The sequence below is a fragment of the Delphinapterus leucas genome, chromosome 12, assembly GCF_059928025.1.
Source record: "Delphinapterus leucas isolate spDelLeu-1000000601 "Yukka" chromosome 12, BTC_Dleu_Yukka2, whole genome shotgun sequence".
NCBI lineage: Eukaryota > Metazoa > Chordata > Mammalia > Artiodactyla > Monodontidae > Delphinapterus > Delphinapterus leucas.
In genome coordinates this window covers 83,252,829-83,397,007 of record NC_143140.1, presented here as the reverse complement: position 1 = coordinate 83,397,007, position 144,179 = coordinate 83,252,829, and the positions used below count along the sequence as shown (strand labels likewise).

Below are 144,179 nucleotides of genomic sequence, written 5' to 3'. Positions count from 1 at the left end.
GGAGAAGCAGAAAGAATAGAAAGAAGTAGAAGGGGAGGAGGGGAGAAGGAGGAAGAGGAAAAGCAGAAGCAGCTGCCTCACCCCCTCTGTGAACCTCCAGCTAACTTCCCCCTCCTATGACCAAAGTTAAGTTGTCAGGGCTACAAGAAGAAGGAAGGCCACTTGCTATTATCTTATTTATTTTTCAAGAAATTGAGAGTTCAGTGTTCATTGCTGCAGCATAGCCTAATCTTAACCTATTATGACTCTCAACCCACTTTAGCCACAGTTTCTACATCCCAGTTAATGACAACTCCATCCCTCAAAATGTTCTACCTCCTTTTTTCCTTAATATCCAACATCCAATCCGTCAGTGAATCTTATGGCTCTGCCTTCAGAAAATCTAACTTTGACAGTCATTTTCCAAGCGACCATCATTTATCACTAGGGTTATGCAGTGGTCTAAAAATTACTCTCCCTGCATCCTTATCATTCTCCTGTAGTCTGATCTCAACACAGCAATCGTGATTCTCTTGTTATGTATGCCAGAATTTCTTAACATGATGATGTCAGCAATGCAGTTGTTTTAAATCTCCCAACCAGCTCCTGAAAACCAAACAGAAAAACCAGTATAGCTAAAGAGAAAGTAGATAACAGATCGGGAGATATGCTGGTGACAAAGCAGCAACAGGATGTGCACAAGATTAGCAGCTGTGTGACAAGGGGGTAAGAAGTGAAAGACAATGAACCATACCTTAAGCCAAAATTACTATATTTTTTAAATGAGGCGGGGGGGAGGGAATCCCTTTAGTATCCAGACAAAAGTAAATCAACTATACTTCAATAAAATTAAAAATTTTTTTAAAAATCACTCATAAGTGGACAACTATCAGATTGATATGAGAATTCTCCAAAGCAAAAATTTTATTAGAAAAAGAATGTAAAAAGATTTTAAAGGAAAGACAGTGTGAGATAAGGATTTTATGTACAGCCAAACTTTTCTTCAAAATAAAAGCCACAGGGCTTCCCTGGTGGCGCAGTGGTTGAGAGTCCGCCTGCCGATGCAGGGGAAACGGGTTCGTGCCCCGGTCTGGGCAGATCCCACATGCCGCGGAGCGGCTGGGCCCGTGAACCATGGCCGCTGAGCCTGAGTGTCCGGAGCCTGCGCTCCGCAACGGGAGAGGCCACAACAGTGAGAGGCCCGCGTACCGCAAAAAAAAAAAAAAAAAAATGTTCCAACTTTTTCTTCGTTTTCAAGATTGGTTTGTCTAGTCTAGCTCCTTTGTATTTTCATATGAAGTTTATAAAATTGCATTAGAAATACAATTACTTTTCCAAAAATGACTTTGTATCCTCAGACCTTGTCAAATACACTTACTAATTTAAATAGCTTTCTTTTCATTTTCCTTAAAGTTTACCATGTACATAATCCTGTCATCTGCATAGAAACGATATTGTTTCTTTCTTTCCAATCCTCATGCCTTTATATCTTTTTCATAACTTATTGATCTAGGTATAGGCCCTCCAGCACAATATTGAAAAGAACTGGTAATAGTGAATTTCCTTGTCTATTCCTGATCTTAGGAGGAAAACTTTTAATATTTCACCATTAAGGATAATATTTGCAGTAAGTTTGTCATAGAATCTCCTATCAAACTGAGGAAATTATTTTTTTCTTCTTGGCCAGGAGGTTTGTTTTTTTTTTAATGTATTTTTTTAACATCTTTATTGGAGTATAATTGCTTTACCATGGTGTGTTAGTTTCTGCTGTATAACAAAGTGAATCAGTTATACATATACATATATCCCTGTATCTCTTCCCTCTTGCGTCTCCCTCCCACCCTCCCTATCCCATCCCTGTAGGTGGTCACAAAGCACCGAGCTGAACTCCCTGTGCTATGTGGCTGCTTCCCACTAGCTATCTATTTTATATTTGGTAGTGTATATATGCCCATACCACTCTCTCACTTCGTCCCAGCTTACCCTTCCCCCTCCCCATGTCCTCAAGTCCATTCTGGCTAAGAGTTTTTATCACAAACAGTGTTGCATTTTGTCAAATATTTTGTCTCAATTTATTTAGATGAGTATTTCTTTGTTCTTTTTTATTCTGTTACTGTGGTGAATTATATCAATTGATTTTTCTAATGTTAAACCAACTTCACATTCCTGAGACAACTTTTGTGATGTGTGTATTCTTTTTATTGATTGGTAAATTAGATATATTAATAACTTTGCTGAGGAATTTTTGTTTACATTTAATGAGTGTTATTGGCATGTAATTGTATTTTTCTTAAATATAATTGTGGTTTTGTATCAAAGTAGGTTGACTTTAGCCAAAAAAAATCCAGTTGGAAATAAAGGAAAATCTTCCTTTATTTTCTGAAAGCTTTAATACAAGTTTGGAATTTTTTGCTTCTTTAATATTTGTAAAATTCACCAGTGAAGCCATCTAGGAAGATATTTTTAGTGTGGGGAAAATTCTAATTATGAATTAAATTTCTTCATGAATTATAGGAAGGTTCTGATTTTAAATTTCTTCTCATGTATGATTAGATATTTTGTGTCTTTCAAGGATTTTGTCCATTTCATCTAAGCTATCAAATTCATTGGAAAAAATCATGTATTTTATTCCTTCATTATCCTTTTAATTGCTGCGCATCTGAAATGCTATCTCTGCTTTCCCTCTTAATTTTGATAATTGTGTTTTCTCTCATTTTTCATTGGTAAGACTTGATGGTAGAGGTTTATCAATATTATTGATGAATTCAAATTACTTGTCCTAACCTTTGAGGGTCTTCTCTATTGTTTGTTTTCTCTTCCTTAGATTTTCTCTCTAGACTTTATTATTTCTTTCCTTTCTACTTTTGGTTTATTTTACTCTTTTTTTTTTCTGGCTTTTTCAGTAGAAGCTTATTTCATTGCTTTTACAAATTTTCTTGGTCTGATAATGTTTCCTGACCATATCTACTGATTCCTTAGAAAAGAGAAGTTAGGACTGAAATGCAGAAAGAACACATGCAACTTGGGACATTCTCACAATGCCTAGAACCTTAAGCACTGCAGAAAAGGTAAAAGCATGGCCAACTGACTGCACTACAACAAGATCAGGGAGATTAACCCTTCAGTGCAAGCTAGGGGATGGGCTAATAGGGGAGCATTCCAACGTTATTAAAGGTGGTTACCCCCCTCACACACACTTTAGCTTCCAGACATAGGAAAGATCTGTCAGTATCTGGAAAATATATCCAAAAAAGGTATAACTTAATCTCCACTATTATTTTATATACTTCTGATATGAAATCAAATATCATGAGACATGCAAAGAAGTAAGGAAAAAGAAGCTACCACATCAAAATATTATATCTAGCAGACAAGGACCTTGAAAATACTAATACAGATCAATTATAATAAAAGATTGAAAGAATGGGCAAACATATATGGATAATCTCAGCAAATCAATGGAAACTGCAAAAAAAGATACAATGAAAATCCTGAAGCTGAAAAATACAGTATCTGAAATCAAAAAGACATTAGATAAGTTTAACAGCCTACTGAACCCAACAGAAAAAATTAGTAGTGAACCTAGAGACAGGCTAACTGACATAAATTATCCAAAAATAGGGGAAATAAAATAATTGAAGAAACTTAATAGAAAATATAAGCAATGTTCATTAATCTTATATACATTAAATTGAATTTACAGAAGATTGGGGTGGGCAGGGTGAGACTAGTGGGGAGAAAAAGAGTTAAACAAATAGTGGCAGAAGTTTCACAAATTTGATGGTAAAAATCAACCCAGAGATACAACAAGTTCAGTGAAACCTAAATAAATTAAATACAAAGGAAGCTACACTTAGGCACATTATGGTCTGTTTGATTAAAACAAAAAATAAAGGGAAATTCCAGAAAGTAGCCAGAGAACAAAGACACACTACTCATAATAACAAAGACACACTACTCATAATAATGGCCTTCCTAATTTCTTATCATAAGCAAAGAGAGTCAGAAGACAATGAAATGACATTTTTTAAGGCTGGAAGAAAGAAAAAAACTGTCAAAAATTCTTTATGAACAAAAGATAATCTTCAAAATAGACTAAAATTGAAACATCTTTATATAAATGACAGCTGATAGACTTTTTTAGAAAGCTGAACTACAAGAAATTCTTTCTATATTATACATAACTAGTACATAATATTAATTTATTAATTTATTTTATACTGCAACATATTAAGAATATATGTTGTAGTTCCTAGAGAAACCACTGAAAAAATATAGAAATAAGAAATGAAAAGCCAGTAGAGGAAAATGGCAGAGTAAGAAAAAGTGAAATTTTGCCATTTCAAAAAGTAACCAAAAAATGACAAAAATTGTCAGAATCAATATTTTCAGAACTTGGCAATTAACCCGAGGCTTACAAAAAGCCAAGGAACACTCATTAAAGAAAAATGGCTAAATTGGGGTAAGAACAGTGAACTTTCTGACATTTTAACCTATGCTAGTATGATTCCCACTAACCAGTTCAGTGGTAGTCTTAAAAATAACAGTCTTTATTCCCAGAAACAGGGGAAACAGAATAGATCTTGAGTTCTTTCAATGCCTCCTTCCCAAGGGATTGTCATAATTTGACCTGTTTATTGTTCTCTGGAAAAACCTACTCAAATAGCGTGTTTTGTTTTTGTTTTGTTTTGTTTTGTTTTTATCTCACCAAATAGAGATTAATGATAAAAGAAATAAACTATAAAAGGATATAAAAAATGAATTATGGAGTTGAAAGTACAATAGCAGTGCAAAACTCAGCACAAAACTTTAACAGGCAGAGGGAGGAGTTGGCAAATTTGAAGATAGAACAATTGAGATTATCTGATATGTGGAAGAAAAAGAAAAAAGAATAAGGACAAGTTGACAGAGCATTAGAAATTTTTGGAACACCATTAAATGTATCAACATACACATAATAAGACTCCAAAAAAGAGAGGAGAGAGGAAAGAGGCAGAAAAAAAAGATATGAAAAAATAAAGGCCATTAAAATAAATAAATAAAAATAAAGGCCAACATTTTTCCAATTTGAAGAAACCATTGATCTACATTACCAAGAAACTCAACAAACCCAAAGAGATTCACACCTATAACTAAAATGTCAAAAGATAAGACAGAGAAAGATTCTTCAAAGCAGCAAGAGAGAAGTGACTAATCATGCACAAGGGATCCCCAAGAAGACTGTCAGCTGATTTTTTTATCAAAACAATGAAAGCCAGAAGGCAGTGGAGTGAGATATTAAAAATGTTGGGAAGGGAGAGAAAAATCATCAGTGGAGAATTCTATATCTGACCAAATTATCCTTTAAAAATTAAGGAGAAATTAAAACATTCCAAAATAAATAAAACCACAGTTTGTCATTATCTGACCTGTCATTCAAGAAGTATTTACAGGAATCCCTCAGGCTGAAGTAAAAAAACAAAAAACAAACAAAGATGGTAACTCAGATCAACGTGAAGAAGTAAAGAGCACCAGTAAAGACAACTGCATAACTCAATAGTTATAAATCTATGTTTATAGGCACACTAGTTATAATTATGTAATTTGTGACAATATAGCATAAAGGAAGGGGTGGGTATAAATTATGTAGGAAAGATTTTGTATACTTTTGAAATACAATTGAAATTGATATTAATCTGAACTAGATTGTTGTAGTTAAGATGCTAGTAATCTGCAGGGCAATCACCAATAACTCAAAAACCTATAGTAAAAGAAATGAAAAACAAATGGAAATGATACACTAGAAAGTATCTTTAACACAAGATAAAGACAGTAATGGAGAAATTAAGAAACAAAAAAGACATAAGACATGTAGAAAACAAATATATACAATGGAATATTACTTGGCTATAAAAAGGAATGAAATTGTGCCATTTACAGAAATGTGGATGGAACTAGAGACTGTCATACAGAGTGAAGTAAGTCAGAAAGAGAAAAACAAATATTATATAATATCACTTGTATGTGGAATCTAGAAAAATGATACAGATGAACTTATTTGCAAAGCAGAAATAGAGACACAGATGTAGAGAACAAACGTATGGATACCAAGAGAAGAAGGGAGGATGGGGTGAATTGGGAGATCGGGATTGATATATATACACTACTATGTATAAGTAGATAACTAGTGAGAACCTACTGTATAGCACAGAGTACTCTAGTCAATGCTCTATGGTGACCTAAATGGGAAGGAAATCCAAAAACGAGGGGATATATATATATATACATATAGCTGATTCACTTTGCTGTAGAGCAGAAACTAACACAACATTGTAAAGCAACTATACTCCAATAAAAATTAAGTAAAAAAAAGAAAACAATTAGTAAAATGGAAGATGTAAACACTAACATATCTGTAATTGCTTTAAATGTAAATGCATTAAACTCTCAAATTAAATGGCAGAGGATGGCAGAATAAATTTTTTAAAATAATCCAACTGTATGCTGTCTACAAGAAACAAATTTTTCAACATAAATAAGTTAAAAGTAAAAGGATGGAAAAATATATACTGTGCAAAGAATAACCAAAGAAACCCCAAAAACCCCACTGGTGTGGCTATAACATGAGACAAATAGACTTTAAAACAAAACTTGTTACTAGAGACAAAGAAAGACATTTTATAATGATATAATCAATACAGCAGCCTGGATAATATAAATTAGACATTATTTTTAAGAGCTGAAAGCAAAACTGAAAAATATTCAAAAAAGAGAAATAATATAGAAAACATTCTTTTATCATAGGGCAGTAAAGACAAAATTGATAACAATACTAGTAAACAAAAAGTCTTTTTCACCTATAAATTCTTTTTTCCAAGGGGAAATAGAAATTTAAATTACAATTGCTAGAAAAACATTGCATAATATAATGTTTGGGACACCACTTCAGCAATCCTTAATAGAAAATTTATAAGCTCAAATATTTATATTAAAAATGAAAATAATATTGTTCAGATCTTTTCTATAATTGCTTACTTTTTGCTTGATGTATCTTGGACTAAGAGAGGTTAGTTACAATTTCCTATTGTTAATGTGGTTTCTAAAATATTTTTCTTGCATTTTCTATAATTTATGTATTATTAAAATTAATATTGTGTTATCTGAACCTGTTATTTTGAATTTTGTTCTTCAGCTTTATAAAGCGCCCTTCTTTGTTTCACTTAATGCATTTTAGCTTGAATTCTATTTTGTCCAATGCCAAGTTTGAGACATCCCCTTTCATTTTAATAAATTTACTGTTACACATTTCTCATCTTCTTTTTAACGTCTCTGTTTTAGTCATATCTCTAGTATGCAATGCAGATTTTGGGCTTACTACGATCTAACCTGAAAATCTCTTCTTGTGATAAGTGACAATTCAATTTATATGTATTAATATGAAAATCCTTTTGGACCTCAAGTCTACTATATAATGTTATTTTTCTATTGAGTATACTTATGTGTCTGGACATTAATAAAATTAGAAATATTAAAATTAGCTTCTAGCCTTTCCCTCCTTTTTCTCCTTCACCATCTAAATTCACTCATTATCTCTCTTAGTGCTTACCATCGTACTTAAATATGGTCAGATCTCTGCTACTTAATTTGTCACTTTAAATGATATTCTTTCATTCCCTATTATTATTTAGGAAGAATTTTGTGTGTTCACTCCTTTTTCCAACTTCTCTCCCCATTTGGCCCCACATTTTTGTCAGCTCAGGTGTTTGTACACTGTCAAGGCACACTATACATTTTATTGTTTCATTTATCACCAATTTTTTTAAGTGCTTAAATACATGGTTAAATAAATTCAATGAGCTTCACTTATAATTTTGCCAAAATCTGTCTATTGATGGTTTGGTTGGCTAGATTTTCAAATTTATTTGCATAAACTTGTACAAAGAAATCTTTTGTGATTTGTAAAACTTCCTTTTGCTTTGATGGTTATTTCTGTCTTGTCATTCCTTATTTTGAGTATTTGCACATTATCCATTTTTATTCATTAATTTTGCCTCTGATTTTTTATTGATTTTTATCAGATTTTATTTATTTGTTTTACTTTTTAATTTATTCTGGCTCAATTATTTCTGCTTACATTTTTTAGTAATTTCTTCCTCCGTTTTTCTTCAGATTACTTTTTTTTTTTCCCCTAACATTTTGGAAGAGAAAATTAACATATTTGTTTTCAGCCTTTCTCAGCTCCAAGAATCCAACAAAGTTCAACCATGTAAACAGAAAGAAGTGCACACAAAAACTGTAGTAAAATTGTAGAAGAATAAAGGAAAAGAGAAAGTCTTCAAAGAAGCCAGAAAAAATAGTTGGGTAACATAAAAGAAAAACAATTAATATATTGACGACTGACTTCTCAGGAGCAAATATGAGACAGAGGTATTTGAAATTTCTTCATTTCCACACCTAAATACAACCCTAAAGAAATATGTGCTCACACAAATCAGGGAATATTTATAAGAATATTCATATCAGCAATGTTTTTAAAAGCCCCCAACTTAAAAATACAGCTGGCCCTGTTTATCCACAGTTACACCTCTACAGTTGATTGACTCTGTGAGTGCAAATTTTACAGGCATAACTTGGAGATATTGTGTGTTTGGTTCTAGATTACCATGATAAAGCGAATATAGAAATAAACCGAGTCACATGAATTTTTTGGCTTCCCAGTGCACATAAAAGTTATATTTACATTGTATGTCTAAAAAATAATGTAATACTTTAAAAATACTTCATTGTTAAAAATTTTTAACCATCATTTGAGCCTTCAGCAAGTTGTAAACTTTTTGCTGGTGGAGGGTCTTACCTCGATGTTGTTGACTGGTCAGCGTTGTGGTTGTTGAAGTTTGGGTGGCTGTGGAAATTTCTTAACATATGACAATTATGAAGTCTGCCACATCAATTGATTCTTTCTATCTGGAACAATTTTCTGTAGCACTCAATGCTGTTTGATAGCTTTTTACTTCTTTCAGAACTTCTTTCAAAATTGGAGTCAATCCTCTAACCCTGCCACTACTTTATCAATTAAGTTTATGTCATCTTCTAAAGTCTGTGATGCCATTTCAACGATCTTCACAACATCTTCACCAGGAGTAGTTTCCATCTCAATAAACCACTTTAATCATCCATAAGAAGAAACTCCATGTCCATTAAAGTTTCACCATGAAATTGCATCAATTCAGTCACATCTTTAGGCTCCACTTCTAATTCTAGTTCTTTGCTATTTCCACCACATCCACAGTTATCCCCTCCACTGAAGTCCTGAACCCTCCAAAGTCACCCAGGAGGGTTGGACTCATCTTCTTCCAAACTACTGTTAATGTTGATATTTTGACCCCTTTCAATGAATCACAAATGTTCTTAATGGTATCTAGAATGGTGAATTCTTTCCAGAAGTTTTCAATTTACTTTGCCCACATCTATCAGAGGAATCACTATCCTATGGCAGCTATAGGGTTACAAAAAGTGTTTCTTAAATAATAAGACTTGAAAGTGGAAATTACTCTGATCCATGGGCTGCAGAATGGATATTGTGTTAGCAGACATGAAAACAACATTGATCTCATTGTACATCTCCATCAAAACTCTTGGGTGACCAGGTGCTTTGTCAGTGAGCAGTAATATTTTGAAAGTGATCTATTTTTCTGAGCAGTAGTTCTCATCAGTGGGATAAAAATATTCAGTAAATCATGTTGTAAACAGATGTGTTGTCATCCAGGCTTTGTTGTTCCGTTTCTAGAGCACAAGCAGAGTAGATTTAGCATAATTTTTAAGGGCCCAAGGATTTTTGGAATGGTAAATGGGCACTGGCTTAATTTAAAGTCACCAGCTGCATTAGTCCCTAACAAGAGAGTTAGCCTGTCCTTTAAAGCTTTGAAGCCAGGCATTGATTTCTTGCGTCTAGCTATGAAAGTCCTAGGTGGCATCTTCCAATAGAAGGCCATTTCATCCACATTGAAAATCTCTAATTTAGTGTAGCCTCCTTCATTGATTATCTGAGCTAGATCTTCTGGATAACTTGCTGCAGCTTCTCCATCAGCACTTGCTGCTTCGCTCTGCACTTTTATGTTATGGAGAAGATGGCATCTTTCCTTAAATCTCATGAATCACCTCTGCTAGCTTCATACTTTTCTTCTGCAGCTTCCTCTCCTCTCTCAGCCTTCAGAGAATTGAAGAGACTTAGAGACTTGCTCTGGGTTCAGCTTTGGCTTAAGGGAATGTGGTGGCTGGTTTAATTTTCTACCCAGACCACTAAAACTTTCTCCATATCAGCAGTAAGGCTGTTTCACTTTTTTATCATTCGCGTGTTCACTGGAGTAGCACTTTTAATTTCCTCCAAGAACTTTTCCTTTGGATTCACATCTTGGCTTTTTGGCCCAGGAGGACTAGCTTTCAGCCTATCTCAGCATTAAAAATGCTTTCCTCGCTAAACTTATTTCTAGCTTTTGATTTAAAGTGAGAGGCATGTGACTCTTCCTTTCACTTAAACATTTAGAGGCCATGATAGGGTTATTAGTTGGCCTAATTTAAATACTGTTCTGTCACAGGGAATAGGGAGGCCTAAGGAGAGGCAGAGAGAAGGGGATGGCTGGTCAGTGGGTCAGTCAGAATACACACAACACTTACTAAGTTTGTCAGGTTATATGGGCAGAGTTTGTGGTGCCCCAAAACAATTACAACAGTAACACCAAAGATCACTGATCACAGATCACCATGACAAGTATAGTAATAATGAAAATATTTGATATATTGCAAGAATTACCAAAATGTGACACAGAGACATGAAGTGAGCAAATACTGTTGGAAAAATGACACCGATAGACCTGCTTGATGCAGTGCTGCCACAAACCTTTACTTGTAAAAAAATGCAACATCTGTGAAGTGCAATAAATTGAAGCACAATAAAAAGAGGTATGCCTATCTACAAGAAACTTGAGCATCCATGGATGTTGCTATCTATGGGCATCCTGAAATCCATAGCCCCATAGATACTGAGGGATGACTATACTAAAATGTCTATTAGCAGCAGAACAGATACATAAATGGTATATTATATTCATTGTATTATGGCATAGTACATTCTTACAATAGGATACTATACAGTAATGAAAATAAATCTACATCTCATGCGTCAACATGGATAAACACAAAATCTAATATTAAGTGAAAAAAGCAAGTCACAAAAGAATACACACTGTTTAATTCTGTTTGTATAAAGTGTGAAAACAGGCAAAACTATACAAAATGTTTTTAGCAGTACATATATGTGGTAAGTAGAATAATGCCCCCTCCAAAGATGTCCTCCAAGGATGTAATCCTCCAAAACTGTTAATATATATCTTACTTGGTAAAAGAGACTTGGAGGATGTGGTCAACTTAAGGACCTTGAGATGGGGCGATCATCCGGGTGGGTCCAATCTAATTACATGGATCTTTAAAGGCAGAGAGTCTCTTCCAGCTGTGGTCAGAAGGAGACTAAGTGACATAGTCACTTAGGGGGAGACTAAGTGTGACCAAGGAAGAAGGGTCAGAGAGATGCAGCATTACTAACTTTAAAGATGGAAGAAGGGGCTTCCCTGGTGGTGCGGTGGTTGAGGGTCCGCCTGCCGATGCAGGGGACAGGGGTTCGTGTCCCGGTCCGGGAGGATCCCACGTGCCGCGGGGCGGCTGGGCCCGTGAGCCATGGCCGCTGAGCCTGCGCGTCCGGAGCCTGTGCTCCGCAGCGGGAGAGTCCACAGCAGTGAGAGGCCCGCGTACCACAAAAAAAAAAAAAAAAAAAAAAGATGTAAGAAGACGACGAGCCAAGGAATGTGGAGGTGTAATAGGGGCGGGGACCCTAGTGCAGCAGTTGGAGGTCCCTCTCTGCCAACTGTCAGCCTTGCAGGGGTCCTCATGGCAGACAGTGTGGTGAGAGGCGGATCGGGGTTCCCCCCGGGCCTCTCCAGGCGCTCTGGCTTCGGGTTGGCGGGCGAGCTGGGGGACCCCGGGCACAGGCGGGAGGCTGTGTCCTGCAGGGCTCCGGAGGCCTGGCCACAGCAATCCACGGGCCGGGCCCAGGCCTTGAAGCAGCAGCGAACCTCTTCCCCAGCCCCAGCTCTGTGACCTGATGGTAGTGGCCGTCTCCATGGGTCTCAGTCCGTGCAACCCAGCCTGCATTTGGGCTACCCGAGAAGCCTGAGGGCCGGCGGGGTCCTGGGCGCCTGGCTCCCTCAGTGATGACGGCTGGGTAGGGTCTGGGGACCTGGCCCTGAGGGAGCCAGCAACTGAGATCTGCCTCTTCAGCTGGGCCTCAGCACTGGCGGGAGGATGCAGACTGGGTGCTGGATGACCTCTCCCGGGCAGGGTAACCGGCCCTTGCAGGGACCCCCTCTTCTTAGCCAGGACCTGGACCTTGGAGGGCGAGCCTTGGGACCTTGCCCTTTTTGTCAGAACAGAGAATAACATTTGTTTTGGTGGAGGTTTACAGGAACATCATGACTTGACCTTGACCTGACCTCAAGAACAAAGGATCTGACACCAAGAAGTCTGCAACAACTAACCACGCCCCTTCCTCACCTTTCCTGCAAAAGAGCTTTGCTGAAAGCTTTCAGGGAGTTCAGGGTTTCTAAGGCATGAGCCACTGTCTCCTTGCACGGCCCTGCAATAAACCTTTCTCTGCTCCAAACTCCGACGTTTTGGTTTCTTTGGCCTCACTGTGCGCTGGGCCCATGGACGTGCGTTTCGTAACAGGTGGTCTCTAGAAACTAGGCAAGAGAATGGACTCTCCCCTAGAGCGTCTAGAAAGAAATACAGCCCTATTAAAACTTTGATTTTAGAGTCAGTGAAATCCATGTCATAACCGAAACCTACAGAATTGTAAGATAATGTATTCGTATTTTTTTTTTTTTTTTTTTTTGCTGTACGCGGGCCTCTCACTGTTGTGACCTCTCCCATTGCGGAGCACAGGCTCCGGACGCACAGGCACATCGGCCATGGCTCACGGGCCCAGCCGCTCCGCGGCACGTGGGATCTTCCCGGACCGGGGCACGAACCCACGTCCCCTGCATCAGCAGGCGGACTCTCAACCACTGCGCCACCAGGGAAGCCCTATTCGTATTTTTTAAGCCTCGAGTTTGTGGTAATTTACTATGTCAGCAATAGAAAATGAACACAATATACAGGTGCTAGGAATTTCTTTTAATATATAAGAATGCATTAACACAAAATCCAGAATCAGAGAGCATACTCAGGGACAGCTGAGGTACTGGGAAATGTTTTAATTCTCAAAATGGTAAATGCATGGCAGTTACGTTTATTATTTTTATTATTGTTCATTAAATTGTGCATATACGTTATTATGAATGACATATTTTATGTATAAAAATATTTTTAAAGGCAAAGCCATAGACTAAGGGTGATGCTATAGCAGGAGCATCACCTTAGTACCCTGATTGGACATCTGCTAAGGTTGTAGATTTGCTCATCAACCCCATGACTAGATGGATGACAGAGAGTACGAGTGACAGGATACCTTTCTGCACTCTCTACCCTTGGGGATAACAATATTGCGTGAATTTCTCATGATCGTGTGGACATGGTGAAACTTACCTATGTGGGAGCCAACTTGCTGGCATCCCAGCCAAGAGGACTTCCACTCAGTGAGAAGATTCCAGCCACAAGGATCTGTGGGGAGACCATCAGTGGCAGGGCCTGGTGTGAGAGGGGTCGTGGGAGTGCTGGAAGAGATATAAGGGAACTGTACAGTGGGTGTCCCTGCACGGCCCTCCTAAGAACCCACATGTGCTCACAGACAGCAGCATCTGGACCTGTGCCATCCAAATGAAAATGCCAGCCCATTCGTGTCTGTCTCCAAAGCACATACACCAACAAGGAGAGCACAGCAGCCAAGACCAGTTAAGTAAAGAGATGTTTGCCCTTTTCTCTACACTTCTCCTCCCTGACTCCTTCCAACCCGGTGGCTCCTAGATAGAGGAGGTTGGGGACGGAGTGACAGAGCAGACTGTGCCCAGTCTTCATTCCAAGTCTCTGGTGCCAAGAGCCTGTCCTGCCTGGGAAGAAAAAGGGTTTTGAAAAAGAGAAAAACTTAAACTGGGCTGGGTGAGTTTAATAATGGAAAGTGACCAGGTAATTATGGAATCTGCCCAAGATATCACCAAGGAATGGTAAAAAGGGATTTGACACAGAAAGGTCAAATAAAAAGCTGTCAACCTAGTATTCTACCAAACTGATACTGCTTAAAAAAAAAAAAAAAGTAGATAGTGAAGTGTAGTGTTCAAGTTCAAAGCCAGTGGGGATTATAGACCCTGCATCAAGGGCTGTAGTTCAGCCACTCTTTGACCCTAGATAATTTATCTAGGATTCTTTTTTTTTTTACTCATCTGAAAATGTAGACTAAATCCCCCAAAAAGTATATCAGTTTTCTCAATTTCTAAAAAAGATAATAGCACCTATTTTATAGAGTTTTGAGGGCTACATCAAATTATAGACATAAAGTAAACACCAGGGTGCTTGACACACAGTGGGCACTCATTGAATGTGAACTCAGATGACTGCCTGAGAGTTAGGGAACTCAGAACTCGGGAAGACTTTCTGGAAAGGGTGACTTCTGGGCTACAGGATGAGTAATAGCCTGCAGAGAGGGGGCCCTGGGGGCCCTGGGGGGGTGCTGGTGAACAGGGGGAAGTGAGAACCACATAAGCCAAGAAACAAAGCAGGAAGCAGAAGCACTGTGATGTTTGAGGGGTGGGGAAGGGATGGTGTACAAACATTTTCGTGTTCCTGGAGCATAAACTGTCAGTCAAGGAGAAAAGGCTGAAAAAGGGAAGTAAGGACAAGATCATGAAAAGCCTCAAGGGCCCCACTGCATATCCTTCCATGCTCTGCATCCCATAAAAAAGTCCAAACGTTTCAGTCATTATACATACAAGGTCCTTTGGGATCTGGCTCTGCCCACTTTTCAAAATTCTAAAGCTTATGCTGTGCTCAGATAGATAGAGATTCCAGCACACCTGAGATTCCCTGAATGCATCGGAGGTGCCCTGTCACAGAGCTCTGCTCACATTGTTCTCAATGCTTGAAACAGTCTTATTCCTCTTTCATGTGGTAAATTCCTTCTTGCAAATTTAATGCAGTTGGCACCACCAATGGGAAGCCTTGTCATCCTTTTTTTTTTTGCGGTACGCGGGTCTCTCACTGTTGTGGCCTCTCCCATTGCGGAGCACAGGCTCCGGACGCGCAGGCTCATCGGCCATGGCTCACGGGCCCAGCCACTCCGCGACATGTGGGATCTTCCCGGACCGGGGCACAAACCCGCGTCCCCTGCATCGGCAGGCGGACTCTCAACCACTGCGCCACCAAGGAAGCCCCATCCTTTTGTTTTAATTCAACAAATATTTACCAGTACTTCTTCATATGTGGCACTGAGCAAGATGCTGAGGAAGCCAAGTCCTTGCCCACGAGAAACGAAAGGCTCATGAGGGAGTTGACCAAATAAATAGGCAATGACTAAACAATATTATGACTCAGATCAGTACAGGGCGTTCGGAGAGTCCTAGACATCTAACCCAAGCCCCTGAGATCAGAGAATGTCTCCCTCATGCCAAGGATTCTCTCCCTGGTTCCTATCACTGCCACTTAGTCTGCTAGGAGATGTAGGAGGGGGAAGAGAAGAAAGTGAAGGCGTGATAAAATTGATTGTGCTTTAGTATGTGTCAGAAGCTATGATAAAGCACTTTCCATGAACATCTTATGTAATCCTCGCAACAATCCTATAAAACGTCTAGCTATTATTCCCATTTCAAAGATGAATACACTCAAGCTACAGAGGTAAATCAACTTGCCAGTGTCACCCAGCTAGTGAAGGGGAGAGCTGAAACTCTAGCCTCCATCAGATTAATTCCAATTCCCGGCCGTAAAACACTGCACCGTGCTCTTTGTATAGCAGCAAAATGTCTCCGTTTTTAAAAGATGATTGTAGATGGAGGGCGATGATCACAATTCACTGTAAATATGGTTTACGTGTCTGTCTTCCTCATTAGGCCACATCCTTCTAGACTCTGGGAGATTCTCTAGGACATAGGAAATAAGGCTTATGTATTATTCACCTATTACCTATGGTCTCCAACAGGTAGAGGACTCAGAGTTAGCCCTCAGTAAATGTTAATTTAATGCATGAATGCAGATATGAATGAATGAATCCTTGAATGAATTACCTTAAGAGCTGGAAAGACATGAACACATGGGAAAAGCCACAGAGCTTTAGGGGGTGGTCACAGCAGGGAACAGGCAAAGGTCCAGGCCAAGATGGCAAGTTGCTAGCGTCAGAGAGGTCCAATGGTAGACAACAGGCAGGTGTCCTGGCTCCTAGGCAGATCTCGGTGTCAAGAACTTGGCAATAGGAAATAGATGGGCAAGCAGACCGGCAGGTGGTTGGCAGCAAGGGCTTTGGAAGCAGGTAGCAGGTAGTGCAGCACGAAAGCAGGACCTCATTTCTGTTAAGAACTTGAGTAATAGAGTGGCACTCCTATTCTAGACCGCCAAAGTAGGCACTCAGAGGCAAAAGGAGCAAAAACAAAAGGAGACGATCTGAAGCCAGGATTCAAGGTCAGAGCTGCACCAAGAGAGGCTATAGATGCAGAGCCAGCAGGCTCTGCCTACAGGTCTCTCAGTATTGCCTCTTTCTGGAAACCTCTTGCTCTTTGGACCAAGAGGCCCTGTTGGTTAAGCCTGTTTATAGTAATTTATTGGTCTCAGCTGTGGGGATAGGCGGGCTGTGGAAGAAGGATGTCCAGCACATCATTATTAAAGGAAACTTTCAGTGATCAGGCCAAAACTAGTGGAGTCATCCTTGATTCCTCAAATTCTTTTATACCACACATCCAAACAGTCAGCAAATTCTGTAAACTCCACTTCGAAAGAGTATCAAGCATCTGACTGCTCCTGAAGACTTCCGCTGGTACGACTCTGGTCCACACCACCATCATCCCTCATGGAGTCAACTGCAATAGTCCCCTAACCCCACTGCTGGCTTCTGCTCTTTCGCTCCTGCCCCAGGCCATAGCCAGAGTGGTCCTATTCTCATTTTGCCCCATTTTCTATTTGGTTGTTGTCTTTTTCTTATTGATAATTAGCAGTTTTTTTGGAAGTTGTGTTATATACACATTGCAAATAATCTTCTCAGAGGCTATGGCTTCCTTCGTGGCACTCCTTTATTCAGAACCCTCTGATAGCTCTCCAATTCTCCAAAAGTGTAAGCCAACATCCTGAGCTACGAGGCAGTACATGACTACCTTCTCTTTCTCTTTCTAACCTCATCTCATACAACTCCCCCCATGTGTTCATTGCTGTTGTGACTATGACAGACATACTCTCACCTCAGGGCCTTTGCACTGGCTGATACCTCTGCTGGAATGTTCTTTCTCCAGGTATCCACTAACTCAATTTCTTGCTTCCTTCGTATCTTTTCTCAAATATCACCTTCTCAGTGAGGCCTTTTTGCTACCCTGTGTACAATTTCAGAATCCTTTCCAACTCACGTGCCCACACACAGTCCTCTTTTACTGATTTACTTTTCTCCCATATCACTTTTAATTATCTAACTTACTATACATTTTATTTATTTACCTTGATTTGTGTTTGTCTCTATTACTAGAATATAAGCTTCATATGGTTAGGGATTCCTATTTGTTTTGCTCCTTGCTTCGGAACTTGTCAAGGAGCTTTTCAGAGCCTTTAATATGCATTTATCAAATCCCCCGAAAGAAATTCAGAGATCAATTTGCATTATCCCAGCTTATTTATCAAGTGAATTTATTGTTTCCAGAGTACTGACTTTAAAGGGAAAACAACAGTTTGAGAGTTCTTCAAGCACTATTGTCCTGAATATAGACAGTTCCCCCTTTTTCAAATTCCTTTGACTCCTAATTGACTAGAAGAGAGATTTCAAATACTAGACAAATATAACATATCAGATATTGCTAATAATCACCATCATATTTCTTCCTTAATCTTAGATGTGGCCTCAGAATTCCACTCAACACAGTACTAGTTAATTAGAGTTGGTGTGGAGATGAAATGAATTTGCCATATCTGAGATTTTAACTCCTCTCCCACCACAGTGTAGCCTCAACTGACATTTAAAACTTTATTACGTTATATAACTAAGCCATACTAATCAAGTTTTCCTATACATATCCTGTAATTCTCACTGAACCAACACACAATCTTGATACCACATTGTGGTTTCCAACCCAAATGCCCTTCTGCACATCTCAGCATATACAATTGGTCTCTATTCTTTGCTGGTCACTCAGAGGGCCACAGTCACTCATAAGGACATGAGCATGATCTCTCTGGACTCTATGCTACTCACCACTTCATTTCTTATGTTCTGATTCGTCTGCGCAACCTTCACAGAGCCCTGCATAATGCCTTGCACATTGAAGGTGCTTAATATTTTCTAAGTAGCCGTCAACCAAAAGTATAACCAGTAACTTTCTATTTAAATATGTTATATGCTCAATCTCTCCTTTGAATTCTTATTGCAAATCTGCAAGCCATTCTAAACCAGCCCCGTGCAATACAAAGAAAGTTTTACGTGTGCAATTCCATGGGCTGCTTTGATCCTGTGTCATTTCTATGCTGTGCAGTTGAGAGTTCTGACTGTAAAACATACAATTTCCTTTTTCATCCTTCTCTGGCCTACCTCCTGGAAAGAAAAGATAAAAGCGCATTATCTTACGTGCTCTCATTGATTTCCTCTGGCAACTTCATGTATGTAAAGCCTATCTCACTTGAATTATAAATTCTTAATGAAAGGTACAATATTTTCCACTGCATTTCTATTCCCCAGAATGTCAATACAGATGCTTTCTAAGAGCTTTGTAAGTGAATGTGTGAATGAATGAATGAAGAGATGGAAGAAACTCGAATAGGCAATCATTCAGGATTAGGTAAATGCTACTAATATTCAAATGTGAAGACAGGTGGGACTGTAAAGTATTTTCATATCGTATTTTAACATATTCACACTGTAAAACTAGTTCACAGAAAATCAAGAAATCATGGAGACATTAAGAAGCCTTTTGCAATGCGAGTATAGATTTTTCTGATCTGCAACTTATGTATATTTCAATATGGAACTCAAAAATTAGTCACCTGGGCCCTTCTGGATACTAGACATCTTTAGCAAGCTATCCCTCTCCATACACATATATACAAAGATCTGTGTTGACTTTATGCACCTCTGACTTTATACTTGGTCTGCCATGAACAAAAACATAGTAAAGATGGTGAGAAATTAAACCACTGCCTGTCTCCCCTCTTCCTTCCATCCAGCTCTGGAAGTAGGTCTGACAAAGCAGAAGCCTATTCCATAATCCCACAACCGTCATCTACGGGCCTTTAAAAATCTCAAAATAATACAACATTGACCATTAAGTTCTGGAACTTTTCTCCATCCACAAAGAATCTGACTGTAATCATTGATCATCATCGTATTCTCTAAGTGAGATAAACATTTCACTCTTTTTCCATGGAGGAGCAGAGGACTGTTGTCCAACATTGCATGATAGATCTGTTGTACCAAACAGAGCGTGAGTATGCAGAGTTCATCTACTGAGAAATTCTATAAAGTACTTAGTGTGACTCAAAAACAGCTCTATCTTGTCAAGGCATTGTGGGAATGGCTTGACGATATAGAATTTATGGTGTACAAAATTGGGCATAACTGATAAAAATCACATGAAGGTGTTTATATCTACTTCAGTGGACTCATTCAACTGAAATGTGAAAAATGCCGATTACCCTATAAAATCACTAATGCTGTTCTGAAAGAATAATACTGAGCCCTTTAAGTTCAATGATGGTCAGTTAAACAATTAAGGAGACATTAATAACTAATGATTTATTTAAAAATAAAGTATATATAAAATATGTAACTCTAATTATATCTCATTTTATATATTTGGGAGGCAGACCGTCTTGTCTTTCTTTCCTTTCTCTCACCTTCTTCAAATGTTAATGAAGAAATACAAGTATTTGTTTTTTTGTCTCCTCTGATTCTGCACACTTCTTTTTTTCTTTTTATCACTTTTAAAAAATTGAAGTATAGTTGATTTACAATGTTGTGTTAGTGTCAGGTGTACAGCAAAGTGACTCAGTTTCCATCTAAATAATTTCCCTGAGAAGAGCCTGTCTCCAAAGTTTGAATGAAACTAGCTGAAGAAACATGAGGAGCCCCACTTACTAAAAATAAAGAAAAAGCATGTGTAAGTGGTCATATTTTAGCTATCCTTCCACACGTCACTCTGGAGAAGTCTGCCCAGATGGCGCAGTCAGTGTTTCCTAGATTCAAATGAACTTCTTCCTTTTCCCTCCACTTTTCAAAGGTAAAGCAGATGTTTTTAAATAAATGAGCATGTGGGAAAAGAGAGAATAAAATGTAAAGATGTTACATAATTTCCTTCTGAAATAACCTTTGGAGGCTACCAAACTAACTGAGGTAGATTCCATGTCTCCTAATGATGACAAATACCCTTAATTATGAGTAAATGTGCTATAAATATTATGATGCTCTGTGTTTTTCCAGTATCTCGTCTGCACATACTTTGTCTTCAAATCTTCTGTCTGCCTCCTATAGCAAAATCTGCTGCTGCATCCAGATTCTCTCTACTTGAAAAACACATTCGTAATATCATGGAAATATTCATGATCAAATGCTGCTTTTCATATCTACCACACAGCTGTTTAGTGATGAGCTCTGAAATTCTGTATAAAGAGAAGAGAAGGCATCCCCATGGCCAAAATAAACTGAAATCCATTTCTGAGTCACTTATAATCATTTTATATAGCATTTACATTTTTTGCAAAATACTTGAAGACATAATGCCAGGCTGTAGTAGACATTAATAAAGTTTATTGAGTTGAATTATTGACCTATCCATCATTTGATATCATTGGAACTCCAGATATTTCCTAAGACCCAGATATACACACGGAGGCTGCAAGTGATGAAGGTCATTAAAGCAGTGGCTGGTTCCACCCATCCCTCTAACACTCAGAACATGGCGACGTGTCCAGCTCCTAGAGTGCTATCACTGAAGATTCTGGCTAATACACAAAGGATTACACAACAAGTTACAACTAGGAAAGAAAGTCACCAAGAGGTTACATTTGAATTCAGCAAGTAAATGAGTAGCAGAACAGCCAAGTTGTCATAGGTGCAAACAATTACCCCAACAGCCATTATTACAACTTAGGGAAGTTCACAGAAGTAAGATGTCTTTCTTATCAGGTATGTTCGTTTTAAAGTTGGTTCTAGGAACACTACTTTGGCATCTAGTTGAGATGTGTATCGTTCCATGGAGCCGTCTTTGACAGGATGGGCAGGGGAAACAATATGGTCTACCTGCGCACTTCTGGGAACCAACAGATTCTGACAGGCAGTAGTGAGGTCCAAGAAGAAGTGTCAGGAAAAATAAAGAAAACTTTTTAAGTGTGTTATTTATTCATTCAGTCATGCATTCATTCACTAAATACTTACTGAGTATGCACGATGTGTCAAGTCCCATTCTGGGCATTAGAGATAAAACAATGAAAAATGTAGGGAACCCTCTTGAGAGACTCTATCATAGAGGGGGATGAGGAGATAATAAACAAGTAAACAAATGCAAGCTGATTCAGATAGTGAAAAATGTCTGGAAGAAAATAAAGCAAGGGGATCCAACAGAGAAGAACACTGGAGAAGATTACCTTGGGTGCTTGGTTAGATAAGGCCTATCTGAGTAGGTGATATCTGAGCGGAGACCTGTGGGATATTTAGGAACCTACTATGGGGGATGGGGGGCGAGCAGAGGATTCCAGACAAAAAGAACAGCAAGTACTGTAAGTTAGACTTATTCAAGAAACACGCCGATGTGGCTATAGAACACATAGACTGGGACAATATTAGATACTTCTATGCTGTGCTAAGGATTAGGGTTTGTACTTAAAGTGCAATGAAATCTCATTGGGGAGTTTAAAGCTGAAGCATGACATGATCTGGTTATGTTTTCAAAAGATCACACAGCTATTGCTTGGAGAATGTGTTGACAGAGGCTTAGACTAAGGTTATACCAATGGGAAGGGAGAAAAGTAGATGAATTGGGGCTACATTTTGGAGACAACATGACATGCTAATTAATTGGATGTATGGGTGAAAGAGACAAAGCAAGGATAACTTCTAAATTTTTGTCTGGAGTGACTGTGTGGAAACAGAAGAGAAATGGGTTTGGAGGGGTTAGATATTGGAGTTCTGCTTTTGAGGTGCCTGTTAAACATAATAATACTATCTATCTTGTGGAGAAAACAAGAAATCTATGTGAAACATTTACCTCAGAACTTGGCACACAGTAATTGTTCAGTAAAAGCTATTATAATTATCTTCAAGCGAAGATGTAAAAGTAGTTGACATAAAAGAGCTCTGGAAGAGGTCAGGTGGAGATATAAATCTGGGAGTTATACAGAATTCAGTGATGCTCAAACCACTTTTTTTTTTTTTTTTTTTTGCGGTACGCGGGCCTCTCACTGTTGTGGCCTCTCGCGTTGAGGCGCACAGGCTCCGGACGCGCAGGCTCAGCGACCATGGCTTACGGGCCCAGCCGCTCCGCGGCATGTGGGATCTTCCCAGACCGGGGCACGAACCCGTGTCCCCTGCATCGGCAGGCGGATTCTCAACCACTGCGCCACCAGGGAAGCCCCTCAAACCATTTTTGATGAAGGACTTTTTTATTTTCAATGCACCGTGCGTGGACCAATACTTCTGTAAAATCCAACAAAAATGAGTTACTTTACAAATAAAATAAAACATACAAAGTCCAACTAGCTAATGTGCTTGGATGCCAAGGCAAAGCCAAACTGCTATAAAAGTTTCTAAGTCTTCCTCTCCATTTCTAAACATATATCTCATTAGAGAGCAATAAAGAACAATTTGCAGACCAGCACAAGCCCGGGGAATACACTTTGAAGATCACTAGTACTCAGAAGCAGGGTGTAGCTAGAGAGGAAGGCCCTAGAGCAAGCAGAGACACAGTGCAGTCAAGTAGGGGTGGAGGTGGGGGAAGTCTAGAAGGGTGTTCAGTAAAGGAGCGTGAAATAATAACGCTGTTTGAATGCATAACACACAAGCATTGGGAAACCATATACATTTACAAGTAATCAGTTTTAAATAGGTATAAGAAAAAAAGCCTAATCATTCCTGCCAGGAACTCTCTCCTCTTCCCACAGATGCCACATCTGAAGAGAAAGACACCCGCTTCCCTAATTCACGCTCACAGACACTTCAATCTAATCATCGGAGGTGCAATCTAGCGCTGAGGATGCATTAAGTATCCAAAGCTCCTTCACTACCAAGCTGGGCTCCGCTTGGGAGCAGCACAATTATCAGACCTGATCGCTACGGAGCTGTCCGCGAAGGATGCTTCAGGCCCCAAGCATCAACATCTCTGTTAGTAAGTCACTACTCTTGCCCTGTCATCAGCATCTCTCACTCAAAACTCTGGCTCCAGGGGTCCTGACGTCTGAGACAGAACATATGCCCCAGACCCGAGAGCATCTGTGATCATTCTTAGGGAAAAGGGTCAGATTCTGGCTGAGGACTTCAATAAAGTAAAGAACCCTTGTTAAAGTCGAGTCTTCTGGTAAGCAACATTTGCTTAACTTCCTACTTCTTTGAACCCTCACGCAGGGACTGCCTCCACTGGGACCCCGCCGCTGCACCTGTTTTGCTCCTTAAAGACAAGATTCTGGTTTCAAACATTCGCCTGAAGCGCAGGGTAAAATAACGCGGGCTGCGGGTGAACGTGAAGTTGAATGAGCCTGGGCGCGAGAGCGTCTCTCATCAAGGGAGGTTCCCAGGTCTCCAAGGTGCCCGCGAAGCCCCGGACCCCCGGCGCCGGAGCCCGGAGCTGCAACCGAGCCCCTCCGCGCCGTGGGCGCCGAGCCGAGGCGAGCGCGCGTGGGCCTTGCGGCCAGGGTGGGGCGGAGGCGCGCCGTGACTCAAGCGGTCGCACCCCCAGGGAAGAAGCGGCACCCCTGGCCGAGCCGGGCGAGGGGCTGCGCCCGCCCGCAGGGCGCATGCGCGCTGCCGAGAGGCTCCCGCTCCCTCCCCGCCCACCTCTCCCTCCTCCCCCTCCCCCACCACTCCCTCCTCGCCACTCTTCCCTTCTCCTCGCCAGCGGGGAGCTGAAGTTGGGCGGATGGCAGCAAACCGGCTCCGCTAGAGGACCGAGCAGCTCAGCCTCGCGCCCCCGGACCCATCGGTGCGCTGCCCACACCTCCAGGCGACTGGGTAAGATGTTGCCTCTGATACCGAGCGGTGCTAAGTAAATGACATCAAAATGTCTGCTCTGCACCGATGGATGAATCTTTTAAAGGTGTGGGGGGGGGTGCGGAGGTGAAGGAATGAGGGGGCGGAGAGTGCAACTGCCTGTGCCCGGGCGGGGCAGTCAGCCGGCGCGGGGGTCTCGGCGCTGCCCGCGGCGCCGCGGGAGGAAGCCCGGGCCGCGCCGCTGGTTTGGGAAGTTGGATCCCGCGTTGCAGCCTCTGCGCGGTCCGCTCGTCGCCCTCCGGCTGCTGCGGACCAGCTGGGCGAGTGTCCTGCCGGCCCAGGGAACCTTCAGTCGGGTCCCCGGCGGAGAGCTGGGCGCCTTGGGGATCCGGCAGCGAGGGCCGGGGGCGGCGGGAGACCCCACGGGGCGCGGGGACCTGCCGATTGGGGTGGCTGTTTGTTAGAAAACCGAATGTGAAATTAACAGTGTCCAATCGACCGATCACCTCGGGGTGGTATTTTCTCTTGCTTCACCTTTGGGAAAATGCAGGTGGTGAAGGTGTGAGCCAAAGGGGGTGCAAAAATGCATACCTTGAGCATCGATAAAATATCGGAGGTGTGTGGGTAGGGGGCGGGGGCCTCTTTTGTTCTTTCCCCTCCCTCTGGTCGGAGGGAAGGGAGTTCTAGTGTGCACGGCTTGAGGTAGGTTTCACAGCCTTCGAGGGGGCGAGGAGGTGGAACGCCTGCCAACCCCCTAGCCGCTGCCCGGGTGGGTGTATCCGAGGCTCTCTTGCTAGAGGTGATGATGATTCTTTTCATTATCGATAGAATTACAGTTTAACAGCGGCTTACCCGCCAGCCTTCCTCCTCTCCCTCTTCTCGTGCTGCGGCAGAGGCTGGGTGCAGACACTCGGCCGTTTCCTCTACTCCCTACCTCCCTTTCTCTGTGAAAAATGTCGGAGGACTTGAGGATGGCGGAGAGACAGAGCTGGCCTCGGCAGCCGCGGAGGGGAGATGCTCCTCGCGAGCGGGAGGCTGCTGGCAGGGCGTCCCGGGCAGCCCGCGCAGCCTCAGGAGTCGCTGGGCTCCTGGAGACAGAGCAAGGGTCGCCCGGCCAAAAAGATGCCAGCCGTGCGGGGACCCGCCCTGCGCCCCGGGGCACCCACTCACCTGGGACAATCTCGGTCGCTCCGGCAAGACTGATCCTGGCTCCTGGCATAGTAGTTTTCCTAACCACTCTGACCCTTCGATAAACGTTTCCTTACTTAAAAGAGTCACTTGAAGGTTTGTCTAGAGAACTTTGCAATCTTCCCACAGTTGTTTCTTTTTCTTTTTAAAAATCGTTTTACAGCCAGACTATTTCCATCATGGGGTGGCTATCACAAACAATAGAGAGAAATCTTGTAGTTGGATTCCCATTTAGCATAAGCGTTTCTGAGACTGCCATCTGCATTTCCGGCGTTCATACATACTGGTTTTCCTGGTGATGAACCCTCTGAAAATCATTTAATTGGAGAAATGAGAAACAATTTTCACCCCTGTAATGAAAAATAATGTTTTTCTCTCGGTTTCATAGCTGCTAGACATTATGTGTGTTTAATACTTTTGAAAGCTGTGGAACACTTTGGGTAAATTGTATTTGTTTCTAAAATCCTTTGTGGCAACAATAGCAGGTATCTATGAAATATACACTTTGCACTGATATCTAATGAAAAGGTGGTTTGTACTCATAAATTCAAATGAATGAGCAGTTTGACCTCCTCCAGTTACTATTATTAAGCTGTTTCTTCTGTTAACAAGAGCTAAAACAGTAATTAGCACACTCATGGGAGAGGAGACTTATTCACTATTTTAATAATCTTAAAAACTATATTTAAAGACATCATGGTAGGATAGTTTATTTACAGTTTTTAGAAATGAGAAAACAAGTGTTTATCACTACAAAGGATTAGATGGTATCATTTATTAAATAAGATGAATCGCCATGGCAATGGCACCTGATCTCAGAGCCGTGGGCACTCATCCTTCCTCCTGAATTTGTAGTCTGAAAGATTAAGAGAACCACCTAATTTACAGAACAAACCACATAAGGTGTCTGTTGTGGCAGATTCTACCCTTTTTGCTCTGGTTCCTCAACTACTCCTTGGTGTTCAGTGGCCACAGAAGGGGATTAACAAGGAGGTTAATTTGCTCTTCCTGTTCGTTAATAAGGCGTCCATTTTCCTGCTCACATAGATATCTCTCTGCTTTTAGGGATCTTCCTACAGGGTCCTAATTTATTTGAACTCATAATGTTGAAAGTCTAAGTCATTATCATTTCTATGGACTTCGTATAATTTTTAATAATAATAATTAAAAAAAAAAAACCAAAACATTCCTTAACATTTCTTACCACTAGGGCTAGGAGCTTTGAAGAAAAGGAGACATGTACATGTCACCCACATGACATTATTATAACAGCCAAATCTAAAACTAAATTGATAAAAATTCTGGTTGACTCACAGACTAAAAAGCAAGAAAGCATTTACCTGTTAACTTACAGTTGTAGAGATAGTGGCCTTCATAGTAGAAGCCCATTTGCTGCAAGGCATGGGCTTTTCTGGAAAAGTGAAAGGTGGACGTGGATAAGGAAATGTGGAGCGAAGATGGACGGGAACCCATCCAACGGCATTTCTGCTGAGAAGCCTTTTTCTGATAGTGCATCTCTGCTAACTTAACAAGGAAAATATTGCACCACCCAGAAGGGCAAATGCAAGGACCACTGTATACCCAGTGGAGGAGAATAATTCTATGTGATGTTAAAAAGCATTTTATTTCATCTGATTACTACAGGTAGAGTATAAGCATGAATTCATTGTAGAGGCTTAAAACTGTATGACATTTCCAGGGGGTGTCCTGGATCCTCGGAAATATTATACGTTTTTATGGAAGGCTTAAAGAAATAAAAGTGTCCTTAGATGTAAGTAGCTAGGTCGTTGCTTTTTGTTTGTTTGTTTTTGTTTTGTTTTTTTTTGCGGTACGCGGACCTCTCACTGTTGTGGCCTCTCCCGTTGCGGAGCACAGGCTCCGGACGCTCCAGCTCAGCGGCCATGGTTCACGGGCCCAGCTGCTCCACAGGCATGTGGGATCTTCCCGGGCCGGGGCATGAACCCGTGTCCCCTGCATCGGCAGGCGGACTCTCAACCACTGCGCCACCAGGGAAGCCCTGCCAGGACGTTTGATATTAGATTGATAGATACTCTCACCCTCACTATCTCTTCCCATCTCCGCTTACCCCCCAAAGACTTCTCTAATATCCAAAGAAATTCCTTTATACTGTTATTCCTGCTGTGGTGCCGATACCTAGCACAATATCTGGCAAAAGGCAAGTGTTAAATAAGAACTTATTCAATTAATAAATTTTGCAGAACTGGCATGGTTCACAGAAGACTTCCAAGATTTTTACATTTTTTTTTAGAAGCGTGATCATATTCATTATCAAATATACTACATCTTTGGAGGAAACCATTTTTAGAATTGTCACTTTGTGAATATGCATGTTTTTCCTATAATATTTCTATTGTTGATCTGTTTCCAAACAAAGTTTAAATTACCTGTGGGCAGGCATGGACATGATGAACATGAGCTTTGGGTCAAGTTGACCTTAGCTTTTGTCCTGGCTCCTCCATTGAATAGCTCTGTCGCCATGGTCAAGTTACTTACCAGCTCTGAGCCTCAGTTTCTTCAGATATAACAGCAGGGATAGAGACCCATTTCCTAAGATGTTTACAAGCATAAATGTGGTGCAATGTGTATAAAGTGCTGAACATGGGCCTCGCATGTTTCCCAATATCTAAAGAACCGCTATTGAACATATGGGGAAATTTACCACAGGTTCGTTTCCTATGAATAAGTGGGACATTTTTTAAAGAATTAGAATCATATTGTAGAGCTTCATACTTGCTTTTTTAAACAATTGACATTACTTTGTTGACATTTCCCAAGAAATTGGAATTGGTATTTTTAATATAATTTAGTGACTGCAAAATAATTCACCTTATAGCTGTCAATTTATTTGGCTATTCTTTCTTTTTTGAATGTTGACATTATTTACAATATTTCACTGTTTTAACTGATGTGCATCCTAAGGCGTAGGCTTTGTCTGCATATCTATGGCATTTTTTCCTTTAGGCTTGCTACTTAGAACATCTAGTTCTCACCAACAAAATATCATCTTTTAAAAACTCTTTGCTGGGCTTCCCTGGTGGCGCAGTGGTTGAGAGTCCGCCTGCTGATGCAGGGCACACGGGTTCGTGCCCCGGTCCGAGAAGATCCCACATGTCGCGGAGCGGCTGGGCCCGTGAGCCATGGACGCTGAGCTGGAGCGTCCGGAGCCTGTGCTCCGCAACGGGAGAGGCCACAACAGTGAGAGGCCCACGTACCGCAAAAAAAAAGAACAAAAAAACCTCTTTGCTAAATCTAAATGCCAATGGACAGATGAATGGATAAAGAAGATATGATACATATATATAATGGAATATTACTCAGCCATAAAAAGGAATGAAATTGGGTCATTGGTAGAGATGTGGACGGACCTAGAGTCTGTCATGCAGCGTGAAGTAAGTCAGAAAGAGAAAAACAAATATCGTATATTAACACATATATGTGGAATGTAGAAAGATGAACCTATTTGCAGGGAAGGAATAGATACGCAGACATAGAGAACAGACATGTGGACATGGGTGGGGGGGAAGGGGAGTGTGGGATGAATTGGGAGATTAGGTTTGACATAAATACACTACCATGTGTAAAATAGATAGCTAGTGGGAACCTGCAGTATAACACAGGGAGCTCAGCTCCGTGCTCTGCGATGACCTAGATGGGTGGGATGGGGGGGAATGGAGGGAGGTCCAAGAGGGAGGGGATATAGGTATACATATAGCTGATTCACTTCATTGTACAGCAGAAACTAACCCAACATTGTAAAGCAATTATATGCCAATAAAAAATAAATAAAAATTAAAAAATTGTGCTAACTTGATAGATGAAAATGATTTTTCAAATTTTTAATTCCTTGGTTACTAAGAATGCTGATAACTTTTTTGACACGCTTATAGCCATTTCTTTTTTTTGTCTCAAAGATCGCTTGTTCAAGTCTTCTGCCCATTTTTCCATTGTATTCTGAATGATTTTATTATTTGAGTGCGAATGTTAATTTTAAAAGACAAGGCAAAAGCAAAGAAAGGAAATGCTTAGTGACAAAGAAGACACGTGGCAAAGACTACAGAGATCTTTGTGGTTGAACGGCTCTAGCTCAAATGGAGTGGCACAAACATTACCAAAGGCTGGAGATGGATCAGCCACAGCATTAGGGCTGCTATGTTGTCCATAACATACTGCCACCTGCCACCATGCTGGGGCCTTCCAAAGTGCACAGTTCCTTTTACTAGTTGAGGTCTGTCATTTTTCTGTTTGGGTACTATGCACACACACTCACACCTTACTAACAAGAAGCATGTACATCACATGACAAGCTCTCAGATTTTCATTGATTATTTCTGCCAGTTTTGAGTTTTCCTGAGATAAATGAGATTGAAAGGAAATATGGGAGTAGATGGAGGTCCTCTAGAGCATTAATTGAAGTTTCTCATCAGAATGAAATCAATTAAGCTTCATTATAAGGCCATGTCATATTAGAATCCTGTCATCTCACTTTTAAACTGGAGGTGAAATTTAAATATTTAAAAGTTGAGACTAATCTAGTACCTTAATGAGTTCTGTATCTGTAGTGTTTCACACGATTCAGTGCTCTGATAAGTTCCCGGTTTTGAATTTTTAAATTCTGTGGCTATTGACAAATTTGGTTTCAGAAGCTTAAATATTTAGCTTGGAAAATCTATAAAGTCCCTTAGATGTTAAACTACCTAGAAAGTGTAACATTTTATAATTTTTGCTGGTTCCAGTTTATCAAACATAGTAAAGCCTCAGTAATTCAGAATCAGCGAACCTGGAATCTATAATGAACAGGAGGCCCCTGTAGGAGGAGCAGTGAGCTCTGGTGGAACAGAAAAGCTCGTTTCAAATAGGACTGGATTTGAGTTCTTGCTCTACTGTTTTCTAGATGTGCAGGCTTTTTCATTGAATTATATAAATGCTTTATACTTGAAATTCTAGAATGAGTAATAAACATCTAAAATCTCTCTGAATTCCTTAAACTTTGTATTTTTCAAAAAAAATCTCTGTGTCAGTAAATATAACTTTATTATAAACAATGAATGTGGTTCACAAAGCAAATATTTACTTCCTTGGATTAGGTCACAGCCTTTTCACAGCACTTCTGATTGGCTATTGAAATACAAAGGTTTTAATTCAAGAGCCACGGCACTAAAAGAAAACAGACACAACCCAGGGGAAATTATGACATAAATGAAACGAGCAGGTAAGTGTTTATTTCATTTCTTTAATTATCTCGGGTCTTCCCAATGGCATCGTGAGTTAAATCCAGTGAGAACCTTTTGTGAAAGTTGACAACACTGTCTGTATCTCTAGTATCAATAAACGGTAGGGGCTTGTTTTTTTGGTATATTATGACAGGCTATTCTAGAGATTTTAGGAGTCCATTTTGTTTCTAGGAAAAGTACCCCATGTCTCCACCCTGTTTCCCTCAACCCTTCTACTTTTTTCAGGCTTCAATTAATCAAAATCAACAAATATTTGAAAGTCTGCTATAAGAAAAGTAGCAACTTATGCGATTTAATTTAGAGGGTGTGAAAAAGCATATGGAAAATTGCCCTTGAAAAAAAGAGACTTTAGAAGCAGCTTATGCAATTTGGTAGAAAGAGTGCAAATTTTGGATTCAAATAACCAGAGATTTGGCCTTAACTTTGTTGAGCCTTAGTGTCATTATCTGTAAATTAAAGACTGATTGTACATACCTTAAAAATGTTGAGGGAGTAAGTGAAATTATGTCCATAATTTGTCATGTATTGACAATCACTCTGCAACTGTTATATACTGTACTAGAATTAAATAATGAAAAATAAACCCAAGAATAATTAAAATAATAAATAAAATAATTAAAATTAACCCAAGAAACATCGTGTAGATAAGTGCTTGAAGGAATTTTCATTTCTTACCAGTATTTGTCTTAACTAATGGGTCCTTATTAATGTTGAGGCTGCTCTCCATGTGTCTGCTGTGTAATTCTTTCCTGACCAACTTGTTTAACCAACCTGTTAAGTGAACACTCATTCATTCATAAAATTCTTGAGCACCTACTATGTGCCAGGCTCTGCGATATGATTTTGGATGCAGAAAAATGATAAACATGGCCCCTTTCCACAAGTTCACATAGAAGCTTCTTCGACTTAGTATTATTTTGCTTTCATCGGGTGAGCACTGGTCATTCTAAGTTTACAAGTCATAACTAGATACGACATGGAAGTAATGAGCAAGGATCTCCTTCGGATTTAGGAATTTTAGGCCCGTTCACCTCAAAGTGTAGAAATATCTGCTCCTTCTACACTTGGAGGTCAGTGAGCCTAAAAGCTGCTAAGCAGAGGCTCAGATAAGGGGAAGGGAGAACAGGAAGTGGCTCTGCTGGTGGATGATTTACCATCCACCACCATGTCCAAACAACAGAAGACTCGAGGCTCAGCCCTCCCCAACTCCCAATTCTCCCTCATTAAAGTGAACAAGTTGTCTGCATATATGTGCACTGTGCCTTTTTCCCCCTCACTTAAAGGCTACCCTGGGTGATCATCATCATATAATTTCAGGTATGCTAAAATGTTGGGTGAGGGGGTGAGCAAAGGGAGATAGCGAAAGCGATAGCCCCACCCTTCCTAAGGATCTGCGTTTCCCATGCAATAAAAATATTATAATTTTTTTATCCCGATATTATTGCAGTTCTTTCCTTGATAACAATCTTTTTGTAATATAGTAAGTTGACCAGAGATCCAGAATAATCTTTTCAGATATGAAAAGAAAAACCACATTTGATTTTGAAGAAAACCATCTTCAGCACCTACTTGTTGAAATCACTAGAGTGATCTCGAAATCCAGCAACTGGATTTATCCTGATCTAGGATGATTTGATGCCATTTACAAAGTCAAAGTAAAGACTTCAAGTCCTTCCTAGCAAAATGTTGTGAACATACAGTTAAATTGCCTGTATATGGTGATGAAAGATATTGACATTATGAATGAATTAACTTGAAGGTAAGCTAAACCCTCATTTCAGCCACCAAATTTAACTCGCTAATCATTAAACCTTTAATTAGGCTGTCAATAAGTAACTATATGTGCTAATTTGGGGTTTCAACCTATTTCTTTCTCAATTTATTTCACTCAGCACCACCATACAGCATTTTGCTGGTGACCTATGAGTTTAGCATGGTCAAGACTCACTAGATAAAAGCACAGGAAAAATGAATATCTTTTACTCCTGTGTGAATTGAAATATAAGATTTTTCCTTCCCTACTGTTTGGGTGGAGTGTAACATTTCACTCCCCCATTTCTCTCTTACAGTGTTACTAGCAGCAGCAGTAGTAATAGTAGTAGAGATATTTCTACAGAGATAAATTGAAGAGGCAGGAATATAAACTCTTTTTGTACATCAAACACTTTACAGAAAAATAGGTGTTTATGTTATTTTATTTAATTTTTGGGATAGTCACACAATTTTGTGCCTGAAATTTAAAACATATCAAGAACTCAAATGTTAAATCTGTCAGGGAAAAACACGAAAACAAAAAAAACCCTGCTGTTTTATTTCATTCTGCTAGTCAAGAATAAACTGGCCTACTGTTCCTATATTAATTCACTTGCTTCTCAGAATAATCCTATGAAGTAGGTTCTGTCATGTTGGTCTGTCCCTCTTCATTTTATAAACAAGGAAACTGAAGCAAAGAAAAGTTAAATAACTTGCCCAGAATTAGTCGCTATTAAGTGGCAGCCTGTGTCTTTAACTTCATTTCTGCAGATTCTAAGACTTGATCCTCAAGACCAGTGGTTGGCAAATCACAGCCAATGGGCAAACATCTGGCCCACTGCCTATTTTTGTTAATAAAGTTTTATTGGAACACACACACACACACACACACACACACACACACACAAGAATAAACTGGCCTGATTGTCATATCTCTGCTAGTTTATGAGTAAATGATGTTGGCAATTTTGATTCAAGCTATTAGAGCCCATGTTTTCTTCATCAGCTCATGTCCAATAATCTGAATTTTTGCTGTTGAAGAAATATTTCAGACTAAATTACTTTTAGTAAATCCAGTGTTTAATGACCCACCTGTATTTATATAAATGATGGATTTAGTTGAAGGATATATTTATGTATAATTTTTAATGCTGAAAACCAAGGGCTAGAGAAATCCTTGTATACTGGAATTGTTGCCAAAATTTAATATTTTGAAAAGACGTTTTATGTGTCAATGTTTGAGAATATGGGTGTGTTTTCCCTTTTTGTTTATGGGTTGAGAGCAGGAAATAACTGACCTGATGCCTGTGCAATCATAGCCAAGCGCTGGGGAGGGGATGATACATACTTGAGAATCCAAGAGGAGACACCAGTGATGTAAGAAAGAAAATCAAGTAAAAAGCAGGAAGGCTGGACTCAGAAAACGAGACTATTAGCTAAAAACTTATTGCATCTTAAGGTATAATATCATTCAGTCATTATTATGTAACTCTGCTGTATTATGTAACCACCTCCAGTTTCATAAATTCGTGTGACCTAATCTTAAGATGGTAATTTTTTCCATTAATTCAGTAATTTCATTGACTGAACATCTGAGTAATACAAGTGGTGTTTCGTGAGGTAGAATTTCATTAAATAAATGTTAAGTCCAGGAAGGAAAAAATGTACAGCACTTTTCTTGACCTGACTTAGGTTATGTTGAATAGTTACAAAATTCTTGTAGGTGATACCCCAATTCAACCACATTGATAAAAAAATCTGCTCCAAATTTTCTATTTAATGTAACTACTCCTAAATCCATCTTATATAAAATTAAATTTATTTTTGTGACATAAAGGGATCTTTACACTTTGCTTTATAATACCAGCAATGAATAAATGCACATGTGAAGCTTTGTTTTATTGAGCAGTGGGCAGTACAATGACTTAATGTCTAAACTATTTATTAAGACTTCGGGGGAGTGACAAGTGTGCTTGAAGGAGATTATTTTTAAGGACATGTGGATTTATGGCTTAGTAGGAACACTGAAAATACTTATTTAGTGAAGCTGCTTATTATAGCCAAAATCAGCGTTGGCACTGAGTGTACTGGCCTCTGACCACTAGCCCCAGGAAAGTCCCAGTCTGGTTAGATCTCAGGAAAAAAGAAGGAGGTCATGTGCTTGAAAGTAGAGCTCACAATCTAAAAAATTAAATTATGAACAGGCAGAAATGATGGAAAGAGAGAGTAGTCTTTTGGTGCACCTATAAATATGCCTGCGTGGGTCTGATTTTCCAAGTGTTTGCGTTCGATTCACAACTTGCCTTCACGTTCAGCTACTTATTCCTTTCACTCTTTTTGTTTCCTGCCTCCTTATTCACAATTAATGCAACTAACTAGAGCCTTACTCTGGAATTGGGAATAGTATAATTAAATAAATCATAGCCAAGGCTAAAGGAAACTAAAGACTAGTTGAAGAAAGAAAATATGTATGTAAATTGGGATTACTGTTATATTCTAGGAGTGAAATAAAATGCTGTGAGGAACTTTAGATACATTTTAAATGGCCAGACCAGGATCTGGCAAAAGTTTTTTTGAGGTGGTAATATTTTCTCAAACTATTGAAAGTCGGAAATTTTTTTAACATCTTTATTGAAGTATAATTGCTTTACAATGGTGTGTTAGTTTCTGCTGTACAACAAAGTGAATTAGCTATACGTATTGTATATATGTGCCACATCTTCTTTATCCATTCATCTGTTGATGGACACTTAGGTTGTGAAAGATGGAAATTTGACAGGCAAAGAATGGCCTTCCAGACTCAAAGATAATGTAAAGAAAAAAAAGCACAGGACTAGGAAAAGTTGAAAAATACTTTGTGGCACAGTTTTCCAAAAATATATAGTACATGCAGGAAATCACAGGATAAAGCCAAGGAGGAGACAGATACTGGCAGGTGTTAATATCCAAGTGAAAAGCTAGCATTGTCCTCGACAGACCCAGAGTGCCATGGGCACCATATGAGTAGGGGATTACAGGGTGAGGATTGCGCATGTCAGGTCTGGGCAGTGGGGAGGGGAAAGGCAGCAGGAAGACAGGTTCAGCTGTCCAAGCGAGAGAAGATGAGGCCTGAACTGGGAAACGGCCAAAGGCCAACCCAAGGCAGTAGGAAGATGATGTCATGAAATCACGTTCCGCTCAGAGCCTTCAGGATTTGGTCACCAATGAGATTTAGAAGATGTGAAAAGACCCTTAAAGCTGTTATAGAAGACTTGAGCCTGTGTATCTAGGTAATACAGATGCCATTAAGACCTGGAGAAACCAAACTGATGAAGAGGTTAGGGAGGAAACAAGCTGAGTTCAGCTTGGGGAAGGGTTTGCCACACCCATCAGAGTTCTAGCAGATGTTTCCCAGGCTGTGGATTAAAAGCCTGCTTGATTCAGTAGGAAGCAACAGGTCTGCTCTTAAGCTATGTCAATAGAGGCACAGAGTGTCTAGAATGAAGTTGATGACACTTCTGCAGTATTCTGCATTTTTCAAACCATAACTAGAATACTGTTGTGAACTTCTTTCCTCTGGACACCGTGGTTAGAGGTTTGCGATACAAAGCCAGTAATTCATGTGAGAAGTGATTATTGGAGGCATTTGTACTTTCTTAAGCTGGAATAGAGTGGTCCCCCTAGAGAATATGTGTGTTTCTCCATTTGGAGAAGAGCCATGTGAAATGATTAGACTCATTTTAAATGGCCCCAGTGACATAACGGGAATAATAAAACCATATGGCAGAGTTGTAAGCAGAGAATACGGGCAATGCCCTGGCACACATTTGGCATTTAATGTATCTTAGCTCCTACTGCTACTCTTAAAGATAGCATTAGAACCAGTGGGCACATGTCACTGAGATAGATTTTGCCATCCTGTTAGGAATAACTTTTTAAAAGTCAAGGCTGGCTTGGTAGATGGGCTACCTTGAAAAGTGGTAAGTTTACTGTCAAATGCTCAGTGGACAAAACTGGCAGAGATGTTATAGAGGAGAGTTAAGGGGTTAGGAGGGGAAAACTGCAAAAGGCTTCATTCTGACTCCAAGGTGCAAATCGCTCCAGGGAATTTGGAATGCAAACTCAGGAGAGAGGCTAAAGCTAGAAATAAACCTTGAACATCTTTTCCTTAGAGGTGACAGTAGTAAGTGATTGCCAAAGGAAAACGTGTAGAGAGCAGTGAGAGCTTAGAATAGAATCCTGGAGGATATCTACATTGAATGAGCATGTGGGAAAAGAAGGAAACTAAAATACATACACATATATATATATACATTCATACATAAGATGGTCAGAGTGAAAAAAGAAGTGTTAAAAAGAGAATGAAGACACTGTAGTATACCACGAAACCAAGGAAGTGGAATTGTTTTTAACCAATTTTCTTCATATTTATAGTAATCTTCTAAAAAGATTGGAAAAAGGAGACAGTTTAAAGAAGGAAGAGCAGCTGAGTTATGTCATGTGGCAGAAAGGGTAAGTTCAGGACCAAGGCAACACGTTAGATTTTGCAACGAGGAAGTTACTTGTGATTGTCTAGAAAGCACTTGTGATTAATGATTTATACACTTTCTATTTCCAAAAGGTTTGAGGCAGCTTAAATAAAAGCACTTTCACAGAGGGCAATGAAAATTAAACAAAACAAAGATAAGAAGCCACAAAGAGAAATAAATGGGGGGAGGGGGTGAACGGCCACAAGACATGGGTAGGATTGTCATCATAACAGGAGCGCTACATTTCAGCTCTGAGGTTCCAGCAGCCAAAATAAAAGGGTTTACAGGACAGGTTACCTAGAACCCGTTAATGAAAGAAAACAGTTTTTCAGGAGCTTTGAGTTCTTTTTCCCCCGGCAAAAAGTTTTGTGAATTGTATATTCTATGGATTCTTAGATAAGGAACAGTGACATATTAGACAGTGGGGTCAACAGTGGTTCTGCTGAATCAGGTGCAGGCTTGCTGTGAATTGCTGTTTCTTTTTTAAGCCCTTGAAGGTCAAGTATATAGTATTAAGATGAAGTCTGTAAAAGCCAGTAAGGCACTGATCATTTTAGACCAGCCGGACATCTGGATACTCCTGAGTCTGAAAAATCACATATAAAATAGCATTAGAGATGAGGGCATCCTAGGATGATACGAGGAGATACGAGGACAGTTCCAGGTACGTGGGGGAGAGAGGGCACTATGTGCCTTGCGACCTCAGGTCCTTTGCACATCCCACCCCCTCTACCTAAACAACTGTCCTCCTGATCGTTCTCATCACCCACATTTCAGTTCAAATGTCACCTCTTTAAAGAGACCTTTTCTGTACTCTCTAATGTTGGCCCTTCTTTATTCCTTCCTTCATCTGTCACTTTTTAATAATAACCTGCTTTATTTAATTCATAGCACTTACTGCACTGAGTTATTTTATTTATTACCAGTCTCCCTCCTTCCAACAGAGAGGATGTAAATTAGTACACCAGACAATGCCAGGAGCAGAGTAGGTGCACCATATGTGGAAGGAAGGAATGTTCTGTGGAAGGGGGGAACTCAGTTCAGTATCGACGTGATAAACTAAATGGGTGGTAGTTCTGGCAGTGGAGTAAATTCCCCCTGAAGTGCTAGCTGAGAGGACGAAGATGATTATGATCGTGACACATCTCGTACTGGGAATTTTAAGAACACTGGGGCTTGGAAGAAGAGCACAGATTCTCTGTACATTTTCCTTTCCACTCACGAAGCAGGGGTACTGATATGAATGGTATGTTCATGAACATTCATTCATGGATCAGGGTTCTAAGGGGAGGAGCTTAGGGAAGCATACAAAGGGACCTACATTGTGGCAAATTCCCTTTTCTTCTACTTTTGGAACATTACCCACTTAACTTTTTTTTTTTTTTTTTTTTTGCGCGGGCCTCTCCCGTTGCGGAGCACAGGCTCCGGACGCGCAGGCTCAGCGGCCATGGCTCACACGGGCCCAGCCGCTCCGCGGCATGTGGGATCCTCCCGGACCGGGGCACGAACCCGTGTCCCCTGCATCGGCAGGCGGACTCTCAACCACTGCGCCACCAGGGAAGCCCCCCAGTTAACTTTTGAAGAACATCTTTCAAAAATATCGTATGCTATTTTAGCATAAATAACAGTTGCAGGACTCTTTCTAAAAGTAAATAGCTATTAGGTGCCTCTCCTGTTATGATCCCTCCCGGCAACGAACAAGAAAACCCCTATTGTGTTAAGGAGTGTCATTGTTGGGGGAGGGGGCACGTGTATGTTGGCAGCCCAAGGAATGCATCAAAAGGTAAGGTAGATAGCTAGTGGAAAACAGCCACATAGCACAGGGAGATCAGCTCGGTGCTTTGTGACCACCTAGAGGGGTGGGATAGGGAGGGTGGGAGGGAGGGAGGCGCAAGAGGGAAGAGATATGGGAACATATGTATATGTATAACTGATTCACTTTGTTATAAAGCAGAAACTAACACACCATTGTAAAGCAATTATACTCCAATAAAGATGTAAAAAAATATATATATGGCCTCAAGTATAAATCAAGTCGTTGACATACAAATAGGAAAGCAGAGGTGCCCGTTGAGAGAAGCTCCTGCATACTGGAGAGGAAACCGGACCCAACTGATGCAAGACTGAGGCCAGAATAGGAGGTGAGCCTGAGAACACATGGAGCATAGACTAGTTGTTTGAACGAACTATGGAGAGGAGAGGACTAAATAGAGAAGAGGTCATGGCAGCTTGAGGTGGGCAGCAGAACCCAGGAAAACTTGTTTTCAACATTTATTTTAGGTTTGGAAAGGACTAGGGTTGTTGGCAGTGAGAAGCAAAATCATCAATGGAGAAGGTTTGGGGAGAATGCCATGAAATTTCTTGGAGCACCGATTTTATTCATTCCTGAGAAATGTAAAATGTTTCTATGTCAAAATAAAAACAAATATTAGGAAAAAGCATATAATATTTATCATTCATTCATTCATTTAATGTTAGACCTAATGCTTAGAAGGAATTTTGATTATTTGAGCCCTATTTTGGGCTTTGCTTCCAGACTCTAAGGTACAAGTCTGGCATTTTAGAGGTAGTGGAATTTCCCCAAAGTTATGGACAGGCAAGGGATTTTAGAATCATAGAGCATAATAAGCTCAAAAGGCACCTTGAAACTATCTGAGTCCACAAAAATAATGGGTTCTTTTTTTCCATCATCTCCTCATCTCAAATATTTTAACTCATAGGCAGAAGAAAGATGTCGTGGGACAAATATTACAAATTGTTTTTTTTTTCCTAATGGCTTTACTGGAAGCATCCAAAATGACAAAAAGTGTTTTCAGCTTAGAAGAAGGCAGAATAAAAAAAAAATCTAGTTTTCCTTGCATACTGAATGAGGAATTTTGATCATAATATTAACTATATTACTTAGTCATTGATCAAATGTTTGGCTGTTAAAATAAGTAAACAAAGAATTTCCTACTTATAGTTTGTTAAATTGTTCCACAAGGGGATGTTGATCTAACAAGTGTTGCCTTTGTGTAATGAGCAAAAGTAAATTACTGTAGTTTTGACCAGGTATGAATCCAAGTTTCAAAATGAAAATGAGTGTCAAAAGACATCACAAATTCATTGGGAAAGCAGCTTTTTGAATGCAATATGAAATAAGGTTGATTTTCATATATGTTCATTCTCTTATTTGAAGGCAGAGTAGTGAACTGTCATTCAAAAGTAGAGAGATAAACAGGAAATTGAAGTTCAGGTAATAGAAATTAAAGGAAGAAATCAGTGTTTAATTGCAGCTCTTTCAGAAACCAAATTTGCCTTCTGTAATGTTTTGTGGTTGGTTGTTTCTAATGTCCCACTCCATTTGGCTTCTATAGGAAAATCTGGGAAGGAAGAACAAGTGATTCTGGAAAAAAAGTTGTAAAGTAAAAGGAATTGATGCTGAATAAGAGGCAGAATTTTTACATATGGTTCATCCAGTGAAGTTTCTCTTTTAACAAATGCTTATTGAGCATCTACTATGTGCCAGGCTCTGTTCTTGGAGATTCAGATTTATTAGAGGACAAAACAGACAAAAATGCCTGCTTCCATGAAGCATATATGTTTGATCTTTGATTTTTTTAATTGACTGATAGAGGGAATCCTTTGTAAAAGCATTCAGGGTCCTTTGTGAAGCTGGGTTATCAAATATATGTACGGACAATGTATTACTAATAGTATATAGTATATGCGTATGTTATATACATATTTTTTCTTTTACTCCTCCATTAATTGCAAATAAATGAGGCTAAATGAGAGAGTACCAAAGGCATAGTGGCTGTATCAGACTGAAATATAATGGGAATTTTCTACATTTAATTCTTTAAGAAACTGACATGACATCAGTCCATTTCAAATCAATATATTGTACTACTCCAAATATATTGATTGCAGTTCAGAAGATACCAGAATGAGAGGTCAGAGGAAGGAGAGTCCACTATCCTGCCTTCTCTCATTCAAGGAAATATAGAGCTGATAACATCGCAAGTTCTGGGCACCAGGGGGAGAAGTGAGCTCATTTTTCTTAGGCTAGAAATCTGACTTCCCTCCAGGAATTTCCCAGGAGTGAGCTGCCTATTTCATCCTTATCCCTTAGCTGTTTCTTGCATTTGCCTGCCAAACTTGCTTCCTAGTGTTCTGGGCTCTGAGGTATATTTCAGAGAATTTAGAGCATAATTCACTAATGTAGAATTTTGAGGAACATCAGAAAATTTAGATCACATTTAACAGAGGTAGAAAACCAAAAGGAATATGTTCCTGAAATGTGTATTTAGGCAATAAGATAGGAATGCAGTTTTACTGTGTCTGAGCTCTCGGAAAAAATTATATATGGAAGGAGCATAATGTGCAGAGCCAGAATGGGAGAGAAATGAATGAAAATGAATAAAGCTGTAAAAGAGAAGAGGCAGCTTAAAATTATGAGGAAGGATGTGTTCCTTTTCTTTTTTTTTTTGACAGGTGTTTAGCAGATTGCCCTATAACTGAGTTTCCAATTATGTTATAGGAGAAACAGTATTTTCTAAAAGAACTCACATGAAGCAATCTGACCTCCCCTTTTACCTGTGATTTGTTTTAGTTCATAATGACATATGCAGAATCACAGAATGGCTTTGTTTTCAAGGATGGCATTGAAGCAAGAACTGATGAACTATCGAGAGCTGTTAGGGATTTGATCGCTACCAAGGGGAAATGACGGAAAGATGTTAGGGATTTGATCGCTACCAAGAGGAAATGATGGAAAGATGTTAGGGATTTGATCGCTACCAAGGGGAAATGACGGAAAGATGTTAGGGATTTGATCGCTACCAAGAGGAAATGATGGAAAGATGTTAGGGATTTGATCGCTACCAAGGGGAAATGACGGAAAGATGTTAGGGATTTGATCGCTACCAAGGGGAAATGATGGAAAGATGTTAGGGATTTGATCGCTACCAAGGGGAAATGAGGGAAAGAAATCTGAATGTATTCCAAGAAAATAAGCACCTCATGCTCTAGTTGGTATTGTATTTGTTTTGCAATGATGGGCTTTACAAATTTACAAGTATTCCACCTCCACTTGCGATAATTTAAGGCTGAACGCAGCAAGTGATATTTTTACAGCTGAAACTTTTAAATAATAATTTTTAAAGTTATGTATTTTTGGATGGCATTAAAATTTAATTATCATAGTGCCTGATATGATAGAAAATATAGTATAGACTTTAAGAAGTTTATTTTTACTAGTGATTGTTTTATACAATGTGAAAATTTTATTACAGAATTTATTTAACTTAAAAGAACAATTAAAGACTTCATAGTGAGATGAAATCAATTGAAAGTGTTAAACTTGTGTTGAACTTGTTTTTTGACACTTTACATATAACTATAATATTAGATGTTTGCAAAACCCTTGGTGCACCAGTGGTTCTGAGTATACTGCTCAAATGATGTTTAATCTTGAGACGGGATTTAGGAGAACCGAGTTCTGGCTATAGCTGTAAAGCTGCTCAGTGGACTTATGAATCCTGGCATGACAAAGAGCTGTAATATTCAGACAAGATCACTGTCAATGTCATCATGATATTTATGGTGCCTCTCACTAGTCATCTGGGATTGCTGATCAACAGTGGACCCTGATGCTTCACGAAGTAGTGAACTCTCTCTCCTAAAGGAAGATTTCAGATGCAGACTCTATATTGTTTGAGGATGAACCTCTCCATTCCCTTTCTTCCACCACTGTCCTACTTGCAAAGACTAATATACATACTTACCTCCAGAAAATGGTTTCTACCATGTCACTTCTGTGCCTTTGCTCAGACATTTTTTGCCTAGGATGCTGTACATGTGTCCCTTCACTTTTCTAAATCCGACCATCTTTAAAGGTCTAAGCTCAAGTCCTGAGACCTTCATAAATCCTTGTCTGGCCACCACCAAGTGGCCTCTCCCTCTACGGAAACTTTCTACATCATAACAATGACACCTGTATTCTTATCTTCTCCATGAGCAAAACCTTTCCCTTCCCATATTCTTATCAAAAGGTGGCACCTACACAGTCACCCATGCTGGAACACCAACAGTCAACCTTGACTGCCCCCCCCCCACACCCTGCTCATATCTAACCTATCCCTAACCTAGGCTTAGTCTACCTCTTGGTTACTTCTTACCTCTGCCCCGTTCTCCATTTTTGCTCTTCCAGTTAACCATCAGCATCTTGCCTGGACTACTGCAACAACCTCCTTGCCAACATTCTCACTTCTCTCCACCTGTCCTTCACACTGGCACCAGAATGACCAAACATGTCACTCCTGATGCTGCCTTATACTTAGGAAGCATGCACTATCTCCCCATCATCTGTGGAAAAAATTCAAATACTTTGCATGGCTCTGTTCCTGATTCCTCCCTGTCTGCCCCATTGCTCTTTTTTTTTTTTTTTTTTTTTTTTTTTTTTCTTTGCGGTACGCAGGCCTCTCACTGGTGTGGCCTCTCCCGTTGCGGAGCACAGGCTCCGGACGCGCAGGCTCAGCGGCCATGGCTCACGGGCCTAGCCGCTCCGCGGCATGGGGGATCTTCCCAGACCGGGGCACGAACCCGTGTCCCCTGCATCGGCAGGCAGACTCTCAACCACTGAGCCACCAGGGAAGCCCCCCCATTGCTCTTTTATTCTCAGGCACCTAATACCCCAGTCACATTGAATGAATGAATGAATCTATCTTTAAGAGGTAGGCCAAGCTATTGTAAGTCTCCTGGTTTTCGCTCATGTTTTTACGTCTAGATGGAATGTTTTACCTGTCTTCATGTACTTGGAAAATGTCACCTTACATATTGCTTTCAATAGAACTACCTCTGGCTACTGCAGGCATAAATCTGTGCTTAGTCCTCCACGAGTGAAAACTTGATAGACTTTTATGATCTCACAGCCAAGTCATAAGCTTACTGAAAGTAGGGATCATGTTTTTGGAGGGTTGCAGAAGCTTTTCTTAAAAAGCCCCACACAAATAATAGGTCTCTAATAAGTATTTATGGGTTAGCTCTCTGTGAAGCTGGAAGCTGACCTGTCAGCACTCTTTGAAATGTCATGCTTTATAACCCAGCAACAAAGGAGACACAAAGTAACATCTGTTTGCCAGGTAGCCCAAGATTAAATCGGCCTGATGCAGTAGGCATACCTGGGATGCCTAGGACGGAGTCACTGAAATTGACCAGATTCCGAATCCCATGAGTCTACTCTGCCTAAGGTTATTATCTTGCTTTGCGTGAATCCCCAAATCCTCATGCTGGCCTGCAAGGCCCCGTGTGATCTGTCCACACCTCCCTCTCCAACCTTCTACGCCTACCCCATACCTCTCTGGATCCATCACTTTCCATTCTCCCCACTTGCTGCTTGGCCCAGACATACAGCTTCTTATCCGTTCATGCAGTGAGCCAGAGTATTCCCAACTCAGACCCTTTGTTCCTCCTGCCTGGAATGTTCTTCCCACAGACATCCATGTGGCTCACTCCCTTACCTCCTTTATCTTTCTTTGTTCAAATGTCACCTTTCAGGGACACCTTCCTTGACCACTGTTTAAAATTGCAAGCTGCTCCTCTCTTTTACCTTGTTTCTCTCAATAGTACTCAGAAGTTCTGTGTGATTGTTATGTCTTTTATTCACTACTGTATCCCAGGTACCAAACAGAGCCTAGCTCAAAGTAGCCGTTCAATAAATATTGGTTTAATAAATCAATGAATCCATGTGACATTTGCAACAGCTCTTCCTATATATCCAACAGATATATTTCTCTTTGAATAAACTTTATGTCCATGATCCAATTTCAGGCCTGGTAGTTAGTTAATGTCTGACCTTAGTCAAACATGGTTTGGATTAAGAGTCATTTATCTTGGGTTTCACTCCTGGCTCTGTCACTTTCTAATTACGTGACGTTGAACAAGTCATTCCATCTTCCTGGGTACGGTTTGTCTCATTTTTAAAACAGGGCTAATAATACCTAATGAATTACTAGGAATAGGACAAACTATAAACTTCTGTGAGCCTGTTAGTTGGTAACTATTTTTATTTATTATCTGTGGGAGGAGCTGAAGAGGCAACATGGCATAATGAAGAGTTTGAACATAATAATCAAACAGATATGGATTTGAATTCTGTCTCCGGCACTTATTAACTGTATGACTCTGAGAAAATTTGCCTCCTTTTCTATAAATAGGGAAGATATTTTATTCATTTCAGAACGGATTGAAATACCAAATGAAGTAACATAGTATACCATGTTTCAACAGTTCTAAGATGCACATTTTTTCACATTTTAACATTTCAGAATGTTACTTTACAACTGATGCTGTCTTCAGTTCAGTGATGTGTGGTATGTACTTCAAAACTTTCATATGTGAAGCATGATGGTAATTATAGCTCAGAATCTTTCAGGTCACTGACAATTTTAAGATATTTTCCTCTCTTCCTTTATTGGGAAAAAGTGGCCTTCAATGAATAATGATAAAGTGGTCAATTTTGTCTTAAAATATTTAATAGCCATTATTTTGACAGGTTGTCTTTAAACTTTGTTTTTCTGATTTTACCCAAAAGAAAAGAAATTATAAATTAACTTAAAGCATTAACCACTAAGTAATTTTCTCAGTTTATTTCCTCTTAATAAGAGGAAGGCACTTTGTTTTTCTGTGTCCCTCTCCCTGTGTCTTCACCTCTAGTTTGGTTTACGCTTTCTCTCCCCTTCAGTTTGGTCATGAAGGGCAAGAATAGAAGAATATCCTGGCAACCCAGCGCCACACTGTAACATAATACGGTTGCTAGGAGAAGAGAGTAGCAGCTGCACTTGAAAAGAACATGTGGCTCTCTCATCCCAGAGGAGCCTGTGGGCTGTGGCTGAGACCCACAGATCGAGGCAGCCCTCTCCACCCCGCCTTCTGCAGAAGGGCATGGAAATATAACTCTCCTATCATGCCCTACATAAATGGCAGGAATATTTTATACCCCATTTTAAATCAAGTATAAACACGAAGGGAATAAAAAAGTTACTACTAATGATGTCATCATAAAGATATGTAACATTTCAGCCCATTATTCCTTATACACTCTTCTCTTAAACTGAAATGACTAATCCAGTTTTCTAGTCTAGCAGTAGGTCATTACTCAATGTTATATCATCCTATATACCTTGTGGCTTGTGTAGTGTCCTGGTTTTCAGTTAACAGAATTAGAAAAGAATGAAGGGTGCTATATGGGTTATTGCAAGAAATTCTGCACACATTAGCCATATTCTTTGTTCACTAAACTATATAAATTCTGAGATGGATGTAGTAAATTTCCATAATGACTTTCAATCGAGAAAGCTCATTGCACAATTCATTTTACTCATTCAGCAATTATGGTTGAAATTCTACCAAGTACCAGCCAGTAAGTGTCAGGGCTGCGGCTAAAATTAAATATTTTAGGATAGAACGCATAAAACAAGACACATACATGATGAAACTAGAATGCCTAATGTTTGCATTGTACTTTTCCTTTATGTGAGGAGGGCACCAAAATGTTTTGGGCTTATCCCTCATTAGCATTTGAAAGAAAGTTAATATTCAGAAAAATAAATATTTTGGGAACAATCCATATAAGCCAGCCCGCAGGTGGCGACTGTGATTAGATTCCTTCCCATGCACAGAGGCCCTGGAGGGACTCTAAGGGGCACTGCTGTCTGTGACATTGGGTTACAGCCACAGGAGTGAGATGGGCTAAAGAAAGCCAATGAACTATCCCTGAATCATTTCAAGGAAACCTGGATAGTTGTCCAACGTAATGTTTTCATTATGCGCTTAATGGGCCTTGGACAAAGTCCAAACTCAAGTGTACATCTATTAGATTCTATATCTACATTTTTTAGACTCAGGAACATCTGATTCTGTTCATCTATCTGCACGGCCTTTATAATTCAGCTACTTTCATTTTTCCTTTCTCTGAAGAATTTGTTAACCAGATCAACACGTAGGAAACCCTTCTAACTCATGAGCCGATGCCAACTGATTCTTTGATTCTTTTTTTCCCTTTGATCCGAACATTAAAAAATGAGAGCATTAGCTTCCATTTGGGTATGCTTCCATCCAAAATAAAAATGGAAATAGATTACAGAGTGATTGGGATATGACTTCAGCATGGAAACTAAAGACATTTTTTTTCTTTGATTAGGAAAGACTAAAGATTTATCCAATAATATCCAATAAAAAGTTCCAGTACAGCTCATTATTCTACTCCTTCAGAGCCCAAATCACATTTCTAGGAATGTAACAACTCTAGAACTGGTCTTTCTGTGTGTTCACATATGTTTGTACACACACACATTGTATTTGTAATTCTACTTCACTTGAGAGATGTCTGAGTTTTGCCAGTTTTACCCCTAGAGAAAATGACGGAGTGTGTCTCTGGTGTATTGCATTTCCTATCCTCCCTACTGGTGTCCCATCAGACCTTTCACAGCATCATCTCGTGTCTACTGTTAGGACTTAATGAAGGACTTAGGTGATAAGTCTTATCACTTCCCGTAATAGAAGGCTGCGAAGGAGCAAAATGTCTTCAAAGTACAAAGACAGGTCACTGCGTTGATGGAAAGCCAGGCAACGAATTTGATCTTTCACTGGTAGTTACCACTTCACAACCACCCAACATAAATAATCACCAAGGGAGACATATACTATTAACTGCTAAGGTCAATCCTACCCGTTCCCATTTCCATTTTATGAAGGGATTCTGCTGTATACAGCAATGACATCTGCCATTACTTTTTTTTTTTTTTTTTTTTTTTTTTTTTTTGCGGTACGCGGGCCTCTCACTGCTGTGGCCTCTCCCGTTGCGGAGCACAGGCTCCGGACGCGCAGGCTCAGCGGCCATGGCTCACGGGCCCAGCCTTTCCGCGGCATGTGGGATCCTCCCGAACCGGGGCACAAACCCACGTCCCCTGCATAGGCAGGCGGACTCTCAACCACTGGGCCACCAGGGAAGCCCTGCCATTACTTTTAAATCGATAGCATACAATATAGTCACGAATAGAGTAGAATAAGCCTGAACTTTGAAATCTATAAGACTAGGTTCAAATATGAATTCCAGCGTTTAGAGCATGGGCAAATTTGCTTTGATTTTTTGAAGCTCAAATTTTCATTTGTAAAGTGGAGAGAATATGTACCTGATAGAATTATAAGGAATAAATTAGGTAAATTAAAACATTGAGCAATAACGTCCCATATGTATTAGTACTTAAACTATTGTTTCTAGAGAAACATTGATATGGAGAATTACATTAGAATATAAACAAGAAAGGACAGATAAACTGTGACAAATAGGAGCTTATTATTGCCTCTTAGAGAAAAAACATAAAATAAAATGTATACAATGTGGCAGTGTATGACACACAAATAAAAATACTGTCTTTAAATACATAAATTGTCCGATACTACTTTCACATAAAATTTTGATTAATTAGAACACTCAGGAGACAGGAGCCTCTAGGTAAATGATCTGCCAGGTTAATTAAGGCTCAACAAGTTGCCTTTAATTTCATGGGGAAAAGTCCTGTCAAATTGAAAATGTGTTCGTTCACTTTTCTGCCCCCTCAAGGAGACTGTCCTGAATGTAGACTGAGTTGGGGGCTGGTAGCATCTCGAAAATACCATTATTAAAACTAGTTCTCGTTTAAAGGGTTATAGATTTAAAGAGAAGAAGCTGAAGGTGGAGTAGTCAAGTAACATTTGAGGAATGTTCCAAGCACTTCCAAGGGCCAAGTGCTATGACAAGTCCTTTCGTGAATATTTTCTCCTTGAATCCTCATAATAATACTCTGAGAGTATTATTCTCCTTGTGGAGTAATAACTGGACAGATGAGGAAACCGAAGTGTAGAGAATTTAGGTAATATGCTTACAGTTATTGAAGTAATGCATGGTGTAAGCAGAATTTGAATCCAGGACTTCTGGTGCAAAAGCCTCATCTCTTTTTTTCCACCCAATCCATTCTTTACTTTTCTTTATAAAGCTACTCATAAAATACAAAATCACTTGGATTCCAGCAAGCGAGAAACTTGATGTGGGCAGAATGCATATTTCCTCTAAGGACAGATACAGCTATTCTTTTTTATTTATAAATAAATTTTAGAAGAGTTTTTCTCATAATTATGCTTCTCTAATAATAGGGTAGAACCATAATTCAAATTAAGTCAGGAATATACTTATTTTAACTTCATCCCTCCCCACAGGTACTTAAAATTTAGTCCAAATCTTCTCCACTAACTGTTTAAAAAAATTAATTAAAAGTTCTGAAAGTACCTAAATGTAAATCAATAAATATTAAATATAAAGACAAAGTCACTTTTCACTAAACTCTGCTAGAAGAAAAGGAGAATGAAAGGTATTAAAGCCATGGCTTCATTTAAAAAGTGTGTACAAGGGAAAGGGTGGCTTAAACTTATTTCAGTTAAATGCCATGTGGATGTGTGTGTGTTCATCTTCGTTCTGCAATCTACTACGTCTCGATCATATCATAAAATTTATCATCCAACTCAGTTTCACTCTAGAAAGGCTGTCACCTTGAGCTAAGACATGTGAATATGGACAGTTCCACACAAATCAGAATGAATGGGTCCCCTAACAGTGACCCTAAGAAGCTTCCACTCTGGTATTTTGGGCCTTTCTTTCTCTCACTCCCTTGGTGCACCTCCTTATAACTCTTCCTAGGAACATTATGCCTAGGTCATCCTTCTTGCTCACCATTGCCCCTTCCAGACCAGTCTCTCCCTGTCCTCCTCCCTAAAAATCTCCAAATTTGAACCTCATGTAATCAGATAATATCACCCTATACCACTCATTATTGCTGTCATCCACCTAATTCCTGTGTCACTCCCCCTCATTTCTCACCAATTTTCACTCTTGGTGTACTGTCACTCTCACAGCCTTACTTCTAATCTTAATAATTTTAGAGATTCATCCTAGGGTTCCTTGCCCTCCTTTTTTCCTGGTGATCCTGTTCTCCATCCTGTGCCAGACACTCACTCCCTTGTCATGCCTCCTTAAACTGACACATGGCAACTTTCTGCAACTCCCCCATCATCTCAATATTGGGCATCAACTTCTCCGACCCCCCTGCCTACATTACTCGCTCATTCTTCTCCCAGATTTCAGCAATCCCTTGACCAAAACTTGGTTAATTCACCATCCTTCATCCCCTTGATGTCTCTCACTCCTGGCTGCTGAAGCTTATTAAAAATTCATCTCTGGATCACTATTGTCTAAGCCCTACTAAATGCATAATAGTTGTTCGATAAACATCTGTTGAATTAAAGAAGAAGAAATGTGTGTAATGAACATTTAAACCCGCAGATCATTTTCCTTTGCTTTTGTTCCTAAGAAACTTTTGACCATTCCCTCATGCAGTTACAATGCATATTTTATCAAAAGCCACAAATTACAGCTGACTTGTTCACTGCTTTTTCCATGATTTGCCAAAGGAACAAATAAGTCAAAGTGCCCGTTAAGCTATTACATTTCATTCTTAAGTTACAATCCGACAAGATACTGAGTTGAAACAGCCACAAAACAAACAGATTCTAGATGGTTCTCCTGTCACCATTGTTATATCTAAGGAGACTCTCATAAAGTGACAGTCTATACATTTGGCCACGTTTTTCAGATGTTTTCTATCATCTTTCTGAAATCCTTCAAGAAAAGTGAGTTTATCTGAACTAAACATGAAAATCAGAGGTTTTCAGTTTTAGTCATTCAGACTGAAGACATGAAGGCCAATTTTTTTATCTGTCAAATTTGAATGTCAAAATTTTATAAAGGAAAGTTTCCTTATAGAAACAATGTTTTAAGTTTTAGGTGTTAAATGAACTATTATTTACATGGCAGTGGCCATAGAGCTATGGTAACCTGTGACGTGGGAGAGACTAGAGGTCAATGTCTATCATCCAGTTTGATCTTTCTCCTGTTAAAGAAAAGGAAGGGGAAACCCAATGAGATTAAATGGCCGACTTACTGTGATAAGGAAATGAACCCAGGTTGACAGCCAGGATCTCCTGTTGGCAGCTGCCAAAGCTTATTGAGCGTGTAAGTGGGGAGCAAACACTTTGCCAGCATTTTACATGCATCACGAAATCCTCACAATAAGGTAGTGAGGTAAGTCTTATTATCGTCAACTCTGTTTTTCAAATGAGGAGACAGCCCAGAGAGGCTAAGTAACATTTCGATATTACTCAGCAAGTGAGATTCAGCCTCACTGAACTCTTGTTTCCCTAACACTTTATGTCTTTCGTAACCCTGTGCCTTTGCATATGATGTTTCTTCTGCCTGGCAGTCCTGTTGGGTTAGCTCTATTTCCTCCATCCTTATCACCCAACTGAGATGTCTCTACTTTCACAATCCACTCCAGCCTTCTCCTCTGGGTTCCAGTAACACTTTGTTCACACCTCTATCAAAGCCCTTATTTTGTAGCATTATGAATTATCTATTCATGTGTCTTTCTTCTCACAAGACTATTAGCTCCTTAAAGACCCTGTCTTATTTTTCTCTTAGATTTCTTGGACTTAACAGTTATCTAAGACATAGAAAATGTCTAACAAGCGTTGGTTGGATGACTAAATTCTACGACAAACTATGTGTTTTAGAGACCTGAACTGATATATTAAAATTTTCAGGGCTGAAAGCAGTTTGGATTTTAAGTATTGTTTGTAGTTATTTGCAAACCAAGCTACAAATATTTCTCATAGACTAAATAATCAAGTGCCTTCCCATATGGAGAGTCATGCATTTCCTTTTATGACTCAGCAAATATGACTAATATATAATTAGATCATTTTTCATAATCTTCCAATAAAATTGGAGAAATGGCATTCTGGTAAAACCAATTTGAGATTATTTCTCTTAAAATACTTATTTCAAAGAATCACTTGGAGTAGTTTTAGAAATTCAATTCTGCATATCTGTAGAATAGTGTGTATAACTCAAAAGCCTGCTGTACTACAGATTCAATTATTAAGTAGATAGATTTTCCTAGAGTAAATACATCTTATATTCAATTTCAAAATCATTTATTAAATGGCAGCATTTTTCCAGAACACAAAGTAGAAATATTTAAAATTATTACTATCACGATACCATTTCAGAAATGTGAAATGTTTCTCCTGTTTTATTCATGTCTTTTTTTGCTGCTTCTGTCTTGTTGTTGTTGTTTTGTAAATATCACATGGTGGCCAAGATATACCCCCTTAAATTCCTTTTAATAGACTCTTTAATATCAAAATATATTTCATTATCAAACATGATGATTTTCTCTCTCTGCTACTCAGGATCTCTAAATAATTTGCCAGTAATTGAACAAAACTGAATTTCATAAATATCGTTTTCCCTCAGAGAATAAGTCAATTAAATTTCTATTTTCCCCAAATTATTTTAATTATTTTTCTTAAAAAATACAATAATTACTAGTAGTCAAAATTATAGAGGCAGAAAGTAAAATGGTATTTGCCAGGGGATAGGGGGAACGAGAGAATGGAGAATAATTATTTAGGCACAGAGTTGCAGGTTTTCAGGATGAAAGAGTTCTGAAGGAGAATGGTGGTGAGGGTAGCACATTATGAATATATTTAATACCACTGAACTGTACACTTGAAAATGGTTAAGATGGTAAATTTTATGTTTGTATATTTAACCACAATTTAAAAAATTGGGGAAAAAGATAAAGTTGTAATAGTCACCTGAAAGTTTGTTCACTTTGGAAAAAGTGTTAACATGAAATAAGAGTTGCTCAATGATATTTCCCCAAAATTTTGTCAGAACTTTACTGAAAACAATTCAAGATTATGGTGCTCTACTTTCAACCCTGTCATCATTAACTCAGTTTATTTATTGAACGCCCACCATATGTCCCGCTTTCTGCTTAGATCTTAGATTATAGTTTAATCAAAAAACATGTTAATTACCTCATTGACTTCACATTCCATGACAGACATATTACTAAGGACATAGGAAAGCATAAACAAAAATAAGTAGCGTATCCACGATGGATTAATAAAAATGATATGCATATTTTAAAAAAATACAATGACTCTAAGAAATTCCCACAAAAACATACCTCACAAGTATCAAACTATTCATGAACACATCTGAGATACTGCATTATTATTAAAATTGTTATTTTTGGAGATATGTATTGTATTTCTTTTATTTATATAGATTATGTTAACCACAAAATTATATTCATCTGTGAATGTGGTAATTATTAAAAAGGTTAAATTTTTTTTTAATTGAACATCCTAATTCAAAAATATTTAACAGAGCTTTAACTGATAACACAACTGGATATTCTATTTGGGAGAAGGTATAAAAGTCCTCCACTAAAAATATATGACTGTGAGTAGATAAAGAATGGGAAAAGAAAAAAAGAAGGCAGAAGATTATTTTGAGACTTCTGCCCTTCTCCCATAGATTGCTTATACAATTTTTAAGTTACCAATATACTGAAAACACCTCAAAGAGCTACAAAAAATATCTGACAAAGAATTAAAGTAATTAATTTGAAGCTCACCTGTATTCTAATAACAGGCTTCCTGTTCTAGAGCCAGGCTTCCTAACTGTGTTCAGTGCTCTGAATTTTCTATATTTCATTTTCAAAGAATGAGTGTCATGATGAAAACATGGAAATTAGGTACAGAAGCGCAGAGAACTCAGAGTTGTTCCTAATACAATGGGGGTTTTCCCCTCTAATCATCAACTTTAAATGGGTATCACATAGATAGTTCAACATACCTACCTTAATTCATGAGTGTGTATAAGATTGTGGAAGAGGACATACAGGGAACCTCACCCCTTGATGAAACCAGATATAACATAATCATATTTATATAATGCATTTTCATACACATTGTGACATCTGGGCCTGAGAACAACCCTTCAGGTACCTAGTATCTTCAGGTACTAGAGGATTTTGTTCTTGTTTCACAGACGGAGAAACTAAGGCTCAGCCACATTAAGTGACTTGTCAAATGTTACCCAGTGATTTAGTATAGGTAGGGCTGAAGCTCAAGTCTTCTGGTTCCAAGACCAATGATCTTTTTCTAGACCACTTTGAGTCCCCAGAAAGCTATAAATTGAAATTTGTTGTATATTTATCCCCTTATCTACTAAGTCAAGACTGCATTGGGTAGGTGCCCTTCTGGGTACCTCTCTGTTCTCCACATCTCTATAGTCTCTGTAAAGTATATGCACCATGTACCCTACCCTTTGATGACCTTCTCACAACGTGTGCCAGTGTCCCCACCACTTGTCTGCTTGTTTACCCCTCATCCTTGGAAAAAGCTGAGGAATGGTCATAATCAGGAGTTGGTAGTTAAGGAGTTTGTGGAAGATAAAGTGAGCTTTCTCCTGGGAGAGAAAGAAAGATGAGCAAAACCAATACTTGAATCACGCATGCTTTATTAACTTAGAAAAAGAATCACCATACTGTGTATCAGTGAGAAGACATCCCTGGAGAAGAGTGAGTTTCAGAGATACAGAAGGAATCAGGTCAGATTACCCTGGTAATCTAAAATGCAGTTCATCTGCCTGTAGATAGCGTGAGCATACCATAAAAATATCCATTGTTGAAGGACACCAACCTCAATCTGGAATCAAATGAGACACTACGTGTGCAATAGTTTTAAAACTAAAAAGAAAAAAAAATGTCTCAAGAACATAGAACCTGGTAAGACTAATTAATTACTGTTGATAATAACATTTCCTAAGTAACATCTTCACATTTCTTCATTCCCCCGTGTTATCTGTTGTCATCTGTAGGGCTCTCTCCCCTGATAAAACGAGAGAGGAAATTTAGTACTCTGAAGCCCTGATAATGTCAGGAGTTAGCCAGTCCATTTCCCCCCCTTTTACTGGTTTTCAGATGAAAGCAAATCATACAGGGGAAATTGAAACCATAACTGCTTCTGTAACACTCTGTTCCTCAGGGGGTACTTGGACTAAAAAGAATGCACACCAGCAAAACACATTTAAGGTACAAGTTATGTGAGTCATCAGATGCAGTTTGTATAATTCCAAAACATTCAGTAGCTAAATTGTACTGGGATAATTTGTGAGCAATGTTCTGACCTCTAGCATTTCCAAGTCTCACTTGACTTTGTAGCTTAGCGGTATTTTTTTTTAAGAGGACTGCGTCACTTTAATTTTGTGATATCCCAAGCCCATTCTGCTCCAAGTCTTGTATAATTGTACATTTTTTATTCAAAAGGCAGAATGAGTAAAGATGGGGTTGAAGGTGAGTGAAGACAAGGAACACTTTATGACAAAACAACCAAACTAATGGGGCATTACTTTAGAATACTGACACCAAAATACTGTAATTTCTTGGAGAGATCTTAATAAAACAGATATTGATAAAAGCCTCATTGTCAAAAACCAAACAGCAAGACCCCTTTTAGCCGTCCTATAGAAATGTTACCTAACTCTTCAACTAGTGCCATGAAAATCATAAAGTTAAAAATTGCACTTTAATGTTTAGCTGTAACAACAAGGCAGCATTTTCTTCAAACAAAGAAGAATTCTCCAAAGTGAATAATCATATACCATGGGTTAAAAGAAGATGAATTGTGTCTGGACTTTTTAAAAGAAAAATATACAAAAAGTAAATCCAGTAAATTTTTGAAATTTTTTTAATGATTGGCTTAAATTAAGACTTTCTGTACTGTACTAGTAAATGTCAGTCTTAGGATATTTCCAGCTGAATTGGACATTATATTTCGACCAGTTTCCCTGACACACTCTTTCTTTTTCGTCTAAAACTCTCATAGCCTGATCTAAAAGAGTGTCTTGTCAAATACTGATTGAAAATTGATTTTCATTATTTTAATTGCCCCAAATTTACAGAATATTATTATTCCATGGAAACAGCATTTTGAACTCAAATATTTGCATTAGAATCATTATACTTAATGTGTTGATTTTAAGTGTTGTGTCTTTGCATAATATGTAATTATGGGGATATTCACTCAACAACTATTAATAAAGATATTTTTCTCTGAAAATATTCATAGATTTACACTGGATAAAATCATATAAGACAGTTCTCCAGCTTCATTGAAGTGTAATTGATATATCAAAAAAGTACATTTCATGCATACAATTGGATGAGTTTGGATATATGCATATACTTGTGATATCATCACCTCAATCAAGGTATCAAGCATGTCCATAACCTCCAAAAGTTTCCTGTGCCACTTTTTTTAAATTAACTTTTATTGGAGTATAGTTGCTTTACAATGCTGTGTTAGTTTCTACTGTACAGCAAAGTGAATCAGCCATACGTATACATCTATCTCCTCTTTTTTGGATTTCCTTCCCATTTAGGTCACCACAGATCATTGAGTAGAGTTCTCTGAGCTATAGAGTAGGTTCTCATTTGTTATCTATTTTATACATAGTATCAATAGTGTATATATGTCAATCCCAATCTCCCAATTGATCCTACCCCTCCTTCTCCCCTTTGGTGTCCATACATTTGTTCTCTAAATCTGTGTCTCTATTTCTGCTCTGCAAATAAGATCATCTATACCAATTTTTTAGATTCCACATATATGCATTAATATACGATATTTGTTTTTCTCTTTCTGACTTACTTCACTCTGTATGACAGTCTCTAGGTCCATCCACGTCTCTACAAATGACCTAATTTTGTTTCTTCTTATGGCTGAGTAATATTCCATTGTATGTATGTACCATATCTTTATCCATTCGTCTGTTGATGGGCATTTAGGTTGCTTCCATGTCCTGGCTATTGTAAATAGTGCTGCAATGAACATTGTGGTACATGACTCTTTTTGAATTATGGTTTTCTCAGGGTATATGCCCAGTAGTGGGATTGCTGGGTCGTATGGTAGTTGTATTTTTAGTATTTTAAGGAACCTCCATACTGTTCTCCATAGTGGCTGTATCAATTTACATTCCCACCAACAGTGCAAGAGGGTTCCCTTTTCTCCACACCCTCTCCAGCATTTATTGTTTGTAGATTTTTTGATGATGGCCATTCTGACCGGTATGAGATGATATCTCATTGTAGTTTGGATTTGCATTTCTCTAATGATTACTGATGTTGAGCATCCTTTCATGTGTTTGTTGGCAATCTGTATATCTTCATTGGAGAAATGTCTATTTAGGTCTTCTGCCCATGTTTGGATTGGGTTGTTTGTTTTCTGATATTGAGCGGCATGAGCTGCTTGTAAATTTTGGAGATTAATCCTTTGTCAGTTGCTACATTTGCCAATATTTTATCCCATTCTGAGGGTTGTCTTTTGGTCTTGTTTATGGTTTCCTTTGCTGTGCAAAAGCTTTTAAGTTTCATTAGGTCCCATTTGTTTATTTTTGTTTTTATTTCCATTTCTCTAGGAAGTGGGTCAAAAAGGATCTTGCTGTTATTTATGTCATAGAGTGCTCTGCCTGTGTTTTCCTCTAAGAGTTTTATAGAGTCTGGCCTTACATTTAGGTATGTAATCCATTTTGAGTTTATTTTTGTGTATGATGTTAGGAAGTGTTCTAATTTCATTCTTTTACATGTAGCAGTCCAGTTTTCCCAGCACCACTTACTGAAGAGGCTGTCTTTTCTCCATTGTATATTCTTGCCACTTTATCAAAAATAAGGTGACCATAGGTGCGTGGGTTTATCTCTGGGCTTTCAATCCTGTTCCATTGATCTATATTTGTGTTTTTGTGCCAGTACCATACTATCTTGATTACTGTAGCTTTGTAGTATAGTCTGAAGTCAGGGAGCCTGATTCCTCCAGCTCTGTTTCTCTTTCTCAAGATTGCTTTGGCTATCCGGGGTCTTTTGTGTTTCCATATAAACTGTGAAATTTTTTGTTCTAGCTCTGTCAAAAATGCCATTGGTAGTTTGATAGGGATTGCATTGAATCTGTAGATTGCTTTGGGTAGTCTAGTCATTTTCACAATGTTGATTCTTCCAATCCAAGAACATGGTGTATCTCTCCATCTGTTTGTATCATCTTTAATTTTTTTCATCAGTGTCTTATAGTTTTCTGCATACAGGTCTTTTGTCTCCTGAGGTAGGTTTATTCCTAGGTATTTCATTCTTTTTGTTGCAATGGTAAATGGAGTGTTTCCTTAATTTCTCTTTCAGATTTTTCATCATTAGTATGTAGGAATGCAAGAGATTTCTGTGCATTAATTTTGTATCCTGCTACTTTACCAAATTCATTCATTAGCTCTAGTAGTTTTCTGGTAGCATCTTTAGGATTCTCTATGTATAGTATCATGTCATCTGCAAACAGTGACAGCTTTACTTCTTCTTTTCTGATTTGGATTCCTTTTATTTCTTTTTCTTCTCTGATTTCTGTGGCTAAAACTTCCAAAACTATGCTGAATAATAGTAGTGAGAGTGGACAACCTTGTCTTGTTCCTGATCTTAGAGGAAATGGTTTCAGTTTTTCACCATTGTGAACGATGTTGGCTGTTGGCTTGTCATATATGACCTTTATTATGTTGAGGTAAGTTCCCTCTATGCCTACTTTCTGCAGGGTTTTTATCATAAATGAGTGTTGAATTTTGTCAAAAGCTTTTCCTGCATCTATTGAGATGATCATATGGTTTTTCTCCTTCAATTTGTTAATATGGTGTATCACATTGATTGATTTGTGTATATTGAAGAATCCTTTCATTCCTGGGGTAAACCCCACTTGATCATGGTGTATGATCCTTTTAATGTGCTGATGGATTCTGTTTGCTAGTATTTTGTTGAGGAGTTTTGCATCTATGTTCATCAGTGATATTGGCCTGTAGTTTTCTTTCTTTGTGACATCTTTTTCTGGTTTTGGTATCAGGGTGATGGTGTCCTCATAGAGTGAGTTTGGGAGTGTTCCTCCCTCTGCTATACTTTGGAGGAGTTTGAGAAGAATAAGTGTTAGCTCTTCTGTAAATGTTTGATAGAATTCCCCTGTGAAGCCATCTGGTCCTGGGCTTTTGTTTGTTGGAAGAGTTTTAATCAGAGTCTCAATTTCAGTGCTTGTGACTGGTCTGTTTATATTTTCTATTTCTTCCTGGTTAAGTCTCAGAAGTTTGTGCTTTTCTAAGAATGTGTCCATTTCTTCCAGGTTGTCCATTTTATTGGCATATAGTTGCTTGTAATAATCTCTCATGATCCTTTGTATTTCTGCAGTGTCAGTTGTTACTTCTCCTTTTTCATTTCTGATTCTATTGATTTGAGTCTTCTCCCTTTTTTTCTTGATGAGTCTAGCTAATGGTTTATCAATTTTGTTTACTTCTCCAAGAACCAGCTTTTAGTTTTATTGATCTTTGCTATTGTTTCCTTTGTTTCTTTTTCATTAATTTCTGATCTGATCTTTATGATTTCTTTCCTTCTGCTAACTTTGGCATTTTTTTGTTCTTCTTTCTCTAATTGCTTTAAGTGTAAGGTTAGGTTGTTTATCTGAGCTGTTTCTTGTTTCTTGAGGTAGGATTGTATTGCTATAAACTTCCCTCTTAGAACTGCTTTTGCTGCATCCCATAGGTTTTGGGCCATTGTGTTTTCATTGTCATTTGTTTCTAGGTATTTTTTAATTTCCTCTTTGATTTCTTCAGTGAGCTCTTGGTTATTTAGTAGTGTATTGTTTAGCCTCCATGTGTTTGTAGTTTTTACATATTTTTTCTTGTAATTGATATTTAGTCTCATAGCATTGTGGTTGGAAAAGACACTTGATATGATTTCAATTTTCTTAAATTTACCAAGGCTTGATTTGTGACCCAAGGTATGAACTATCCTGGAGAATGTTCCATGAGCACTTGAGAAAAAAGTGTACTGTTGGTTTTGGATGGAATGTCCTATAAATATCAATTCAGTCCATCTTGTTTAATGCATCATTTAAAGCTTGTGTTTCCCTATTAATTTCATTTTGGATGATCTGTCCATTGGTGAAAGTGGGGTGTTAAAGTCCCCTACTATGATTGTGTTACTGTCGATTTCCCCTTTTATGGCTGTTAGCATTTGCCTTATGTATTGAGGTGCTCCTATGTTGGGTGCATAAATATTTACAGTTGTTATATCTTCTTCTTGGACGGATCCCTTGATCATTATGTAGTGTCCTTCTTTGTCTCTTGTAATAGTCTTTATTTTTAAAGTCTAATTTGTCTGATATGAGAATTGGTACTCCAGCTTTCTTTTGATTTCCATTTGCATGGAATATCTTTTTCCATCCCCTCTCTTTCAGTCTGTATGTGTCCCTAGGTCTGAAGTGGGTCTCTTGTAGATAGCATATATACAGATCTTGTTTTTGTATCCATTAATCCACTCTGTGTCTTTGGTTGGAGCATTTAATCCATTCACATTTAAGGTAATTATCAATATATATATTCCTATTACCATTTTCGTAATTGTTTTGGGTTTGTTATTGTAGGTCTTTTCCTTCTCTTGTGTTTCCTGCCTAGAGAAGTTCCTTTAGCATTTGCTGTAAAGCTGGTTTGGTAGTGCTGAATTCTCTTAGCTTTTGCTTGTCTGTAAAGGTTTTAATTTCTCCATGGAATCTGAATGATATCCGTGCTGGGTAGAGTAAACTTGGTTGTAGGTTTTTCCCTTTCATCACTTTAAATATGTCCTGCCACTCCCTCATTTTCTTCTTTTTAAAAGAGCTTTTTATTTATCTGGAAACTAATCCTTTAAGCTATAAATTAAAATATTTTCTCCCACTTTTTCATTTGTCCATTGATTATGCTTATGATGGTGGTCTTTTTGTTTTGTTTTGTTTTGTTTTTTGGCTTCACAAAGTCTCTTATTTTTTCTTAAATTTGATCATGGTTTGTAAGACTTTCCCTTCTCCCATGTCATAAGGGAATTCACCTATGTTTTCTTGTAATACTTGTATATTTTCAATTTTTGCATTTATGTCTGGAATATATTTAGAGTAGATTCTGATATGTAGTTTGAAGATTTAATTCATTTTATCTCTTTCCAAATGGTGATTCATTTCTTCTAATACTATTTAAAAGAATCCTTTTCACTTTTATTCTATATTAAATTTCAATTTTTTTCTCTGTAAATGGGATCAATGTTGACTTGCTTTACCTGTGAATGCCAAATAAGAACGAACTTTTACAAAATAACAAGTCAAATTATTTTCAGTTTATTTAAAGCTAAGTTACCTAATTTGATTTATGTAAACCTTTGTAAATACAGCACAGTATAAAATGTGTGAATTTATTTATATTGCTACTTACTCATCATTTTGTAAATTCATCTAGTTGAAATAATCAGCCCAGTTTTGCTCTCTATTCTGATCAGCATTGAGGGAGGGCTGCTCATGGTTTCATGCTGAATTGCACTAACAGGGAAGCAGACCATGGTCTCTGCCTCAGGAAGCTTTTTTTCTTAATAGTGTATTTCAAAAGTAAATCTCAAAGAATAGATTTTAGTTCTTTTCCCAACCTGAGGTTTCCATACGAAAGGCAATCACTCAGTCAATGAACAATCTATCTTTGATACAAACAATGGATGGCTGTATGTACAAAAATCCTTTTTAAAATACTACCAATACAATTAATGATGAGACTAAAGATGGCTGACGATATCCAATTAACTAAGCCTAAGGGGGAATTTCTAATAAACTGCATTGTGTTTATAACATCTATATACCTGGCAACTAGGAAGGCAGCCTTTTTCCTGACAATTACGGAATTAAGGAGATATTTTTTTTTTCATTCTACTCCACAGTCATTTCAATATTGTTACTAGAGAACTTCAAATATTTCTGACATCCGTTCTGCTTTAACGGCGAGTTTTATTGTGAGGAAGCTGTTGAAAATGAACAGTGTTCTTAACATATTTTATGTTACTAGTTGAAAAAAAAGGCACAGAGCCGAACACAATGAAAGGGATGTATTATTAGGAGAAATGCTACTCATGTTGAATTAATTTTGTCTATGTGTTAAAACTCAGAAACACTGACTTGGGAGCAACAGAACACTGCTGACTTTTGGCTGTGCTGGCTGTGTGTGAATGAACAGCCAGGAGTAAATTGTTACACAATAAGCCACAGAAAACACTATCAGTTTTGGAAATGTAAGGAATTGTGTAAATTTGTCTTATACATAGAGGCAGCTCTTTTCTTGAGGATAGCAGAGTTCATTTCCTCCTCAAAAGTTTTTTTAATGCTGAAAAAAATGCCTTCTTTGTATATTTCAAGAATGACATGAAACACTTATCTTAATAGTAGCAAAATACATCTGAATTCTAGCACACCTCTTAAGGTATATCCAAGTTTCGTTCCCATCTTATATTAGGTCAGGGTATCATACTTAGCAACAGTAAGTAAAGATAAGAACTCCTTTCAGTACATTCTGTCATCAGTCAATCAGTACACAGAATACACATGAAAATGGGCCAACAGAGCAATCCTCACCGCTGGATAGCCATCATTTGCCCAATATCATCTCCCAACAAAGCTAGTTTTGACATTTGGTACAGACAGTAAGTGACAGAACATCACTACCCAATGTGTGGCCACATGCAATCCACGTGCTGATTTGCAAAACATTTCTTACTGGTTCACAACAAAGTAAGTAATGAAATGGAGAGGAAGCATCTAGAAATGTTCACAGCAATTTGAAAGAGTAATTTTATGTCTATTAAATCTAATAGTAAAAACTAATTGGGGCTTGTACATTGCTTTTTTTAAATTTATTATTTATTTTTATTATATTTGACCAAAGTATTGCTCCAAGGCTGATTGGAAATTTAAAAATGAAGAACAAACAAAAAAACACCCTGGTCCTTTACCATCAAGTGTGAGAGTCACTATTCTAAACCAGAGGATTAGTGAGCTGGGAAAGTGTCATAGATGAAGTAGGAATTATGATGGCAATCTGGCTAGCTAATGATACTTGACTACCTACTATTGTGTCTATCATTGTGCTTAGTTTCTTTCTCTCTCTCTCTCCCCCTATATATATATATATGTATCAATGTACATATGTGAATACATTTTACATACGTATACATATACCATATAATGTACATATGTGGTATATAAGCATATATATATATATATACAGCACCATATATATACACATATATGTATATATCTGTTTATAGAGTATTTAATATCTTCACAATAACCCTGAACTTTGAAGTCAATATATATCGTGCCCATTTGACCTGATTATGTCCTGGATATTACTGCCAATGTCCACTTCTCCCCCTAGAGTTATTCTTTGTTAAAAATTAAACCAACAGAGTTTCTTTCATTACCAACATTCTTCCACGTATTTATGAGGATGGAGAATAATTATGGTTCCCCACCCCCTCACCCCCCCAAAAAAATAAAACCTGTTATTTCCTATCTCTTTTCTGTATTTCGGAGGGTACTTGGTGGGCAGCTGGGAATAGCTGTGTCAGTGGCTCCTGGGGAGAGCCTTTATTCCTTCATCATTGTACTCAGCCTTTCTAATAGCTGCTGCCCACTCTTCCTGGAATGAGTAAAAATGTTTTCCTGTGTGAATGAAGAGAGCTGATTGAATTGATTCCATCACTGGTGCACTTCCTGGAGATTGGTGTGTTTATTTAAAAAAAAAAAAAAGGCTGAACTGGTATGAACTTTATAACAGCCACCAGTTTGCTGAGTGAAGGGAAGTAATTATTTTGATTAAATAGATATAATGTGCTGAAGGGAAAGATGACCATAACCCTCTCTGACAAATTTTCACCTTGAGTAGAACAAGGGCTTTTGAACTGGTTACCTGATTGTCTCTTTAAATGTTCTTTTAAAGATGTCTATGAGTATAAGACAAAATATACAGATACATTCTTTGGAAAGAATAGGTAATATATTACCTCATATGCTGAATATGTCTGAGGAGTTGGCAAAGTAGAGCTGTAGTTCCATATAGACGTGTTACGAAATGCAACAGAGAATCAGAGATAACCCACACTGGCTTAGTTGCAGAAAAAGATTTGAATAACATACAGGGATACAACATTAAACACAAACATAAATGGGATATATTTTGTATGTTTTAGATCCTTTTGGGGATGCTTCCACGTGGCATTATTCTCTTTATTCCCATTTAATGTGTTTATATAAACAGTGCTCTATGTTGAATTTCCACAGCAATTATCCCTGCTTCTGTAACTATCTTAAATAATTACACGAATAATTACTATTAGGAGAAACAGTCTCTGGCACACCCTTTTTCCAAATGTTGTGATTTTGTTTTCTCTACTGAATTCTTTTTCTTTTCACATTTTAAGTCTTTTTTTTCTTTCCTTAAGTTAACTTGCTTATCTTCTTTATGTGAATTGAAATAATGAGCATGTCTGCTCTCTGCAAACCAGTTTGATGAATCTCAAAATGAGTATGTCACAGAGAAGAAAGTGCTATCAGTACTTTCCTAAGTAAACACATTATGACTGCATATTAATCACTGGTATATTCTAGAATGGCACAATGACGGTAATAGACCATGCTAAGGAGTCTCACTGTCACCAGGCAGTGTTTATGACAAAATTGCTCTTACTGTAATGTAGTTTTGGTCCCATTTCTGAAACATTTACCTTAAGCTAATGCTACTGTTCTAAACTAAAGCAAAGCCTGAATGAATGAGGCAAAAATTGGATTTTTTTTTTTTTCTGGTACGCGGGCCTCTCACTGTTGTGGCGTCTCCTGTTGCGGAGCACAGGCTCCGGACGCGCAGGCTCAGTGGCCGTGGCTCACGGGACCCAGCTTCTCGGCGCACACGCGGCATGTGGACTCTTCCCGGACCGGGACACGAACCTGTATCCCCTACATCGGCAGGCGGACTCTCAACCACTGCGCCACCAGGGAAGCCCAAGATTGGATTTTTAAAAGTGCTACTTTATCTGTATTGGTCTTCTAGAATTTCTGAAATTACCAAGGAATTGAATAACCTTCCCCTTCATTTTAACTGTGCAACTCTGGCCTCTGTCAGAGAATCTATCTACTCTCTCATGCTAGAAAAGCCTTCTCTTTCTCTGTTTCACTCATTTAACAAGTGTTGACTGACCTCACTGGTTCTCAAGCTTATGTACGTGGTGAAATTCCTGGAAAATATGGTGCTTTTTACCACCTATCATTTTGATGATATTAGCATCAAAATAGCTAAATTTTACATTTATGTATGGAATTAAGCACTGGCTTATATTCGATTCCAAAATACACAAACATGAGTAGGTACCAACATTTTAAGAAGAAACAAAAGGGGGATAAACTTTATGAGAGAAATTTCTCCTCATTAAATTAACACTTTCCCTCGGAGCAAAATACAGGGTTGTTTCTATGACCTGCTCCAGCTCACAAAGTATCAGTTCTTAGTGGAATCTTAACTGAAACACATAAGTATTATTTCATGTGTATCAAAAGTACCAAGGTAAATGGCCCAGACTCTGCCCTCAAAGAGCTCACAGTCTTGTAGGAAAAACTCACAAATGGCAAAGCTATAAAACAACATGGAATTACAGGTCAGAGAAGGTCAAGCAGTGCTGGGCACCTTCCCACAGGCTGGAAGGGTCTGCAAAGATTGCCGTGAGGAAGCATCTCCACCAGCTGCTGGGGATACCAAAACAGGTGAGACTCTTTACGATGTCAGAGCCCGGTTCTAATATAAACAGGCTTGTACACAATCACAGCTCAAAGTGGAAGGTACACAGTACTGTGTGACACTGAGCGGGGAGAAAGGAGACAGAGAGAGGACGGCAAGTGAATGAACCTGACGGGGGAGCAGTTCAGCAAGCCTTCTGTGGTCTTTCCTTCCACCGGGTGCTTCCCTAGAATACACGATGTCTTTCCAACTCTCATGAATATACCTCTACACACTGATCACGATGCCTCAAGTTCACAACTTAGCGTGGCCTGAACCGGCTTTAATGTATATCCATCACTTGTAAGTCCGTATTGTTCTGTATTGTTAAAATGCAAAATCAGATCCAGTACATCTGAGGTGGGACTTGACATCCTCATTCCTATGAACCTCCCAGGGAATGTGATGCTTCTGGCCCACAGCCCACATTTTGAATGGCAAGGGCCCAAGTTTTAACTCTTCACATGAGAACCTTGGCAACTGCCAAGTAAATCTATCATCTTTGCAGTTATATTTAAAAATGCATCATACAATTTTGAAGAAAATCATCAGGTATTTTTTGGTAAATAAATATGAAGACAGGGGCTTCCCTGGTGGCGCAGTGGTTGAGAGTCCGCCTGCCGATGTAGGGGACACGGGTTTGTGTTCCGGTCCGGGAAGATCCCACATGCCGCGGAGCGGCTGGGCCCGTGAGCCATGGCCGCTGAGCCTGCGCGTCCGGAGCCTGTGCTCCGCAACGGGAGAGACCACAGCAGTGAGAGGCCCGCGTACCGCAAAAAAAAAAAAAAAAAAAAAAAAAAAAAAATATATATATATATATATATATATATATGAAGACAGGTCTAGAGGTAATAATAATAGGAACAATGATTGTGATTACAGATTATTGAGTGCTGTTTCCCTGGCACACTGCTAAAGTTAGTCGTTATAATAGCAATATATATGTTTTCTATCCTTACAACTACTGAGTGAAGTATCACTCCCCATTTTACAAACTGAGGCAGACGTTAAGTAACTTAATGCCTTGTGGCCAGTACAAGGCAGCCCTTTGTGACTCCAGTCCAGATCTCTCTTACTGCAACACTCTAAAAAGCATGGTCAAAAGAAGAAAATAGGAAGTTGATAGAAGTGCAGAATCACAAGAGTAGAAATTGTGATGTTCTGTGGAATGGAAATGGCTGAATCTTCTGGGGACAAAACGTAGCAGCTGAGCTGCACAAGGTGCCCTTTGCAAACCGCCCTGTCAAATAATGCTTTTCAGCTTGTCCGACAGATGCTCAGGAGCCAAAACAGAAAGAGGACTGACGTGGCTCTGATTCTGTACTTTAATGATAGAGGAAAGCACAGGAGGAACGAATTTTTAGTCTTTTTATATATTTATATGTTATGATACATATTTATGTGTTTATAAATATGTATGAAAGTATCATGAACATGGAGAATTGCTGACTCAACATAATGTGGCATTTTTAGCAAGCTTCATGGATAACCAAGGGAAAGGAACTGCATGGATGTATTCACTGATGGAACCAGATTCTAACCACCAAAAGAGCGGACCAAGTCCTATTTTTAGTAATTATTTTCTCTTCATGCACTAAGAGTTTACTTCTTGAATTTTTCATAGTTTAATGTAATCATAAAATGGTGATTTTTGAAAACAGCACACTAAAAACTATCCCTCTCCGCACCACCCCCCCGCCCCGGCAAAAAAAAAAAAGGAAAACTGGTTTGGATGCCACTCTTTTTAGTTCATCATCTTTTTAGATGAACAAGTCATGAGACAGGAAGTGACACTGAAAGCTTGCTCCGTGACATAGATATATGCTGGCTTAGCTGAAGCAGGGTAGTTATCAGACATTTTAAATTGAGGAGTGGGTTGTTTTCCTTCACCGGGAAAATACATCACAACTAAGAATAAATATCAGTACGTGGTGAATTGCTTCCTTGTCCGTCCCAGTGCTAAAAAGGGCCTCACAAATTTGGCTTATTTAGCAAATACCTTTTGGGGGCTAAACAGTGAATCAACAACTATATGACAAAACTGAATGCTTTCACTAAACATGACAAAATGGCTACAATTATAATGAAGTGTGATTGTGGGGTAGGAGTTGATTGTGGATACTGTGAGTCACTTGAGACTCGGTTCATTTACATGTGATAAAAATTACAGTGTTAGTGGTGAAATGAAAACCCAACCATTTTTCTTCACTGAATAAGCCTTTGTGTAGATCCCTGAGCTAGAAAGAGTCTAACCAATGGACACAAAAACTGTACAACCCATCCTATAAGAGGTGAAATGAGCTCTCAGCAGGAAGAAAGTGTGGAAATCTTCAACATCTGTAGCCTGAAAACATTGTATCACACCAACTTTTGGGCGACATCGTGAACAATGCTCTCCAGCATTACCTTGAGAGAGCTGCCACTATTAAGTACTTACTGTATGTACAAGGATTTTTTCCAAGTATTTCACATGTTCGATCCACTTAACCCTTACAGTAGTAGTGGGGTGCTGATGTGTCCTATTACAATCAATAATTATCTGCAGATAAGGACACTGGGACACAAAAAGATTAAATAACTAACCAAAGGGCATCCAGTTGATGACAGAGGCAAGATCTGGACACAGCCCAACTCCAGAAGTTGTTTAATCACCGTATTGTAGCGCAGCTTGGCCGTGGGGATGGAGGATATTGTCATTGGTGCATTTCTAAGTTTGAGTTCTAGAAATATTGTTACACCAAGAGTGAGATGATAAATCAGTAATATTGAGTGCAGAGTCAGTTCTTTTCCAATTCAGCCTGATTTTCCAAAATTGGTAATCTCACAGCAGCAGCAACTTGACCATTAAGAAAGATGTAGGAATATCCTTTTTCTTCTAAAGTTAGGATATGTAAAATAATTAGTCTTATGTTTATGCATTAATATATCAAAATACCAGGCAAATTTTCTGTGGGTCTCTAAGATAAAGTATGAATGTTTCATCTAAGATAAAATGTAAATGTTCACATTACAGTGGGCCATTCAGGCTTCAATTCTCTAGACGTCCTGAATATGAGTTTACTCCCATCCTCTGTGAAAGATGATTTGGGAAAGGACATGGAGTCCTGTTGAAACTTAATAATGTGTCTTAGAGCTATAAGAATTTGTATGCAAATCTTCCATATTTCTGCCTTAGGTAACTTCCAAAACTTCCCAAATTTCTGCCTTGGGAAAATAGATATTTTTAATAATCAGAGAAATCATTCGTACTCACCATCATCAATACTCAAAATTTATTGTGCATCTAATATTTTGTATTGAGGTATAGTTGATGTACAATATCATGAGCATCTATTGACAGAAAACATTGCTAAATTCCAGGAAAACCAATATATGAGAAATATATTTTTTCTCTCCTTCCCCATTAGAGTTTTACAACCCACTTGGGAAACAATACGTAAACAAAAAAGATGAAGAAATACCAGGAAATACTCAAGGACTGACAATATGATCGACAAGAGTACAAATTGAAAAAATAACAGGGGTTCCTCATCTCCCTCCCAACTGTATTTTGAAAAGAGTTCTCAGCTTGGGCAGCCCATTTTAAGAACAGTAACTTCAGAACTAAGAACAGTTCTCAGTCTAACCATCCATGTAAATTTAAGACCCCTGTAGATCAACCTCTTTCCGAATGTCCAGCCTTGGCTTGAATGCTCAAGAAAGCTTGACTTGATACTAACCTCACAGGTAAATTAAGATCTTGCCTGAGTACTGGACAGACTTTCTATTTGTGAAAGCAAAACTCTCTCAGTTGCTTCTGTTTATAAAGCCATCTTCTAACATTTGGGATCTTACAAAGCAGACTGACATTGTCTTCTACTTGGTATCACTTCAAACGCTAGATAATTTAGTTTTGTTTTTTTTTAACTCTCCTTCTAGTTTTCTAAGCAAATTTCATTTTCGTTCTTAAATTATGGGGGCCAAAATTGAACATAATCATTTAACCAGCCCAGAGAAGACTTATCACCAGTTTGTTTTAGAAAACATGTTTTTATTAATGCATTTTAAATTTCCATTAACTATTTTGTTTACATCATACTGTTGATTAATACTGAATTTATTGTCCAGTAAATCACCTAGATATGCTCCTATTAAGCCATGTTTCTCCCATCTTAGTCTTCTGCAGTTTTTTAAAATCTAAGTTCATATCCTTATATTTATCCTTTTAAATTTCATCTTGTTTTATTTGGCTCATTGCTCAAACTGTAAAGATTTTTTTTAATTGAGATATAATTGACGTATAACATTGTAAATTTAAGGGGTACAGTGTGTTGATCGGATACATTTATATGTTGCAATATGATTACCTCCGTAGTGTTAGCTGACACCTCTGTCCCATCACATAATTATCATTTCTTTTTTTGTGGTGAGAAAAGTTAAGATCAAGTCTCTTAGCAACTTCAAGATTACAATACAGTAGTGTTAACTATAATCACAATGCCATGCATTAGCTCTCCAGAACTTATTCATCCTCTTACTTCAAGTTTGTACCCTTTGACCAACATCCCCCCAATTCACCCACCCCCCATTTTCTGGTAACTATGATTCTACTCTCTGTTTTTATGAATTCAGCTTTTTTGGATTCTACACATAAGTGATATCATAGAGTATTTGTCTTTCTCTGTCTGCCTTATCACATTTAACATAATGCCCTCAAGGTTCATCCATGTTGTCGAAAATGGCAAGAAGTCCTTCTTTCTCATGGCTGAATAATATTCCAGTGTGTGTGTGTGTGTGTGTGTGTGTGTGTGTGTGTGTGAGACACCTTCTTTATCCATACATCTGTTGATGGACACCTAGGTTGTTTCCATATCCTGGCTTTTGTGAATAATGCTGCAATAAACATAGGAGTGCAAATATCTTTTTCTTTTTTCTAACATCTTTATTGGAGTATAATTGCTTTACAATGTGGTGTTAGTTTCTGCTGTATAACAAAGTGAATTAGATATACATATACATGTATCCCTATATCCCCTCCCTGTTGTGTCTCCCTCCCACCCTCCCTATCCCACCCCTCTAAGTGGTCACAAAGCAACGAAGTGAGGGAGTGGTATTGACATATGTACACTACCAAATACCTTTTTGATATCATGTTTTCATTTCCTTTGGACATATACTTAGAGGTGAGATTGCTGGATCATATGCTAGTTATATTTTTAATTTTTTGAAGAATCTCCATACTGTTTTCTATAGTGGCTGAACCAATTTACATTCCTACCAATACTGCACAGTCGTTCCCTTTTCTCCACATTTTTGGACAACACGTTATCTCTCATCTTTTTTTGATAACAGCCATTCTAACAAGTGTGAGGTGATATCTCATTATGGTTTAGATTTGCATTTCCCTGATGATCAGTGATGTTGAGCATCTTTCCATCTGTTTGGTGGACATTTATGTGTCTTCTTTGGAAAAATGTCTCTTCAGTTCATCTGCTCAATTTTTAGCCAGATTGTTTGTCTTTTTGTTATTCAGTGGTATGAGTTCTTTGTGTATTTTGGAAATTAACCTCTTATCCATGTATGGTTTGCAAATATTTCCCCCATTCTGTAGATTGACTTTTCATTTTGTCTATTTTTTTCTTTTGATGTGCAGAAGCTTTTTAGTTTGACGTAGTTCTGCGTGTTGATTCTTGCTTTTGTTGCATAAAGATGGTTTTGATCATTGCATCCAATCCTGAAAAAAGGGAAGAAGCAACGTGGGGTAAAATTGTGCACAACTGGAAGTGAGATCAGAATTTTCTCTTCATTTCTTGGAAGATACAATTAATTCACAACAGAAGGAAAGCCCTCTCTGATCACTGTCTCATATAAAGCTATATTGTATGTGTGTGTGCATGTGTGTGTGTGTGTGTGTGTGTAGAAAAAAATATATGTAAGTACACAAGACAATAAAAAAATACTCCTGCATCCAATACCCCAATTTAACAAATATTAGTATTTTGTTTTGCCTCAGATTTTTAAAAAAATTATCAGATAAAGTTAAAATCCTGTCTCCTCCAATCACATTCCCATCATAATTCCCCAGTATCAACCAAAGTCATGGATCTTGTTCATGAGTTTTTATCACTTTGCTGTATATATTACCCAGAAAAAAAATACGATTTACATTTTGTATACTTATGAAAATTTTGTTAATGATACAGGCTGTATCTAATTTTTGTTTTTAATTCTTTTTATTACTTTTTTTTTTTTCTTTTTTTGCGGTACGCGGGCCTCTCACTGTTGTGGCCTCTCCCGTTGCGGAGCACAGGCTCCAGACGCGCAGGCTCAGTGGCCATGGCTCACGGGCCTAGCCGCTCCGCGGCATGTGGGATCTTCCCGGACCGGGGCACGAACCCGCGTCCCCTGCATCGGCAGGCGGACTCTCAACCACTGCGCCACCAGGGAAGACCTGTATCTAATATTTTGCAGCTATTTTTTCCATTCAACATTGTTTTACGGTCTTCCCAAATTGTTTCATATAGATTTAAATTATTCATTTTCAGTGCTGTTCTATGTATCACCATACAGTGACTTCACCATTTTGTATTCATTCCTGAAAAGATGAAAATATAGATTGTTTCTAATTTAAGGTAATAAAAATACTGTAATTAGTGTCTTCATATGCATATGAAGACACTAATTACAGTATTTTTATTACCTTATACAGTTTCAAAGTATAAACATGAAAGTGGAATTTGTTATAAGTTATGTATATTGTTAACTACATTGTTACATAGTCAATGCTACTCTTCAAAATGACTGTATGAGAGCTTTTCATTACCCAAGTTCTCTCCCCAGATTGGTATTGTGTGACTTTTTACCTGTCAGAAATTTGGATATGAAATAATTTTTTTAATTTAAATTTCCCTAGTCACTAGTTTTGACCATCTATTCATTTAATCTGGGGTATTTGTATTTTCCTCTTCTGTAAACTGTCTGCGCATTTCCTTTGCCTATTTTTCTATTAGGTTATTTGTATTTTTAAACTGTGATGTGTTACGTATATGCTATAGATATTAGTCCTCTGTATTTTCCAGTCTGGTTCTCATTTTTTTTACTTTATGTTCTTTTATTTGTTCAAAGGTTTTTGATAAATTAGCTGTATCAAAAATCATCTTTTCCCTTTTGGCTTGATTTTGTAAGAAATCCTTTTCCTGCTCTGAAGCTATTAGTGCTTTCTTCTATATATTTTTTCCCCCAATAATTAGATTACATTTATTTTTAAAAACATTTTAAAATTGAAGCATAATTGATTTACAGTGGTCTGTTAGATTCTGGTGTACAGAATGATTCAGTTATACGTGATTCAGCTATACACACAGTTATACAGTGATTCCCCTATACATGTACATATATTCTTTTTCATACTCTTTTTCATCATAGGTTATTACAAGATATTGAATATAGTTCCCTGTGCTATACAGTAGGACCTAGTTGTTTATCTATTTTATATATAGTATCTGCTAATTCCAAACTCCTAATTTATCACCCCCCTTTTCCCCTTTGGTAACTGTAAGTTTGTCTTCTATGTCTGTGAGTCTCTTTCTGTTTTGTAAACAAGTCCATTTGTATCATATTTTAAATACCACATATAAGTGATATCATATGATTTTTGTCTTTCTCTGTCTGACTTACTTCACTTAGTATGATAATCTCTAGGTTCATCCATGTTGCTGAAAATGGCATTGTTACATTCTTTTTCATGGCTGAGTAGTATTCCGTTGTACATAGATACCACATCTTTATCCATTCATCTGTTGATGGACATTTAGGTTGATTCCATGTCTTAGCTATTGTAAATAGTGCTGCTATGAATATTGGGGTGCATGTATCTTTTCAAATTAGAGTTTTGTCCAGATATATTCCCAGGAGTGGGATTGCTGGATCATATGGTGACTCTATTTTTAGTTTTTTAAGGAACCTCCATACTGTTCTCCATAGTGGCTGTACCAATTACATTCCTACCAGGAGTGTAGAAGGGTTCCCTTCTCTACACACCCTCTCCAGCATATATTGTTTGTGGACTTTTTAATGATGGTCATTCTGATTGGTGTGAGGTGATACCTCACTGTAGCTTTGATTTGCACTTTTCTGATAATTAGCAATATTGAACATCATTTCATGTGCCTATTGGCCATCTGTATGTCTTCTTTGGAGAACTGCTTATTTAGGTCTTCTGCCCATTTTTCGATTGGGTTGTTTTTTTTTGTTGTTTAGTTGTATGAGCTGTTTGTATATTTTGGAAGTTAAGCTCTTGTTGGTCGCATTGTTTGCAAATATTTTCTCCCATTCTGTAGGTTGTCTTTTCGTTTTGTTTATGGTTTCCTTTGCTGCACAAAAGCTTATAAGTTTGATTAGGTCCCATTTGTTCATTTTTGTGTTTATTTCTATTGCCTTGGGAGAACGGCCTAAGAAAACATTGCTATGATTTATGTCAGAGAATGTTTTGCCTATGTTCTCTTCCAGGAGTTTTATGGTGTCCTGTCTTCTATTTAAGTCTTTAAGCCATTTCGAGTTTATTTTTGTGTATAGTGTGAGAGTGTTCTAACTTCATTGATTTACATGCAGCTGTCCAGCTTTCCCACCACCACTTGGTGAAGAGACTGTCTTTTCTCCATTATATATCATTGCCTTCTTTGTTGAAGATTAATTGACCTTAGGTGTGTGGCTTTATTTCTGGGCTCTCTATTCTGTTCCATTGATCCATATGTCTGTTTTTGTGCCAGTGCCATACTGTTTTGATTACTGTAGCTTTGTAGTATTGTCTGAAGTCTGGGAGGGTTATGCCTCCAGCTTTGTTCTTTTTCCTCAGGACCGCTTTGGCAATTCTAGGTCTTTTGTGATTCCATATAAATTTTAGGATTATTTGTTTTCGTTCTGTGAAAAATGTCATGGGCAATTTGATAGGGATCATGTTAAATCTGTAGATTGCTTTGGGTAGTATGACCATTTTAAGAATATTAATTCTTCCAATCCAAGATCATGGGATAGTTTTCCATTTCTTTAAATCATCTTCAGTTTCCTTTATCAATGTTTTATAGTTCTCAGCATATAAGTCTTTCACCTACTTGGTCAGATTTATTCCTAGGTATTTTATTTTATTTTTTTGATGTGATTTTAAAAGGGATTGTTTTTTACTTTCCCTTTCTGATATTTCATTGTTAGTGTAAAGAAATGCAACAGATTTCTGTGTGTTAATCTTGTATCCTGATACCTTGCTGAATTCATTTATTAGTTCTAGTAGTTTTTGTGTGGAGTCTTTAGGGTTTTCTATATACAGTATCGTGTCATCTGTATATAATGATAATTTTACCTCTTCCCTTCCAGTCTGGATAACTTTTATTTCTTTTTCTTGTCTGACTGCTGCACTATTTTGCTGTCAGTGCTTGTTACTCCTCTGTGGGTAATTCAGCTTATATCTTTATTTTGGAGTTCTGTGGTTCTATTTTTGTGCATATACATGTGGATTTACTTTTATTTTATAAATCCTGCTGAGCATGTGGTATGCTCTTTCAATGTAAGGCTTTTGTTTGTTTTTTCCTTCCAATTCTGGAAAGTTTCCAGCCAGTATCCTTGAAAATACTTCCCATTAATATTCTCTGTTAATACTCTACTGATGATGAAAATCTTGTTGGACACATAGGGGAGTCTTTCAATGTTACTGCTATGCTTGTCTCAATTCCCTTTTTTATGTTTCATCTTTTCATCTCTTTTCACTGGATTCTGGGTACAGTCCTTGACACTTATTCTCTTGGGGGTGGCTTTGGGAAATTATTATTCCATCTGAATCTTTTTAATGGCTATGTGTTTTGTTTCTATATTTTCCATTTTTCATTCTGTCTATTCTTGTTTCATTTTTGCCTATATTCGTTCTTATAATTTCTTGTTCTCTTATATGAACAGTTTTTTCCTTTATCACATTGTTTACATTAAACATATGTTTATTACACTAATTTTGGATGATTCTGTTATTTGCATTTGCTCAGGAATATATTCATTTCATGATTGTTGAGTTGGCTTTCTGTTTTTAGTGTTAATTGGATTTTTTGCTTTCAGGCAACACACTGAGTAAGAGGTGTATTTCTCACTCTCACTCTTTATAATGCTTCTCAGTTGTCTCCACTAGTCCCCCAAGACGTTCAATCCCAAAGTAGCTCTTTCACTGGCACCTCAGGATTTCCTCCCATCCAGGAATGGCTTTGGAGACATCCTTGGCCCAGTCACAGAACCTGTGGGCTGTTTGGCTTAGGTCAGGTTTCATTGGCTCTCTATGCATCCCCTCTCTCCTGCAGCTAGGTACCATTGATGGTACAGATAGTTTTTTTAGCATCTTTTTATGAGTGGCAGAAACCCAGCCGCTGATTTTATTCAGGTAAAACTCCGGTCTGAACTGTGGTCTCCCACTACTCGTGGTGGAGCATTTTTTACCCCACTAGAGTTTTGAACCTTTGCACCTTTCTGTTCCCATACCTGAATTACAAAATGACTGTGACTTTACCCCCATTTATCTACCATTGTGGTTTTCTCATCTGTTTCTGGTCTAAAGAGATGTTTATCTTATTTTTAAGAATACAGTGTTTTTTAAAGTATCTATCATTGTATTCAGAACTGAAAATGTGTTTTTTAAAGCATGAGCTCACACTGCCAAAAAAGCTCAAAGTACTTTATGTTTTTAACAAGTACTGTTCTCAGTCACACATATGACAATATATATGTGTGATTTACGTACATTGCGTATTTGTGAAAATATTATTCAGTAGAATTCATTCCTTTTTCTAAAAGTTTGTGCTAAATTTTATATTAGTCTACTAAATAAAACTTTATTTTTTTTATCATCAACTAACTCCTAGATCAGTGTTGGTCTTATAAATCTGTAGCAACTCACTTGGCTGCATTTGTAAAGTCACAGGTAGGGCAGCCTGCACCTCAGTATTTTTCTTATCTGCCATGATATATAAATTCCACCAAAGTGATTCTCCTGGATTTGATAAATGTTTAGTCTTTCCACGGTTATCTACTAAATGAAAATAAATTTTGAGCAGTGCAGGACAGGGAGGTGATGCCTTTGCTACAGGGACACCTAACACAGAGTAAGGCATTTTGCCCATACTATCAAGAGAAGGCCCCTGGACGGTGAGCCAGAGTACCAAAAAGGAGACTGTATGTTTTAAAAGGAGATGAGAGAGGACCAAAAACAAACTGTTCTTCACCATGTTGTAGAGTTAGAAACCTTGCAGCAATGATTTGTAAAGCTCAAATAGCTGTATTGTAAATAAGAACAGAGAAACGAGTTATTCATACCCCCATAACCATTTAAAGGTGTTCATAAAGGCAAGCAGGTGTAATCATTCTTGAGTACAGAAGGAAGTTAAAAATAAATTTTCAAACCTTATCATATTTACCTTGCCAACTGATTCTGATTACGTGGCAACACTTACCAAGATTGTATGTAGCAGATAATGGTAGAAGTTCGTTCCCAAAGTTTTTAGAATGTTCGCCTTAAAAAATTTCTGGGGAATTTTCAACTTGACTGCTAACGCTTATTCATTTTTACCTTTTCTCAAACGATCTTTTCCTGACCCCTCAATTAAATTATGCTTCCTTCAGCACAGGTGACTTACTCTTATCATAATTTTTTCAGACCTTATGTTTTCTCTCTTCTTTCAGCCAACTGGGCACTGCAGTAGCTGAAATGCGAAAAAGGCAACAGTCACAGAATGAAGAAACACCTGCTGTGTCTCAAGCACCTGGAAACCAGAGGCCCAACAATACGTGTTGCTTTTGTTGGTGCTGTTGTTGCAGCTGCTCCTGGTATGTCTTCTTATCTGTGTGATACCACACCTGAGCTGGGTCATAACTGGCGTGAACCTGCACGTCAGCTCTCGGGACCACAGAAACTTCTCAATCTGTCCTTTTTTCTTCCTTTACAAGTAGGAATTACTGGAAACGATCGTTGGTTTAATGCACACATTTCCATAAGCAAAATATCATATTTCCTCAAAATCTACAATGAAATTGGTAGTAAGGTAAAGAGTGAAAAATTGTTTTATATCATGGTTTTCTCCACCCGTGCTTCTTAAAGGTATGGGTAAAGATAAGATTACGGCTGTATATTTACTGAACAGTAAACAACATTCTCCCATGTTACAGAGGGTGCAAGAACACTAATATAATCTCTAGTAGTGTCGTATGTAGTATTCAGGGTAGTGTTTCAGCTCTCTGCTATTCCGCGTGGTGTTGATTGTTCTGTCGCAGAGCTGGGTGGCAACTTCAGCCATAGACTCCTGAAAAGGACATTAAGAGAAGCGCCACAGACTCAGGTCCACAGATCTAAAAGGCCAGGGGCTATGATGGGTATGAAGGCCAAGTCAGTTCATTCAAAACTCTGAACTTAGAGCCAGAGAACCTGCTTTCCATTGCGGTTTTGTCCCTGACAGGCTCTGGGACATCAGACAAAGTTGTGATCTCTGCTTTTTGGTTTTCTCACCGGCAGAGTGATGAAGAGCCAGACAAGTTGGTTTTCAAGGTCCTGTCTCGTACTAAATGTCCATGGTTCAGGCACCTTAGAAAACCTGCTTTAGTTCCAAATTCCCAAAGTCTTCAAATAAGAAAATCAGTGAGACCCAGAGTCCTGAGATTTACAAAGATGAGATTCCTCGGGGCGGGAGCGGGGGGGATGCTAGACTTAATGGAATTTCCATAGAACCACACGTTTCAGGGTACTGTAAGATCCAATTCACAGGTGGATCTTTTGGGTTAGCAGTGGTCTGTTGGATCTCCATGACCTGTTTCAAAACCCTAAAGAAAGGCCCAGATGCTTGAGTCATCTTCTCACACATGATCTCTACAGTTTCTCAATGTCCATATTATGACGGTTGGTGTTATGATATAGTGGCATAATGTTCTATCACAGTGGCCAAAAGAGAAGATGAAATATGTAATGCTCCAGTGGCAGCCTTGGTGTTGAACAAGCTCTGAGCTCTCTAGGAAACTTCATTTCCAGAAAAACCATCCGATACTGTAGCAATCTGGAACGTTTAAAGTAGTTTTTATAGATATCAAAATTGCTTCCCAGATGATGATTCTTTTTCGGGGAAAGTCATGTACGATTCCTTTTTCTTTCATTCTTAAGCCTCAAATTCAGCATTTCAGATGGAGGCAACAGAGTCCTAGAGGAGAGAACTATTTCAATGCAACCGTGTCACATTTTTCTCTCTCGTTCCTCAAGAGATCAGCTAGCTCTGGTCTTAATCTGTGAAATACGGGGTAGTGACTTAACACGGTGGTTCTGGAGTCAGACTGCCTGGGTTCCAGCTCTTCATCTTTCACTATTTGTTTGACCTTCAGCAAGTTGCTTAGTGTCTGCAGATTCCTCATCTATCAAATGACAGTAATAAGAATCCCTACCTCATAAGATTGCTTTAAACATTAAATGAAGTAAAACCCATACGAGCTGAGAACAGCGCCTGACCCATAGTATGCATTTAATAAGAGTTAGTTACTGGGCTACGGAACACTTCATATTGGGAAAATAAAATCTCTTTAAAGAAGATCTGGCTTCAAACCATGTATATTTTTTTAAAAAGATCAGCTTGTAGATACAATACAAAAAATTATCTTGGAAAGGAAAACTATTTTATTTTAAAGTTCATATGAAAGGTCACAAATATATTGTTACATCGTGTTGAGGATTATATTCCTAGTTCTCACTTGCTCTGCGCCATGTTCCAGTAATTAGTATATGATTTTGTTTGCCTGCAAAAACTTATTTCTGAATTGCTTCAGGATTAACACACCAAACGCTGAAAGGCTTCAGGATTAACACACCAAACGCTGAAGGTTTTTTGTGCAATATTTGCTGTCAAACAGATGCGTAGTGAGATTTGCTTTGATCTGTCCTACAGATATTTAGCAAGACTTGCTTTTACTAATTCTTAAAGTGCACATTAAATAACAAAATAGTCAACGTGAGCTCGTGAGCATCAGATTGTCACAGAACACAGACTATGGATGGAGAACAAAACAGCTTTTGGAAGCTGCATTAACTCTCCACACGTCTAGGGCGACAGGTATTTGGACCCTAAACACGTGGTGCCTTGGATGCATGTTCTATTAGTTTTAGACGAGAGAGTATTGTTAAGAACTATGTTTGCTAATAATGAGTCATGGACACTCAAGTCCAGGCCATAAAACGCAGAGTCTGTAAACGTATGCCTTCTTTACATGATAAATGATAGGTAAGGTAATTTCTAACGTAAGCAACTATTTTAAAAAACAAGAATGAAAGTGAAATTGCATTTTAATTGTAACTCTGTTATCTCAGTATAAATGGAGATGTCCTTTACACATGCATTTTTAGAGCATCATAATTTTTGCATTTTGAGTTTAGGGGAAAAAAATTGTAAAGTCTTATTAGAGTGGAAAAAAAAAAAAGAAAGAAAGCAATGTTCTTCAAATTTTCCAGGCTAGGGAAAAGGAGTATAACAAAAAGAAACACTAAAAAAAAAATGTAATTTAGGGACAAAAAGTTAGAAATAAAAGTATGAAGTAACTGTCGTTCGTAAATAGGAATAGTTACCATGTAGCTGATTTTACCTCCTTTTAAGGGAACAGAGTGCTAAGAAAATAAATTTCTATATCTAGTAATAAATATAAATACTTCACTCAAGCCTCACATGATGGGTTTTTAAAACAACTTAGTATTTTCCTCAAATTTGCATTTCTCATTCATATTTCATCGTCAGCTCCTCTCTCATGTTTAAATTTATTCCTGCCTTTATAAAATTACCACTATGCTTTATTTTGGGTGGTGATACAGAGCATAAATACATAACTGCTGAATAGTTCCACAGTTTCCTTCAAAACTCTCAAAAGTTAGGATTACTTCACGACGTCCTCTGTCCCTGTCAAGGAACCACTTCCTTCCCCAAATCCATCTATCTCCCTTTTCTCCCCAGAGCCCTCCATTTCAAGAAGAGAAAGCAAAGGAATGAGGTTGAGACCGTTTAACCTGTGTTACACAAATAAGTCATGGATGCCCGAGTCTTGGCCATCAAGCAGACAGTCTGTAAGCTTGCAAGCCCTTCTACACATGGGACAAAGCTGTTCCCAACCAGGAGAGCTTTGTCAAGATCACGTGTCTAGAGATTCAGAATTGTCAAAACAATGTTCCCCTTATATCAGGATTCAAAGAGAATGACCTGCCTTTTCAGGTTGTTAACCCTCTTCCCTTTTCTTTATGAGAAAGAAACCTTTCAAAGATGTGGGATCCTTGCAAAACTGCCGACAGTGTGAATCCATGAGGTAGTTCAGACACCTGTGAAAGTGTGTCAGAAACCAGAAATTGCGTTGTGCTCACAAAACAAGGTGCCATAAAAAGGAGGTAGAAAGGGAGCGCTTCCAAAATGCATTGCGAGCTTAAACCTAATTTCCAACTTGTCCCTTGAACCCTCCTCTCCTAACATCAGAGGTTAAACTAAAATAACTCAGAGTATTTTTTTCAAGGAAATCTCTAGGTGCTAATCCACTTCTGCTTTAATTCCTCATTGCTCCCGGGGGTGTCCTAGCAAGAAAAACAGATTGCTTTGTTTACTTAAAAAAAATGAGAACTCAACAGACTTCAGATACCATGCCTCCAAAACGTTCCATTGGCTTCTCATGCTGCTGCATGGTGGTGAGGGCATCACTCGGGTGGGGCAGCCTTAGGCTCGCCACCTGCAGTTTCCGAGGGAATGGGTTCTCTCTTTCGCTACTTTACTTACTAGATTAGTGTATAAGCTTTTGTTTGGAAGCAAAAAATGTCCTCACTTAAAAACTAATGTTCAGAAAACTCTGTGCCTCATTTTACAGATAAGGCAACTGAAGACTTGCCTACTGTCACTAAGCTCATTAACGACAGAAGTGGGACTAAAATGCAAGTCTCTTAACATCCCAGTCCATTGTTTTGTCCATTTTAAGAGAACACTTCCAAACTTTTCATTTCCAGGCTGGATATGAACTGATTCCAAAGCTTTTTACTTTGCAAACTCTTCAAGAATTATATTAAGTAACACTTTTCAAATGAAATTCACAATCCCATGCACTACTATGTATTGCCTACAAGATTTCATCCACTGCATCGGATGGTCTCCATTCTTCTCGGGAGAAATGGGCCAGAACGTTACTACATTAAATAGTCCTGTGAAAGCTAAAATTATCTCCCTTTTGACACGTTAGTTTCCAGACCACGGAACAGATCTAAGTAAACTTTAAGCCCTTCATAAACATACTTTTGGTTGCCCCTCCCTCCATTTTTAACAAGTACCACAGCCTCTATAATTCAAAACAGTGCAAAAATAATGTCCTATTTTATCCTCTGACACTGTCACACTTTAGCTCTTTGCTAGTGGAAACACTAAAACGCATGCTTTAAAAGCCAAAGGATATTTTTTCAAAGGAAGAACAAAATCTGCGTCTGCTCCATGGTAAAGAAACCACCCCCTGGAAATAAACTGCTCACACATGCAAGTTGAATCATTTCATCTAAGGCACCAGTGAAGGAGCAGTCTTTTCTCTAGCTATCACCCTCAGAGACCTGATTCATCTCACATGGGAGCACAACTTATCTGCATAGGATTTCCAAAGGACGTGTAACCAGACCATCAAAAATATCACTTACAAAGAATTCTAGTTTTGAAAACTCTATCTCACCATGTCATAGGTAAAATTTGTCAGTAGTTTCTATAACTTATACCATCTTTTAAAGGCACACAATCAGAAGACATGTACCAAAATGAACCCAGGTTTCCCAGGCCATATACACAAAACCAAAAAGTGGACGTTGGCACAATGGACCATCTCTGTGTCATGCACTTGTTTATTCACTCCTTTACAGCTGATTGAATGCTAATTATTGCCTGGTACCGTTGATGTCATTAGCTTTCACCAGATTCTCCCTGCCTCTACATTGACAGGGAACAAATGCTCAATAAGCAACTGAACATGGACATGAACATTTGGTTTACTCCCTAGGTCACCCTCCAGAAAAGTTTAAGATTCAAGCTGCCTCTGCCAACAGAATGCCTCGACCCTTTTCCAAGGAAGGCACACCGTTCTTCTTTTTTTAAATTTTATTGGAGTAGAGTTGATTTACAATGTTGTGTCAGTTTCAGGTGTACAGCATAGTGATTCAGTTATACATATACATATATTCATTCTTTTTCAGATTCTTTTCCCATTTAGGTTATTACAGAATACTGAGTAGAGTTCTCTGTGCTCTACAGTAAGTCCTTGTTGGTTATCTGTTTTATATATAGTAGTGTTTGTATTTCATCCCAAGCTCCTAATTTATCCCTCCCCCCTATGTTCCCCCTTTGGTAACCATAAGTTTGTTTTCAAAATCTGTATGTTTCTGTGTTGTAAATAAGTTCATTTATATCATTTATTTTAAGATTAGTTTCCACAAATGAGTAATATCATATAATACTTGTCTTTCTCTGACTTACTTCACTTAGTATGATAATCTCTAGGTCCATTCATGTTGCTGCAAATGGCATTATTTCGTTCTTTTTATGGCTGAGTAATATTCCATTGTAGATATGAACCACATCTTCTTTATCCCTTCCTTTTTGACTCTGTTTACTGTAAATGTACATTTTTTCTGAGTGTCACATTGCAGTGCCTAGACCATCAATGGAAAAATGGATGTGAAGACAACAAAATACTAGATGAAAATATTATACCCAATTTCATTTAAGAGAGTAGAAAGAACCAAAACAGAATGGAGAAAGAAGATTAAATTAATTCCAGCTAGAAGAAAGCAAGAGCCAGCCCCCGCCTGGCCCTGTGGTGAGTGGAGAGGAGACGCCTCGGAAAGACGGAGTGCCAGGTGGGGCGGGGAGAGGACGTGGGCCTTACCAGGTCGAGATGTAGGAGAGTTCTGACATGGAAAGGGCGTTCCAAAGAAAACAAAGATGGGTCCTCAGGAGGGGAGAGGATGGATGGTGAGAGGAGCCTCGCTCTGTGAAGAAGCCCAGAATTCTAAAGTGACAGGAGGAAACAGACTGTAGGCGAAGAGACTGGGCAGCGCGTCCAAGGACAGCACTTGGCACCGAGACTTGAGTGCCGTCCGCGGGCCCACATACCCCAGTTGGCTTCGAGTCATTTCAGGGTCATATCCGGGGAGGATCTCTCAATCTCAGCTGACTGACTGTATGTTGTGGTGGGGTGGGTGAGGGCCATCTGGGTCTCAAAGGGCAGGATGACCTTGGCAATGGGCCGATGCTGGTCATCCCCATGGCCACGCCTCCCTCTGCCCTGCACAAGGCTGCACACTTGGGGGGCTGGTCTGACGCCCAGCTCACTGTGCTGGTTTTCATACTAGTGACTCTCCTTCTGTTTGACATGCGTTTTTGTTTTCTAGGTGAAGGCCTTCAGTAAAATTATGCTATATGGATTTTATAGTGGAATTCACAGCCATTCATATCAGTCAGTTGGCACTGGGCCTTTTCCTAAACGTATACTAAAGTTTTAAAATAACTAAAAGTATATTTTGGCTTATAACATAGTATTTGGCACATAGTAGGTGTTTAATTAATAATAAGGTGTTGAATGGTTGATGGAATTTGGATTTTCCAATTGAGTCTGCTTTATAAAATATGGAAATTTGTATCACAGGTTTTGTTTCTCAAAAATTACAGGTACATTCTCCTCTCATTAGCATAACGATGCAGCAGCTAACGCACGTTAGGGAACCACCAGATTTCTTCTTATGCACCATGTTCTTCATTCCCGTGTGTGTGTGTGTGTGTGTGTGTGTGTGTGTGTGTGTGTTAGTAGCAGTAGTAGCAGTTAGTAGTAGAGAAAGGCCAGGATTCCAGGAGGGAGTGCTAAAATCTGGTTAGTACTACTGGGATATAAAGTCAAGAAGGACAAAATAGAAGACTAGAGACACAATGACAGGTAATAAAATGCCTTTTATGGCATATTAAGACGTTAAGACTTTACACCTTTTTTGGTTATGGGAAGTGACTGAACATGCTTAAGTGAGAAGGGGACAAAGTCCATTTTATGTTTGAAGTATATCCCTGTGGAGACAATGGAAAGTGTGTGGAAGGACAGGACAGAAACAGGAAGCATGTCAGAAGACTTCTGTAATAGTCTTGGTGAAAGATGCAAGGGGCTCAAAATGAAAGGTGATTAAAAGGAATGGAGAGATTCCAGTTTCAAGGAAAAGGAAGTACTGTCAAGAATTTGCAGTAGACGTAAAGGAGAAGGGAAGGATAACGCCATTGCTTTGCTTGAGGGGCCGGGTTGATGGTAAGCCCATCAGATGAGAGAACGCTGGAACAGGAGGTGGTTTAGGCCAGGATAGGATGGTGGGTTGGGCTCGCTCCGTGTGTGGTACCCAAGGATTAGCTGTGGAAATGATTTTGAAGCTTGCAGGGCATGTCTTGATTAGATATAACAATCAGGGAGTCAACAGCATACAATATACAGGAGATAAAAAGGATGGCCCAGCATGAAGAGCAGTGAGCTACAGGCTGAAACCTCAAATGTAAATCCTTAAACCCACTACTGGGCATATATCCAGGGAAAACTATAATTCAAAAAGACACATGCACCCCAATGTTCATCGCAGCTCTATTTACAATAGCCAGGACATGGAGGCAACCTAAATATCCATCAACAGAGGAATGGCTAAAGAAGATGTCGTACATATATACAATGGAATATTACTCAGCCATAAAAAGGAATGAAATTGGGTCATTTGTAAAGACGTGGATGGACCTAGAGACTGTCATACAGAGTGAAGTAAGTCAGAAAGGGAAAAACAAATATCGTATATTAACACATATATGTGGAATCTAAAAAAATGGTATAGATGATCTTATTTGCAAAGCAGAAATAGAGACACAGACATAGAGAACAAATGTATGGATGGATAGCAAGGGGGAAGCGGGGAGTGGGATGAATTGGGAGATGGGGATTGACATATATACACTATTGATACTAAGTATAAAATAGATAACTAATGAGAACCTACTGTATAGCACAGGGAACTCAGTGCTCTGCGGGGACCTAAATGGGAAGGAAATCCAAAAAAGAGGGGATATATGTATACATACAGCTGATTCACTTTGCTGTACAGTAGAAACTAACACAGTGTTGTAAAGCAATTATACTCCAATAAAAATAAAAATTTTTAAAAAGCCTTTAAAGAGAAAGCAGTGCAGCTCTGCAAACACAGAATGCAGAGACTAGACAGTCTGGGAGGTAACATACAAAACACACCACTGCGCTGGCACAGAAGCCCAGACAGTAAAGACTTTCACACAGGAGGGAATGAGGGATGTTGCAAACACACGAAGGAGGTCTGATGTGATAAGAATCATAAAACTTCTCGTCATCTGGCCTACCAGGAAGTTATCAGCGAACTCTGTGAGAAGTAAGCATCTCCTTAGGGTGCACGAGGAAGAAGAATTCGGAGAGAAAAGCTGCTGAGCGCAGCCCTTTTCAAAGGCACTGAGACACCCTGATCTTTGGGGGGTGAAGATTCAAGTTGAGGGAAGCCAGCGTTCCCTTTCTGATTTAATCAAAGCCAATTATTCAATTTCTAAAACAATGTGAAATCCAGCCCTTCTAAATCCTGGCCAAATATATTAGCTGTCCGGACAAAGGTTAAGAACTGCCCACCCATCCCAGCCTCTGCAAATCAATAATAATACAAAAATGGAGTTTATGACATTTTGCTACCCCTAACCTATCTATAAAATGTCATAGTTGTGCTACATCTGATTGAAATTAATAATTTTCATCTCTCTCATTGGAACTCTTTTTTTTTTTCGCATCTTTACTGCAGTATAATTGCTTTACAATGGTGTGTTAGTTTCTGCTGTATAACAAAGTGAATCAGTTATACATATACATATGTTCCCATGTCTCTTGCGTCTCCCTCCCTCCCACCCTCCATATCCCACCCCTCTAGGTGGTCACAAAGCACCCAGCTGATCTCCCTGTGCTATGTGGCTGCTTCCCACTAGCTATCTACCTTACGTTTGGTAGGTACTCTTTATTAATCCTTTTAAGCCTAACTTATTTAGGTCTAGGCCAGGTAGACCTATTAAAATCTGCCTGATGTTTTAGGACATCACTCAAGAATTACTAATTACTTGTCAGATAAGACTATAAAATCCACTTCTAGCAAATATGAAGTTGACTGTATAATAATTCTGCTTCATTGGGTTTTATAAATATTATAATTTTCGATGCTATAAAATTCATATCTTTGTTTCAGATATCGATATACTACTATATATTAATGTACATTTCATGCCTGGGAGCATGTGCTCCTAAGTAGAAAGCAAATTTCTGCCATTGCTACTTTTCTGTATACAGAAACATAGCACAAAACCCTTTTAATTGACCAATTTCATAATAGTTGAATAATAACTTCATATGTTTCATTGTAAATAGATGTGGTCTTGCCATATTTAAAGATTACACACAAATTGTAATAACATGCCTTCCTCATATAAAGCCTACTTTCAAGAGGCAGCACTGGGGAGGGAAGAAAACCACACTGGAATTAGACCTGGATGCATCTCAGTCTCATAACATATAACTGTGAAATGTCTGGCAAGCTTTAGTTTCATCTGTAAGATGGGATTCACAACAGTTACTTTAGGGTGCAGTTTCTTTCAGGAACCCCTGAATAATCCTTTATTGATAGATATTATTTGCAAGTCTCAGGCTGAAAGGAAATTACCAGACTTTGGCCACTGTATGCTTAGCATGTTCTATTTCCATGTTGTCAGTTAACGTAACAGAACCTGTTTTCTGCATTTGGTATCCCTGGCCCTTTCTCCCCAACTCTCACACGAACCAGCACAGGTATAACTTGGCATTCCCGGAGCACGGACCACACGCTCATTGATACACAGAGTGATGCGAGTTCATCACATCCTGGGGTAAAGTCTCCCCACAGATCAGGACTGTTGCCTTCAATCATAGTTGTTCTCAAGGATGCTCCCACCTCAGCCCAAACATACTCACACACACAGTAACTGGAAAATCCCCAGGGAAGAATGAATGGGTGGATGGATAAGTGACCCTGCCAGCAAGCAGATGTTTTTCTGAGTCAACTGCTAGGGTTTTAACATTTTCATTGTCCTTTTTATAATAGAGACACAAGTTAACTAAAGCTAGAAGCTTGAGCTCCAACTTAACTGATGCATTTAAAGATCTGGATGATTACATGCCATTTTAATAACAGTGTCTACTAACTAAATAAAAGTCCATTTGGCTTTTTCGCATCCAAGATATTTGCTTTCCCACAAAAGCATCCACTAACTTAATTATGACTTACAGGGAAAATTACAGTGGGTTGAAGGAAGAGCTTAAAATAGGATTTCAGTCAACCTGAGAACTGAAGTAGAGGATTCTATTGATTGGTGTACGTTATAGAAAGTACATCTAAATATTCAATCCTATAATTCTCTTAATGTTAAGGCGGAAAAAAAGAAACTCTATATATGCCAAATAGGAGGCTTTGGTTATTTAACTGAACATCAGCTGACATAGTAGATCCAGATTTTAACCAGGTAATAACTTGTTAAATGCAGTTGGCATTTTAAACCAAATGAATATCCATGAACTTAAAATACATGGCTTAGAGTTTGAAATAAAAATTTAATACCAATAGAAAAAGGGAGTTTTTGAAACCCATCTTTTCCAACCGAAGCATGTATAGAGGGAAATTGGTAGCGCAGAGGGCGAGTATGAGAAGACAAAGTGATTTTGTTTTCAGTTTCCATGCAGCAAAAGAAGCAATTAGCATTTACATACAACCCAAACTGGGATTGAAATCCTTTGGAGAATCCACTTTCACAGTGGCTCTTTGAAAACATTTTAAATAACAAAAAAATTTCCTGCCTGTTGGTAGCTAAAAACCTTTTCTAATTAATTTGTTCTAAGAATGTATCACCCAAGATCTATATTACCCCAGCAAGAGACATAACTAGAGTTCAAACAGCTAATTATTGGAAAGGATAACTACGATGTTAATAGGATTATGCCTGACCCTTTTTTAAGACTAAAGTATTCCTATATTAAATGACCTAGGGTGGGAAGTATCCAGAACATTTCCTAAATAGCAAAAAGGAAAACTGGGTGTAATTATGCACACCTGTCAAGATTAAATTTATCCCTTTTGAGTATATTTCACTCACAGAAAATTTGATGACTCTTTTCAAAGTCCTTAGAAAGATGTAATTATCAAAACCCCATACATGTAAGAATAGATTTTTTTTCCAAATAAGGGTAAACTTAGATTCTCTTTCAGTTTTATCGAGTTGATTAAAATATTATATTTATAAAGGCAACATAGCCCTCTAGTGGACAGATTTTTAATAGCGGGTTATTTTACTTCTGATAGGCTTTAAATCTATGAAATAAAAGCTTAAACGAAATGAAACATTTGTTTTATAATATATGATACATGATTATGAAAAATAGGAGTACTTCTAGGGGCAATGTTTTTCGGGTTTTTTTGCGGTACGCGGGCCTCTCACTGTTGTGGCTTCTCCCGTTGCGGAGCACAGGCTCCGGACGCGCAGGCTCAGCGGCCATGGCTCACGGGCGCAGCCGCTCCGCGGCATGTGGGATCTTCCCGGACCGGGGCACGAACCCGTGTCCCCTGCATCGGCAGGCGGACTCTCAACCACTGCGCCACCAGGGAAGCCCTAGGGGCAATGTTTTTTGAGACAAGTGTTGTATAACATTCCAGACACACGTTTCTAACCACCATTCCCATCCTTACATACCCCATTCAAAACCAAGCTGTTCTACCAAAATGTAGAAATGAAAGAGATGAGGTTCAAGACATAGGTTTGATTATAACTGAGTTTTTATATGTCTGAAATTATAGATCGTATATGGCTGTCCCCCCTGCTGCTCCCTTTTTTCTTCCTTTTTATAGCCCTTTCTAAGCAATGCATCAGTGCACCTCTCCTTTCCCTTCTTCCCAAAGTTGTCTTTGCCAGTGGGAGCGAGTTGTATGTCCCAGGGATGCTCTTTGCAGTAACAACATCTGTTCTGGAGTCATGAGTGGCACCACCTCTTCTTCCCCTTGTCAGGTTTTGTTGTCAAACCTTCTGTAACAGCTCCTTTTTCCCTGGCAATCTCAAGTTCCTGGCAATCAAGAAGTTGCTCCTTGCCAATGTCTGCTGTATACTCAGTCCTCTGGGCAACACCTCCTGCAGACTGGCAGCTGTGGGGTAATGGCGTTAGAAGGGGCTGTGCCCTCAAGACATGGGTTTGTGATAAGAGGTTTACCCTTTCCAGACATTTAAGAGCAATCCATTTCTCTAAATACCTGAAAAGGTAAAATACCACAATTAATTCTTCTATATCAAGAGAAGAAGCATTGCACAGCGAAAATGAGCATGAAATAAGACGTCGGAAGGTGTGAGTTCCATTGCTAGGCCTGATATGTTTTAGTTGTGGGTATCGAGTAAGTCAACCTCGGCGACTGCTTTTCCTTAAATCAGATGGGAACGATTAATAACAAAGCCCCTGCTTACCTTACAGGACTGTTGTGAGGAAGAAATGGTAAGGTGTTGCATGCGGAAGTGTTTTATAGTAACAGCACGGTGTAAGTTTTTATTCCCTCTGGTTGAAATAAAAAACTCTTCGGTAAACTTGGAATTGCCATTTTAATATGCCACCAATTTTCCCTTCCACTGAATTAAGCATGTGTAATAATTTTCCTTTTTGTCACAAGTGTTTAGTCTTTGCTTTCAACCTTGTGTAGTAGGTCACTACCTTTGTCCCCATTATGAATGGGGAATATAAAGCTTGGAAAACCAAAATCGTCATAAAGGAGATATCTTTGAGATTTGGAGTCCACTTCATTGTTTTCTTGGCCCATTACATAACCACACCTCACTGACTATTCTAATTTATTGCTTCTATCCTGAAACGTCTGATTTGTCCATTTTGCTCTGCATTGATATCATGCATTTTTACAACTCTACACGATTTTACCCGCTCTGCTTGGAATTCTCCTTGTCTAGGTCTCCATCTGGCCAACACATTTATTTCATCTCTCATTGCAATGCTCTGTGATGCCTATTTAACTGTCAGAGCTCCTCAGTTTCAGAGCCTCTGTCTTGTTCATCTTGACTTTCCAACCCAGACACCGTTGCATAAATCAGGTGTCTCATACATATTTGTAAATCGTTGTTGACGCCTAAATAAAGCTGTAGTATTATTTTACCATGGTATTTTGACTGAGAAAAATGACACATTTAAAGAATAACTTACCAATTTTTTTCAGAACCTGAAGGAAGTTGATTCCATTTTTGCACTGGGAAATTTGAGGTAGAATTGTTAAATATAAAGGAAAAGCTGATAGTACAATGTGAGACTATTAAAATAATGAATTGCCTTTACCAATGACAGTGGTTCTTTCTTGAGCCTATACTTTAATACAGTATAATACAGTCATGCTGTATTAAATTTCAGCATCTCATTAATTCCTCAGCTGAGTGTTTGTGTAAAGATACGTGGTTTTGTGATCAGCCTCTACCCCAGAGTTACCATAGCTACTGCAAAGTTTTCATCTTATTTGCAACCATTTCAAGGATTCTCCCTAAGAACCAATTGTTTACTCAAAGTAGACTGTCTTCCAAAAGAGTCCCCACACATAGCCATGATGATGAACCAGTAGGTAAGCTCGTTAAAGGGCAGTAGGTAATGTTTTCCGTACCCCACTGCCCAAACTCCCCTGTAAACAAACAAAAAAAATCCACCCACGCACAAAGAGGGCATATTTCCTTATTTTCTGAAGTATACCAAATGTGTTTCTCTCTTCTCAACGTCACTATTCGAGACAATCTCTAATAAGATTTTATATGCTTATTTTAGTATTCTTAGCATAGGCTATTGGAATTTTCTCCCATAAAATATTTCAGCTTTGATCAAGACTCCCACAGTAAGCATTGTATATGCATTCTGTTCTCTTCGTGGCTTTAGTTGTTTAAAAAGTGGAATTGTTAGTTCAAAATATTACAAGAATTGTAAAAGTGAAAAAAAACATGTCTCTACATGACCCCTCACGTTAAGCTTGATGTTTTCCTTTTAGAGCTTTTCTCCAGCACATATATATATATATATATACGTTGATCCAGAGCAAATAAGTCCTGTATTTTATTACCTTAAATGAACCCACTGTATTACTTAGAGCAGGACCAAGTAAAATTGGGGACAGACATTAGTCATGCCTAAGACAGATGGCAAACAGTCTAGCACCAAGTCTCCTATCATTTTCTCCATTTCTCTTCATCTTAAAATGGCATTATTTTAATGGTTCTTGATAATGGAAACTTTGAAACCAATTTTTAAAGAACAGTCCTAAAGGACAGTTGATTAAGAAGGACACATCGATTGCTAAAGGTCAGGTTCTTTCTACAGGGCAATGTTGTGTCCAATATTAGATCAAGAAATGGAGGAAACGGTGAACAGTTAGGCACTTACTGGATGTCTGTTATAAGTAGTTTTAGTACAAATGTGTGTCCATATTTTACCATCTGTAGAAATCAAAGATATAAACACAACCCAATATTTCATAAGGATCACTCTAATATGGTGGCATTTGGGATGTTTGTAAATATCACAGAAACAGATACAAGAGCCAGAATTCATCTTCAGAAACTTGTGAATCATGTATGTAGATTCCAGATTTGTTGCTCCACAGCAAAGACACAATGGAGAACACATTTTTTCAACGATGTTGTGTTTTAAAGTTTTTCAAATAAGGATACCTGCATTGGTGTGGCATGCTCCATAGGATACTGTGTGGAAATGTAACTGAAACAAATTCTCAAGGAGTTTATTATTTAATCAGCAAAGCAAGCTCATTTTCCAGTCTTTATATAGTCCCTCAGTATGTGTGCACACACACACATGAGCTCGGTGAAGCTTGGCAGAATGAGTACTAATTTCCTATTTAAATGTGATCTTTCTAGGATTTACCCCCCAAGTTGCATATTTTATACATTTGGCATCATTAGTTTCTCCCAGGAAATTTCACAGAATATTGTCAATGGTGTCTTCCTATCTCCTCCCACCCACTTTCTCATAATTACCGGAAATACATCAAATTCCAGAGAGGCACTCTTACTCAGAGACACTTTGAGAAGTTAATGATGCTGCCCTCCAACACATTCCTAACCTGCAGACACAGTCACAGCTCGGCAGACAGAGACTCAACCAGCCGCTCTCTGAATCCCCACTCGCTGCTTCCTCGCGGCTCCCCACGCTGAAGGCTGAGAGGGGTCTGGAATTGCTGACTACCATGCAGAGCCATCCTCAGTCTTCTGGACATTTGAGTAACAAACTATAGTTTCTGCTTCCCAGAATTCCTTGGGCCATACCACCTTTGTGAGAGGTTTCTCCTTTTCTACACCAGTAAATCTGCCACGTTCCCTAGAAACTGGTAGAGGAGAACTTAATTTACTTCCCTCTGACATTTTATTTTTTTCATTGACGTGTCCTGCTTCTGACTGAAGAATCCTTTCCACTTCCTACTGAGTTCTCTTTTCTCCAGGTGGTCCAATTTCACAACTAAATTTTCCATCTAGTCCCACTTTCAGTTGTAGATTGACCCCTTTGCCTTCCCGTCTTTGCTACATTCTCTCCATCCTCACCCTTGCACCTGAGAATGAATGAATGAATGAGACATCTCTCCTCTTCCCTTACCGGATGTTCCAGATCAATAATAGCTAATTGTTGGAAGCTTTCGCGCACTAAGCCACAGCCATGTTTGGTGCCGCTTTTCTGCATTCACATAAGTACTCTATTGCCTCAGTGCCTATCAGACAGCATGGTTCATAATAACAATTACAGGGTGGCTCAAGAGAATTGGGTTCAAATTCCAATCATACCGCATATTTAGTGCCGGCCTTTGGGCCAACCTACCAGACAGCTCTGTGCCTCACTTTGCTCATCTGTAAAATGGGGATAGTAAAATTAAAGTAAAAGAACAGCGCCTGGCACGTAATAGGTACTAGGAAATAATAGTTTCCATTTCCCTTTGTTGAACAGATAATGAATGAACAACTGAAAGAGACATCATCTAACTTCTTTTGCTCTCTGACAGGCTCTCGTGAAGCTTCTCGGCTTCTAGACAGAGGGATCAATTTGCTAATTCAGTAGCTTGGCTCTTCCAAGGCCACTGAGTTATCCTCCCCGCCCTGCTTCTTAATATCTGCCCTCAACCCCCTCATCACGTTGTCTGCACCTAGAACCCCACGACTCTGCTCAGCTACCGTTTACCTGAATCAGACAATTCTTATTCTTGTTCTGGGTTACTAAAGCCGCTCCTGTAATCCTGTAGAATTCCCAAATTTATGTCCCAGAGACACAGAGACGCCTCCCACTCAATGCTCTAATATCCAAACCCCAAACCCTCAGAGTGACTGGCTTTTCCCTCTTGAGATGTTGGAGGTCTACTTAAAGGGATGAAAGGGCAAAGAAAATCAAATATAAATCCCGTCACTCGAACTTGAGTGGATGGAGGAATGATGACAGAAAACCTGGTCTGCAGAGAAGGGTGATGTGAACTTAGCGAATTCTGTTGTAGACTCTGATACACTGTATCTTTTCAGCAATCAATGGGGGAAAAATCAATGGAAAACAAACTATGAATAGAACTAACCAAAAATCAAAATGGCATTACACTAAGGAGTAATGTAATGATATATATCAAATATTAAAGCATATAATCATGTAAGTTATCTCGGAGATTTTAAGTAATTTGAATTATGCATGGATGAAGTCCGAATGTATAACAGTATCCATTTTCTGAGGTTATGATTTACTTTATTTTATTAAATAATGATTCTCTTTCCTTTAGTTGACATGGGCTTACCCAACATTTAAAAATGGTATTGCTCTTTTTGTACTCTAAATACTCTCACATAGTTGAAAATAAAATTCTTCCATGAAATATTTTCCTGGAATATTTTTCTTTTCTTTAAATAATTGGTTTTCCCTCGACAAAATAAAGTGTTATACTACATTACAGCCTCACTGTTAGGAATGAAGAAAGAGGGGAAAATGCAGGAAGACCCACACATACCACAAAAATGGAGAGTATCCAGGTCCTAGAGGAATGGTGAGTGTGATTCACGTTGTAATTGTGTCTTGCATGTACGTGCTGTGTACATCTACCCAATGCTTAAACATAATCTCTTGCTTCCCGGTAACTCCTCAAAATGGTTTTGTGAAATGAATGCATACTTAGTCTGGGAGATCTTATTTTGTGATTGCAACTGCTTTTTATCCCTTTTTTTTTTTATTAGCTCTGTTAAACTATCAGCTAAAACATTGCTTAGGTTTATCCTTCCCTTTCAAAAAACAATGATTGATACATGAATTAACCTCCCCCCGCTAAACTGCCTAGTTCTCTACTTCCCTTTTCTAAAAATATTTTTAAGTTGTTCTTTTTATAGAAGAGCCTAAAACACACACAAAAAAGATATGGAACTACCTAAGTCAGTGAGAAAGGGCACCCAGCTCTTCCTCAGTCCCATTTCCATTGGAAGGGACTCTAATTAAGTATTTTCTCCAAACTGAGAAGTTGAAATGCAGTATCCACAGAATAGAATTAAAATACAAGCAGATTATTTGTATAATGATATGTGCTTTCTTTTTCTACTTCTTATGAGAAGGTTTCAATTTTGATGCTTCATAGTAATTTTTCTGTCTTTTACACTTTTTTTTAAACAAATGAGGAAGTTCAGACATTTTGGAATAATAGCAAATCTATATAAAATATTTGGTCAAAAAGGTAAGAAAAAATAAAATATCAGAATTTTTTGACCAAGCGTATTTTAGGTTGGAAAATTATTAAACAGACGAATGAATGGCAAAGCAAAATCAGGACCAATTTAACCATAAGAATCTCCAAGCTTCTCTCCTTTACGTCTTTGAAGTAATAATTGGTGGTTTCTGCAGGAAAGTAGTCGCTGAAAACCTGAATATAGGTATCTAAAAAGTCCCTGATGTCATTATAATTGTCCTGGGCTTTTTAATTGTGATAACTCCATTCATAGGTAACAATTCGCTCATAAGTTACCAGAATAATTATTAAAGTTTAGGAAAATATGTGACAAGTGCACACAATGTATTCTTATTTTGATTCAGTGAAAAATGAAAAGACAGCGACCAGAGATGAAAAGAGAAACAGTATCTTATGGCTTGGAAATGAAAATCTACATCAGATGCAAATAAAAAAGTTCAGTTTGCCTTTCAAAGTAACGCATAGGCTTGCAGTCGATTGTTTGGGTTCAAAAATGCCCAAGTTTCATTAGGAATCTATGATGACCACGTGCAGAGTGTGTGTAGCCCCTTGCTACTTGAATGCTTGACTCCCTAACACATAGCTTGTACCTACACGAATTTTTGTCAAGACCCAGAAATCTCTAGCCCAGTCCTGGCAGGTGTTTGCCAGGTCAGGCTGGACTGAGTCTCAATGACCACTAGATGGCAGCAATTGAATGGCATTTCTATCTGCAGCTCCCCATCCCCGCACCAAAGTTGCTTTTGATAACGGCCCCGTTCTGTCTCTGCAGCCAAAACCCCACTTCAGATGAAGTCTTGTCCTGGTCTCAAAATTTTGACAAGATGATGAAGGCCCCGGCAGGAAGAAACCTCTTCAGAGAGTTCCTCCGAACAGAATACAGCGAAGAGAACCTACTCTTCTGGCTTGCCTGTGAAGACTTAAAGAAAGAGCAGAATAAAAAAGTAATTGAAGAAAAGGCCAGAATGATATACGAAGATTACATTTCTATACTCTCACCAAAAGAGGTAAAAATCTGGAAAATATTGATGTGAGCTTCTTAGACCAAGGATGAACCTAAAAGGACTTCTGTCCAAATTGAGTAATGAATGCATGGGGTGTGGACAAGCTAGAAGGCTTGTCTGGGTAGATCATCTATATTCCATTCTACCTGAATCTACCTGAACACGTGTTTCAAGGTTAGGTCTCCCCAGTATGCTTTGATCATTTATCTCTAGCTGAATCATGTGACAGTCTACTTGCTTTTCAGAACTACCATTAGGAAGCCTGGTAATACGATTTGCCGTGACTTAAAGTGGAAAAGAAGAACTTACTTTGGGGCAGTGTTTCTCAAAGTGTGATCCCCAGATCACCTGTATAGGAATCACCTGGAGCATTTGTTTGAAAAGCAAATTCTCGAGGCTGACCCAGGACTTCTGAATCTGAATTTTGGGAAATAGAGCCCAGGAATCCATACCTTTAACAAGTTTTCCACATACGTACTAGTTTGAAAACCTCTGGTATAGGGGAAAAAAACGAAAACAAAAGAAACCCTGCCATGTTGATGCTTATGATAGAAGTTTTACAGAACTGAAGTATGACCCTTTAGGACCCATTAATATTCTTGGGGGAGAGATGTGTAATGGCAATCATTTTACTTGTTCTGGTTTTCCTGTTATTTATAAGTGCAAGATATTTTTCCCATTGCCAGAATGTACCTGATAAACAAGGAACCTTCCAAGCAACCGGATTGACACCGTTCCATTAGCTTTCTAAAAATCGGTTTGCTCCTGAGAAACGGTCCCGCTACCAGAATTAACAAGCATTTGGTGAGGGAGGGGCTGAGAGTGTGCCGAGTGACTGAGTTCCAGCAGGGCTTTTCAGAATTTGAACTTAGAATTTCCTAGAATGCCTTCTCTTCTGCACGCCACCCTCTTGCTGTCTTTTCTGTCTCTCTTAAGCCACTGTGATTTTACCTGTGCATTTGACCTGGTGTTCTGACCTGGTGCTGTCTGCCTCCGGACTTTATCCTCCACACCCCTCTCCTGCACGCGGACGTTTATTACATCCCCTAGAGACAGGCATCTGTCTCCTTCAGCGTTTGGTGCGGCCCTTACCTTTAAATCTGTAAGATGAGTTTGCGTCTGGTCTATCAGCTCTGTGCTTGGGATGCTATATAAGCTATTTCACTTCTAATCAGATGTACCTAAGTAATTTTTTAAAGATGTATCCGTTCGTGCCATTGGTATTCCAGAGTACTCCAATAGCACTGTCTCTGCAAAATGAGAAACCTTGAATTGGATACACAAAAGATTGTCTTAATTTTTATTTCCTGCATTAACACAGAAAAAGTATTCATAGAAACAAGGTGGGGAGAAATTTTTCTATAGCCTCAATACATTTATTACTGATGCCACTTTGTATTTCTAACACCATTAAAATTCTGCATCCTAAAAATACATTCTTCAGGTTCTGGTCTCTCTAGAACCTCAGCATCTAACCAGTTCTACTTGAATTTTATTAGTATATTAAGCTCACCTTCATTTTTATTTAATATTGCAATACATGGCAAATATATCAAATAATCCAAATGTGCCCCAAGGTGTGCTTCTCTTGTCCATAAGTACACATAATTACAGAGTCCTTGGGAAGATTATCTATCCCATTTCTCTCCCCCAAATATGTAACATGTATCATTTGAAAATGATTATTGTTTAAATTATCTAGTCCATTCCTTTGTACTATGTATCCTCTTAAAATGATGACTGTCCCATTTTAAAATAATGTTAGTAGAAAAAGTGCTCTCTATATTAAGTACATACAATTCCTTTATTTTACAGTCTCCATGTTCTAATTTTAAGTTTTGATGGGAAACACTTCCCCACTGTTCTCACAGCTCTTGAGTTTCAGATGTTACTCATTGATGGAGCTTTGTAAAATACTTAATTTTCACAAAATTACTTCTTCTCTGGGCCACAGTTTAGAGATATCATAGTTATTGATAACTGAAATATAAATTATTGGATCTTCATTATTTTGCAAAAGTAATGGAGTTTTGTTTTAACCAAATTTCTTTACTTTGAACATGAGTTTCACCAAAAAGTCATTAAAATATTATTTCCTGAATAAGAACATGACCTTTCCTAAATTAAATAGACTAATATTTACTGTAATAGCCTCTCTCCTTTAATATTCTCTAAATACCAGAGGCAGAGGTAAAATTCAAATTTTTATCATTTGGCTACTTGTTTGCTGATATATAAATAATTCTCAACATAGAATCTAAGTGATTGGACTGTATGAAGTACCTCTGTTTAGCCAACTGATGGCTCTCCTGTCAACATAGTAATTACACTTATTATTTAGCAGCAAAATTGAATAAACCCAAAGTAGGCAATTATAAAAGATAATTGTTAAGAAGTTATATTTTAAGCCCACGTATAGATATATTTACTTTTGAACCCAGTCAGATGACTTGACTCACTTATATACTCCCAAAATGGCACTCACTTTCTAGCTATCCCAGGGCCCTTTCCAAAATATTATATCTCACTGACCTTCTATGCAAAAACTTGTCCATTTCTAATCAACAATACACTGCTAACCGTTTAATGATACTGTGTTATCACCCTTCAAGTTTTGTTTTCCACCACTGGAGAGAACACATGTCCCATCCAGAGAGCCCTGACTATACAGTAGTAAGAACACTGAACTAACACTCGGGTGGGCAGATTCTAGTCCATGCTCAGCTCCAACTTAATTGTGTGGCCTGGGATAAATTAGTTCACTTTTTCTGGGCCTCGGTATTCAGTTGATTTGTTTATAAAAATCAAAATTCAAAGGGGCACAGAGGATAGTAAACCAAGTCCAGAATGGCAGCTGTAAGGCCCTTGTGGTACTACTGCATTCTCCCCTCCAAATGTCATGGCCAATTAGTCACGGTCTTCCTCACTGCTGTACCCAGATTCAACCTCAGAGCCTGTCTTAACATGGTGCTCAGAGCAACCACTGCAAGGCCATCGGAGTTGGGAATCTACTTCCCACTTTGGAGCCAGACAATCTGTTTCTACTTAGAATATTTTTAAAGAATATGAACATTTGAATCATTTGTAAAATGGTAATAACTAAGTAACTGAAAATTGTCAGGACTTTATTCTTAACCAGAACCTCAGTTTTCTTCACTAGACTTTCATTTTACTTTAATTAGATTGGGTCATCATGTTGCCCTTTGTTAAATGTTAAGGAGGTCTACATTCTTAATATTATATATACATTGGGGCTTCCCTGGCGGCGCAGTGGTTGAGAGTCTGCCTGCCGATGCAGGGGACGCGGGTTCGTGCCCCGGTCCGGGAGGATCCCACATGCCGCGGAGCGGCTGGTCCCGTGAGCCATGGCCGCTGAGCCTGCGCGTCCGGAACCTGTGCTCCGCAAGGGGAGAGGCCACAACAGTGAGAGGCCCGCGTACAGAAAAAAAAAAAAAAAAAAAAAAATATATATATATATATATATATATATATACACACATAGCATATTTCCTTCATGAAGCCAGAGTGCTGAATGTTACATTTCGTTGTTTTAAGATCATGTTATATGCATTTTTAATAATTTGGATGTTATGTTATAAAACAGATGTTTACAACCAGGAGGCAATATAACTTCCACTCTTGGCATAGCATGCATTTCAAGAGGGGAAATGACCAAATTTTAAATTAAAAAAAAAAAAATCTAAAAACAGACAAAAATAACATTTCTTTCAAAAGTGAATTTTCTTCTTTGTCCTCAAAGGGAAAACAAATGGACGTAATAAAGAGGAATTTAAGACTAATAGTAGGCTTGCTATGCATCACAGATGCCAGTGGCAACTTATATTAAGTATTGAAAAGACAAACCCAGCAAAATAAAGAACTTTAATAAAAAGTTTGCTTAAAAGTTATGACCAACTTAAACAGCATTGAGCTGTTGAATAAAGAAATATCTATAAATGCTGAAACAACTGTAAGACTTATTGGAATTGAAGAAAACTATGTGTGTTCAGATATCTAGTGACAGCATTGTCCTTAACCAGGGCTGTAATCCAGCCCCGCCACTTAACCATCTGTTTAACACTAAGAAACTCACTTCAGTGCTCTGCAGCCTTAGATACCTTGTTCTGTAGAATGCGGGCATGGAAAAAGCTCAAAAACCCACTAAATCTATGACTTTCAGGCTCTGCTGAATGACAGTTTTTATAGTAGTAGGAACTGTTTGCTTCTTCTGATTTCACCCTAAACTTCCAGTTGCTATCAGGGAGAAAAAAGCAAAAAGCCTATTTAAACACCAGAATTATCTAAACATAATGCATATGTGAAAGACACGTGGGTCCTATGTGTGCACATAGACAGATGTTTCTTCGTGCAAAATCATGTGAATTTAGCACTCTCAATAATTTAAATCAGTTTTTCTAAACAGGACTCATGATTGTACTTTCCTAGATTCATTTCTTTGTGCATGCATATTATCATTCAAAAAATATTTATTGAGTACTTCCTATGAGCCAGGTACTGGGCTAGATGTTAGGGATATGATGGTGAACATTGGCCTATACCTTATGGAGCTTTCATTTTAGGAAGACAAACAAATCATGTCAAAAACAAGTAACTAAAAATCGTGATAAACATTATGATGGGGGTGGAGGTCAAATGATGTAGTTAGAATAGGGTTAGTCAGGTAAGGTCACTCTGAGAAGGTAAAATTCAAGTTGATACAAAGTCTAAAGACATTGGGTTTGAGGTGTCATTACACATATGCTCAATTATTACTATCATTACTATTATTACTTTACACTGGGCTTAAACTTTGTTGTTGACAAAATGGTCTTACGTATATTATTACAGTATAAGTCTCACAAGAATCCTTTAGCCTCTAGGACAGATGGCACCATTTTATAGGAAAGGGAATTGATTTTCAAAGAAGTAAAACAAGGATATTAGAATTATATCTGGTAGAGAGAGAACACAACCCTAAGATCTTCTGATTCCAAGTGTGATGCTCTTCCAACTACAATATGCTGATGAGTTGTTCCATTCATGATACTACTATGGATTTCTATGAACCCAAACTTGAACTTGAGACACGATAAGAACTAGTAACCTTAACCACATGTCTGAACCCTCCTTCAGAAACAAGATTAACTTTCCCATCATTTGTACGCCATCAGAAATATGGCTACTCCACTTTATCCTACCAGTGATGTTTGGTCCAAGAAACACATTCCAATAATCAATCTTATTTGTAATTTATAATCATTTTCAGTAGAAATAACCAACACAAAATAATATGACTAAAAACACACGTGGTAAAAGTGTATTAAAACAGATAGGAAAACCAGATAGCCTTCAGATCTGTAAAATTTTACATGAGAAGACCTAATTTAGTTAAAATTATAAAGAACATTTCCAATGGCAAAAACTATAATTGGTAAAATTGAATGTGGACTTATAAAGGAAAAAGAAAAAAATTAATCAGAATTTTACTTAGAAAATAACACTAAGTAAAGCAGCTTCAGTAAAATTAGAAATAAAGTGGAAAAAATGGGAGAAAAATTAAATCATTATGTGTAAAAAAAATTGTTCAAGGTATTAATTGACTTCGGAGGGTCTTTATGAGAGTAAAAGACTTTTAGTGGTAATTCATCATCTTCAGTACAATTCCACCGAAAAAATGTCCAAAGAGTCAACATTTCCATGATGACTAGAAGGGGAAGACGGTCAAAACTTGGTGTGCTCCCTTTTGCCAATACTGACCTATTTTACATGAGTTGGCTCCACTGCTAGGAAATCTATCAAGCATAATATTTAATTCAATTTGACGCATGTTTGCCCAACCACACTAGAAAGATTTCTGTTTTCACCCTCCCCACTTTACCCCCCATACTCTTGTTGAACCTTTAGCTTTCATTTCATTTTCCCCCCAATTAGTTTGTGGAGTTGCTGGTGCATATTTTTATGTTTGCACGCCACGTGCTTTTCTTCTTCTCTGTCTCCTACTCCCTGTGGGAATGGATGCTTCCAAGTTCATTGAGTCCTGTCACAAAGTCACTTATGCCTTTTTAAAGCTTCAGTTACCACCTCTCAACACTGCCAACATTTCCAGCACTGCTAAAACTGCCAGTTAAATGCTGCCAAGTCTCTCAGTGCCCTCTTGTGCCCTGTCCCACAGTAGTAGATCGTTTTTTAACTGTTATTGCTGCACTGCGTCCCTCCCTTCACCCCACCTAAATGGGAGTCTGTGAGGACTGAGTAAGAAAAGAATTTCCATTGCCCAAGGATAGCTCTTGTCTTGTGCTACTCAACTTTCTCTTCCCCTAGCATGAGTTCTTTATAGGAAACTCCTCAGTCCTATGCATTGGCCTTACAAGCCATCCAATCATGGGTGAATCCTAGGGTGACAATGGCTCAGGCCCATGCTGGGATCCACCCACACTAACTTGTATTATAGATGTTCCACAATCGAAGCACAAAGATCCTACAAGATGAAACTATAGACTGTTATGCTCATGGGGTTTATCCTTGTTGTTTGACACTTGTTTTGACTGACAGACAACGTTTTCAAACAAACAACCAGATATTTAGGAAAATATTTTATTTTTCAAATGGAAATAGCAAATGTGTTTTTGTTACAGATTACTAATGTTGAATGGTACTACTTTCTGTACTGCATTTCACTACTGTTTTTAATTAGCCAAGAAAATGTTTTAATTATACAGTGAAGACTCAACACATTTACTAATTTAAATTATTTTATTTCACTGTCTTCAGATAACTAATATTATTCCAGCTACTGATAAACTGTTATCAGTTTATCACATGTTAAATATGTTAATTATATGTGTTAGGGAACATATATGTTAAATAGCATATATTTCATTATGCTATTCTTTAAGAAATAAATGACCTCTTTATCACTAATCTAATGTTTCTCTCTCCAATGAAAGAAAAATTTCCCAAGTTTGAAAGTAAGAGCACCATTTACAAAAATAGTAGAATATGTTTGTTAAGATTCACTTGACCATAACACCACATTTCAGAATAAGATCTATCACTTTAAACTCCAATGTCAATATTTTCCTTTTGAGTAGAAAAACTAATGATATTTTTAAAGAGAAAGCTTAGATAAAAATTCTGTACTTTTTATTACTTGGTACTTGACGATGACCTCTTATGGCAGTAACACAGAGAATAAAATGTAAACGATCCATTTCCAGAACATCTTTTCTTTTTTTCTTTAGAATTTAGAGAGAAGAATATACAGTTCAGCCAAGAAACGTTTAATTTTTTCTATATATGTTAGTCTAGCTAAACCACAGAAATTTAGTCTGGATCACCATTTCCCGACACATCCTCCCCTAGCAGCCATCCCTGGTGTATATCAAGGAACCCAACACCACATGGGCTGTTGAGCTCAGGCATCTGGGGACACCAAATGGAATATGAGTGGCTTCCGTCATTGGGACTGTTTCAGATCCCAGGCTTAGTCCAAACAGTGGGTGGGAAAAGAAGCCGAAACCAAAAAGGCTTTTGCAAAATGCTTGTGACGAAACGTTCAGCTATAAATATGAAAGGTTTGTATAGACTTGAGTACATCATGAGACAAATAACTGTGGATCACAATGCCCTAGTCTTTGTTCAACAGTGAGAACTATGGACACCAATCAAGACTCTGAGGTGGTTTTCCTCTTAGAGGGTGTTGCTAACATGTCATTTCAGAGCAGGCCTTAGTTCTTTTCCCAGAGTGTACATTTATTGGTATTTAATTTCCCCCCCTTCCCATTTCAACATGCTCTACCAGTTCCAACCAGATTAGCATTTAGGGAGGAAAAAAACAAAACAAAACAAAAAACAGAACTGAATCACTTGCAGAATTTAATTTCTTTACACTTTTCAAATAACACTGTATGATTAATGGGTACTCTGAATTCCTACTTACATTTCTCCTTTCAGAGATTGAATTTCAAGTAAATATTCTGCTTAATCTTTAGTACAGAGACCTTTGGATGTATTCCCAAGTATGGGCTACAGAGTGTCCTATGCCATGCCAGGTAGATAGAAGAGCTGAAGAGTGTGTGCTGTCGTTCTGCTCTGTTCAGCCCTTCCACATTCCTGGTGTCCTCCTTCTGACACGGGAGGACTTGTTGGGATTTGAAACTATCGGGAATCAGCACTTGATATACGTGTTAAGTTTTGACAGAGAACTACTCTCCACCAGATTTTTGCCTTGTTCCATCAAGAGAGTTATTACCCCAGCAGTCTCATAATAGGAGGACGTCAATTTGTATTCTGGCCAGGGAATTCTCTAGCACCGCAACAATGAATAGAAATTGTCAAAAAAACTCCTGAGTGAATGCGTAGAAAAGATACATCCAAGTAAGCCAAGATATCTGAACTAAAATTCTGGTTTAAAAGTTGGTTTTTGTTTGTTTAATTCAACTTTTGAAGGAGAAAAGTATGCAGGGTTATTACGTAACCTTTGAAAACATAACCTCAAGATTTTGTTTTTTTGTTTTTGTTTTTTTTTGTTTTGCGGTATGCGGGCCTCTCACTGTTGTGGCCTCTCCCGTGGCGGAGCACAGGCTCCGGAAGCGCAGGCCCAGCGGCCATGACTCACGGGCCCAGCCGCTCCGCGGCATGTGGGATCTTCCCGGACCCGGGCACGAACCCGCATCCCCTGCATCGGCAGGCGGACTCTCAACCACTGCGCCACCAAGGAAGCCCCTAACCTCAAGATTTTAGAGTTATTCTGTGAGGTTCCTCTGAAATGTCATGAATCTATACTTACTTAGTTGAGATCTTTTGAAAAAATATTATTTAATGTATCTGCTCTTATTTCTTTTTAGGTCAGCCTCGATTCTCGAGTTAGAGAGGTGATCAACAGAAATCTGTTGGATCCCAATGCTCACATGTATGAAGATGCCCAACTTCAGATATATACCTTAATGCACAGAGATTCTTTCCCAAGGTTTTTGAACTCTCAGATTTATAAGTCATTTGTTGAAAGTACTGCCAGCTCTACTTCTGAATCTTAATTTTTATTTTTAAAAAATCATTTTGGAGGGCTGGGATGAGAAATAAAAGTAGTTAAATAACACCTGAAACTGAGTTCCTGGAGAACTACAGTTTAGCATTCCTCAGGCTACTGTGAAAATACAACCATATGGTCTTTGTCTCCATTTTGTATCAAGGAGTTACGTTTGGAGAAAATACCACCTGAAACAATGAATTGCCAAATTAAGTTTGTTTCATTCAACACGCATTCTACTTGCAAGCAAACTGTATTTGTAGTCCTATGAACAGTCTCCTAGTGTATCCAGAGACTGCATGTGCAAAGTAAAACTGCTTCATTTGCCATGTAGTTGTTGTTAATATTTAAGCCAATGGCATAACTTATATCTGTATTTAAGGACTTTTGTGCAATATGGTCTTATAGAAATAATTGCCAAAAAGTTGGCTGTGGTTTGCATTTTTAAATATAATCTAAGACAGAAAAAGCCAATTTTTAAATTGTAACTATGATATTCAACATGCTATATACTGTGTTCAGTACACTAATTTTGAAGCCAATATTTCTGTACATGAAAAAAGAACTATTTATCTCTGTTTGTTGGAAAATCCTAATGGGGAATTCCTCTGGTTGTTCACTGCCAAAACTGTGGCATTTTCATTACGGAAGAGTTTTCTTCATATATATATATATATGAAGAAAAGAGAAAAAAAAAGCACAAAACAATCTGAAGATATTCTATCTCAAAGACAAATCAAAGAGTGATATTGTTTTTAACTGTAATAGAGGAAAATGAATCTATGTATCAGATGTCCAATACTGTAATTAATTTATTAAAGACTGGCTCTCCAGTTCTAAAATGGTTGTGTAAAGTATGTACTTTAGCAAAAAAAAATAATAAGCTTGATAACTTAGTTTTGGAATATAAAGAAAGGATTTAATAAAGGAATGCCTATATGTAGCATCATAAAACTTTTGATGAATAGCATCTGTGCTGTGGCATATTTTCCTTGAAAGTGAAATCCAAGAAAAGCTAAGTTTTTAAGCAAGAAAAGTTTTATAGGGGTTCTCTAGAAGACAATTCTCTACTTCAGACCTTAACTGTTTTCACATAGTATCTTTAAAATGACTTATTTAAAAAATGTTAAAACCAAACCATTCTGATCCATAATTGAAAGGCAGTACAGTGCTCAAATCTTTTAGCTGCCGTATTATTTTTTATATGTACTACTAAATCTTTAAGACAAAAAATACTTGCCTGACATTGGCACGTACTTTTGACATTCAAGAAAACAGTATCCTATCTCGCACACACACACAAAAGTCAGTGTCATATTTATATCAAGGTGTTACATTTGAATATTAACATCCCCTGGAGGCTATTTTTTTAATCTTAAACTTAATAAATATTGAGTAACCTAAAATGAAAGTTTTAAACATATTTATATCCACTAAGAATACTGGCCTTATATTAAGGATATTAAAATTATAAGTTTCCTTTGTCATTTTTTTAACTACCTCTCATTTTTTTAATTTATTAAAGTTTTTTTAAAAAAATCAAGTTTGGGGTTTTCTTTTTAACATTTATTTTACTTGAAAGGTTGACATCGTAATTTTCTTTTTCCATAAACTTAAAACATTTCAAGAATTGCTTTTTTAAGTGACTTTGATTTTCTAACTTATACAGAATTCAGGAGATATGATTAAAAGGGCTATTATCTATTCCCTATGCAAATATTTTAACTGTTGCAGTGTTTGACAAAATGGGATTTAAAAAAAAAAGTTTGCAGAGTAGAAAACAAAACGTTTCTGTTTACACTGGCGTTGCTGACTATCCTACTATATTCAGCACTTTTAAATACATTATTTATGAAAATGTAGTTAAAATACAAGATAGAAAATATTTATAATAATTATTTCTTTTAACAAATGCGTGTTTCTGTCTGAAAGTGTTAGTGTGTTAAGACATGCTTTATCCATGTCAATTAGATATTTACTATTTGAACAATAGTTTTCAGTAATATGGTGAAAAAGATAGCTATGAAGATGTTTACAAAATGTCGTATTTTTTTCCTAACGAGTGAAGAAAAAGCTAAAAGAATAATCATCACTTCTATTGTGAAGTTTATTGTTCCTAAATTATCTAATTTTTTTCTTGATTAGAATTGTTATGCTACTATGCTGTATACACATATATGTTGTAATATCATACTTGTTGCTGTGTTTGAGGCACATGACTAGAAAATATGTAATATGCTATGATACACTGCATGCATCAATCTTTTTAAATGTAGACTTTATATTCTTGTTGTTACTATATATGATGGTGACTTGTTAGTCGTAAGTTATCTTTATAAGATACTTTGGACTATTAGATGAATTGTCTGTTTGACAATACCTTTAATATTTTACCAAATGTAAAAGATAAGGGCCCTTATAAAGAGTCCTAATCTCTAACTCTGGGCATTTGTAGTATACAGATTTTGAAGCTAGTATATCCTTTTGAAATCTGATTAGGAAGTTGTGTTGAGAATGATTCTAGAGTAGATTTACACATCAGATGTTACGTGAGATTTCCCTGCTAAATTCCTATTTTCAGGGGAGGGGAGTGTTTCTCTTTTAATTTCAAAATGTTTAAAGTTTCCATGTAAGAGTATGTCTGTGTACTTGCAACTCTACCAATTTTTAAAGTATGGTATAATTCCTTCAGTTTTAATTACAGAGCTATAATAAACAAAAAAAAGCCCTCAACTGGTGTCTATGCTACCATTCCAAGAGCACAATATTTGTTTTGGTAGAGTTTGATTTTTCCTAGTGAGTAAATTCCTCCCTGGGGAAAAATTAGCACTTTAGAAGGTACACTTTATATTTTACATTGCCAAGATATCTTTGTATACTGTTAGAATCTGCTAATGCACACAGAAAGAGGTTAATGCTCTTTAAATAATGCCTAACTTCAGATGTGTCTATAATGAAAAGTAGAGGATATAGATTATATATGAATATGTATACATATATTTATATAAATTGGAGAGATTTCTTCAGAGATGGATCTTGAACATAGATCACACTAATAATGAATGCATGATGCTTCTTTACTCTGGATAACTATTATTATGTTACCTAAAGGTAATACAGATGTCCCGACAGTGTTATAGGGCAGCTCTAAGCACAGCAGGTGCACTGGCAAGAGAACAATAGCAAAACACAATCTTGATATCAACACTATGAAGTGCAAAAATCAAGACCATAATGTGGTCCTTTTTTTTCAATTTTAAAATATGTACATAGGATGACCAGTTCTGATATTTGGTCATGGTGCATGGGGTGTTTATTCGTATCCTTTAATGCTGCCTAGATTCTTACTTGTGGAATGAAATGTGTATCATATATTTACCTGATAGTTCAGTTTTGCAAAAAGATTGTAGAAATAAGTAAATAGTATTTATTTATTAGGGGCAAAAAAATACACTTTCACCCCATTAAGCTGATTTAAAATAACACCTGATTCTTATTTTTTGAATTTATCCATTTTTTTCTATACACTTTTAACTTACATTGAAAAAAATGTCATATTGTAATTGTAACAAACTACATTTGCAAAAAAATGCAATATACCAGATGTGTTGAGGAAGAAATATACAAGGAAGAAATTTAACATACAATCAGAAAATAGGAAAATAAGCCACCTAAAATTTCTTAGGTCCAAAATGTCTATAGATAGAACCCTGTCAAACTTGAGTTTTGAAAACTTTGCATTAGATACATTGGCAAATTATTCTGAAAAGTGGTAAAGATATTTCCAGAATTTTTTTTGCCTGTGTATTTATGTTGACAGTTTATGACCTTAATTTTCATAGTTTTCAGACACTTATATTTGCATGCTCTTTTCAGTTTTTAAAAAATTTCTGACCAATATGTTTGTTCTCCTGAGAAAACAATACTCAATCTGCAAAAAGTTTAGTTATTCCTTACTTGCTGCAACTTCAAATATTTACCAATGAAACTGATACCAAAAACTTGCTTCAGATCTTCTCTGCAACACTCTTAGTAGTATCCTTGCAACACACAACAGTGCACAGAGCGATAAGTTTTGTTTCCAGATACCAGCCTTTAATTATAAATTTGGTTTCAAGTTACGTTTCTGTCTCATATGACTTTGGGCAAATCACTTATCCTCTCTGAGCCTGTTTCTTTATCTTCAAATGAGGAATATAATAATTTACAGGATGGCCATGGGAATGAAATAAACATGGAAAGAATGAAGTGTTACATATGATATTACTATTTTATCAAAGTTCTCCAGCTCAATAATAATTCCCATTTTCAAGAATGTATGTATTAAATGCCATTTTAATGCACTTTCCCCCGATTTTTTTCAAACTATACTTTAAAAATCTGATTTAATTATTCATTAAAAAATACAAGCAAGCTTATTTTAAGACAGAGGAATATATGAATATGTTATTGCTTTGTTCAATAATGTGATTCAAAATCACTGTTCTCAGTTCACCAACATCACACTGAAGCTACAAACAAGAAGTATGTTTCTTTCAATGACACACACACAGATATATTTAGATGTGCATATGCATATGTGTGAGTGTGTGTATAATATTGTAGGTTTAAATCAAAGTTTAAATAAGAGAAATCATTTGAAAATTTTATTTCCACAGGAAATAAAACATTCCCAAGGATAGGAAGAATATAAATATCAGTTAATTTGCCAAACAAATATGTGGTGGTTAGAGGTAAAACTAAACCAAAAGAGACTGGCCTGTAGAAAACATTGACTGGCACGGAACAGAAAGCATTCTTTTTACTATTAAGGAAGTATGATTTTTTAAATAATTTTATCATGAAAATAAGTAAATAAAAGGCAGTTGTATGTTCATAAAAGTTTTCATTAAACCTTTTATTTTAGAATAGTTTTAGATTTACAGAAAAATTCCAAGGATAGTATAGATAGAACCCATATATGACACACCCATGAAACATTTGTCACAATTAATGAAACAATATCAATGCATTATTAAGTCTACACTTTATTTAGATTCCCTTAGCTTTTAACTGTCTTTTTTCTGTTCCAGGATTCAAGATGCCACATTACATTTAGTCATCATGTATCCTCTTAGCTGTGACATTTTCTCAAACTTTTCTTGTTTTTGGTAACCTTGATAGTATTGAGTACAGGTCTAGTATTTTGTAAGATGGCCCTCAACTGGAATTTGTCTGATCTTTTTCCCACGATTAGACAGGTGTTACCAGTTTTTGGAAGAAAGACGGCAGAAGTGCCATTCATATCACACCATTCAAAGGTACATACCATCATTCATTACGACTTATTATTGTCGATGTTGAACTTCATCACCTGGCTGAGGTAGTGTCTGTTAGGTTTTTCCACTGTAAAGTGATACATTTTTTAAGAGGGTATACTGGACGTAAATTTACTGGACATTTACACTGAGATAAAAATATTCTGAGCAGATTCCTCAGCATTGCTACTAGGTTCCATTAAATGACTGCTAACCAATACTATGAAGAAAATATAATGAACTGGAAATTGATACGGGAAAGTAAAACTCCAAAATGGTGTTAGCTTGAACATTCACTTAAAGGAGGTGAAAGTTAACTTTTTCCCTTGAACTACCTGTATGATTACCTTAATCCTCTGCATCCCTTGGATAGTGAAGATTTTAGTTTTACTGTCATAAAAGGTAATCTAAATTGATGATGATTTTGCTGAGTACTTTTCTATATTGCCTTCCACTGAACAATGAACACTGAATACTGGAATAATGTAAAAGGCTTGATTTTTCCCCCCTTGCTTTAAACTATTTGTCATAAATACAGTGTATCTTGTATATGATTTTAGGGTGTTTGCTAAATATTAAAAAGTATTTCAATGTGTTTGGTTCTGTAAAGTTTATATTGAACGTGTGTAATTTTTTCTACCATGTTCATTGTACTTAATAATCTATATCCATATCTTGGACTTTACCAATATTTATTAGTGGACCATAAAGAAATTTTGAATGCATGAATATAACTTGAGATGCCATGTTTGGTTATTTTGCAATGCCAGAATAACTGTAGGTACTTATAAATTGAATAGATAATCCAGATTATTTTTCCACCAACTTAAGTTGTTTTGGGTTTTTATGCCCCCTTCCTTGAATCTATTTTATTATTTTACCTATGTACAATATCAGACTTCCTGAAAATGCTAGAATTTTCAACATGTAATAGAATTTAAGCATGACCATAATGGAAAAAAATGCAGAAATCTCGAACAGTGTATATTTCTTTGAGTTTTCAAAGTAAAACTAAAGCTGTTTTCATTTGACTATATTGTGGAAACCTATGGATATTATTGTAAAATGCACATGCATTACACTGACTTTTTAAAAATGTTTTGAATAAAGAATTCACCAATGTATCCTTAGAAAAGTTACTGTTTCCTCATTGGTGTAACACTATAGGAGTAAAGGTGCACTTAATTATGTTGCTTAAATTGCTTACACATCTGAGGGAAAATAATTGCTGGCAGGATTCTTTACATAGTTCTATAAGGTTATCACTTGTTACATTTTTGCACCTTTTATAAATAATAAACTATACTCTTGAAATAACTCGTTTTGAGAATTCAGCTGAGAGATTTATGTTGAGTTCAAGTAGCTCCCACAATTTCTATGCTTAAACTAATATTCAAAGTTGAGTTTAGACTTGGAAAAAAACTATTCCTAAAAGAGATACAGACAACCTAATCAGTCCTGTTCTATACTCGGATTAGAATTTTTAAAATTGGGTTTGGATCACTTTTAAAGCAAAACAATTTTATAAAGTAGTGTGGCTTAATACACATTCAAAGTGAAAGAAGATTTGAGTTAGTTGAAGCTTCTAAGTGGCAAAACCTATTTTTGTTCTATACTATTTGGAGAGTCAGCTCATTCTACTTTGCATTTGTATATAGAGAGCAAAGAAACGATGCAAGCTCATTTTATAAGAATTTATACTTAACCTCAACAATTCTGATTAGATGACTTAAGAATGACTTAACCTTGTCAAGGGCTCCCGTATTTTACCATTTTTTTACAAGAATAAGTAAGAAGATTTTGGGTATATTAGGTCTCTGTACAGTTACACCACCACTTAGTAAATCCTGCTCAAACCAGTTAGGTAGAGGGAGTTCCCAGATTGGACGTTCAGCCCTTGCATCGTCAGGCCTGTCTAGATTGTATCATTCCCTCATATACATTCCTCTGGTGGGCTATGAAAAGGTCTTTTGAAAAATGCAAAAGCATTATACCAGTAAACTTAAGTATTCCTGGCACTAATCCACTCTCAAGTTTGGGGGTGGAGGTTGGTGGTTTTGGGGAGACGGGGCTACCGGAGGCGGGGCTCTGAAGGCTTTGCTGGGCTGTGATTAGTTGCAACATGGAACGGCTCAACCACCTTAAAAAGAAGCTAACAAGCAATAAGTGAGAATGGGCATGAGACTCGGTGTGGAAGGAAGCCGTTTTAAAGCAGGTAAATTAAGTGGCAGATAAAGGGCAGGAAAGCAGACTGCTAAATCACTCGTGGTTGCCTTCGAGTCTACTTGTCACGTCTTTGTTAATACGAACCTTAACCACCGTCGAAAAGAGAAACATGAGCAGGAAAATTGGAAGAGTAAACACACGTACACACTGATAACCATCCTACAAGTCGCTCTTGGAGACGACAGTCCAGGCTGGCAAGAGAGAGGACAACCGTGCTGTGACCTCAGCCCCTATAGCGGACAGTAGGCTGCCCTCCATTGCTGTACTTTAAATTCTGAGAGCTTGGGAGACAAATCTTCGACGTCAGAAAACGTAACGACAACCTGTTGCTTTCTCCTTCCGGTCTAACACTCCGCCCCCGCTCGTTCAAGGAGGCGTGTCTGACCTTGCCTTTAGAGGAGGTGCCCGAGGTCTCTCGGACCCTCCCCTATCGCTTCCGGCTCTGCCCCTCAACTTCCGTCCTCCCCAAATAATACAGCGTTTAATAATAATTGGCCGGAAGTTCCCAACCAGGCTTCCGGGAGGCCCTTTTAAACGTGCGCGTGCGCCGAACGGGGCTTGGCTAGGTCTCGCCCCTATTGCCAAGCTGCGCGGTGTCGCGAGACTTGCTCCGTCCGGAATTTCCGGCCCTTGTCCGCTTCGGACATCCGGCTGTAGCTATGCGGTCAAGGTTTCTTCGGAGCGCTTTTCGGTGGGCCCGGCAGGCTGCTGGCCCGGCCCGCCGACACGTAAGCTGCGGTAGCCTTCCACTGGAGGAGCTATTCGCCCGCGGCGGACCCCTACGGACCTTCCTCGAGCGCCAGGTAGGGTCTGAAGTCCAGTTGCAGGTCAGGCGGCCTGAGCTGGTGGCGGTGGCCAAGCTTCTGAACGAGAAGGAACAGGAGCTGCAGGAGACCGGGCACCTGCTACACGGTAAGGGCCGTGCCTAGGGGAGCGGAATTCAGAGCAGATTCTTGACTCTTCATTTGCCCTTGCCACTAAGCCGCTGCTCAGATGTCCACACTCTCTCCGAGTCTGAAGTCTTTGCTCGGTTGCAGCCCTTTTTGATTGCATCAGAGATCAAGGCATCTGAGTTCTTGTCCCATCCTCTCCTTGGGCTCCCTTGACAGTGCTCTGCGCCCTTTTACAAAACTTAAGTTGACCTTTATTGGTTGCGTATTTAATAGCAGGAGATTAGCTCGCCAGACAGATAAGGCACTAGTCCTGTTATGGGCTCGAGAGCAGCGTTTCTAAGTGTGGTACAGGGACCACCCGCAAAAGTGACAGAAGAGGTTCGTGCTAAGTAAACCCAGACTCGGAATCTGAGACCTAGAAACATGCGGTTTTAACAGATTTCCCAAGTGATTCTTGTCCATTCGAATCTGGATGGGGCCTATGTTTCTGCATTTGCACAAGCTTCTGGGGATGCTTAGTTGCTGGTCTGTGGCCCACACTTTGGAAAGGCTCTAGAGAGGGTCACAATCTATTGGGGGCAAGAAAGTTAATTATAATACAGATGATAAGTGAAAATATATATCAATAAAAACCTAGGAGAGCAAGGAGAACTTGTTGGGAAAGACTTGTACAGGGATAAAGGCCCACCCTTAGATGATTTAATAATAATTTAACCTTTATTGATCCTTTGCCATATTCCAGGCTTTGCTTAGCTTCCTTTATCTAATAACTCATACAATTCACGTAATAAATTATGAAGTAGGTTCTATTAGCCTCATTCAACAGAAGAGGAACCTGAGACATAAAGATAAAATAACTCAGCTCGGGTGACACCACTTGTAAGGAAGGAATGGAGCTTGGATAGGACTGACCCCAAATCTCATGCTCTTAATCACTGAACTCTATGTTAACCAAGAAAGGGGAGCTTGGAACCATTTTGTAAGGGGGCTCAAGTACTAACCTACAAAGTTTGATTTCATCCTGTTGGCAGAATCCAGCCAGCAGAAGCTTTCAGATTCGGAGTGAATGATAGGAATAGCTTTCTTGCTTAGGAATCTTGATTGGTGGCAGTTTAGAAGCAGCCTGGAATAGGACTGAAGATGCCATGGAAAATGGGAGACTAATGCAGTTGTATAGTTGTGACATAGTATCCTTTGGGAAAAAATTAAATCGGTTTCATTCCTTAAGCAAAGCTTAAAGTCCAAGTAGCAGCCACAAAGCCTTAATATTAAAAAATATATTTTTATATTGATTACATGTTGAAATTGGTAGTGTTTTGGGTATACTGCATTAAATAAAATGTAGTATTTAAATTAGATTACTTCTACACTTTAGTTCCAATCTTCTTAGCCTTACCAGAACACTGCATTTCAGAGCTGAAAGGCCCCTTAGAGATCATCCAGCTCAGATCTTTCATTTTATTCTTGAGATTACTGAGACTCAGAAGTTAGGTGTATTGCCCTAAGAGAACCTTGGTTGTTGAACTAGGGCTAGAATTCATTTTTCCTTTTTCTAATTAAGCACATTTTACATTTCACCAAATTCTTGCCAAAATAATTCCCTGCCATTCCACCAACACTCCCTATATTCACCTATCTCAGTTTTGCTGTTGTCATTCTCTCTCCTTAATTCTTTCCTTTTTCTGCCCATCCCCAAAACAAACAAAAAATCCTTCAGCATGCTGTTATTTTAGTATTTAATCACATAATGTTTTAGGTTATTTTTTGTGAGTTTTTCTCCCCTAGAATAATATAAGGAAAGTAAAATGATCTAAAATCCTGCCTTGAGGGCAGGTCTTAACATATTATCCCCAGCTCCCAGCATAATTGGCTGTTAATACATGAATAAACATTCCAGCTGATAGAGTTTGTTCTTTCAACAGAAACAGAAAATTGTAATAGCTAAGAAAATTTCTGCCTGTCTCCTTTCTATAGGCTGCATGTGGTCCATAGGATAGAGGAATGAGGAGGTATATTTTGTACGGTAAAAATGAAAACTGAAAGATGAAATAAGAATTAGGTAAAGCCTGAGAGAGAAGATGCTTCATGTAAATATTCTGTCAGTATTAGGCTGGGTCTAAATGTTTATTTAGGTGGACACTTTTATATTAATGAAGCATTTACTAGTAAGACAAATAACTTCCTACTTTTTAACTCAGTTTTGGTCTAACTGGTGGTACCTTCTCTTCCCCTTCCGGTCTTTCTAACTAGCTCAGTGTATTCATTTGTTATTGTAGAGTCTGAGTTGGAAAACTAAAAGCATATTTGTTAATATGAACATTTTGGGGAGGCAGAATTACAGAAAAGCTTTGTAGCTTCTTTATATTTTTCTACAGAGATTCTTTTTATTTTGAACATATTCTTTTGTCATCAGGAAAAACTTTAAAAAAAATTTTTTTTAACTACATGCTTTTGAAAACTAATGCATAATATGCTTTAAATTAATAACAGTTATTAAAAGGACAGGATAATTGTTATTTTTCCCTTAAGCTACAATAACAATAAAACTACTACCTTGAATTCTGTTAGCAATTTAATACTAATTAAGGAAAAGTTAACCTGCTGCCTTTTTTTCTTAGATGAAAATGAAGACTTAAGGAAACTTGCAGAGAGTGAAATAACTTCATGTCAGAAAGAAATAGCTCAATTGAAGCATCAGGTATGGTATTTGTGCAAGGAATAAAGCATCCGTGCATGCTATTACTTCTAATGTATTTTATTAGAAGTTTATAAAAGCAAGTCAAGAACTAAGCAGCTTGCTAGTATTTATAATTATAAACTGGTTTTTAAAGAAGGAAAAAGCATACTCCCCATGGCCCTGTTTTTTATCATACTAAAAGGATTGTATTGATAGAACTCTGAAAGAAAGATGACTGTCACACTAATAGGATTTGCCAGAAAGGCAGTGAAATGTTGGTAGTATATTTTCCTTCTTTTGTTTTTTGAAGAGAGGTGAGGATGGGGATGGACGATGAGAAGAGGTTATGGAGTGATGGTAGGAGGAAGCAGGAACATTTCTTTATCTTTGTGTCTCTGACACTATTACAGTGCCAGCCTAGAATAGGCCCTTAGAATTTTTAAAATGGAATTGCATTGCTTTGGCTTTATATCTAGGAGAACTGCAGAACATACGGAGTTAGACGAAGGATCATGAAATTAGATCCACTCTTCATTAATTCTGTAAAGCACAGCTTAAAGGTTTACAACAGATATATCTGGAAATATAAGTGAAAGAACATGATAAGGTGAGGAAGGATCCTAGAAAGGAGGTGCTTAATTTAGAGATTCCCTTTATCCAAGTGTAGAACTTACCAAAAATTAATGTCCCCACCACCAGTCTAGAAGAAGAGTTCCACTACAGAGTGAAAGATTTCATGTAGCTTGCCTTCTACCCATTTTCTAAATTTTTTGTGACCTAGAAGAACGTACGTATTAATGGTTTCTGTTCATTGGCTAGTAATTAACAGATGTAAACTCTATCATGTTAGTTCAAGATTTGAGTGGTCACATTCTACTGGCACAGGCCAGAGAGATGGAAAAGTAGGAAAGCAAGTATAGCTCCTGACCAACACAAAGTGATACTTCAGAACTCGGGTAGCCTTGGGTTCAAATTCTGGCTCTTCCGCCTTCTAGTTGTAGGATACTGGGCAACTAGAGTTAAACTTCGTTTTCACTTCTTAAGGTGGAGCTGTTAATAGAAGCTGCCCAGGATGTTTTAAGAATTAAAGTACGTAGAGTGCTTAGCGGAGTGCCTGTCAATATTAAAGAACCAATAAATGTTGGCAGCTTTTTTTCTTAATTCACCTCATCTAAGAAGTCTTTTTTCTGTATCTCCTTAATGAGTACATACTGCAGTGTGAAACACAGAATTGTAATGAAAGGAAGACTGATTTAGGCACAAGGGTCTGAGTTCTCGTGCCTGTTAGGGCAGTAACTAACGCGTGGCTCTTTAACGAGTCATCTCACTTCTATTCTCATTTTCTTTTACTTGTAAAATGAGGGAATTGGACCAGATCTTCTCTAAAGGCCTCTCCAGTTCCAAAATTGCAAGTTTCTCTTCTATGTTAAAGAAGCTTAGAAAAAAATACAAATGCAATTTGAGTGTTTTTTTCCTGCCATACTAGGCTATAAATTTCCAGGGACAGAGCTAGAATCTTTTTGTATGCTGTACACAATATAGTGTACTACTCACAGCAAGCACTGAATTATTAACTGAGTAGAGAACAGATATGTATACATGAACACCAGAAAGAAACAGAAACATCTGTAAGTGTCGGCTGAACATATATAGCATTTATAATGTAGTTATAACATTAATATCTTTGGAAATTATGCATTATATGGTTCTAATTGGCAAGATAATTGAACAGTAATATTAAATTGAATCAGCAATATTAAATTATTTGCTTAGGGAAACTTTAAATATTTAAAATCCTACATCTAATCATTGAGGGTTTTTTTAAATTATAGGAGGGGTGATATTTTTGTATTTGCAGATTATCTTACTTTTGGTTCCCTCAGAAGAAACGGATGAAAGTGATTTGATCCTGGAGGTAACTGCAGGAGTTGGGGGTCAGGAGGCAATGTTGTTTACCTCAGAGATATTTGATATGTATCAGCGGTATGCTGCATTTAAAGGATGGCATTTTGACACCCTGGAATATTTTCCAAGTGAAATAGGTCAGTAAACTGTTTTGAAAAAGTATAGATTTAATTTATCTATCTACATATATTGTAGGAAAGGGTTGGAAAGTTCATGACTAGGCTTTATAATTTATAAGGATGCTTAAGTAGTTTTATGCTTATCATTTCCTTAATAATTTTGAATGCAAATATATCAAGTTTGAAATGGCCTATAAAACATTAGTCATTCAGTACTAACCACTGAATGACTAATAGTCTTTTAAAAGTGGTCCTTTAGAGGTGTTACTGAACAGTTAACACCATAAATGCTTTATGTTTAATAATTATATGAAATAAAGATATTAAGTGAATATCATAGACTTGTTAAAGGTTTTCAGTATGTTTTATAATCAATATGCTTATTATGTAGCTCTTTTAAATATATTTCAAGATGGTAGAAGTGATGGTCAGTTGTTATAAATGGTAGGAAAAATAAAATAATTCCCTTTCCCCAATGTTTTCAAGGTGGCCTTAGACATGCATCTGCCAGCATTGGGGGTTCAGAAGCCTACAAGCACATGAAATTTGAAGGAGGTGTGCACAGAGTACAGAGAGTGCCCAAGACAGAGAAGCAAGGCCGCATCCACACCAGCACCATGACTGTGGCGATCTTACCCCAACCCACTGAGGTGAGGCACCACAGGCCCCTCTCCTTGGAATCCTGGGACCAGCACAATGCCTTGCCCCCAGAGTAACACTCACTTTACTGAATTGAGTGTCTCTTTTGCATCATGTATTTTGAGTTGTTTTTACAAATACATTCTCACAGTCCAAAAAGTATGATTTTAACAGTAGATGGTAAGAATTAAGGATATATAAGTGATCTAATCTTACATGGCCTATTTATTATTTTTTCTCCACCACTAAGCTTCAAGTAGCTATTTTGAGACCATGTACAGGAGAAACGATATTAAATAGAGTTCGAGAGTGATTACCTTTATAAAGACTTTTGCTTTGTGTGACTTGTTCCCAGAACATTAACAGCGAGAATCCTGTTTTGACAAAGGATAACTATTACTTAACAAAATTGCTGCTTTATAACCCAATCATATTAAAATGGAAATATATTGCTACAGTGTTCATAATGAGTATACTTTATTTTCACAGATAAATTCTCAGACTGTATAATATTTTTAAGGTAGCTTAGTTGAGAAGTTCTATTTTGCTTATATCCCTTCTGCTGAAAAGTGATAGGAAATATATGACTTGTTTTTCAGAATGGAGTATGAATGATTTGAGAAGGAAGTTTGAGGGTTTCTCTCTAATAGGGTTAATGGAGTTCCTTTCTTCATGTCTAAGTTTTATGTGAAGCCTAGATGAGCAACAGAACAGTTAAGGGAGAGAGTGAAATGGGATAGATGGGAGGAGCCACACCTAGATATAGTCACTTTGGCTTAAGCATCTTGGAGATGTAAGGAGTTTTCAGAAAAAGATGGAGACTGAAGACTGAGGTCCATATGTCATCTCATTTCATTCTTCCAGCAGCGGTAGGAAGGAGCCACCCAGGGAGACATGGAGGGCCTGTGAATGATAGGATTCCTGCTCCTGGGGTTGTGGACATCTCACAGACTGGGCTGTAATGGTTCATGAAAGAGCTTTTTAAATACAGTGCTTTGGATGGTGACTCGCAGGACAGAGCATTATCCTGATGTCAGACCCCAGTGTATTTATGAATTGAGTCTATACCCTTGACTTCTTGGCCTTTAACATTTCCGTTTGTCTCTCCTCTGCCTCTAAATATGTTTAAATCCTCCTTTATTTAAAATTAAACAAAATAAAACCTTCCTATAGTTCTTAAGCTAGTGTCATTTTTTTTCCCCTCTGCTAAAGTCTTTTTGCACTCAAATCATTTAGCTATTATATTCACATTTCTATTACTCACATTTCTGAGTTCTGCTCTTGGTAAGAAGAGGGTAATTACTGAGAAGTCCAGTTTCTGAGGATGAGGGAGGGTTTGTTTTTCTTTTACCTTATGTTTTGATAATGTGCTCTTCCAATAAGAAAAGTTTAAAAAATGGTATCCTTCCAACTACTTTCTGTTCTTAAAATTAAACCTTCTATAAACCTTATATAAATTCTATACATGACATGTATTTATATTTATAAATAGACAGTTCTTCCCTTTGAAGAGATCATACATGTAATTTTTTTAAATCCCAACTCTTCTCTTACATATAGATTAATCTGGTGATTAATCCTAAAGATTTGAGAATTGATACTAAGCGAGCCAGCGGAGCCGGGGGGCAGCACGTAAATACCACAGACAGTGCTGTCCGGATAGTTCATCTCCCGACAGGTATGTACTTATTTCTTCAACATAAAACAGTGAAGAAAGAAATTGAATTCTGAATGACTTAATTTTCTACTGACACAGGTCGTCAGTTATCAGAGGAATACAGTTGTTATTTAATACTTGATTTATCTTGAATCCTTAGCTGAGACTCTGCAGGATAATTACAAAGCCAGAAAGAGGGAGGGATCTAAGCCCAGGTAATTTCCATGTTAGTGACTATATCATTAATTTAAAAAAATCCTCACAATGACATAATATCATGGGTTCTTCTTTATCAAAAAATGGTCTAAATCACTAGTTCTAACCCTTTTTTGGAGGGAGGAGGAGATGGATTCCTTTGAGAAAATGAAAGCTTGGACCTGCTACCCAGAAAAACATGCTTATATGCAAAGTTTTGCAGGTAATTTCAGGGGCTTCTTTCCATTAAGTCCATCTGCAGACATCTAGGGGTTCTGTCTTAATTCTGGACAGTAAGGCAATAGAGCTGTAACTCAATATTCCTTAAGACTTCAAAATACTATTAGTGTACAATACACTATTATTAAACGTGTTTTTACTGTTGGTTTACATGTGAGAAAGAGCATATGGTTAACAGACCTCCGTTGTCTAGAAAGAATACAAGAACCGCCTACTGTAAGTGATCTCAGTCATAATTCCTGTTGACTGAGAGTGGCTGAGGGGAGTGCTGGGTTCATTTTCTTCTTTTTTAATATGAGGAAATCCTCACATTAAACTTGAAGATGATGTCTTATGTAATACATATTATATAAACAGGAATAGAAAAAAAAGTGGATGGAAATACTCAAAAATATTAATAGTGACTAACTCTGGTAATAAGATTAACTTTTATAATTCAGTTTGTATAATGAGTAGTTATTACTTTAAAAACAATTATGGTGACTAGCTGAAAGTACCAGAAAATAATCCATTTTAAATGACTCATGCTTATTGTTTAGTATGTATGCCTTCAATATGGAAATACTTTGAGCTATAACTCAAATTTTCAGTTTTCCGATAACTGTAAAAGTTACTTGTTAAGTTTACAGTCTTCCTTTTTTATATTAGAGTCCTATTTTTTCCCTTTATAAAGGAAGAAGAAAAAGAATGAGAAGGAAAAGGAGTATTCCTTGATAATAAATGAAGATTTCTCTATTAAAACTCTTTAATTCTCATAACACTATTCAGGTGTTGTTTCCGAATGCCAACAAGAGAGATCTCAACTGAAAAATAGAGAGATGGCTATGAAAAAGTTACGTGCAAAACTATACAGCCTGCGTGTAGAAGAAGAAACAAGTAAACGATACAATGCTAGAAAGATTCAGGTAAAACTGAAATCTTACAAATGCTTCTAAAAGATAAAAATATTTTTAGATAAACAAGTTTTTGTATGTGTTAACATCACTTCAATGTATTTGTCGAAATTAGAGTATAATTCAAGTAGCTCAACCAAGGGCTATACTTGTTTTATAGCAATCTTACACCTCTGCCCTGTTTTTTATATTCAGAGGTGTCTTTCTCATTCACCAAAGTTATTTTAAAAAGGTATATGGAATTCCCATTCATTTTGAATCCTTTGAAAATTATGGAAGAAAGTTGCAAAGCAAACTGAACTTACTTCCTGTTTGACATTTGACTTTATGTTAACTCCTTATTATAACTTTGTCATCACTGATGACAACCAGATTAGTTCACAGAGGTCATATGTGTTCAGCTACAGCATCTGAATATCAGCTGTGCGCCAGGCTGTGTGTGTGCACCGTCACTGTGCAGTAGGTATTGTCTGTATTTTACAAACGGGGGAAACTATAGAGTTGAAATAAATTACCTGAAGTCTTAAAGTATTAAATGGCAGAGGATTCAAAATTCAAATACTAATCTGTCTGACTTTAAAGCCTATATTCTTTTTTCTCTATCAAGTTCCCATGTTACTTGAGGATTCAGAATGTTTAAAACTTGCTTTTTAACATTTTTGTAAATTATAAACCAAGAGCTTTATCTCCAGGTAAGTTAAATTTGTAGGTTTAGTTGCCCTGAATTTAACTGTATCTCATATCTCTTTTCTTTTAATATATAGATTGGCACTAAAGGAAGGTCAGAGAAAATAAGAACATACAATTTTCCACAGAACCGGGTCACAGATCACAGAATAAACCAGTCACTTCATGATCTTGAAGCTTTTATGCAAGGAGAGTACCTACTGGATGAACTTGTACAGTCATTGAAGGATTATGCTAATTATGAATCTTTGGTAGAAATTATTTCCAACAAAGTTTAAGTTGACTTGTTATTAAAGACTTGTATAGCTTATGAAAATTCTATTATAGCAAGTCACATTGTGTACATACCAGTATTCTCTTGAAACACATGAGTTAACACAATTGGGAGTAACATGTTTTTAATACATAGGTAATTTATATGAATCATCTCTCAATTTATTAGTAAAAAGTATTACAATATAGTCATGACTCTGGTTGTATATTTTGAACTCTTACAAGAAAGGAAAACAGTCCTTTGTTTTATGTAAAATATTTAACGAATGATCAGAAATTTAGTTTAACTCTTAAGGAAAACTTCAAACATAAAACAGTAGAAATATGATAGTAATTATTGTTATTAGTCAAGGTTCTAGTCAGGAGACAGAAACCATACCTTTAATTTGAACAGGGATAATTTTGATATAAAAAATTAACCAACGATGGGATTAGCTATTAGGAGATAAAAGGTTACTACTCTAGGACTGAGAGAGAATACCCAAGGAAAGAATACCCTTGGAAAGGGCTTCCCTTCCCTCCAGGTGGAGAGTCAGGCCTGTTGGAGAGTAACGCTGACTAGAAGCCTAGGCACCCTGTGGCCCAGCCAACTTGACACATAAAATTAACCATCAGTGTCCCAAGAGCACCCCTGGCAGCTGTGCATAGAAACAGAAACAAAAGAAGCCCCTTCCTCGTGCACTGTCTGTCCACCTACCCTACTGACAAAGCTTAACATGGTACCAGCCGGCACAGGAGAAATGTTTATAGGTCCAGCTCCAGTATCACAAAGTAAGGCAATAAATCGGTAACTGGCACAACCATACTCATTGCTTAGTTTCAGTAATTGAAGTTATAAATATGTTACACTTCACCCTTAAATATTTCAGCTTGTATGTAAAAAAAAATGACACTGTTCTACTTAATCATATACTATCATCACACCTAACAGAATTCACAGTAATTCCCTTACATCTTCAAACACCCAATTCAAGTTTTCCCCAGTTCTCCCCGAAATGGTTTAACTGGCTTCTTCAAACCAGGATCCAATTAAGGATCACAGATGGGAATACGTGATCATATTGCTTAAATTTCCCTTATTCTAGAACAGCCCTGCCAAACGCTGCCCCCTTTTTTTCATGACACTGCACTGAATTTTCATTTGAGAAGGCGAGACTTTTATGGGTCACGTCATTTGTTCCTCAAGTCACAGTAGTTCCTGCAAACTGGAAGTTAAGAGCTTAAGACTAGGTTAGTTTTGCATAGTCCTTCCCTTTCCTGTGACTTGGCATTTTTGTCATTAAAATATACAGTTAAGTAAGCCAGCCTGAATGCTCTGATATGCTAAGATGTATTAGATTCGCTAAAAAATGACTTCACCCTTGTGAAATAAGAATTTGTTGAAAGTGAGCTTAAAGCTAAATCAGTATAGTCTTTTTTCTATCATAACATTTAAAAAGTTGTTCTTTTTTCCCTGGCAATCCTGGTTATGATTAGCTTTTTTCTGATAAGCCTGACTTCAGAGAATTGAGCCTGAGAGGGAAGGAGAGCACAGGAATGTCTGCCTGAAGCTGCACAGCTGGTAAAAGACTTCTTGGTGTTGAGAGCAACAGCAAATAAAGTAGTGTGCTTGAGAAATAGACCCCCCCCCATGGTTCTCCCACGGTGTGTGCTTCACTGCAAAAAGCAGTCATAAATTCAAGCTGTTTAACTACAAAAAAGGAAAAGACACAGGACATGTCAGTTACCCCATAAAAAAAGTGAGAAAAGCTAGAAATGCTGGCTCGAGAATACTTTGAAAACATGAGGTAAATGAAGAGCTACAATTATGAAGAGCTCTACCTAGTAGATGATGAATAAATGTCAAATTTATGGTAGTTACAACCAGGTAGGATTTCGAGAGAAACAAAAGTGATTTCACTATTACGGTTATATGATTGAAATGTTAAAGTATTAGGAGACATTTAGCTAACTCTCAAAACTGCACATTTTTTCATGTGTTTGAGTCAACAGTATTAATTTTTATAAACGTACTACATAAATTCAAAACTACATTATTGTCAGGCAGTTGTTTCCTCTTTAAGTCAACATTTATTAGCCAAATTCCCTTTAAAGCCCCAGCATGTGCTAAATTTCAGAGTAATTTTATATCGATAATTTCTCACCTTATTGCTCTAAAAGGGAGGTGTAGAAAAACCGTTAAAGACAGTTAAGAATTTAAGCTGGCCAAAGGTTATCAAATACATCAGAGAATTTTAATTTGAAGAGTATCCCTCCACCCTGTAATGTTCTGCTCATGAAAGCCATTCTGTTCTGCCTTCACAGGAACAGCTGACGAATGCCCCTCTTAGTGACCTAAGCAACTCAAGAATGCAGCAAGACGCATTCATTCAGCAGTCATCATCACTGAGCACAAGGCCCAATGCAAGCCTGTGTCTCCCAGATTTACCACTTTCCCCTTGGGTCTTTTGGTTTCCTTTTTGAATGAAAGGGACATAGCTACAGGTTATTAGATATTACAGTATACTGTTATTCAATTTCTCTTTACCTCCTCTAACAGGTAATAATTAGAAAAGTTGCACTGAGATTATGAAAGGTCTTGAATGTTGTATTTCATTCTATGAACAAGGGAGAGCCAGAAGTCTACTCATTCTGTCCCCATCCTTCTCCACTCCCTCCCTCTGCACCACAGGAAAAGAAAGTGTGAGAGCTGTACTAATGAAGGTGGGAAAGAACCTTCCGTCAATTTTCAAACTTCCTGCCCATTAGAACATCACAGTTGGTTAGAAAAAAATTATCATAATACTTTGGTAATGTTAACAATATAACTTTAAGATATGTATCACTGTGCCTTATGAACACCTGTGGAGTAACTGACAAATTCTGGTCTGTGAACTGACATTGGCTTACACTTCACTAATCTAAATTAGTTATTCCTGTATGATCAAACGTAATTTTTGGAACCCAGGAAAAGGTAAGAATAGAGCAACAATTTTGGCGTGAAGCTTACTAGAACCCTATGTCTAACATTTTAAGGGCCTTAGAACTTTGTAGCTGTTTGCACAAACTATGCATCTACACAGCTACCTGAATTATAAAGCACCCAATGTCGCTCCCACCTGCCTTTGCCTTCCCTGCCCTCTCTTCCTAAAACACATAATTACCTCCACAGACTTCAAGGTCCAACCCAAAGGGAACTTTTGCACCTATGCAGTCAACTGCTCTTCATTAGTATTCCACAGCCCTTTACACAACAGTATGAAAACACTTATGGCAAGGCAGTAAACTCACTGGGTTACTCCTGTCTCAGGTTTGTGTGCGTAATAAGGAAAAGGGAAAGGGTGGTCAGGAAATGGAATGTATTATTAACCCTTTCACATCATTTCATTAGTGGACAAAACTGTTTTCTTCATTCTTGTCTCTTCAACACCTAACTTCATGGCACTAAAAAGATGTCTAAAAGGCAGTTAGATCTAAAATTATTTGTCTAGAAATCTGGTGTATTGTTCGGGAAGAACCAAAACTGAACTTCATTTCAAAACGGCCTACAACATCAGTTAATCAAAACTCATTCAGCCAGAATGGAAATTTTAAAGATGTATAAATAAAAAATCACTATGTCTAAAATGAAACGTCATATTCCTCTATAACCCGTTTCTCATTGTGTGATCTCAGTTTCTTTCACGGCACTACCATTCTCCCTCTCTCAAAATTAAATTGTAGTCACCTTCGATTCCTCTTCCTCATATGCAGTTTACTCTAATGCCTACTCTCCTAAATACCCTAAACTTCACTGATTCCGTTATCACCACCATGGTCCACAATTGCTTCTCCCGGACTACTTTAATAGTCCCCTGCATCCTAACTCTAATTCAGGTCACACATACGTAACTGCCAGATTCATCTTCCTAAAATGCAAGGCTCTGATCTTGTCACCCTTCTACTCAACAACTTAATAGGTTCCCACTGCCTCCCAAATAAAACTCCAACTCTGAAGTATGCACGCAGCACATCCATATCCCTACCCAGCATCCTTTCATATTAGCCCACTTTACACACCACCCCTTTATGTCACATCAAATTAATTTTTCTTGATAAATCCTCCTGCACTTAAGCTTGCCCCCATTTCGTTCCTATGCCAGGGAAGGCCACTCTCCTCCCCATTCCCTTAAAAGACATCCCCAACAGCAAAGGTTCACATCTAGAGGCAACCATACTTCCCAGGGGATACGCTGCTATGTTTGGAGACAGTTATCACAACTTGGGGTGGGGGGGCAGGGGGAGTTAGAGGTTAAGGCTGCTGCTACACACCCTACAATGCACAGCATAGCCTCCACAGCAAAGAATTCTCTGGCCCAAAATGTCAGTAGTGCTGAGGTTGAGAAACCCTGTCCTACAGAGTAATCTCATCCTGGCATACAGCAGTAACTCCGCTGTTCTATAAAAATTCCCACGGTAGCTAGACATATTTGACTCATCCAGTGTTCACAGCTGTATTTTGTACACATTATCTCCTCCCCCCTGTACTCATGATGCTTTTTATTCAAAGATTATTTACTGAGCATCTACGTCTATTAGGTGGCTGGCCCAGATAGGAAGCAAAGGGGCAGGTACCACGTCCCAATTATTTCCAGACATTTCCAGGATGTCTTGCATGCTGTAGATCTGCAATAAGGATTTGGTGAGAATAAGGGCAATTCTCTCTGCACTTCATTTTGCACCTAAAAACTCAACAATTCTGATTGATACTGATTTGTAGAAAAAAAAGAGGTACATATATCTGTTGACATCCAGTAAAATTCAGAATATCCCTTTCTAAATTTCTCACTAAAAATGAAACTAACAGGTGCTCATGAACCTACTGAAAAAGTTAAAGTTAACTCTCAGTTAAGAATAATATTTCAACATAATTAAAGCTCTAATAGTTAAAATCAATATTTAGTAACTTAATAAGCCTAAAGAAAAAGACTCTAACAAACTATTCCAGCATGCAATAAAACATGCTTCACTCTTTATATTACCTTATATTACGATAGTAATTTTAGTTTTTCCAATATCTTAGCCTTTTTCTGAAAATAAATTTTAAAAATAACTGCTGGAGCATACCTTTTAAGCTGTGGTTAAGATTCAAAGGTTGTAGTCCAGGTGCGCAATTAATTTAATGAGAACCCCCCCTCCCCTCAAATTTCACATATTTGCATCTAAAAATAAAAAAGGTGAATAAAGATGATCTCTGAGGTCAAATGGGAAAGTAATATGAAAACGTACTTATAAGCAATCAAGTCTCCCACAAGTATTATTACTCCTCAGTATAACACAGAGGAAAGAGGAAAGTACATGGACTTATCCTAAGACTGGTGGTTCTGTGGGAATGAACTTACACTTTTAAGCACAATCAGAAAATGAAAACCCTAAGGTTATTGGGAGAATTAAAGGCTAATATTACAAAATGCCTAGTAGATAAAAAAGCTACCATCACTTTAATATTCACTCAACAAATCACTCCCTTGCTAACATTCCTCCAACGGTTAACCAAGTCCTACAGGATCTGGCTTCTACCTATTTGACCTCACCTCCTACAGTCTTTTGCTCTGTAGGCTCTAGACTTCCTTCTAGCCCTGGAAGAAGCTATGCGCCTTCAGTCTCTTTCCTCTGCTTACTATGCAGATCTCTGCATTGCCAGCTGAACATTCGGATCTTGGTCCAAAGCCTCAGAAACCTTCCTGACCACCCAAAGTCCTTAACCCTGCCCCTACTGCCCATTCTCTACCCCCTTACGTTGTTTTATATTCCTCTTTCATTCAATGAAATTGTTAATTGCGAACTTCTTTCCCATTAGAAAGTAAACTCCCTGAAGAACAGGACTTTTTGTCTTTTCAACCCTATGTCTGCAGGACCTAGCACCAAGGCCTGGTGAGAGACATGACTCAGGGGCAAAAATTTAAGGGGATGCCAAAAATTTCAGCAACCCAGAAAAATACTAATTTAATGCAACATTCTGAAAAATAAAAATTAACGCAAAAAAACATGAACTATCGAAAATTTTACCTAAAGACAGGATCCACTCAGCACTTTGATTCATCCTGATCCCGGCCCTGCTTCACGCAGGACTGGCCCACAATTTGAGCGCTTACAACAAGCCAACTATTAACTCTCCCCGAGGCTGCAGAAAAGCAAAAGAAAGAGGGAAAACTGCCAAAGACAGGGATTCGGACTCTGGGGAGCTCACCTCCTGTAGCGTCACTGTGTTGTGACCAAAAGCTGGGTCGGGGGACTGCAACGTCACCACTTAAAGCACACATTCAAAGAGTGAAAAGTTCAGCATGACAAATTATACGGTACAACTTGTCACAGAAGACTTAACAATTAATACTTCCTCCGTTTCCTCCATCACTAGAAAATCAGGCCAGGAGCCTTCGGTCCCAGGGTGTGGAAATGGGAACTCCCAGGCTAGGATGACTGATTGATTAATTCATTCTAGAGCAAGGACTACTGTGTGCGAGTACAGTAGATTTAATAAGCTAAACGTCCGTAACAAAGCAGTGGTGGCTGGGGAACAGTGGTTGAAAATAAAAACACGCTTACAAGAAGAAGTGACTCCCAGCCTCAGCCCCTCCGGAAGGCTCCTGGGAGATGCAGGCCCAGGTCTCCCCGCACCACGTCAGCGGGACCAGCTCCATGTGCCGGGAGGGACGCGGCCCCACCCGCCGCGGCCCCAAGCTCTCCTCCCCCCAAACAGAAACGCGGGGGACCCCAGCGCGCAAGCGCCAACCCGCCAACAGCACAGCTACCGCCCGCCACAAGCGCCTGCGCGAAAGCGCTGAGCCGGGGGTGGGGCGAAACTAGGAGGAGAGAGGAGCGCGCCTAAATCCTAGAGAGGCGGGCTAAGTAGGGCTGGGGGAGGGCTCCTCTTCCGGAAAGTCTGCATTCCCGAACGACCACAGTGGCTACTCACCAAACTCCCGCTTGTGAGATGACCGGAGAAAGTCGGCCGCCCTTTCTACCCAGCGGAGATCTTCAGACAGAAGCCGAAGCTGCCTTCAGGATGAAATTAGGACCCGCAGGAGGCCCGTTCTCCAGACGGCGAAGGGAAGCGTGGCGGGAGCGCGCATGCGTGGTAGGCTCCCTCCACGTGCGGCCCGGCAGTGGTCTCCCTGCGCTCCGAGGTCCCGCCCCCTGCCTCAGCATCTTTCCGGACGCGCGGAGCCGCCGGGGAAGAAGGAGGTTGGGCCTGGCGGCCCGGCCCCGCCTCGGCAGCCTCCAATTGGGCGTGGGTGAGGGCACCCCCTCCCGCCGCCTTCCCATTGGAGCGCGCGTGCGAGCGGCGCGCCCCATTGGGCCGTGCGGATTTGGGCACCAAATTCAAAGATTTTAAAAGTACCAGCTGGCGCCTTTTAGAAGCTAGAGCTGAGAAGCGGGTGGCCCGTTTCCCTGCCGCGGGCGCAGCTCCCTCACCTGAGGCGGAACCCACTTGCCCTGGCATGAGCCGGTGCCCCTGCAGCTGTTCCCCACGGCCGCCCTCCGGTTCCTGTCGCTGCAGCTACGGCGTCCTGACAGCCGCCGGGCGCCCTCGCCCCTCGGACGGTGGGTGAGAGGAGAGAGTCAGTGCGAGCGGGGTGCGCCTTCCAGGAGGGGTGCCCAGTGAGGGGGGAAGACGGGGGACAGCGCCCCGGACCCGACGCGCTCCTGAATCCGGCCGTGGGGCCCGTCGCTGGGTCTCGGGCGGCCGGCGGCGGCAGCGGCGGCGGGGGGTCCCGGGACCGGGAGGGAGAAGGCAGGGGTTCGGGGAGGGGAAGAGGTGCCGAGGCGGGACGGCGGGCCCGGGTCCCGCCGTGCACGCGTAGCTGGGCGCCTGCTCCCGAGGAGGTTCGGGTCGCGGCCTCCCCGATGGCCCTCTCTCCTCGCGCAAGGCCACCGACCTCCACCCCGCCGGCCCGGGCGCCAGAAGCCCCTCCTTCCCCTCCCCCACCCCGGGGCTGCGGCTCTGACAGAGCCCGCGAGCCGGTGGCCCGTAGCCTCCGACCAGTGGCCCGACCCCCGCTTCTGTGCCCCGTTTCTCCGTGTGCCCCGCACCCCCGGGTCGGAAGTCAGTTCCCCCCGGTTTTCGTCACCTCAGCCTTCCTGGCGGGCGCGGGAGATCGTGCTCGCTGTTATCTCCCGCCTCCTCCGCCGGCCCGCGCCCTGAGGGCCACCCCTCCGACCCCTCGGGATTTCCAGGGTTCCCCCCAACCCAATCCCGCCAAATGCAGGGCCCCCTCATCGGGCCAGGCTCTGCTGGGACTTCCAACCAAAAATGTTCAGTTTCTCCTTTTTTCCCTTTACCCAGTGACTCAGTCTCAAGGCCTGGAGTCAGAAGGAGGGAGGAAGAAAGGCACTTTTTAATACAAAACCCTGAATTTGTCCAAATTGAGACGGTCTTGAAGAATTTGGGAAGCAGATTTGAGAAGTGAAGAATCAGTTATCTTTTTTCCCCGCGCTCCTGAGGAACCAGTCTTTTATTCCACCTCTTGGGTGGAATGGAAGGCACTCAGATAAACGCTGACTTTTTTATCCTCTTTGTTGCTGTCTCCCAAAAGAGATCCAGATGCATTCATTTTACCTCAGAAATGACCAAGAATTTTAGAAATTAGCAACTTGATATTGTATATTTGGTCATCACTGAAAAGTGCTCCTTTCTTTAGAAAAGGAATGTAGAAAGCTCAAAAAATATTTTAACAGGTTAAGACTGTTTCTAGAAAACCCTGAATCTTGAGCCCCTCTGTGAAATTCTGAAGCTTGGTGGCTCTAAGAAGGGATATTTTTGGTTGCTTAATTCCAGTTGTCTTTATTACCTTGCCCCTCATGAGAATATTTGCTGGTCCCTGGGTTTTTTTTCCATATTTACAAATTTGAGGAAATGAAATTAAAAATCTATTGCATTCCATTACTTCTGAAAGTAGGCTTTTCTAAAATTTTCTCTCAGGGATTATGGCTGATTTGCAGTTGATGGCGCCAGGCCTTGGGGCTCTCTTAAATTTTTAAGGACTTGCCATGCCTAATTAGTGTTGGGCACATGCTGGTTATCTTCTAGGTATTGGAGATTGTAGAACTTGATTATTTAGCATTGGGATAGTGGTAAAGATTTTTAATTCCAAGCACTGTAATCTTTTTAACTATTGTAATATGACACGTCACATCTACATTGGAAGGTTAAATGGAAGGTCAAACTTTGTATGGTTAACTATCATACCACTTTCTCGTGATTGGATTGTTGAGTGGGTAACTAAGAGGTTTTAAGAATGTTATCAACTCTGAGGTGGACATTAGTATTTCCATTTTAAAGAAACTGAAAGACTAATTCAGCGTTCTAGGTTACAAAACTAGTCAAAAGGCTGAGCAAGGATTTTCATTTGAAGTCGGATATGATTCCTAGGGAAAGTATATAATAATCTGAAATGCATAGGTCTGTGTAGAATGCATTTTGCTACTTTTAAAATGTTCGTGATTTACAGTATAAAGAATATGAAGGGATTTGGCTTACAAAAATAATATGGTGAAAATAAGTTTTATTTATTAAACTATAAGTGACAGGGACTCTTCCATACATTTAATCCAGTTTGGTTGGTTTTCTTACCTGCATTTTATAAATGAGGAAGCTTGCTTAGTTTTTTGTTTGTTTGTTGTTAGTTTTTTGTACCTGAGATGCTCAAGATTTAAACCCCAGGGTTCTTTACTCCCCTTTCCTTCATCATCCACATCTAATACAGTACATCCCCAACCTCTGTTGACTTTATCCTTCTAAAAAGATCTCAGATCTATCCAGTTATCTTTATTTCCGCTGCGGCAATCCGAGTCTCAGGTACCCAACTCTCTGAACTCCTGTGATAGGCACTTCCAACTAGCCTCCCTGCTTTCACTTGAATCTTCCCACTATCCATTTTCCACAGTTGCCCATCTTTTTTTTTTTTTTTTTTTTGACGTAAACCAAATGTCTCTACTTAGAACCCCTCAAAGGCTCTTTTTTACACACTAAATAAAAGCCAGTATATCCTAAAAATCCTATAGAGCATACTGTACCTCTCCAACTTTCATTTTCAAGCAATTCTTCCCCTAGCTCACAAAGTCACAGCCCTGCAGGCCTTCCTCTTCCTTGAAAGCTCAACACTTGTCCTTCCAGTGTCCACCTCTGTCTGGTTTTTCACAAGGCTTTCAGATGTCAGGATTTCACCTCCAAAAGATTTTGCATGACTAGTTTCTTTTCTACTCCACACCCTGTCACTAAAGAGGCATTGGATAAATGAATGAAGTGGCAGAACTAGACTCTTAGCCCTCATCTATCTGAGTCAAGAGGTCACAGAACCGTGTGATACTTTTTTTTCCTTCCAGGGTAATATCAGATCAATTACATTTCCCAAATTGTTTAGGGGCATTTGGCTTGGTCATGGGGAAGCACTGAACTAGTTAAAAAACATGGAATTAGCTTTTTACAGTCTTTCAGCTTCCTTTTTTAAATAAAAGATGGTATTCAGTTTATTTTGCAGTATAAACTTCACACTCTAAATCTACAACCAGCATCCAGATTTTGGAACCAATGAAAGGAACCAAAGTTCCTTGGAGAAATAACAGATTTTCTGGCTGGAACAGGAAAAATACAAGATGATCGTGGAGCATCTTGTTTAGTGCCAAAAAGTAAGGAATGTCAAATGAACATGAACTTAGAATGGCAAAAGCTGGAACAATTTGAGCAACGATGTAAATAATGTAGTATTAAATTATAACCCAAAGTCCATAAGTCTATACTTTTATGCTTTTTTTCTTTAATGCTCTTCATCTTACTTCCCAGGTGAGATAGTGGATGGAACAGTGAATTTACAGTGAAGAATAATCTGTCCCTCTTAACTACCTGTCAAATCTTAGGCAAGTTACTTAGATAAGCTTCGGTGTTCTTAACTGTAAATAATAATGCCTCTCCATTCTACCTCAAAAGGTTGTGAGAATCAAGTGTTTGGAAACACACTGGAAATTAACTTCTAAACACTTAATAAGGTAGTTGAATCATTATTAGCTCTAAATTTAAAGAACTGTCCATATCCAAAGAACAATGTTGGATGAAAGGGGTTCTATAGGATAGTCTCCCAGTAACTAAGTTCTAAAGACAGCAGAGGAAGAATGCTTTTGAAAAGAATTTTGAGTTTCTGAAGTACAGTTTCAGGCCTCTTCCCTTTAGGCAACTAAGCAAAGTAAAAGGTGTGTCTTTGTTGGTGGCTTCTTTTTTATCCTCTCAGATAAAATGTAGTCTTGTGTAAATCATACTTAATTCTTTACTTGAGGCAAAAATAAAAATCTCTTGGAATTTTTTACTCTTCTGAGTAGAAGAGAACCACTCAGTATAATTTGTTCTAGAGTTAGGGTTAATTGGGGGTTTATTTACTTTTATGCCCCTGAACTCTTAGTTTAAACCTAATTAAAAGAGTGTCTCTACCTACAAGGTTACTTGCTATCAAGGTGTCCTTTAGTACTTAGAGGTTCTAAGTAAAAACAGTAAAATTAATATGAACAGATGCTGTACTTACGTACCTACATTTACTTATAGGATAAATTTTTACCTACCTGTGATTGGTTTGCAGGGGGTATAGTAGATGGGGGAGTACATTAGAAGCACATACCATCCATATAGTCTGCCTTCAAAAATGCTAAGCAATTTTCTTGAACCCATTCCTTCCCAGTCTCTACTACCTAATCATCCTTTAAAGCAGTGGTTCTCACCTAAGGAATGGGGGAAATTTGGCCTCTGCTGGCTTCCCCATACTCCAATAAGTGGTTACTGGAGACATTTTTTATTGTCCTGACTGGGGAATAGTGGCTGCTAATGGCATCAAATGGCTAAAAGTTGCTAAACATCCTACAGTGCACAGGACAGCCCCCAGCAAAATTATCTGGCCCAAAAACTCAGTAGTATGGTTAACATTCAAATGATTACATTTATTGCCTTTTCAGTCCTTCCTCCAAGCTACCTATAGATTTCTTGATTCATTATTGTAAGCCTTATAATAATTGCTAAACTAACATTTAAATATACAAATGTTTTTGCTACTTTTATCAGAACTATTTTGGCATTCCCCTCCTCCATTGTCTTGACCATACTTCTCTAGAAGTATTTGATTTCTATAAGGATATTTCTTATCTCATACCCCGCTCATGGTGCATCACATTTCCTTATTTGTTCCATAAGCACAGGTATTTATTAAATAGTCCCTTTTGTCACTACTTTCTACTCAGATATGACTCTAAAAGTCAGATGGTAGAGTTATACAGATTTAAAAGCAATCTGTACTGAAGGTACCCCCTCAAGAGTAAGATGTATATACTTTTATAAGGTTTTAGTAATGTTTTCTCATATTAAACTTGGACAATTTCACAGCTACATAGGCAGTACCCAGTGCTGAGAGAATGCAAAGTAATTAAGTCTCTATATCCCAAATTTAGAAGTAGGGATATGTGGAAATTTTGCCATTAGGAAGTAAATATGTTATGTTCTTTTTGTAGGTTGTAAAGAAGAAAGTTCCACTGTCTCTGTCAAAATGAAGTGTGATTTTAACTATAACCATGTTCATTCTGGAATTAAACCGGTAAAGCCTGATGACAGTAGAAGACAAGGTTCCTACACTACTGCGAATTTGGAAGGTTCTTATAAAGACTTCATTAAAGACTATGAAAGGTTATCAGATATTGGGTCACCGATTGTGAGCCCCAGGATTGTAGAACTTGAAACTGAGAGCAAGCCCTTGCATAATAAGGAAAATCTACATGTACAGCAAACACTTAATAGTTCAAATGACATAGAAGAACTAGAGACCAGTGGACCTTATGAAGACAGTGGCTACTCTTCATTTTCCCAGCAAAGTGGCCTCAGTGAACATGAAGACAATAGCCTTCCCCTGGTGGAAAATTTCAGTGACAGTCCACAATCTTGCCTGCTACGGACACAAAGCCCAGACCAATATCCCAACAAAAACTTGCTGCCGGCTCTTCATTTTGAAAAAGTGGTTTGTTCAACATTAAAAAAAAACTGTAAACGAAATCCTAAAATAGATTGGGAGAAGCTCAAGGAATTTATATCCAGTGGAAATTTTAGACTACAGAATATAATTGGCAGGAAAATGGGCCTAGACTGTGTAGATATTCTCAGTGAACTCTTTCGAAGGGGACTCAGACATCTCTTAGCAAATATTTTGACACAGCTCAGTGATATGGACTTAATCAAGTAAGTATTGTTGCTTTGTGGTCATTAATATGATCCATGAACATTTTTGTTAGATGGCTCAGTACCACCAGCTCATGCAAAGACATAGTATGGTAGTCGTGCACTGTTTTTAATTGAAGTGATGACTCCTGTCTGGTTGCTGGTATTTTACTACTTACGTGTCACTAGGAGGAAAGAAAGATAATTTTTAAAGTATGCATTTAATCCAGTTATTTCAAATTTCATATTTATGCTATTAGAAAACTATTTCTGTGAGATTGGGATCTTTGTTCCTTTTGGTTCTGAAATTGTTCATATGTAAGCTCCATCTTTTAGTCTTAACTATAAAACAAGAGCCTAGGTCTGGTGTACACGTCCAATAGGCATTATGATTTTTGTCACACTTGAAAGTATGAAATAATTTCTGTTCTTTTTAGGCCATTTTCAAATTTGAGAGTGATGAAAATACAGAAACCCACAAATGGGTCTGATTATTACTATTTCTTAGAAACCTTATACTGACCACCCTTTCGCATTCCACCAAAGAAAACCTGTTAGGATGAGGTAACTGAGAATTAAGTTGATTATCCAGACTATTGGATTAGATTGCTTCCAGTTCAACTGGGTTCATTTTTGGCTTTTTGAAAAATTTTTTAGAGGTACTCTTTGTGTTACTTTACACTGGTCCATTAAATATGGGTGAAGCAAAACAGACATAAGTAAGGATTGATTTTTATTATTGGCTAGCTTCTTGAGGGATAATCAACCTCACAACATTTTTGTTAGCAAAATGAATTTTTAAAATTGATTTCTACTAATAGCAGTGTATCCTCAAGTTCTTTGAAATTTGTCTAATGTTAATAAATAACCAAGATGGTGCCATATATACAGTGGAGCTTCTTATTTGATATTTGTTGATATTGTGAGAAAATGAAGTACAAAGTATAGTGGTTCTTAAGCCTGGATCCACTTAGGATTACTTGATGGCGAGCTTTTAAATAAATACAGCGCCCTGGCCCCCATTTTAGATCAGTTAAACCCAAGTGACTAGGCATGGGCCATCCTTAAATCTTTCTCACTGTTGTGGCCTCTCCCGTTGCGGAGCACAGGCTCCGGACGCGCAGGCTCACGGGCCCAGCCGCTCCGCGGCATGTGGAATCTTCCTGGACCGGGGCACGAACCCGTGTCCCCTGTGTCGGCAGGTGGAGTTTCAACCACTGCGCCACCAGGGAAGCCCCATCCTTAAATCTTAAGTGCGTACCTCAGGCAATTCTAATGTATAGCCGGGTTTGAGAAGCACTGCTAATAGAAATTTCTTTTTTGTACTGTTAATGTTTCTGTAATATAGTCATCTTAGCTCTTTGTGGTGCTTTAATTGTTTCCTTTATAATCATTTATTTTTCCAGTGTGTCTAAAGTGAGCACAACTTGGAAGAAGATTCTAGAAGATGATAAGGGGGCATTGCAATTGTACAATAAAGCAATACAAAGAATTACCGTAAGTCTTGCAGTTGATTTAATTTTAAGATATAACAGCTAGTGCTCTTTACCTTTGAAATTGGAGGGGGAAATAGCAAGGATAACAGATGATCTGGAAATCCTTTACATTCATAACTCATTAAAATAATTCAAAGATAAAGGGGATGGGATCCCACCCCAGTCGTTTATTTCTTGGGTTCTCCATGAAAGGAAATGTCCGAAGATAAAGGGAAAACTACTCAGATCTCAGTGAGAGTTGACCATATAGCTAATCTTGGTTGCCATTTGTAGTTTAGCTGTTAACAAATAAACAGTAATTATCTACATATTGAAGATTCTTAATGCAGGAAAGGAATTCATTTACTTTACCAAATACTTAGTAACTTTGGAGATGTTTCTGAGAATAAAAATCAACACATGATTAAAATTTCAGGCCTAGGAGTTGGCCGACTTAGGTCCAGATTTTGGTGCTGCTGCTTACTAGCTGTATAGCTTTAGACAAGCATTGCTTAAATTCTCCAAGTTCAGTTTCTTTATGTATAAGCTGGTGTTAATGGAAACTTTTCTATTCCAAAAGATTGTTTTGGATCCATTCATAGCACTGAGGGGACACTTAAACAGTGACTGTTGCCATCTACTGGTGGATGGGGAGAATGACCTTTTGTTCTAGTGGTAGTGCTTTATAAATCATGTATTAAATGCTACATACTAAGAGTGTAAAGCGTTTTCTCACAATTTCTGATTTGCAGTTTCACTCAACAGCTTAGTTGTTAGGCCTTAAATGTGTGAATATTTGTGGGTGGCTGTGTTTAAGCACATGCAGGTAATTTGGATGCAGGAATAAATCCTTTATATTCTCATTTGCCCCTTTTACATGTACAACATGTACAAACATAATAAAAATTCCTGATTGTTGAGAATATAGGAGAATATTTTTTTAATCCTATTAAAACTTTTTTTTTTAATTAGGAAAAGAACATTAAGTTTTCACCACACGCTTCAACCAGAGAATATGTTTTATTCAGAACCCCATTAGTATCTGTGCAAAAGTCAGCCACCCAGACTCTCCCCAAAAAAGAAGCTCGAACCAAGTTACCTGATCCAGGTGATCAGAAAGGTTCTACTTACAGTCGACACAGTGAATTCTCTGAGGTAATTTCTTGTTTATTAATAAATTAGAAACATATGGGACATTTATTGTTAAAAGGATTTAGAGTAAGAAAACCATTTATAACTCAACTAATCAAATTAGGGAAGTACACAGAGATGTCTTTCTATGCCGAAAATAATAGATATCATTTGGCATTGTTTATGACAGTTCAGTGTTGTTGAGATTTAATTTGGAAACACAAAGAGAATAAGGAAAAACCTTGATTTTGAAGTTTTTTTTATAAAACTGTTAAATACTACGTTTCACAATTACTGCCTTTAATAACTGATGAAGAGAGCTAAGCAAGAAGTCAATTTTATCAGGCACCACATAGATATGGAAACATGGTAACCTTCATAGCAATATAAAGATAAATGCCATATAATATGATAGGTGTTTTTAAAAAAGTAGAACTAGAGGTGAAAGAGCAACCAACTCCTGAATGACTCCAGGAAGATTTCACAGAAAAGGTGACGTTTAAGTTCTGCATTGATGTGCGAGTAGCATTTATGAATAAGAGCATGTTTGTAGCATTAGGAAATAGCCACTGGATCAGTTGACAGTGGTTTCTCACCTGTTGAACAGAAAGCTCCTTAAAGGTGGGAGTTGTGACATTAGTGCTTTATACATGTATTGGGGAAGGCACAGAGGTGCACTTGTTTTGAGTAACTAAATTACATTCAGTCCTTACTAAAATTTGTTTATGGATTTTCTTCTTTCTAGGCTGCCAGAACTTTGAAAAAGAACGAAAGCCTCAAAGCCTGTATTCGCTGTAATTCACCTGCAAAATACGATTGTTATTTACAACGGGCAACCTGTAAACGAGAAGGCTGTGGATTTGATTATTGCACAAGGTGCCTGTGTAATTATCATACCACTGAAGACTGTTCAAATGGCAAGCCCCTAAAAGCCAGTTATAAAATGGGTCCTTTGCCTGGTACTAAGAAAAGCAAGAAGAATTTACGACGACTGTGATCTCTTAATAAATCAGTTGTAAGTGATCTTGAAGGTTAGTTAGAAAATGTTAGGTTTTAACTTAAAAAAATAAATGTACTATGATGTTCAATTTTATGTTGAAATCAGTGTAGTACATGGTTTTTTTTTCCCTCAGTGAGAAGAGAGGATACACAAACTCTTAAAATATTTTACAATTTAATGTGAAAAAATTCAAAATTCTCAATCTAAATCAGAAAATTTAAATATTTTAAGAAAAACTTTTTCTGATGATTGTGATTCAGAGGTAAAATAAAATTGTCTCGATTTTATGGTAAAGGAGGACCATGTAATTTTACCTGGACAATCTTAAATGTAAATCTTCTTTACCATCCATTAGCATTTGAGACATTTTATTTGCTTTACCAAATTAATAATACCTATTGAAATATCAGCTTCTGGTGTCTGTTAATTTAAATGTTTTGTCACCTTTCTTGAACCTCTTTTTCAGTGTGTGTATTTCCCAAAAAAGTATCTTTTGTGAAATCTTGCTTTTCGTTATTCGTAAGGTTTGTATGTTTTAATATTTTGTACATATGTAAATATTTCTGTATTTTTTATGTGCCAGAGTAAGAGAATAAATGTCTCTTTTGTATATACATGTAAATAAATTTTTCTCCTGTTATGAATAAAATTGTTACAAGCTTAATAAATAATGTGAGTCTTTTATCTAAACATTTTAAACCTAGAAACAGCTGAAGTAAGAAGCTGTAGGACACTGCCTGGTATGTGTGAAGGCATTGAGTGGGTCTTTGTCTCCTTATCTGAGGACCTTGTGAGATTACCAGGCTCTGTTCCAGGCTCTATTCCAGTTTTCTCCCCACCCAGTATCCTAGTAGTTGTGTATTTGGGTCTTGAAATAAGCATCTCAGGATGGTTCAATACAGGAGGACCATAAAACACTCTTTGAGGAATACTGGTGTATTAATTCATTCATCACTAAGCCAGTTAAACTGTATGGCTTAAACAGCCACAAAAGAAATATATAAAACTATACTAGAAAGATTAAAAATAGTATGTAGAATAAAATGTCTTTGACTGCAATCAGAGCTTTTGTGCTAATAAGAGCCCAGGATAAGGACTTTTTTTTTTTATTCCTTAATTCTAAAGTTGAATATATTTTGGTTTCAATTACGGATATGGAGGAATTAAAGAGTTAATTCAGATCTACCAAAGGCATAGACTTAAAGGTGGGCCACACAGGTGCTCTCAGTCAGTAGGTCCTCACAGAAGCTTAAGGGCTTTGCCCTTGATCTCAGCAGAAACCTAAGAGGATTTATCTCAAGTGGGTTTGTGGGTGTGTCTTTTGTCTAATGGAGTAGGACCTCCAATAAAATTAACACAGGTTTGCTTAAGCTTTGTTGATGTAAAATTGACAGACAAAAAATATTGAAGTGTATAATTTGATGTTTTGACATATGCGTGCATGAAGCCATCATTATCGCTGGAACGAAGGTAATGAATATTACCATCATCCACCGGGTTTTTCCTGCTTATTTGTAATCCCTCCTGTTAGTCCCCAGGCAATCACTGATCTGTCACTGTAGATTAGTTTGCCTTTCCTAGAATTTTGTATAAATGAAATAATTATGTGTTACTTGTCTGACTGCTTTCAAAGAACATTACTTTGAGATTCATCCATTTTGTGTGTACCAGTAGTTCATCCCTGTTTCTTAAGCAATATACTATTGGATATACCAGTTTGTTCATATGTATGTTCACCCTGGTAGTTGGACATTTGGATTTTTTGCCCAGTTTTTTGCTATTAGAAATGAAGGTGCTGTAATCATTTGTATATGAGTCTTTGCAAGTGGTGTTCTTTCATTTCTCTTGGTAAATATCTAGTAGTGGAATTTTTGGATTATATGGTCAGTGTATGTTTAACTTTTTAAGAAGATACCAAAATGTTTCCAAAGTGGCCTTACCATTTTACATTCTCACCAGCAGTGTATGAGCATCCCATTTATTTCATGTGGTCATCAGCACTTGGTATAGCCTGTCTTTAATTTTAGCCATTTTAATGTGTATGTAACAGTATGTCATGGTTTTAATTTACATCGCCCTAATGACTAATGATGTTTGGCATTGTTATTTGCCATCATTTTCTTTGGGCAAGTGTCTATCAAATGATTTGTGTGTGTGTGTGTGTTATTATTGATATGTGAGAGTATATACTCTGAGTACAAGTGCTTTATCAGGGTGTGTCTTGTCTTTCATTTTCCTAGTGTCTTTGGAAGAATTTTTATTTTTGATCAAGTATAAATTATCAATTATTTGTCTTTAATACATCATGCTTTTGGCGTTACATCTCAGAAATTTGCCTAACCTAAAAGCATATATATCTTTCTCCTATGTTTTCTTCTAGAAGCTTTATAGTTTTAAATTTAACATTTAGGTCTATGATCCACTTGCAGTTTACATTTGGAACATAGTGGGAGGTATCGACTGAAATGAGTGTCTGCTTGTTCCAGCATCATTTGTTGACATATCCTTTCTTTACTGAAACGACTTTTCATCTTGGTCAAAAATCAGTTTTACATAAACATGGGGGACTATTTCAGGACTCTATTCTGTTTAATTGACCTATTTGTCTCTCGAACTCCAAAACCACACTGCCTTGGTAACTAGCTTTATGTCTTAAAATGAAGTAGTGACAGTCCTTTTTTCTTTTATTTCACAAAAAATATTTTCTAAGTCATTTATTGTAGGTCCTTTGCATTTCATTTCTACATAAATTTTATAATTAACTTGACAATTTCTACAAAAATACATAATGGGATTTTGATTGAGATTGCAATGAACCTATTTATTGGATTAGGTTAGGAGGAGAGAATTGTCATCTCAACAACATTGAGTTTTCCAACCTGTGTACGCAGTAGTTATTCCATTTATTTACATTTTTTAAAATTTCTGTTAGCGATGTTTTGTCTTTTAAGCGTCATGTTTTGCACATCTTATGTCAGATCTATTCCTAAATGTTTTATATTTTAATGCTATTGTAAATGGTGTCTTTAATTTCAATTTTTGATTATTGTTAATATATTGAAATGTAATTGATTGAACTTGTAGCTTACAACCTTGCTAAACTCAAATTAGTTATCGGATTTTCTATGTAGATGATCTGTGTCTTCTGAAAGTAAAGACAGTTTTATTTCTTCCATTACAGTCTATATGCCTTTTATTTCTTTTTCTTGCCATATTATACTGTCTTAAACCTCCAGCAAAGTGTTGAATGGAATAGCCTTTAAAATATCCCCCAATAATGCCAACCTCTTGGTATTTACAACTGTGTGTAATCTCCTTCTACACTGCCTCAGATTTGTTCTACATGACCAATAGAATACAGCAGAAGTGATGGCGTGTCACTTCCAAGACTAGGTTAGAAAAGACATGGTGATTTCTACCTCCCTTTCTCTCTCTCATCACCCACTGGGGCAAAGTCCATTGTGAGCAGCTTATAGAAAGGCCCACACTGTGGGGAACTGAGGTCTCTGTAAAGTGCCAAATGGCTTCCTCCCAATTGCCAAGTCTGTGAGTCTTCTTGAAAGCAGGTCCTCCAGCTACAGTCCAGCCTTCAGACTTCGGTCCCTGTCAACATCCTGAGTACAAACTGAGTCACCCAACTAAGCTGTTCCCAAATTCCTGCGCCCACCCCAGATCATAACTGTTTTTTGTTTTAAGCCCCAAAGTTTGAGGAAGATTCCTTATGCAACAATAGACAACTCATACAAAGTGGGCACACCTTTCTAGGAGCCTTGGACAAGAGAAAGATGAACAGAAGTCTTTCATCACAACCTTCAGTTAGCTATACTAATTAATATTAAGAAGGTCAAGTCTTCCCCAGGACTCTGAGATGTATAATTTCTCGGCCTGGAATCAACACTAATGTTAAGTACAGGAGGCTAAGCCATCTTGCATCCGTGTAGAATGTCTCCGAATAAAGAACACATACTCCCAGACCAAAATAGGTTTGGGACTAGTATGATCACCAAAATGGACTATTTTAAGTCTGCTACAGAAGGAGTATAATGAGTAACTTATAGATGTTACTATTTTCATGGTGACTGTGATACATACGGTATTTTTTTTTTAATGATTCATTTTTTTTACAGAAAATCATAGTACTGGCTTAAAGC

At 38.2% G+C, this 144,179-nt stretch overlaps 3 protein-coding genes and 1 long non-coding RNA gene across 9 annotated transcripts; 3 read left to right on the top strand and 1 right to left on the bottom strand.

The window, feature by feature from the left end:
- Nucleotides 1-24,199: 24,199 nt before the first annotated feature.
- RGS17 (regulator of G protein signaling 17) lies at nucleotides 24,200-112,134 on the top strand. 3 transcript variants are annotated; one of them, XM_022559674.3, is made up of 5 exons: nucleotides 24,200-24,331; nucleotides 77,314-77,457; nucleotides 94,712-94,801; nucleotides 96,261-96,495; nucleotides 105,339-112,134. In XM_022559674.3, exons 2-5 carry the CDS (start codon nucleotides 77,339-77,341, stop codon nucleotides 105,525-105,527), a joined length of 633 nt encoding a protein of 210 aa, XP_022415382.1. In that variant the 5' UTR covers nucleotides 24,200-24,331; nucleotides 77,314-77,338; the 3' UTR covers nucleotides 105,528-112,134. The 3 variants fall into 3 exon arrangements, with proteins under 3 accessions (XP_022415382.1, XP_022415374.1, XP_022415365.3); XM_022559666.3 differs by lacking the exon at nucleotides 24,200-24,331 and adding an exon at nucleotides 56,095-56,211 and having other exon boundaries at nucleotides 94,724-94,801; XM_022559657.3 differs by lacking the exon at nucleotides 24,200-24,331 and adding an exon at nucleotides 56,099-56,211.
- On the bottom strand, nucleotides 94,649-130,454 carry LOC149747915 (uncharacterized). Its single transcript, XR_016395258.1, has 2 exons — nucleotides 130,156-130,454; nucleotides 94,649-114,505 (listed from the first exon to the last, which is right to left on the bottom strand). It is a non-coding gene; the product is annotated as an uncharacterized LOC149747915 (long non-coding RNA).
- Nucleotides 113,585-123,409, top strand: MTRF1L (mitochondrial translation release factor 1 like). The gene is made up of 7 exons (XM_022559638.3): nucleotides 113,585-113,955; nucleotides 116,555-116,634; nucleotides 118,472-118,655; nucleotides 119,124-119,287; nucleotides 120,837-120,954; nucleotides 122,137-122,273; nucleotides 123,026-123,409. The coding sequence occupies exons 1-7, from the start codon at nucleotides 113,703-113,705 to the stop codon at nucleotides 123,224-123,226; spliced, it is 1,137 nt and encodes a 378-aa protein (XP_022415346.2). The 5' UTR covers nucleotides 113,585-113,702; the 3' UTR covers nucleotides 123,227-123,409.
- FBXO5 (F-box protein 5) lies at nucleotides 130,025-143,421 on the top strand. Of its 4 annotated transcripts, none has more exons than XM_022559601.3 (5): nucleotides 130,025-130,784; nucleotides 135,726-136,443; nucleotides 137,829-137,919; nucleotides 138,870-139,052; nucleotides 139,774-143,397. In XM_022559601.3, the coding sequence occupies exons 1-5, from the start codon at nucleotides 130,682-130,684 to the stop codon at nucleotides 140,023-140,025; spliced, it is 1,347 nt and encodes a 448-aa protein (XP_022415309.1). In that variant the 5' UTR covers nucleotides 130,025-130,681; the 3' UTR covers nucleotides 140,026-143,397. The 4 variants fall into 4 exon arrangements, with proteins under 4 accessions (XP_022415309.1, XP_022415318.1, XP_022415332.1 ...); XM_022559610.3 differs by having other exon boundaries at nucleotides 130,219-130,317; XM_030760272.2 differs by lacking the exon at nucleotides 130,025-130,784 and adding an exon at nucleotides 133,740-133,868.
- Nucleotides 143,422-144,179: the final 758 nt, after the last annotated feature.

Bases quoted from the DNA above. Each gene is read 5' to 3' on its own strand.
- RGS17 (XM_022559657.3), top strand. From the start codon at position 56,177: ATGCATATACTTGTGATATCATCACCTCAATCAAG. The intron at 56,212-77,313 runs GTATCAAGCATG...CTCTTCTTTCAG, and splicing joins ATATCATCACCTCAATCAAG to CCAACTGGGCACTGCAGTAG. The intron at 77,458-94,711 runs GTATGTCTTCTT...ACTACATTACAG, and splicing joins TGTTGTTGCAGCTGCTCCTG to CCTCACTGTTAGGAATGAAG.
- MTRF1L (XM_022559638.3), top strand. From the start codon at position 113,703: ATGCGGTCAAGGTTTCTTCGGAGCGCTTTTCGGTGGGCCCGGCAGGCT. The intron at 113,956-116,554 runs GTAAGGGCCGTG...TTTTTTTCTTAG, and splicing joins GACCGGGCACCTGCTACACG to ATGAAAATGAAGACTTAAGG. The intron at 118,656-119,123 runs GTCAGTAAACTG...AATGTTTTCAAG, and splicing joins ATATTTTCCAAGTGAAATAG to GTGGCCTTAGACATGCATCT.
- FBXO5 (XM_022559601.3), top strand. From the start codon at position 130,682: ATGAGCCGGTGCCCCTGCAGCTGTTCCCCACGGCCGCCCTCCGGTTCC. The intron at 130,785-135,725 runs GTGGGTGAGAGG...TTCTTTTTGTAG, and splicing joins GCGCCCTCGCCCCTCGGACG to GTTGTAAAGAAGAAAGTTCC. The intron at 139,053-139,773 runs GTAATTTCTTGT...TCTTCTTTCTAG, and splicing joins GACACAGTGAATTCTCTGAG to GCTGCCAGAACTTTGAAAAA.